The sequence below is a fragment of the Oncorhynchus masou genome, chromosome 24 (genome assembly GCF_036934945.1).
Source record: "Oncorhynchus masou masou isolate Uvic2021 chromosome 24, UVic_Omas_1.1, whole genome shotgun sequence".
Taxonomy (NCBI): Eukaryota; Metazoa; Chordata; class Actinopteri; order Salmoniformes; family Salmonidae; genus Oncorhynchus; species Oncorhynchus masou.
This window is the reverse complement of record NC_088235.1, coordinates 47784192-47928370: the sequence shown is the minus strand read 5'-3', so window position 1 is coordinate 47928370 and position 144179 is coordinate 47784192. Positions and strand designations below refer to the sequence as shown.

General features: G+C 42.7%; 2 protein-coding genes and 2 pseudogenes across 2 annotated transcripts; 2 read left to right on the top strand and 2 right to left on the bottom strand.

The window, feature by feature from the left end:
• The first annotated feature begins 4407 nt into the window (after positions 1-4407).
• Positions 4408-5503, top strand: LOC135512276 (protein phosphatase 1 regulatory subunit 3C-B-like). Its single transcript, XM_064934124.1, has one exon. It carries the CDS (start codon positions 4417-4419, stop codon positions 5350-5352), a length of 936 nt encoding a protein of 311 aa, XP_064790196.1. The 5' UTR covers positions 4408-4416; the 3' UTR covers positions 5353-5503.
• A 35354-nt stretch (positions 5504-40857) lies between these two features.
• On the bottom strand, positions 40858-70970 carry LOC135511388 (probable E3 ubiquitin-protein ligase HECTD2; annotated as a pseudogene).
• An 11085-nt stretch (positions 70971-82055) lies between these two features.
• Positions 82056-95394, top strand: LOC135512268 (tetraspanin-14-like). The gene is made up of 9 exons (XM_064934113.1): positions 82056-82147; positions 82872-82960; positions 87169-87219; positions 87775-87921; positions 89340-89510; positions 89900-90025; positions 90196-90246; positions 92937-93050; positions 93148-95394. The coding sequence occupies exons 2-9, from the start codon at positions 82880-82882 to the stop codon at positions 93211-93213; spliced, it is 807 nt and encodes a 268-aa protein (XP_064790185.1). The 5' UTR covers positions 82056-82147; positions 82872-82879; the 3' UTR covers positions 93214-95394.
• Positions 95395-102859: 7465 nt separating this feature from the next.
• On the bottom strand, positions 102860-117898 carry LOC135511617 (SH2 domain-containing protein 4B-like; annotated as a pseudogene).
• Positions 117899-144179: the final 26281 nt, after the last annotated feature.

Genomic DNA, 144179 nt, shown 5'->3' with positions numbered 1-144179 from the left:
AAGATTGCAAAAGTGCACCTGGATGTTCCACAACGCTATATTATGTGGACAGATGGAACTAGAGTTGAGTTGTTTGGAACACACAACACTATGTGTGGAGAAAAAAAGAGAGCACACCAACATCAAAACCTCATCCCAAGTATGGTGGAGGGAGCATCATGGTTTGGGGCTGCTTTACTGGGGTTGCTTTGCTGCCTCAGGGCCTGGACAGCTTGCTATCATCGACAGAAAAATGAATTCCCAAGTTTATCAAGACATTTTGCAAGAGAATGTTAGGCTGCCTGCCTGCCAATTGAAGCTCAACAGAAGTTGGATGATGCAACAACCCAGAACACAGAAGTAAATCAACAGAATGGCTTCAACAGAATGAATAATGCCTTCTGGAGTGGCCCAGTCAGTCCTGACTTCCACCCGATTGAGATGCTGTGGCATGACCTCAAGAGAGCAGTTCACACCAGACATCCCAAGAATATTGCTGAACTTAAACAGTTTGTAAAGAGGAACGGTCCAAAATTCCTCCTGACCGTTGTGCAGGTCTGATCCGCAACTACAGAAAACATTTGGTTGATGCTATTGCTGCCAAAGGAGGGTCAACCAGTTATTAAATCCAAGGGTTCACATACTTTTTCCACCCTGCACTGTGAATGTTAACACAGTATATTAAATAAAAACATGACAACATATTGTTTGTGTGCTATTAGTTTAAGCAGACTGTGTTTATCTATTGTTGTGACCTAGATGAAGATCAGATCAAGTTTTCTGACCAATTTATGCAGAAATCCTGGTACTTTATTTTTTCTATTTCACCTTTATTTAATCAGGTAGGCTAGTTGAGAACAAGTTCTCATTTGCAACTGCGACCTGGCCAAGAGAAAGCATAGCAGTGTGAACAGACAACAACACAGAGTTACACATGGAGTAAACAATAAACAAGTCAATACAGTAGAAAAAAAAGTCTATATACATTGTGTGCAAAAGGCATGCAGGCGAATAATTAAAATTTTGCAGATTAACACGAGTGATAAATGATCAGATGGTCATGTAGAGATATTGGTGTGCAAAAGAGCAGAAAAGTAAATAAATATAAACAGTATGGGGAAGAGGTAGGTCAAATTGGGTGGGCTATTTAACGATAGACTATGTACAGCTGCAGCGATCGATTAGCTGCTCAGATAGCAGATGTTTGAAGTTGGTGAGGGAGATAAGTCTCCAACTTCAGCGAGTTTTGCAATTTGTTCCAGTCACAGGCAGCAGAGAACTGGAACGAAAGGCGGCCAAATGAGGTGTTGGCTTTAGGGATGATCAGTGAGATACACCTGCTGGAGCGCGTGCTACAGGTGGGTGTTGCCATCGTGACCAGTGAACTGAGATAAGGCGGAGCTTTACCTAGCATGGACTTGGAGATGACCTGGAGCCAGTGGGTCTGGCGACGAATATGTAGCGAGGGCCAGCCGACTAGAGCATACAGGTCGCAGTGGTGGGTGGTATAAGGTAATTTAGTAACAAAACGGATGGCACTGTGATAAACTGCATCCAGTTGCCTGAGTAGAGTGTTGGAAGCTATTTTGTAGATGACATCGCTGAAGTCGAGGATCGGTAGGATGGTCAGTTTTACTAGGGTAAGTTTGGCGGAGTGAGTGAAGGAGGCTTTGTTGCGGAATAGAAAGCCGACTCTAGATTTGATTTTAGATTGGAGATGTTTGATATGAGTCTGGAAGGAGAGTTTACAGTCTAGCCAGACACCTAGGTACTTATAGATGTCCACATATTCTAGGTCGGAACCATCCAGTGTGGTGATGCTAGTCGGGCGTGCGGGTGCAGGCAGCGAATGGTTGAAAAGCATGCATTTGGTTTTACTAGCGTTTAAGAGCAGTTGGAGGCCACGGAAGGAGTGTTGTATGGTATTGAAGCTCATTTGGAGGTTAGATAGCACAGTGTCCAAGGATGGGCCGGAAGTATACAGAATGTTGTCGTCTGCGTAGAGGTGGATCAGGGAATCGCCCGCAGCAAGAGCAACATCATTGACATACACAGAGAAAAGATTCGGCCCGAGAACTAAACCCTGTGGCACCCCCAGAGACTGCCAGAGGACCGGACAGCATGCCCTCCGATTTGACACACTGAACTCTGTCTGCAAAGTAGTTGGTGAACCAGGCAAGGCAGTCATCAGAAAAACCGAGGCTACTGAGTCTGCCGATAAGAATATGGTGATCGACAGAGTCAAAAGCCTTGGCAAAGTCGATGAAGATGGCTGCACAGTACTGTCTTTTATCGATGGCGGTTATGATAACGTTTAGTACCTTGAGTGTGGCTGAGGTGCACCCGTGACCGGCTCGGAAACCAGATTGCACAGCAGAGAAGGTACGGTGGGATTCGAGATGGTCAGTGACCTGTTTGTTGACTTGGCTTTCGAAGACCTTCGATAGGCAGGGCAGGATGGATATAGGTCTGTAACAGTTTGGGTCCAGGGTGTCTCCCCCTTTGAAGAGGGGGATGACTGCGGCAGCTTTCCAATCCTTGGATCTCAGACGATATGAGAGGTTGAACAGGCTGGTAATAGGGGTTGTGACAATGGTGGCGGATAGTTTCAGAAGTAGAGGGTGCAGATTGTCAAGCCCAGCTGAATTGTACGGGTCCAGGTTTTGCAGCTTTCAGAACATCTGCTATCTGGATTTGGGTAAAGGAGAACCTGGAGAGCCTTGGGCGAGTAGCTGCAGGGGGGGGGGGGGGAGCTGTTGGCCGAGGTTGGAGTAGCCAGGAGGAAGGCATGGCCAGCCGTTGAGAAATGCTTGTTGAAGTTTTCGATAATCATGGATTTATCGGTGGTGACCGTGTTACCGAGCCTCAGTGCCGTGGGCAGCTGGGAGGAGGTGCTCTTGTTCTCCATGGACTTCAGTGTCTCAGAACATTTGGGAGTTGGAGCTACAGGATGCAAATTTCTGCCTGAAGAAGCTGGCCTTTGCTTTCCTGATTGACTGCGTGTATTGGTTCCTGACTTCCCTGAACAGTTGCATATCACGGGGACTATTCGATGCTATTGCAGTCCGCCACAGGATGTTTTTGTGCTGGTCGAGGGCAGTCAGGTCTGGAGTGAACCAAGGGCTATATCTGTTCTTAGTTCTGCATTTTTTGAACGGAGCATGCTTATCTAAAATGGTGAGGAAGTTACTTTTAAAGAATGACCAGGCATCCTCAACTGACGGGATGAGGTCAATGTCCTTCCAGGCTACCCGGGCCAGGTCGTTTAGAAAGGCCTGCTCACAAAGTGTTTTAGGGAGCGTTTGACAGTGATGAGGGGTGGTCGTTTTACTGCGGATCCGTAGTGGATGCAGGCAATGAGGCAGTGATCGCTGAGATCCTGGTTGAAGACAGCGGAGGTGTATTTGGAGGGCCAGTTGGTCAGAATGACGTCTATGAGGGTGCCCTTGTTTACAGATTTAGGGTTGTACCTGGTGGGTTCCTTGATGATTTGTGCGAGATTGAGGGCATCAAGCTTAGATTGTAGGACTGCCGGGGTGTTAAGCATATCCCAGTTTAGGTCACCTAACAGAACAAACTCTGAAGTTAGATGGGGGTCAATCAATTCACAAATGGTGTCCAGGGCACAGCTGGGAGCTGAGGGGGGTCGGTAGCAGGCGGCAACAGTGAGAGACTTATTTCTGGAGAGTAATTTTTAAAATTTGTAGTTCGAACTGTTTGGGTATGGACCTGAAAAGTATGACATTACTTTGCAGGCTGTCTCTGCAGTAGACTGCAACTCCTCCCCCTTTGGCAGTTCTATCTTGACGGAAAATGTTATAGTTGGGTATGGAAATCTCAGAATTTTTGGTGGCCTTCCTGAGCCAGGATTCAGATACGGCAAGGACATCAGGGTTAGCAGAGTGTGCTAAAGCAGTGAGTAAAACAAACTGAGGGAGGAGGCTTCTGATGTTGACATGCATGAAACCAAGGCTTTTTCGATCACAGAAGTCAACAAATGAGGGTGCCTGGGGACATGCAGGGCCTGGGTTTACCTCCACTTCCAAAAGGTTCACATACATTTTCCTGCGACTGTATATTAAGGTTAAGTAAAGTGCATAAAGATTAATTGTGTGTTTAGATGAATACTCATTTGATAATGAACTTATTTGGGGCGGCAGGGTAAGAGTGTTGGACTAGTAACCGAAAGGTTGCAAGTTCAAATCCCCGAGCTGACAAGGTACAAATCTGTCATTCTGCCCCTGAACAGGCAGTTCAGGGACACTGTTTCTTGGCCGTCATTGAAAATAAGAATTTGTTCTTAACTGACTTGCCTATTTAAAAAAAATTAAGAGAACCTCAAAAGATCTTAAGAAAAAATATCCAAGCACTTTATTAAAACACTTTCTGTTTATTCCCTCTTTCCTCAGGGTGTTCCACATATTCAATTCATCAGCAATGCCAGGCCCTGTTATGCCTGTAGATATTGCTATGCAGATGTACATCACACACTCTCCACCTCTCCGGAGCTTCCTCAGCTCCTATGAGAACTTGAGGGTCAAGAACCGGGAAAACCACTACAAACCCCTCCGGCCCTGCATTAGCTCCCAAAGGCCCTTGGAGGCCCAGAAGAGCCCCAAGACCACCATAAAGATCCCCAAAGGCAAGAAGAAAGTGGTCTTTGCCGACTCCAAAGGCATGTCCCTCACAGCCATCCACGTCTTTTCAAAGTTCGATGAAAAGCCTGTGCTCTCCGACTTACAATTTGACCTTACAGACCTGGAGAATGCCAACATGCAGTTGAAGATCAGCACCATGAGAAGCCTGGTGCTAGACTTCCCCCAACCCGCTGCAGACTATCTGGCCTTCCGGAACCGGCTGTTGAAGGACTCTGTGTGCCTGGAAAACTGCACACTGCAGGAGAGGTCACTCACAGGCACTGTGAAAGTCCGAAACCTTGGCTTTGAGAAATCTGTCCAGGTCCGGTTGACTGTTGACTCATGGAAAACCCACACAGACATTGACTGCACCTTCATAAACAACGTCTACAGTTGCCAGGACACAGATACATTCACCTTTGTCTTCGATCTGCCAAGTTACGTGCATCCTTATAATAAAGTTGAATTTTGCATATGTTTCAAGAGCAAAGACCAGGTTTTCTGGGACAATAATGATGGGGAAAACTACATGCTCAAACCCATTGGGTGGAATGGAGAGAATGTGCAAACACTGGCCAAAACCATTGTTGAGCATAAGAAACCAGCAGAGCACAACAATGGTAATAAACTACTGGAGATGGAGTTTGACCAGTTTGGAAGTCCCCGTTTATCAAGTGGACTCTTTCCTGGGTGGCAAAGCTTGGGCAGAATTGAGAATGGTGCCAACTACTGGTGAAATTAGGAAAGACTTTCATCTGGTGTGAAATAGCAACTGAAGACGTATAACAGGGATGGACTTGGATGGAGCAGGGTGATATAGATGTAGGATCTTAATTAGAGCCAGATTGCTACAGCAGGAAAATAATCATGCACCAACAGGAAATGTGAATTAGTATGTGGATTATAATTAATGGACATTTTTATAGGAGTTGGTCCATTTGTCATAAAGGAAAATCAAATCTGAAATGTCTAAGCGGAAATTAAAAACTTTTGTATTTTTTAAACCTCAAATACACTACAAGTTTTAAAGTTACTGCATTGCAGGACAGTTATCTTGCAACAGGGTGATCAAATTAAGATCCTACATCTGTAGTAGTGACTTAACTTACTGTATATTAAAATGTCAATAGCTGCTTTGAATGCAATGAAGCATATCAAGAAAGAAGGTATATGGAAATATGGACCATGGCTAGATTTTACTACTATTTGGTTACCATTGAGACACTTTCTAAATATGATCAGAGGCAATTAATTTTTATTTTATTTGACATGTGATTCTTGTGTAAAGCAGTTTAGTGCCTTATCAATATTGTGCCTGTTATAAAACAAAAGCCCATTGAAACTTAATTTTGACAATCTGTAACCAGACATAAGCCCATTTTGGAACTTAATGTAAGCATATGCACTGACTGAGATGAACATGCTGATTTCCATGCATAGAGTATGTGGTGAGATTGGTACCAATAGGATGTCCTTCATATTGAAGGGTTAGACTGGTACCATCCATCTGGGGGGGAAAAATAAACGTAATTCAATCAAATATGAATTTATGTGAGATTTAATAGTACAGTAAATCATACAAATTATAAAATGCTGCACACTGCTGCTCATGCTCCCAGGTGATTTTATTATAACAACATTTCAACCCTTAGTTCTTCATCAGGCATCCATAGCCCAGGTATTGGTGGAAGGTCATATAAATAGGGGCAGTACTCAGTGACATCACCTCCTGCAACAGCAGGTAAAAATATATAACTTAGGTTCCCAATATCAACATTCAATGTATCAAAATATATGACCATATGCAAGGAATGTGATCAATATTTACGGTAATATAAACTCAGCAATGAAAGAAACATCCCTTTTTCAGGAGGATCCTGTCTTTCAAAGATAATTCATAAAAATCCAAATAACTTCACAGATCTTCATTGTAAAGTGTTTAAACACTGTTTCCCATGCTTTTTCAATTAACCATAAACAATTAAGGAACATGCACCTGTTGAACGGTCGTTAAAAGACCCTAACAGCTTACAGACGGTAGGCAATTTAGTTCACAGTTATGGAAACTAAAGAGGCCTTTCTACTGACTCTGAAAAACACCAAAATAAAGATGTCTAGGGTCCCTGCTCATCTGAGTGAACGTGCCTTAGGCATGCTGCAAGGAGGCATGAGGACTGCAGATTTGGCCAGGGCAATAAATTGCAATGTCCGTACTGTAAAACACTTAAGGCAGCGCTACAAGGAGACAGGACGGACAGCTGATCATCCTCGCAGTGGCAGACCATGTGTAACAACACCTGCACAGGATTGGTACATCCGAACATCACACCTGCAGGACAGGTACAGGATGGCCACAACAACTGCCTGAGATACCCCAGGAATGCACAATCCCTCCATCATTGCTCAGACTGTCCGCAATAGGCTGAGAGAGGCTGGATTGAGGGCTTGTAGGCCTGTTGTAAGGCAGGTCCTCACCAGACATCACCGGCAACAACATTGCCTATGGGCACAAACCCACCGTCACTGGAACAGACAGGGCTGGCAAAAAGTGCTATTCACTGACGAGTCGCAGTTTTGTCTCACCAGGGGTGATGGGCGGATTCACGTTCATTATTGAAGGAATGAGCGTTACACCGAGGCCTGTACTCTGGAGTGGGATCGATTTGGAGGTGGAGGGTCCATCATGGTCTGGGGCGGTGTGTCACAGCATCATCAGACTGAGCTTGTTGTCATTGCAGGCAATCCCAACGCTGTGCGTTACAGGGAAGACATCCTCCTCCCTCATGTGGTATCCTTACTAATCTGGTGCAGTCCATGAGGAGGAGATGTATTGCAGTACTTAATACAGCTGATGTGGCACCGTCATAGGATGCCACCATGATACTGACTGTTGCTTTTGATTTTGACGCCCCCTTTGTTCAGGAACACATTATTCCATTTCTGTTAGTCACACGTCTGTGGAACTTGCTCAGTTTACGTCTCAGTTTTTGAATCTTATTTTCATACAAATATTTACACATGTTAAGTTTGCTGAAAATTAATGCAGTTGACAGTGAGAGGACGTTTATTTTTTTGCTGAGTTTTTATCTACACAATATTCAATTAGTTTTTCCAAGAAAGTTTCCCTTTTCTCTGTGGATATTCAGATTCGACCACAATGTCTCGCACGTTTAGGGGTCTTTAAAGACCATATGCGGGGGTTATTTATAGATGGGTTTCAATTGTGGGTCAGTATCAATAATGTACCACTACTTTTTGATATTGTCCTTAAATGCATTCCCCAATTGTGAGTATTGGGTGAAGCATGAGGGGACACGTTCTGCTTTTTATTTTTCCTTTTGGTTGAAGGCTTTCCAACTGTGTTAGCCCTTCAAAACATTGGCATGTTTTACCCACTTGTCTTTGTACCCCCTTTCCTTAAACCTTCGTGTGAAGTCAGTGGTCTGTTTCTGGTAAGAAGCATCAGAGCTGCATATTCTTCTGATGCGTCTGAATTGACTTAATAAGTGGACCTGGAGGGAAGCTGTCACCTCTAAGGAGGGTATTCCTATCCATATGTTTCCTTTTGAGATCTGTAGAGAGGGAGGTTTTGTCCTTAATAACCATGACATCAAGAAAACTGATTTTGGATAGGTCATGGTTAATGGTGAAAGGAACGTGCTCATTCATAGATTTTAGATAGGCATGGAATTCCAAGAGTTCTTTCTGGGTCCCAGGGTTTCACCATTTTGTGAATCCCTGGGCGATCTCTCTCCCCCACGTATACCCGAGACTCTATTGATTTTATTAATTTTGTGCAATCTGTGGACCATATACCAGAAAATAATATTCTGTGTATTGTGGACTTGACTGAACTGGTACTAATCTTAAACTATTTTCTCTTCAGAGGATAATTTTTCTTCCAGACCAAAGGAACAACGATAGGCAGCACTATGGCTCCTAATTTTGCGAACCTCTAGAAATGTTTGAAAAACAGGTGGGGCTGAATCCAGAACTTAACGCCTTTCTCTCCAATATTTTCCTAAGTCTGAGATATTGGATGATATTTCCCCTTCATTCAAAAACTTTGATAATTTATCATGGATAAGAGACTTGAATTGATCATGTGAAATGAATGGAGGAGAATATAACACAATAGATCTGGTAAAAGAAAATTCAAAGATAAAAACAACTGTCTGTTTTTACCATCTTTAAAATGCAAGAGAAAGGCCATAATGTATTATTCCAGCCCAGGTGTAATTTAGATTTTGGCCACTGGGTGGCAGCAGTGTATGTGTAACGTTTTAGACTGATCCCATGAACCATTGCATTTCTGTTCAGACTGCCCAAATGTGCGTAATGTGTTTATGAATAACTTTTCATGTTCAACATTGTGCACCCTCCTCAGACAATAGCATGGCATTCTTTCACTGTAATGGCTACTGTAAATTGGACAGTGCAGTTAGATTAACAAGAATTCAAGCTTTCTGCCAATATCAGAAATGTCTATGTCCTGTGAAATTGACTTGTTACTTAAAACCTCATGCTAATCGCATTAGCCTACGGTAGCTAAACAGTCCCGTGGAAGGGACACCGATACTGTTCGGTCAGTATTACAGAACTGTGCCTTGTTATGGATCTATTCAAAGTTTATCTGGGCGATTATGATTGTTTTTCTAATTTCTTTAAGAGCAATTTTGGTGTGAGTGTTAAGAAGTGGTGTGGCTGACGTGAGCATGAGTCTGAAATATATATGTACACTACTGTGAAAAAAGGTATGCATCTCAGTGTGCACTTGAATGTGTGTTTAAAGTGCATGTGATACTTTTAGAAATAAAATATTGTGCAAACCGTTCATGATCCCGAGTCACTTTTCATCACCTCTTGAGGGGTATGCCTCTATGTTATGCCTAATAAGGCAAAGTGCTCCTCTTGTCACTGACTGTGAGCAGAACTTTCTATTGACAAACGTTAAACAGATGACTTTGACGATGAGGTATTGGAGAGGGTTGAAGTCAACTCCCTACTACAGTCTCCCCTTTTGGGTAACCCCTAGAATCCTTTACACCTAGGCCAGCAGCATGACACACAAATGCTTGTTGGCCGCTCACATGCCAGAGGAGTGCTGAAACTCAACACCCGTCTTGTGACACCTTGGCATAAGGGCAGTGTGGCTACACATAGACGGAAATTACATACAGCATTAAAGTATTTATTTTAAGACAAGTAGTTGCAGTGTGTCTTTGGTTATTACATATACAATAGCAAAAAAAGCCTTAAATAACCTCTTAAATGTAGAGGGGAGAAGGATAACAGAGTTATATTTTCATCACTCTCTTCTTTCAGAGGTGGTTATATGTCCATGCATTATTGTCAGTGGAACGTAAATGAAGGTGTTCTCAGACTCCAGACAGATTTCTGTGCAGACTCATACCCTGCAGGATATATAATAACTTCTTTGCCTCAAATAGAAAGAGCCCCAGGACACGTCCGCTCACCAGTCCCTGAATGATGGGCAAAATACAAGTGTTTTCATTTCCTGAAACGATCTGAAAAACAAATTCTCTACATTATGGACAATAAAATACACTATACATACAAAGGTTGCTGTTGCTGACAGGTGTGTAAAATTGAGAACACAGTCATGCAATCTCCACAGAAAACATAGGCAGTAGAATGGCCTTACTGAAGAGCCAAGTGACTTTCAATGTGGCACCGTCATAGGATGCCACCTTTCCAACAAGTCAGTTAGACAAATTTCTTCCCCGCTGAGCTACCCGTGTCAACTGTAAGTGCTGTTATTGTGAAGTGGAAACGTCTAGGAGCAACAACGCCACGTTTGTGAAGTGGTAAGTCACATAAGCCCACAGAACGGGACCACAGAGTGCTGAAGCACATAGTATATAGAAATGGTCTGTCCTCAGTCGCAACACTCACAAGTGAGTTCCAAACTGCCTCTGGAAGTAACGTCAGCACAATAACTGTTCGTTGGGAGCTTCATGAAACGGGTTTCCATGGCCAAGCAGCTGCACACAAGCCTAAGATCACCTTGCGCAATGCCAAAAGTCCTCTGGAGTGGTGTAAATGCGTTCTCTGAAGTGATGAATCACGATTTACCATCTGGCAGTCCGACGGAAGAATCTAGGTTTAGCGGATGCCAGGAGAAAGCTACCTGCCCCAATGCATAGTGCCAACTTGAAAGTTTGGTGGAGGAGGAACAATGATCTGGGGCTGTTTTTCATGGTTCGGGCAAGGCCCCTTAGTTCCAGTGAAGGGAACTCTTAACACTACAGCATAGAATGACATTCTATACGATTCTGTGCTTTTGGGGATGAGAATGTCCCATGCACAAAGTGAGGTCCATACAGAAATGGTTTGTCGAGATCGATGTGGAAGACCCTGACTGGCCTGCACAGTGCCCTGACCTCAACCCCATCGAACCATGACAACATGTAACTCTATTCCACATCAGGTAACTGATGTAAGAAGTAGAATCAGATTTTAAAAAACAGGTGAAAATACACCTTATGGAACAGAGGGGACTAGCACACACACTCTACACACACGTATATTGTTATATTGTTGTATGGTGGTAGTATACATTTTGTATTGTAGATACAGTTGAAGTCGGAAGTTTACATATACCTTAGCCAAGTACATTTAAACTCAGTTTTTTCCACAATTCCTGACATTTATTCCCGCTCAGCCCAGTCAAAACTGTTCGCTGCTCTGGCCCCCCAATGGTGGAACAAACTCCCTCACGACGCCAGGACAGCGGAGTCAATCACCACCTTCCGGAGACACCTGAAACCCCACCTCTTCAAGGAATACCTAGGATAGGATAAACCAATCCTTCTCACCCCCCCCCCCCCTTAAATGATTTAGATGCACTATTGTAAAGTGGCTGTTCCACTGATGTCAGAAGGTGAATTCACCAATTTGTAAGTCGCTCTGGATAAGAGCGTCTGCTAAATGACTTAAATGTAAATGTAAATGTAAATTTAATCCTAGTAAACATTCCCTGTCTTAGGTCAGTTAGGATCACCACTTTATTTTAAGAATGTGAAATGTCAGAATAATAGGAGAGAGAATGATTTATTTCAGCTTTTATTTCTTTCATCACATTCCCAGTGGGTAAGAAGTTTGCATACACTCAATTACTATTTGGTAGCACTGCCTTTAAATTGTTTGACTTGGGTCAAACGTTTTGGGTAGCCTTCCACAAGCTTCCCACAATAAGTTGGGTGAATTTTGGCCCATTCCTCCTGACAGCTGGTGTAACTGAGTCAGGTTTGTAGGCCTCCTTGTTCGCACACGCTTTTTCAGTTCTGCCCACAAATTTTCTATGGGATTGAGGTCAGGGCTTTGTGATGGCCACTCCAATACCTTGACTTCGTTGTCCTTAAGCCATGTTGCCACAACTTTGGAAGTATGCTTGGGTCATTGTGGGTCACTAGTGACCATATCCCCCGTGCATCCCGCAAAGGTGGAGGTGTTGCTAACATTTACAATAGCAAATTTCATTTTACAAAAAAAAAGACGTTTTCATCTTTTGAGCTTCTAGTCATGAAATCTATGCAGCTTACTCAATCACTTTTTATAGCTACTGTTTACAGGCCTCCTGGGCCATATACAGCGTTCCTCATTGAGTTCCCTGAATTCCTATCGGACCTTGTAGTCATAGCAGATAATATTCTAATCTTTGGTGACTTTAATATTCACATGGAAAAGTCCACAGACCCACTCCAAAAGGCTTTCGGAGCCATCATCGACTCAGTGGATTTTGTCCAACATGTCTCTGGACCCACTCACTGTCACAGTCATACTCTGGACCTAGTTTTATCCCATGGAATAAATGTTGTGGATCTTAATGTTTTTCCTCATAATCCTGGACTATCGGACCACCATTTTATTACGTTTGCAATTGCAACAAATAATCTGCTCAGACCCCAATCAAGGAACATCAAAAGTCGTGCTATAAATTCACAACACAAAGATTCCTTGATGTCCTTCCAGATTCCCTCTGTCTACCCAAGGACGCCAGAGGAAAAAATCAGTTAACCACCTAACTGAGGAACTCAATTTAACCTTGCGCAATACCCTAGATGCAGTTGCACCCCTAAAAACTAAAAACATTTCTCATAAGAAACTAGCTCCCTGGTACACAGAAAATACCCGAGCACTGAAGCAAGCTTCCAGGAAATTGGAACGGAAATGGCGCCACACCAAACTGGAAGTCTTCCGACTAGCTTGGAAAGACAGTACCGAAGAGCCCTTACTGCTGCTCGATCATCCTATTGAAGAAAAGATCATGATTATTAGAAAGCAAATTACGGACTCCTCTTTAAATCTGCGTATTCCTCCAAAGCTCAGTTGTCCTGAGTCTGCACAACTCTGCCAGGACCTAGGATCAAGAGAGACGCTCAAGTGTTTTAGTACTATATCTCTTGACACAATGAAAATAATCAAGGCCTCTAAACCTTCAAGCTGCATACTGGACCATATTCCAACTAAACTACTGAAAGAGCTGCTTCCTGTGCTTGGCCCTCCTATGTTGAACATAATAAACGGCTCTCTATCCACCGGATGTGTACCAAACTCACTAAAAGTGGCAGTAATAAAGCCTCTCTTGAAAAAGCCAAACCTTGACCCAGAAAATATAAAAGCTATCGGCCTATATCGAATCTTCTATTCCTCAAATTCTTTCGAAAAGGCTGTTGCGCAGCAAATCACTGCCTTCCTGAAGACAAACAATGTATAAGAAATGCTTCAGTCTGGTTTTAGACCCCATCATAGCACTGAGACTGCACTTGTGAAGGTGGTAAATTACCTTTTAATGGCATCAGACCGAGGCTCTGCATCTGTCCTCATGCTCCTAGACCTTAGTGCTGCTTTTGATACCATTGATCACCACATTCTTTTAGAGAGATTGGAAACCCAAATTGGTCTACACGGACAAGTTCTGGCCAGGTTTACAGTGCCTTGCGAAAGTATTCGGCCCCCTTGAACTTTGCGACCTTTTGCCACATTTCAGGCTTCAAACATAAAGATATAAACTGTATTTTTTTATGAAGAATCAACAACAAGTGGGACACAATCATGAAGTGGAACGACATTTATTGGATATTTCAAACTTTTTTAACAAATCAAAAACTGAAAAATTGGGCGTGCAAAATTATTCAGCCCCTTTACTTTCAGTGCAGCAAACTCTCTCCAGAAGTTCAGTGAGGATCTCTGAATGATCCAATGTTGACCTAAATGACTACTGATGATAAATACAATCCACCTGTGTGTAATCAAGTCTCCGTATAAATGCACCTGCACTGTGATAGTCTCAGAGGTCCGTTAAAAGCGTAGAGAGCATCATGAAGAACAAGGAACACACCAGGCAGGTCCGAGATACTGTTGTGAAGAAGTTTAAAGCCGGATTTGGATACAAAAAGATTTCCCAAGCTTTAAACATCCCAAGGAGCACTGTGCAAGCGATAATATTGAAATGGAAGGAGTATCAGACCACTGCAAATCTACCAAGACCTGGCCGTCCCTCTAAACTTTCAGCTCATACAAGGAGAAGACTCTTCTAAAGCCATGACATACATTTCTGGATTTTTCCAAGCTGTTTAAAGGCACAGTCAACTTAGTGTATGTACATTTCTGACCCCCTGGAATTGTGATACAATGGATTATAAGTGAAATAATCTGTCTGTAAACAATTGTTGGAAAAATTACTTGCGTCATGCATGAAGTAGATGTCCTAACTGACTTGCCAAAACTATAGTTTGTTAATAAGAAATTTGTGGAGTGGTTGAAAAACGAGTTTTAATGACTCCAACCTAAGTTTATGTAAACTTCCGACATCAACTGTATGTTTATTAAAGTAGTAAAGAGTGAAGTATTTGTTAACATATTCGTAGCGAGAAATGACTACATCTAACTTGTGACTTCAAATTTGTTGGATGCGTTTGTTTTTTTGCATTTGCAGTTTTTTTTACAGAAAAATCTACAAATCATTTTAGAATAAGACTGTAACGTAACATCATGTGGAAAAAGTCGAGGAGTCTGAATACTTTCAGAATGCACTGTACTACATTGTCTGTTTTGCAATAGTTCAGCCATGAATATGGCATTGTGGTTGTTCATTGTCATGGTAGATATCAAAACAAAAGAACAGTGTGGAACTGGCAGGGTATGGATAGGTTGTTAAGAAGAGTATATTCAATATTCTGGTGGACAAACTGTTTTTGTTTCATAACCTTTCAAAGTAAACACTGTTGTACAGAACTCACGTCTGACTATGATAGGCAAGGAATTCTACCCAGACACGCGGTTTCAAGGAAACAACTAAATTACACTGATAAATGGCCAAGATTAACCACAGTCTTATCCAGTCTCTTAAGAACTCACTTATGTGATGTGATGCCATTCTTGTCATTACAGCACTGCCAAAGGGAACTCTGTACCTTGAGAAAAAGGGACATTGCACCATGAGAACCGAATACCACAACTATTTTACCTACATGCAAGGCCGGTTGAAATTTACAGAATCTTAAAAGCCTACACCTAACCCTTAATATCAAACCATTTTTATCTTTTAAATTAGATTTACCGGGAAACCTTGCATGAACTTTTTATTATCCAAAAATGGAGATGTTGCAAATGCCAATAGTATAACATTGGTTAACCATGCATACACACTGCAAATAGCCTATGTCTATTGGAGCCTGTTTGGTTTTATAACACCACAGTAAAAAAATGGTCCACTTTGAGTAGGAATAGGATGGGAGTGGACTGTTTGCTCAAGCATGTCGCTCCCTCCCCAGTCTCCAGTCCCTGGGCTGAAATTACTTTGATTCCATATAAAAAAATAACTTCTTGTTTCAGTGCAAAAATAAAACACATTAATGGCCTGTGTAAATGAAGTCCCTGGACATTAAAACCAGTTTCATTAGGTGTATCATTCTAAAAGTCAATCATCAGCCACTGCAGCTCTGAGGAGTCCATTACTGTTCTTATAGACTGGTTTCAGTAACAGCTTATCAGAATAATCTACCTTCACCAAAAACTGCATGCAAACCAACTTATGAGTTGTTAAGAGGCAGGAAAACATAGAGCTTCTTCCTCAGCTCTTAACACTTAAGACTCCTTGGACAACTAGTGTCTGATAAAGAACCGTTGCGTTAAGTGGGGGTTCTTGGCGTGACGTCTACACTTCTTCAGAATTCTGAAGAAAGTCCCTTTCATAGCACACACCAAATTGGCAAGTGTTAACTAGTGTTGATTTTTCAGTGTAACATTAATAGTGTTGATTCAGGAGTGAAATTAAAACGGTAAAGAGTTCAATTAAAACTCAGTAGTGTAAAAGAACCCCAGTGTTGGTGTTAATAACCAGAGTTGAACCAAAAATATGCCCATTATTTTCACATTTCCCAGCATGTTATATCGCAGGTCCATTTTACAATTGTTTGTGTCAATATCTATGTTTTGCATGGACATTGATTGTTAAATGAATCTTATGCTTCTCAAAAATATTTTTCTAAACTAATCCAATCAGTTACTTGGATTCATTGCACCCGTTACTGAAATGGTTGTTCCAGTTAATATCCAATCAAATGTATTCGTCACATACACAGTTTACATTAGATATGAAGGGTGCAGTGAAATGCTTATATGCTAGCTCCCTCAACAATGCAGTACATTAATCAACAATCAATCGTAACAAAAACATAACAAGTCGTAGAAGTAACATAATAAATACTATGCATAGTAATAATAGACTGTATTTACACAGTATTTCGAAATATAAAGCGGGTCGTGGAATCGATATTCTATAATACAACACCAGTGTTGACTGTATGTGTGTATGAGTTCTAAGTGTGTGTGCCTGCTTGTGTGTGTGTGTGTTTATGGGTGTTTGTTTGTAAATTTGTGTGTAAGGGTTGGATGTGTGAGTAGTCAGTGCAAATAGTCTCTAAGGTGCAGGTCTGTGCACGGAGAGAGTTAGGTTGAGCTTTTCAGCAGTCTGATGGCCTGGTGTTAAAAGCTGTCTCGGAGCCTGTTGGTCTGAGACCCGGTATTGCTTGCCGGATGGTAATAGAGTAAACAGTCCTTGGCTCGGATGACTGGAGTTGTTGATGATCTTTCAGGCCTCTCTCAGACACCGCTTGGTGTAGAAGTCCTGGAGGGCAGGGAGCACGCCCCCACTGATGTATTAGGCTGTCTGCATCACGGTCTGTAAGGCCATCTGGTTGAGGGCGCTGCAGTTGTCGTACCAGTCAAGGTACTCTCGAAGGTGCAGCTGATCAAATAAAATAAAATTGTTGTTGTCACGTGCCGAATACAACACCTTACCGTGAAATGCTTCCTTACAAGCCCTTAACCAACAATACAGGACAAGAAATAGACTAAAATAAAAAGTAACACAATAAAATGACATAACAATAACCAGGCTATATACAGGGGGTACCTGTATCGAGTCAATGTGCAGGGGTATAAATCAAATCAAAATCAAATCAAATTTATTTATATAGCCCTTCGTACATCAGCTGATATGTCAAAGTGCTGTACAGAAACCCAGCCTAAAAACCCAAACAGCAAACAATGCAGGTGTAGAAGCACGGTGGCTAGGAAAAACTCCCTAGAAAGGCCAAAACCTAGGAAGAAACCTAGAGAGGAACCAGGCTATGTGGGGTGGCCAGTCCTCTTCTGGCTGTGCCGGGTGGAGATTATAACAGAACATGGCCAAGATGTTCAAATGTTCATAAATGACCAGCATGGTCGAATAATAATAAGGCAGAACAGTTAAAACTGGAGCAGCAGCACGGCCAGGTGGACTGGGGACAGCAAGGAGTCATCATGTCAGGTAGTCCTGGGGCATGGTCCTAGGGCTCAAGTCCTCCGAGAGAGAGAAAGAAAGAGAGAAAGAGAGAATTAGAGAAAGCATACTTAAATTCACACAGGACACCGAATAGGACAAGAGAAGTACTCCAGATATAACAAACTGACCCTAGCCCCCCGACACATGAACTACTGCAGCATAAATACTGGAGGCTGAGACAGGAGGGGTCAGGAGACACTGTGGCCCCATCTGAGGACACCCCCGGACAGGGCCAAACAGGAAGGATATAGCCCCACCCACTTTGCCAAAGCACAGCCCCCACACCACTAGAGGTGGTGGGTATATAGAGGTATAGGTTAGCAGAAGTAGTTTGTACATGTACAGTACCATTTAAAATCATTCAATGATTTTTCTTTATTTTTACTGTTTCCTACCGTGTAGAATAATAGTGAAGACATCAAACCTATGAAATAAAACATATGGAATCAAGCAGTAACCACAAAAGTGTTAAACAAATTATTTTCCAACAGTCTTGAAGGAGTTCCCACATATACTGAGAAGTTGTTGACTGCTTGTTCTTCACTCTGCGGTCCAACTCATCCCAAACCAGACGGGATGGCGTATCGCTGCAGAATGCTGTGGTAGCCATGCTGGTCAATTGTTCCCTGAATTCTAAATAAATCACTGACATTGTCACCAGCAAAGCACACCAACACCATCACACCTCCATGCTTCATGGTGGATACCATACATGCGGACATCATCCGTTCACCTACTCTGAGTCTCACAAAAACACGGCAGTTGGAATTCACGCAGTCTCCTCTGAACAGTTGATATTGAGATGTGTCTGATACTTGAACTCTGTGAAGCATTTAGTTGGGCTGCAATTTCTGAAACTGGTAACTCTAATGAACTTATCTTCTGCAGTAGAGGTAAACAGGTCTTCCTTTCCTTTGGTGGTCCTCATGAGAACTAGTTTCATCATAGCACTTGATGGTTTTTGCAACTGAACTTGAAGAAACTTTCAAAGTTCTCGACTTACTGACCTTGATGTCTTAAAGTAATGATGGACTGTCATTTTTCTTTGCTTATTTGAACTGTTCTTGCCATAATATGGACTTGTTTTTTTACCAAACAAGGATATCGTCTGTATACCACCCCTACTTTTTCACAACACAACTGATTGGCTCAAATGCATTAAGGAAAGAAATTCCACAAATTAACTTTTAACAAGGCACACCTGTTAATTTAAATGCATTCCTGTTGACCTCATGAATCTGGTTGAGAGAATGCCAAGAGTGTGCAAAGTTGTCATCAAGGGAAAGGGTGGTTACTTTGAAGAATCTCAAATATAAAATATATATTGATTTGTTTAACACTTTTTTGGTTGTGTGTTATTTTATAGTTTTTATGTCTTTACTATTATTCTACAATGTAGAAAATAGTAATGCTAAAGAAATGCCCTGGAATGAGTAGGTGTGTCCAAACGTTTGACCGGTACCCTATATATTTTATTGTCTTAAAGAACTTAATTTTAAGGATCTTACTTGAAGGCCACATGACTGAAAATGAACTACTGTATGACTCTGTCACTAGCAAACATAGTCATTTACTGGTAACAAAAATTCACTCGATGTTACGTCCGTCGTTAAATGAAGACCAAGGTGCAGTGTGGAAGGCGTACATTTTCTTTCATTTGAAATGTTCCACCGAAAAACAATAAACAACTCAACGAACGTAAAGCTTGGAGTGCAACACACAAAGACAAGATCCCACAACAGAAGGTGGGAAAAAGGGCTGCCTAAGTATGATCTCCAATCAGAGACAACGAAAGACAGCTGCCTCTGATTGGGAACCATACTCGGCCAACAAAGAAATAAACATAGATTTCCCACCCTAGTCACACCCTGACCTACCAAATAGAGCATTTAAAGGATCTCTAAGGTCAGGGCGTGACAGCCCCCACCCCCAAAGGTGCGGACTCCGGGTGGGCATCTACCCTCGGTGGCGGCTCCAATTCGGGATGGAGCCCCCGCTCCCTACGCTGATCCCTCCGCTTCTGTGGAACCGGACTGTGGATCGTTGCCGGAGGAACCTGACTGTGGATCAGAAGCGGAGGCTCTGAACTGGGAACCACTGCTGGAAGTGCTGGACTGTGGACCGTCGCTGGAGGCTACGGACTGCGGACCGTCACTGCAGGCTCCGGACTGGGGACCGTCGCTGCAGGCTCCTTGCCATGGATCGTCGCTACAGGCTCCGGGCCATGGATCATCACTGGAGGCTTCGTGCCATGGATCATCACTGGAGGCTCCGGGCAATGGATCATCACTGGAGGCTTCGTGCCATGGATTATCACTAGAGGCTCCGGGCCATGGATTATCACTAGAGGCTTTGTGCCATGGATCATCACTACAGGCTCCGGGCCATGGATCATCATTGGAGGCTTCGAACCATGGATCATCACTGGAGGCTTCGTACGTGGAGCCGGAACAGGTCTCACCGGACTGAGGAGATGTAATGGAAGCCTGGTGCGGGGGCTGCCACAACACGTCCCGGCTGGATACGCACTTTAGCTCGGTGAGTGTGCAGAGCTGGCACGGGACACACTGGGCTATGAAGGCGCACTGGAGGCATAGTGCGTAGGGCCGGTGCAGGATATGCTGGGCTGTAGAGGCACACTGGAGGCCTGGAGCGTAGAGCTTGCACAACACGTCCTGGTTGAATCCTCCCTGTAGCACGACAAGTGTGGGGAGCTGGAACAGGCCGCACTGGGTTGTGTTGGCGAACTGGGGATACCGTGTGTAGAGCTGGCACAGGATATCCTGGACCGGAGAGATGTACCGGAGGCCAGGAGCGCTGAGCCGGCACAATCCATCCTGGCTGAATGCCCACTCTAGCATGGCAACTGCGGGGAGCTTGCACAGAGCGCACCGGGCTGTGGATGCGCTCTGAAGGCATGGTGCGCAGAACCTGATAACACGATGCTTGACCGGTCACTCGCTCCCCACGGTAAGCACGAGGAGTTGGCTCAGGTCTGAACCCTGACTCTACCAATCTCACCGTGTGCCCCCAATTTTTTTGGGGGGGTGGCTGCCTCTCGTACTTGCTTCGTTAAGTTATCTCCTCGTATTGTCGCTGTTCCGCTTTTGCTGCCTCTATCTCCTCCTTCAGACAGCAATACTCCCCGACCCTTGTCCAGGGTCCTGCTCCCTACAGGATTTCCTCCCAGGTCCAGTCCTCCTGACCACGCTGCTTGGTCTGTTGGTGGTGGGATCTTCTGTTACGTCCGTCGTTAAATGAAGACCAAGGTGCAGTGTGGTAGGCGTACATTTTCATTTTAAATGTTCCACCAAAAAACTATAAACAACTCAACGAACGCAAAGCTTGGAGTGCAACACATGCAACACACAAAGACAATATCCCACAACAGAAGGTGGGAAAAGGGCTGCCTAAGTATGATCCCCAATCAGAGACAATGATAGACAGCTGCCTCTGATAGGGAACCATACTCGGCCAACAAAGTAATATAAACATAGATTTCCCACCCTCGTCACTCCCTGACCTACCAAATAAAGAATTTAAAGGATCTCTAAGGTCAGGGAATGACACTAAAATGGCCCCCTGGAAAATGTGCAAATAAGGCAGTGTTAAAACAACACTCCAAAACCATCCAAAGAATCATAAACATATTTTTGTATAACCTTTTATGACGGTTCACTGTGGAACCAATAATGGCTCTTTGGAGTTTTTGATTTTTGGCATTGTTCTTCAAAGAACAATCCCATTTAAGGGTCTTCAGAGAACCTAAAATGGTTCCCCTATGGCATCACTCTGAAGAACCTTATTTGGTTCCGTCTGGAACCTTTTAAATTTAAGAGTGTACAGCTACTAGTGAATCTGCCAAAGCCCGTATGGATGTCACATTCTTAAGTGACAAACTCAGAACAAAACAGCTGCGGGAGAGTCCTGTGAAGACGAGCCATTGAGTTAATTGCATATACTGTAACTTCAAGAAAACATGTAAACCACATTGCATTTTATTGTTGTTAAAGATGCAATATGATATGACATACATAAGAAACTATAACTAATTATGATGACAGTGATGTTAGTAATGGATGATCTGAGCTATAGTTCCATTGAATTAGTGTAATCTAACCATGTAAAGGCCATAGAACTGAAGGTGTCTTGTTGTGTATGGCCTCACATTCCACTAGACCTGAAGTTTATGTGTTTATGTGTCACGTCCTGACCTTAGTTCCTTTGGATGTTTCTAATTTTAGGTTGGTCAGGACGTGAGTTGGGGTGGGCAATCAATGTTTTTGTTCTATGTTGTGTATTTCTATGTGTTTGGCCTGGTATGGTTCCCAATCAGAGGCAGCTGTCAATCGTTGTCTCTGATTGAGAACCATACTTAGGTAGCCTGTTTTCCCACTCTTGTTTGTGTGTGGTTGTTTTCTGTTTAGTGTATGTCACCTTACATAACTGTTTTGTTTCGTCCATTTGTCACGACTTCTGCCGAAGTCGTTGCCTCTCCTTGTTCGGGCGGTGCTCGGCGTTCGACGTCACCGGTCTTCTAGCCATCATTGATCCTTTTTTCATTTTCCATTGGTTTTGTCTTGTGTTCCCACACACCTGTTTTCAATCCCATTCATTACCTGTTGTGTATTTAACCCTCTGTTTCCCCTCATGTCTTTGTCAGAGATTGTTTCATTGTCAGTATAGTGTGATTGTTGCATAGTTGCGCGTCGGGTCCTCGTACCCATGTTTGGTTTGTTTGTACATTTATTGTTATGGAGCATACTCGTGGAACTTTATTAAAAGACTCCATTTTACACTCAGTTTGACTCTCCTTCGCCTGACTTCCCTGCCACCTATTACACCTATGCATGACAGAATCTCTGACCAATATATATGAAGTCAGCAGGAGAGGACACTATGCCCATGGACCTGGAGGAACGCGTTCAGGAACAAGCGAGGGAGCTTGACGTTATCAGCTCCGTCATGGAGCACATTGTCCAGAAAATGGATCGCTGGGAGAGACAGGGAGTTTCTCCAGCGCCACCACCACCACAACCGGAATCTCCCGTGAACATTTTTTCCTCTCCGGAATCGAGGATCCATTTATCCCTACCCACGGGATACAACGGAGATACTGCCGGCTGCCAGGGTTTCCTCCTCAAACTGAACTTATATCTAGCCACGGCCTCCCCAGTACCATCTGACCGTGAGAAGAGTTACGCCCTCGTCTCATGCCTCACCGGGAAAGCCCTGGAATGGGCCAGCGCTGTGTGTAGAAGGGAGGATGCGGCGTTGGATTTTGAGGAGTTCACCAGCCAATTCCGGATAGTATTCGATCACCCACCTGAAGGCAAAGCAGCGGGTGAGCTCCTCTATCATCTGAGGCAGGAGACGAGGAGTGCCCAGGATTTTGCTTTGGAGTTTAGGACCTTGGCTGCCGGCGCTGGATGGAGCGACAGGGCCCTGATCGATCATTACCGTTGTAGTCTACGCGAGGATGTCCGTCGGGAGCTGGCCTGTAGAGACACCACCCTCACCTTCGACCAGCTGGTTGACATGTCCATCAAGCTGGACAACATGCTGGCTACTCGTGGACGTCTAGATCGGGGTCTGGTTGTTCCATCCTCCCGCACCCTCTCTCCCGAACCTATGGAATTGGGAGGGATGGTGCGCAGGGAGACCGGAGGGGGTTCCCGCTCGAGCACCATTCATGGTCGCAGAGGGCACACTGCTGATCAGTGCCGGGTTGGTTCCTCTGGGAATAGAGAGGGCAGGCAGGGCATTCTGGCGTCACCCCAGGTGAGTAGGCACCATTCTCATCCAGAGCCCTCTGCTGCACTAATGTTTGTTTCAGTCTTTTTTCCTGATTTTTCACTGCATTCCCAGTATAAGGCACTAGTAGATTCAGGTGCGGCTGGGAATTTCATTAATAAAAGTCTAGCTCATAGTTTAGGGATCCCTATTGTTCCTGTGGATATGCCTTTCCCTATTCATGCCTTAGATAGTCGACCATTAGGGTCAGGGTTTATCAGGGAGGTAACCGCACCTTTGTGTATGATAACGCAGGAGGGTCACAAGGAGAAGATTAGTCTTTTCCTTATTGATTCTCCTGCGTATTCTGTGGTGCTAGGCCTACCCTGGTTAGTTTGTCATAACCCCACTGTTTCTTGGCCACAGAGGGCTCTCACGGGGTGGTCGCGAGAATGCTCAGGTAGGTGTTTAGGGGTTTCCGTTGGTGCTACTACGGTGGAAAGTCCAGACCAGGTCTCCACCGTGCGCATTCCCCCCGAATATGCCGATTTGGCTTTCGCCTTCTGTAAAAAGAAGGCGACTCAATTACCACCCCATCGATGGGGGGATTGTGCGATAGATCTCCTGGTAGACGCTGCATATCCCAAGAGTCACGTGTATCCCCTGTCGCAAGCGGAGACGAAAGCTATGGAGACATATGTCTCTGAATCCCTGCATCAGGGGTTCATTCAGCCATCCATTTCACCCGTCTCTTCAAGTTTCTTTTTTGTGAAAAAAAAAGGATGGCGGTTTACGCCCGTGTATTGATTATCGAGGTCTTAATTAAATCACAGTGAAATATAGTTACCCGCTACCTCTGATCAATACGGTCATAGAGTAAATGCACGGGGCACGTTTTTTCACAAAATTGGATCTCAGGAGTGCGTACAATCTGGTGCGTATTAAGAGGGGTGATGAGTGGAAGACGGCATTTAGCACTACCTCAGGTCATTATGAGTACCTGGTCATGCCATATGGGTTGATGAATGCTCCATCAGTTTTCCAATCATTTGTAGATGAGATCTTCAGGGACCTGCACGGGCAGGGTGTAGTGGTGTATATCGATGATATTCTGATATACTCTGCTACACGCGCAGAGCATGTGTCCCTGGTGCGCAGGGTGCTTGGTCGCCTGTTGGAGCATGATCTATATGTCAAGGCTGAGAAATGCTTGTTTTTCCAACAATCCATCTCCTTCCTAGGGCATCTGATTTCCACTTCAGGAGTGGAGATGGAGAGCGACCGCAATACAGCCGTGCGTAATTGGCCGACTCCAACCACGGTAAAGGAGTTGCAGCGTTTTTTGGGGTTTTCCAATTACTACCGGAGGTTTATCCGGGGTTTTGGTCAGGTGTCAGCTCCCATTACCTCACTGCTAAAGGGGGGCCCGGTGCGCATGCAGTGGTCGGCTGAGGCGAACAGGGCTTTTGAGCACCTGAAGACTCAGTTTACCTCGGTGCCTGTGCTGGCTCAACCCGGGTCCCTCTTTGCCATTCATAGTGGAGGTGGACGCATCCGAAACTGGGATAGGAGCAGTGCTCTCTCAGCGTTCGGGTACGCCACTGAAGCTTCGCCCCTGTGCTTTCTTTTCGAAGAAACTCCCGGCGGAGCGAAACTATGATGTGGGGAACCGAGAGCTGTTAGCTGTCGTAGAAGCCTTGAAGGTGTGGAGGCATTGGCTTGAGGGGGCTAAACACCCTTTTCTCATCTGGACTGACCACCGCAATCTGGAGTACATCCGGCAGGCGAAGAGATTGAATCCTCGCCAGGCAAGGTGGGCCATGTTTTTCACTCGTTTTGTGTTTACTCTTTCTTACAGACCAGGCTCCCAGAACGTTAAGGCAGACGCATTGTCTCTGCTGTATGACACAGAGGAGCGGTCCATGGATCCCACTCCCATACTCCCAGCTTCATGTCTGGTGGCGCCTGTAGTGTGGGAGCTGGACGCGGACATTGAGCGGGCGTTACGTGCAGAGCCTTCTCCCCCTCAGTGTCCAGCTGGTCGTCTGTACGTTCCGTCTGCTGTCCGCGACCGATTGATATATTGGGCTCACACGTCACCCTCCTCTGGTCATCCTGGGATAGGTCGGACGATACGCTGTCTTGAAGGAAGGTACTGGTGGCCCACTTTAGCTAAGGACGTGAGGATTTATGTTTCTTCCTGTTCGGTGTGCGCCCAGTGCAAGGCTCCTAGACACCTGCCCAGAGGTAAGCTACAACCTCTACCCATTCCTCAACGGCCATGGTCGCACCTGTCGGTGGATTTTTTGACTGATCTTCCACCTTCACAGGGTTACACCACGATCCTGGTCGTTGTGGATCGGTTTTCAAAGTCCTGTCGTCTCCTCCCTTTGCCCGGTCTCCCTACGGCCTTACAAACTGCAGAGGCCCTGTTTACACACGTTTTTCGTCACTATGGGGTGCCTGAGGATATAGTGTCTGATCGGGGTCCCCAGTTCACATCAAGAGTCTGGAAGGCGTTCATGGAGCATCTGGGGATCTCGGTTAGTCTTACCTCAGGTTTTCACCCCGAGGGTAATGGGCAGGTGGAGAGAGTTAACCAGGATGTGGGTAGGTTTCTGCGGTCTTATTGCCAGGATCGGCCGGGGGAGTGGGCAAAGTTCGTGCCCTGGGCAAAGATGGCTCAGAACTCGCTACGCCACTCCTCCACTAACCTTACTCCCTTTCAATGTGTATTAGGGTATCAGCCGGTTCTGGCTCCTTGGCATCAGAGCCAGACCGAGGCCCCTGCGGTGGACAATTGGTTTCGGCACGCTGAGGAAACCTGGGAGGCAGCCCACGTCCACCTTCAGCGTGCCATAAGGCGCCAGAAAATTGGCGCAGACCGTCGCCACAGTGAGGCCCCAGTGTTCGCACCAGGGGACAGGGTCTGGCTCAAGACCCGAAACCTGCCCCTTCGCCTGCTCTGCCGGAAGCTGGGTCCGCGGTTTGTGGGGCCGTTTAAAGTCCTGAGGAGAGTGAACGAGGTATGTTATAGGTTACAACTACCCACTCATTACCGTATTAACCCCTCGTTCCATTTGTCTCTCCTCAGGCCGATGGTGGCTGGCCCGCTCCAGGAGGCTGAAGTGCGTGATGTTCCTCCGCCTCCTCTAGACATCGAGGGGGTTCCGGCGTACTCTGTTCGATCCATTTTGGATTCGAGACGTTGGGCGAGGGGCCTTCAGTACCTCGTGGACTGGGAGGGGTACGGGCCGGAGGAGAGATGCTGGCTTCCGGTGGAGGACGTGTTAGATCCTTCCATGTTATCAGAATTCCACCGTCTCCATCCGGATCGCCCTGCACCTCGCCCTCCGGGTCGTCCCTGAGGCCGGTGTCGACGCGCAGCTGGAGCCGCGCGTCAGGGGGGGGGGGGTACTGTCACGACTTCTGCCGAAGTCGTTGCCTCTCCTTGTTCGGGCGGTGCTCGCGTTCGACGTCACCGGTCTTCTAGCCATCATTGATCCTTTTTTCATTTTACATTGGTTTTGTCTTGTCTTCCCACACACCTTCAATCCCATTCATTACCTGTTGTGTATTTAACCCTCTGTTTCCCCTCATGTCTTTGTCAGAGATTGTTTCATTGTCAGTATAGTGTGATTGTTGCATAGGTGCGCGTCGGGTCCTCGTACCCATGTTTGGTTTGTTTGTACATTTATTGTTATGGAGCATACTCGTGGAACTTTATTAAAAGACTCCATTTTACACTCAGTTTGACTCTCCTGCTCCTGACTTCCCTGCCACCTATTACACCTATGCATGACACCATTTCACTTTGTTATTTTGTTTTGTGCGTTCAGTCACTAAATTATGACGGACACTTACCACTCTGCATATCGGTCCGATCCTTCTTACTCTTCCTCAGACGAAGAGGAGATTCGTTACAGAACCACCCACCACAACTGGAGATTTTGGACGGTAGGGGACACTGGGCACAGGCTGGGGAATATCGCCTCCCCCGGGAAGAGCTGGAGGCTGCCAAAGCCGAGCAGCTGAAATATGAGGAGCTAGCACGGCAGCGCAACAGGAACGGGAGGTAGCCCCAAAAATGTATTGGGGGGCACACGGGGAGTGTAGCTAAGTCAGTTAGGAGACCTGAGCCAACTCTCTGTGTTTACTGTGGAGAGAGGTGGACCGGGCAGGCACGTGTTATGCCGTGAGGCGCACGGTGTCCCCAGTGCGCAGGCATAGCCCGGTGCGCTACATCGCAGCGCCTCGTATCAGCCGGGCTAGAGTGGGCATCGAGCCAGGAGAAATGAGGCCGGCTCAGCGCATCTGGTCTCCAGTGCGTCTCCTTGGCCCGGGGTATATGGCACCAGCCCTACGCACGGTGTCCCTGGTTCGCCAGCACAGCCCAGTGTGGTCTGTTCCACCCCACCGCACTTGCCGGGCTACAGGGGGTAACCAGCCAGGACAGGTTGTGCAGGCTCTGTGCTCGAGACCTCCAGTGCGCCTCCATGGTCCGATCCATCCGGTGCCTCCTCCACGCACCAGGCCTCCTGTGGCAGCCCCACGCATCAGGCTGTCTCTCAGTCTCCTCCCTCCAGGTGCTCCCGCTTGTCCAGCGCTTTCAGGGTCTCCCTCCTGTCCAGCGCTGCCAGAGTCTCCCTCCTGTCCAGCGCTTCCAGAGTCTCCCTCCTGTCCAGCGCTGCCAGAGTCTCCCTCCTGTCCAGTGCTGCCAGAGTCTCCCTCGTGTCCAGCACTGCCAGAGCCGCCCATCAGTCAGGAGCTGCCGAAGCCGAAGAGGAGATTCGTTACATTATGCTGAAAATATATGTTGTTATTGGCCTTTTCCAGGGTAATCCCTGACACTAAGACAACCCATCAATCCTTCATTTGGATGCATGTCATGCACCTTCAATGGGAAGCTCAATGGCAGAGCCCAGTCAGAGGATCCAGATGGGTAAATATTAAAAGGTCTGCCAAAAGAGTGCAAAAGTAACCTAAGAATGTAAGTAGTGACAAGAATGTAAGAAGCCTATCATATTTCGTGGACCAGACACTTGTGCGCAATTAGCCTGGGAACCCTGATGCAACTGACTGAAAAGGTTTCACTAAATCTTTAATTTCCAATGGAATGCAATGGAAGAACAAAGTACTTACCTAAATGTAAAGTATCAGACAATAATAGATTAGAATAGACTATAGCTGATAGATATGAGGTTGGAGATCGATATAAGAGAGACTGTAAATATAAATGGTTAGGAGTTGGCAAAGGTAGTGGCCAGAAATGTAGTTATTAAGCAATGGACAATGTAGACTGACTCACCACCATGAATCAGTGTTGAATGAAGTTTAAATCATTTAAGGTCCCAAAGGTCACAACAAGCATGATGTTCACATGGCCTCTCAAAAGTCCAATCTATAGACAGCAGGAAATCAATCAAGCTGCTAATAGCTTATATACTTGTATCTGGTAAAGTAAAGCCCTATAAGTGTGACATTGGTCTTCCCTACTGGAATAAGTATAATTGATGTGAGAGCTAACCTTGCCTGAACATCCATGAAAGGGTCATTGTCCTTTCTTAAGATAGATAGCTATAGCTTTACATATTTCATCCCCCTACATTTATTTCAGTTGACATATTTTGGGGAAAGATATGGACCACCTGCCCACCTGGCCTTCTGTGTGGATTGTGACATTTGATATGGGAGCACTATTTTTGTCCATGACTGAGGATTGGTCCATGTGTTACTGACTGCAGTCATTCAATGCCCATGCTTTCTGGGCATGATCAGCCTCAAATTAAGGTAGGAGAGAGGGACAGAGGGAGCGGGAGATGGTGGGAGAGGAGGGAGGTGTAGAAAGAGTCTTGAAGAGGAACACAGGGCTTACAATTTAGAATGTTGTTATACAGGCTTTCAAATTACTGCACATGGAAAAGTTATGTCTACCTCCATTCTGTTGTCATTGTGGAAAGAGTTGAGCTTGTTTTCCTTTCCATCAAGCATCAGGGGAAATGTGAGGACAGAGAAGAGTGAAATTTCTGTCATGTGAGTCTCACAGACAGAGGGCCTTTCAAATCAAATCGAATCAAAGTTTATTTGTCATGTGCGCTGAATACAACAGATGTAGACTTTACAGTGAAATGGTTACTTACAGGCTCTAACCAATAGTGCAAAAAAAGGTATTAGGTGAACAATAGGTAGGTAAACAAATAAAACAACAGTAAAAGACAGGCTACATATAGTAGCAAGGCTATAAAAGTAGCGAGGCTACATACAGACACCGGTTAGTCAGGCTGATTGAGGTAGTATGTGGGTATGGTTAAAGTGACTATGCATATATGATGAACAGAGAGTAGCAGTAGCGTAAAAATAGGGGTAGGCGGGTGATAGGTGAGACACAATGCAGATAGCCCGGTTAGCCAATGTGCGGGAGCACTGGTTGGTCGGCCCAATTAAGGTAGTATGTACATCAATGTATAGTTAAAGTGACTATGAATATATGATAAACAGAGAGTAGCAGCAGCGTAAAAAGAGGGGTTGGGGGGGTGGCACACAATGCAAATAGTCCGGGTAGCCATTTGATTACCTGTTCAGGAGTCTTATGGCTTGGGGTAAACACTGTTGGGAAGCCTTTTTGTCTTAGACTTGGCACTCCGGTACCACTTGCCATGTGGTAGTAGAGAGAAGAGTCTATGACATTCTGTGACAACAAAGGTGAGAGGGGCGCACTCCTCACCCCAACCCGCCTTCAGTGGATAGCCGTTACCCCTCACTGCCTACATTGATCTAAATATGCACAAGACAATCAGTGTTCAGATCTTGCTGACATAACAAACATTCATCCATTGATACTGACCCTACTTCCACTCTTTTGTTTTCTGTCATATACACATGTTCACCTGTCCTCTGAGGGTCAAGATGCATTTAGAGCGTAAAATGTTGGACAGGTGTACAGCCCAAAAACAATCAACAATGTAATCTGTCTCTTAACACACATCCTCTGTACTCCAGTCCCCTATATCAACTAGGACAGGCCTCATGTTCACACGGCCTGTTGTATGAAAGGAGGTTGAATGGACATGAAGAGCATGGCATTTTGGCTAAAGGGGAGAGTGGAAAGCCCTGCTCAGCCAGAACATGCAGTTGATCTGCCTGGTGCAACCTGACCACTCAGGGCTGTGCATAGTAACGGGCAAGAGTCCAACATGGTGGGCTAAGGCTTTAATGATGAGGTGTACACTGTCACTTAAACAGGGGGCAACTGTAGATCCATATGGTCTTTTTTCAACTTATAACTATGGTATTGGCTATCTAGTGTATCAAAATGTATATAGGCTGAATTGATGCATGCAGAATATTGATATATTCTATTCAGTATCATTTTGTTCAGCAATATCCAGCTAATTTTCAGCTCTCTAGCATGTAACATGGCACCCCCGTTGATACTTAGCTAGCCATGCTTTGCAGGCTTACAGTGTCACTATAGTATAGAAGCTGTCTGTCAAAGACACAAGGCTGGAAACGAGACCAATGGTGCCAACTGACATGGCAAATATATTCTCTCAATCCAACAGATACCACAGCCAACATTTTGGTACAGCATGCAAGCCAATATATAACAAGTTCCAGGTGATTTGATTTGTGTGGTTAAATCAGGTGTTTGATAAAATATGGTCTGAATGGTTACCAGAGATGACACTGGGCACCTGTATTGGCCGCATGAGTATGTTCAAGGCAGACTTAAATAAAAAGTGGACAAAGACAGTTATAGTGTAGTACGTGGCGACAATGTTTTGTAGGCTATAGATATTGCAAACAGGTCCTCTGTATTGTTGAGTTGCTTCATTTGGTATGTGTGCTGCCGCAACTTGATCAGTGTGTCCCTCACAGGAAAGTATCAGGTTAAGAAATAGCTTTCTGGGGTCATAATGACACTGAGCTTCATACAGTTTGGTATTCCAGCCTGGTCTCATAGACTAGACATAACATAGTAAACGTAAATCCGAGAACATCAAATGAGTATATGTTACAATTGGCATGGTTTCATAAGACAGATAGTTACTGAAGGCAAAAATAAATGTAGGGTAATTGAGGGAGAATTGGTCGTGGTGGATTTGATGGTTGCAAGTTCAAATCTCATTCGAAATAGTATTTTAGCTAATTAGCATCTGTTCAACTACTTAGCAGGTTAGCTAACCATTCCCCTAACCATAACCTTAACCCTTTTAGCTAAACCTAACCTTAAACCTAACCCATAGCTCTCACTACCATTAGCCACTGAAGTTAAAGCCTTATTCTAAAGTGTAATAAATATAAAAAATAAAAATTGACACACAATGCCCCATAATGACAAAGCAAAACAGGTTTTTAGAAATGTTTGCAAATGTATTCATGATAAAAACAGAAATAACTTATTTACATAGTATTCAGACCTTTTTTCAACTAGACTCAAAATTGAGCTCAGGTGCATCGTGTTTCCATTCATCATCCTTGAGATGTTTCTACAACTTGATTGGAGTCCACCTGTGGTAAATTCAATTCATTGGACATGATTTCGAAAGGCACACACCTGTCCATATAAGGTCCCACAGTTGACAGTGCATGTCAGAGCATAAAACAAGCCATGAGGTCGAAGGAATTGTCCTTAGAGCTCCGAGACAGGATTGTGTCGAGGCACAGATCTGGGGAAGGGTACTAAACATTTCTGAAGCATTGAAGGTCCCCACAAACACAGTGGCCTATATCATTCTTTAATTGAAGAAGTTTGGAACCATCAAAAGTCTTCCTACAGCTTGCCGCCCTGCCAATCTGAGCAATCGGAGGAGAAGGGCCTTGGTCAGGGAGGTGACCAAGAACCCGATGGTCACTATGACAGAGCTGCAGAGTTACTTGGTGGAGATGGGAAAACCTTCCAGAAGGACGCCCATCTCTGCAGCACTCCACCAATCAGGCCTTTATGGTAGAGTGACCAGACGGAAGCCACTCCTCAGTAAAAGGCAAATGACAGCCAACTTGGAGTTTGCCAAAAGGCACTTAAAGGACACTCAGATCATGAGAAAGAAGATTTTCTGATCTGAATTAACCAAGAGTGAACTCTTTGGCTTGAAAACCAAGCATCACATCTGGCAGAAACCTGGCATCACTTATCACCTGGCCAATACCATACCTACGTGGGGATGTTTTTCAGCGGCAGGCACTGGGAGATTAGTCAGGATCAAGGGAAAGATGAACGGAGCAATGTACAAAGAGATCCTTGATGAAAACCTGCTCCAGAGCACTCAGAATCTCAGACTGGGGCAAAAGTTCCCCTTCCAACAGGACAACGACCCTAAGCACACAGCCAAGACAACGCAGGAGTGGCTTTGGCACAAGTCTCTAAATGTCCTTGTGTGGCCCAGCCAGAGCCCGGACTTGAACCTGATCGAACATTTTTGGATAGACCTCCTCATCCAACTTCACAGAGCTTGAGAGGATCTGCAGAGAAAATGGGAGAAACTCCCCAAATACAGGTGTGCCAAGCTTGTAGTGTCATACTCAAAGCTTTAATTGCTGCCAAAGATGCTTTAGCAAAGTACTGAGTAAAGGGTCTGAATACTTACATAAATGTGATGTTGTTATTATTATTTTTTAAACCTATTTTCCTTTGTCATTGTGGTGTATTGTGTGTAGATTGATTAGGGGGGACGGGACAATTTCATCAATTTTAGAATAAGGCTGTAGTGTAACAAAATGTTGAAAAAGTCAAGGTGTCTGAATACTTTCCAAATGCACTGTATGTGTGTGATGTCCTCATGAACCCAAACAAGGTGACTTAACTGGGTCACTTGGCTACTCTGGGGTTTCTAGGGCAATGAACAGCATAGCAATGGATCTTTGAGGTTGTCCCTTCGTACTAATCATCAATCCAGTCTTGTTTTTGTTTATAAATTATTTTGCATCAGAAGGGCATTTGGTATAATCTGATTCCCCTAGTCTGTAGTATTCCTAATAAAATAAAGTAATCAGGAGACTGATTAAATGACAGTAAACCTTTTTAACCCTTTACATCCGTAACCATTACGGATTGAAAATGTCAGATCTGGGAAGTGGAGTGTATTTATGGATGCAAGGGAAACCAGGCTTACCCAAATATTTGACCAATATACACATTTAACTTTTAAAATGGCTCTTTCATCTCTCTGTTTTCAAAATTTTGTGGCTGAAGGGAGAAATCATCCGAGCGAGGGAAACCACACCCCTCTATCTCAGTATGTGTAGCCAATATATCTTACACTATCTGGAACAAAAGAGAATGACATGTTGCTGCCGTAGAATTTGTTTGATTGATGCCAGCAAGTGTTTGGCCACCCTTGATAATTTTTTAAATAAAATTAACTGGGTCACTTGGCCAATCAGCATTGAGCTGATCTCAATTGTGGGTTGTCATGGCACAGCAAAATGCCCCTCAATGGAGGTCAGTTTGGATTTGGCTTCACATCAATCAAATCACATCCTAAACAAAACGTCATCGTTGTCGGAAAATGGTGTCTGTTTCTGGTCTGCTTGCGTTGATGTTCTGCAGTAGTTAGCTTTCTAAATCGTCCCTTTCTTACCCCATTGATGGAGATGGGGAATTTGAACTAGTTTTGACTTAAATGTCTGTACAGGCCAATGATTATGACAGCGATTCTGTTCTAAGCATAAATTCATATGTTGTGCCTCATATTTTGAATTGAAGTTCAATATGTAGCCTCGTAGGCTCATGTTAACTAGCTAGCTAACTTAGCTGGTTCATTGTTACCCATGTGAGTAAGTTAGGCTCGCAAGCGTTTTAGCTAGGTAGGCTATGACAAATAAAACTAAAAGCGTACTGGATGAGAGAGCCATAGATGAAGGTGAGGAGGATGGCATTGGCGTTCATCTAGTCTACAAGTAGAGTGAGTCAACCATTATTGTTTTAATTACGCACACACACATGCGCACACACACACACACACACACACACACACACACACACACACACACACACACACACACACACACACACACACACACACACACACACACACACACACACACACACACTAAATTATTTTGTTGTATCTTTAAGTTTGTGTATTAAACTAAGCATATATTGTTTTGTAGTTTATATGTTTAAGTTGAAATGGTGCTGGAATAGTGGAGGCAGTGCTCCTGTTTTCTTTGTGCTAACTTGCGGTAATTCCATGGTTCTAAATCAGTAGTTGTTTGGTAAACTGTCAAACATTAACTCTCTTGACCATGATGCAGGTCATATAACTGTTTGTTACATGCAACATTTGCTTGGTGGACTTCCCCAGACAGATGTTGCTCTCTGGTTTTGTGACACTATTTATTCCACCACTGTGTGACTTTATGTTGTCACGGCCTTATTGTATTTCATGGTGGCGTATGAAAGAATAGGTAATAGAGCAAACAATGCAATTATCACAATATTGCTTTTTTTACTGTCTTGGCATTACCCACACACCGCTACAGGATTGGGGCACTGATAAGCACTTAAATTGGAACGCAGTAGCTGTACAGTAACACGCAAATGACCTCAAAGCTCAGGCTCTGCACTTCACAGAGCTTTATGGTTTTATGTTTTTTTTGAGCGACAGCTGTTCTGAACTTCAGCACTGCACATGACAAGAAGTTGCCCCCATCCCTCCTGCTAATTGGGAAAGTTTTTTATTTTTCTTGTCTGAGGGAGGGAATGAAATGCTGTCCAAATGTGCACTTGACATTTCCATGTGATAACACTCATGTCATATAAAGTGTTAACGTTTATGATCACTATGTTTGATGTACAGTTACAAGATGACATGGCGTCATGCCTCGGGTTGTTATGAACAGATTGAGCCTATTTTTCTATTGTGAAGTAATGCACAATAGAACTACGATCTGTTTCTTTGAATTGCCCTGTGAAAGCCTAACACTGTAAGTTCATATTTTATAACTTAGCTAGTTAGTCATGTTGGAAATAGGACACGCTTGTAAATGATGCCCACCTGACCCAGATTGTGATTTTTAATTGGCTGTTTTTGGATTGCATAAAGAACAACAGTAATTGTGTGATGCAGGGATACAGGGTTGTGTTCCAAAGAAAACAACTACAAGTGTGCTTGCTCTGGTTCCTCAATGGCTCAGCTAGGAGAGCTCAGAAAAGCACATCAGAGTTAAAAACTCCTCATTGAAGTTACTTAGGAACTGTGCACACTTTGGAGAGGTGCCACTTGGAGACACTAGTTAGTCCTCTCACTCAAACCCCTGTCATTGTTTTGTCTTATGTTGCACCTACCCCACATTTTCCAGGAATATTCTTATCATGTTACTGAATGTATCCAGCGTTTTTTCAGATTTCATTATCAACAAACGGCCAAACAATGTGGTGAAAAGTACAGTAAATGTAAAAATCACATAAAATCAACATTGTAATGTTTGGATTCAGTCTTGGCTCAGGTGAAACTTTGGTCTAATAATTTTCCCATGATATCCAAACTGTTCCCTTTCAATTTCTAACATGCTTACGCATTTCATATTTATTCTGTAAGACACATTTAAATTTAGCCCTAATCATATTGGGTGTAAAAGGTTAAAGGTCCTAGGCATATTCACAAGCATGACCTGCCTACCAGTACTAAAATTCATAAAAAAACTCAAGTGAAATCTAATAATTTATCTTTCACACACTTTATTGATTTCCTCATCCATGTAAACACACAGCAATGGTGGAGCATGTTTAATGCTCCTTGTATAAGAGTTGTCCCTGCTTGACAGTTTTTCACCAATCAAGTACATCACGGAAACACCCTTCCAGCTGTGTGGCAAGATTTTTCATACCTACAAACAAAGTCAGCTTCATATTGCTGTGTTAGAAAATGGTGATTGGGAACAGGAATGATGCTGGTTTAGTGTGTGTGTGTGTGTGTGTGTGTGTGTGTGTGTGTGTGTGTGTGTGTGTGTGTGTGTGTGTGTGTGTGTGTGTGTGTGTGTGTGTGTGTGTGTGTGTGTGTGTGTGTGTGTGTGTGTGTGTGAGAGAGAGTGTGAGGGGGTATAAGTCAGGTTGAGTACACTTGGTACAGACAAGGCAGGAAGAAGAAGGTCATGCTATAGCAAACTAATTGCTTTCCAGCAATGAATTGTGGGTACTGATTTGAAGTCAGATACGACACAATCACTACTGAACAAAAGTTTTATAAACCATGCGCATGGCAAGGAGGAAATCCTTGGGACATAACTCTATGCTTTATCACAATAATGTGGGGTTAGACTGCATCATATGAGAACAACCCAGATCAGTAAACACTATTTGCAAAAAATATTTGGAAATTTGTATATAACAATGTCATGTTAATAAGTAATTTTCTAGTTGTTCTATGATTATTGTGCATAGTGTGTGGTCATTTCAAAAGTTGTACAATGTTTTTTTTAACAATGCACTTTAACATCTAAATGATTCATCCATGTAAGCACAGATGGTTACTTGCTGGTATGCTTGGGTCAGGCTGCAGGGAATACTCTTCTGCAGCAGTGTGTAAACTTTGTGTTGACCTACCCCCTTCATCACTCTCTCCTTCTATCGCTCTTCCTCTATATGACACTGGTTTACAAGCCACTCATCAACAGGCTTTACTTGTGTGTGTATGTTTCTATGTATCTTATCTGTATATATTATCTCAGGAAACGAAGTGTATGTCGCGAGTCACTACTTCACAGGAGAGCCATTTGAACATAAACAGTTTTTAAAACAGAAATGCCTTCTGGAACATATTAACTTTCATGTGCCTCACTCACACACTTGTATGCCATTTGTAAATACAAATACAATTGTTAAATTACAAGACCAGTCTGTTTAGCCACAAAAAAAAGAAAGCAATCTTCCCGCTAGCCATGATTCGCTGAGATAATGGGTGGGCTGGACATGCCAAGAGATGAGTTTGGATTGGTCTGCCATGTAGCTTCTGTCTATAACATGAGCTGGTCAGTATGTGTGGGTAATCCTTTCTAACATGGCTTTTTTTCAGATATCACATAGTAGAACTGCAAAAGTGTTGCTCTCCACTTTCTGGAGGACCGACTTTTGAAATCAGTGGAATGCTTGGTGGAATTAGAGTCTGATAGCTGAGGAGATGGAATTTGGAATTGCAAATGGAATTGTAAATATGCAGAGGGAGTCGAAAAGAGAACACACTGTTGTATAAAACACCTGTCTCCGAGTTACATCTTCAAACTATGGGCAACCATGGCATCCGTGACAGAGAGGGAGAAGCGTCCATCCATGTAAAATAGTCTAGTTAGCTACATTTTCAGATATTACAGGTTTCTAATTTTGTCCGAATGTCATTTTCATTTCAAGTTAAAGCGTACTGTTAGCTAGCTAGCTAACGTTAGCTGGCCGTCTCGCTAGCTAACGTTACGTGTATTATCTATGTAGTAATATTATTTGTATCTCAGAGACATTTGCATTGCTAGTTATATCTTAATGTTAGCTAGCTAACATTGAACCTGGCTGGTTAGTTACCTGCAGATTCATGCAAAGTAGTAACGTTATGAGTTGGGATTATGGTTAATTGTTTAGCTAGCTAGCTACATGTCTAAACAAAAGACTCCATTATGCAAGTAACCATTTCAATAGAATGTTCATGATGTCACTGTGACAACTATCGATAGACGTAGCTAATAAATTCACTCTGGCTATCTACTCCGATTTTCAGAGCACTCTTATCCGAGTGCAGAATAACTGACAAATTTACGAATGCTCAACACCCGTTGAATATGGCCGGTGTCAGTACACATTGCCAAAACATTGCCAGCAGCCAAGTTATTGTCACTAATGCTCTGGATAACATAAAAACAGCCTAACCAGCTCTGCTAGGGAGAGTGAAATAGTCAGAGTGAGCTGTTATCTCACTTGTGTCTGGAAGTAGCTAGCAAGCTAGCTAACATTAGCCAATTGGCGTTGGTGCTTGACTGCTTTTGATAGGTCTGAACGCTCGGATCAACCCTACTCCTCAGCCAGAGCGTCCAGTGTATGCTCCGAGAGCAATCTGACAACGCTCTGAGTTTACAAACGCCCAGAGCTTACTCTGGCACCCCAGATTGAATTTACGACACAGCCATAGTATAAACTAGTCTTGACATTTTTGGTTGTTTAGTACATGGCATCACATGTGAATCCTTAAAGAGATGGGTGGGGCTAAGGCTTAAGAGGATGTGAACGATGCTGAATGGGTGTAGACAAAGAAGAGGTCTCCAGTAACTTTACCAAAACATTCATAGGTCATTTTCTCAAAAGTAAGGTTACAACTTTATCAACTTTCAAAGCAGAATTACTTTCCCATTGTTCCTCAACCATAGTGTATGATATTCTATTTTCTAGCTCTGTCGCTACTTTTATCCAATGTAAAAAACACCATTTCTAATTTTGCTACATAAGACTGAATAGAGCCCGTCAGTCACATTTTCTCATGGCTTTCTCCTGTCCCTCTGCATCAGGCATACAGTATATAAGCAATATGTTTGGAACATCGAATATCAATAAAATAACAGTATTGAATTGCAATACATATAGAATCTTGATACATATAGAAAAATTGAATCAAATTTTATTGGTTACATTCACATGTTTAGCAGATGTTATTGCAGGTTTAGCTAAATGCTTGTGTTTCTAGCCCCAACATTGCAGTAATATCTAACAAGTAATATCAAACAATTTCCCAACAATACACAAAATACACACAAATCTAAGTAAAGAAATGGAGTTAAGAATATATTAATAACAAAAAAAAAGTCTGCGCTAATAATGTAAGAAATAACACATAAAAAAAAATACTGCAAAGTTACCAAGGGGCCAGAAGCACGACATCTATCGGCGCCATTTTCATTGGCAATACATATCATATCGGCACCTAAGTATTGCGAAATCGTTTTGCGGCCATTCCCAGAACATAGTAATACTGTGGCCTATGACCCTGGCAGTGGTCAGACTGCAGGACCTGACCCATTAGGCATACCTAAAAATGACAGCTTGTTCCTCTACCCTTCTCTCAGGGTGTGAAGTTCTTCTCCTGTTGAGGCAGGCCATTCTGACTGCTTATATTATGGCTTGTGGGGCTATAGTTCAAACTCAGATATGGTTGTGTGAGGCTGAAATACAGATATGGGGTATTACATCTGTCACACGTTTTGCAAAACAGACGCCTGATAACATTTACCTGTGAGTGTCTTTGGCATATTCACTTTAGAGATTTTGCCAAATGGAATCGATCCTGGACATTTAACCTGGCCCTGCACTCATTCAAATTCACAACACAAATGATTTTCCATCAGTCACTTCATTTGTGAGAGTAAATACCTCAAAAGGAAAAGTTTATTGCTTGTGACAAGACAGTAATTCTCACAAATAAATAGAAACACAACATAACATTATCAACAGTTACATTACACATCTGAACTGTAACCTGATGTCTCATCATAGACTTGCTCTACAGATCTACAGTATAGCTGTACATTCGGAATAGAGAACACATTTTCAATAATTCATGTGACAGACTATGACATTGATTTACTGTAAGACAAGAAAATGATAGATTCTCTTCTATTGCCAGATTAGTATAGAGTAACATAAACACAAAAAAATATATATATCGGTATGATAATTTAGAACCGAAAGGTTGACGAGGTCTAATACAGATGTAGGATCTTATTTCATCCAGTTTGCTACAGCAGTAAATAATCCTACAGCAAAAGAAAATGTGAATTATTATGTGGATTATAATGAATGGACATTTTTGTAGCAGTTGATGCATTTTCTGTAAGGGAAAATCAAATCTGAAATTTCAAAGTAGAAATTACAAAACTTCAGAAGCCTTTTGAAACATCGAATACACTACAAGTTTAAATATTCTGCATTGCAGGAGTTCTCCTTCTACAGGGTGATGAAATTAAGATCCCATATCTGTACTGTCTATCAGTCTTAGAATGAGATGCTTTTATTGTCACAGGCTACTTCTATGATACATGTGTCAAACATCTATCGTTAGCTTCCTGAAAATTGTTAAAGGCAGGATTGCGTCAAGCTACTGAATTACCAAACCAATCTGGGTTTGATTTACATTTAATCCTCTGTTTGTTTAAACAATAAGGCTGATGTATGTGCATTTTCTTTTCAGGTTTATTTTGATAATGTTTTGTCTATCCAAAGATCCGACACAACGTTTCTGACCAAAGGTTTCTCTTTAAATCTACCAGCCAGGCAGAAATAAGGCCTTAAAGCTACTGACCTAAATAGTCAGAGATAAAGATTCCAACATAGAACCTGACACAGTCATGGTCCCACTGCTACCATAGAAACAGGTACTCACATTTCCTATAATTACTGATTCACTGAAAGACCTATAATTCTGCTGTGCCTAGAAATAGACAGCAATGTTAAATATATATCCAGGACCTCACAAGACAATCTATATCGCATGACAAAGTAACATTCTTTAACCAGCAAAGCCTTAGTTTTGAATATTTATAAAACAGTGTACTACAAATCAAGCTTAGAAAATACACATTGTGACCTCACAAAAATATATCTGAATCTGTTGAAGCACATTTGAGAAGTTTGAGAAATCACCGACTCTCATCTTACTGTGAATCTCATAGCTGCAGACTGAGTCACTCTAAGCCAAAGCCCTCTTCGTTGGAGATGGCGATGGTTAACTTCTGCTTCAGTTCCTTCCTACTTTTATAAGGTGGGAGGCAGATCTGGTTGAAGCAGGTGTGTGATATGGGTAACCTGAAAAAGACAAGGTTAACATGTCAGCAATGAGCTCTCAAATTATTGTAAGGGCCCTTCTGTTGCCAAAGCACTAAGCAGGCTGCATTATAACTGATTAGAGAGTGACACCACTATCTGTCTACTCAAACTATACAATACTGTAGCAACACTGTATGATGCTCAACATATAGCATTTGCAGTCAACTAGTGAATTAAATTGACATATAATAACTGTTCCCTTTCACTCAGTCAACTTTGGTAGAACATACTATGGTGAGTTGCACTCTCTCGACAGTTGAAGGATCTACTAGGCCAACGAAATCAGTGTCTCGCTAAAGCCCCGCCTTCCACTTGTGATAAGGTTGAGCCTTGGATTTGTTCCTTCAATTATTCTTCTCTTCAGGGTGAAGAGGAACAATTCATGCTACTAAAAAATAAATTGGAAAACGAGTGTCTTACGTTATGCCAACTAAACTGTCCCATAGTGGTAGACTGTGCTCATCCCATGGATGTTGTGTGCTGAAGGTTGTGCTTGTTCTGATAAGTTAATTTTATGAGATCACAAACAATTAGTTATTCTTCAATTTGCTGGTGCAAATAGTAAGGTGGCTAAGAAAACAACCGAGAAGATGATAGCTAAACTGGGATCGGGGATGAATCACGCCCCCAGTCACGCAGTTAAAGCATTTGTCTTACAGATACTCAAATCAAATCAAATTCTATTTGACACATGCGCCGAATACAACAGCTGTAGACCTTACAGTGAAATTCTTACATGCAAGCCCTTAATTAACCAACGTTTTAAGAAAATACCTAAAAAAAAGTAAGAGATAAGAATTACAAATAATTCAAGAGCAGCAGTAAATAACAATAGCGGGGCTATATACAGGGGGTACTGGTGTCGAGGTAATTCAGGTAATATGTACCTTTAGGTAGAGTTATTAAAGTGACTATGCATAGATAATAACAGAGAATAGCAGCAGAAGAGGGGGGGGGGGCAATGCAAATAGTCTGGGTAGCCATTTGATTAGACGTTCAGGAGTCTTATGGCTTGGGGGTAGAAGCTGTATAGAAGCCTTTTGGACCTAGACTTGGTGCTCCGGTACCGCTTGCCATGTGGGTGGCTGGATTCTTTGATAATTTTTAAGGCCTTTCTCTGACACCGCCTGGTATAGAGGTCCTGGATGGCAGGAAGCTTGGCCCTGGTGATGTACTGGGCCGTAAGCACAACCCTCTGTAGTGCCTTGCGGTCGGAGGCCGAGCAGTTGCTATACCAGGCAGTGATGCAACCCGTCAGGATGCTCTCGATGGTGCAGCTGTAAAACCTTTTGAGGATCTGAGGACCCATGCCAAATCTTTTCAGTCTCCTGAGGGGGAATAGGTTTTGTCGTGCCCCCTTCATGACTGTCTTGGTGTGCTTGGACCATGTTAGTTTGTTGGTGATGTGGACGCCAAGGAATTTGAAGCTCTCAACCTGCTCAACTACAGCCCTGTCAATGAGAATGGGAGAGTTCTCGGTCCTCCTTTTCCTGTCGTTCACAATCATCTCCTTTGTCTTGATCATGTTGAGGGAGAGGTTGTTGTCCTTGCACCACACGGTCAGGTCTCTGACCTCCTCCCTATAGGCTGTCTCACTGTCGGTGATCAGACCTACCACTGTTGTGTCATCAGCAAACTTAATGATTGTGTAGGCGTTGTGCCTGGCCGTGCAGTCATGAATGAACAGGGAGTACAGGAGAGGACTGAGCACGCACCACTGAGGAGCCCCCGTGTTGAGAATTAGTGTGGCGGCTGTGTTGTTACCTACCCTTACCACCTGGGGGTGGCCCTTCAGGAAGTCCAGGATCCAGTTGCAGAGGGAGGTGTTTAGTCCCAGGGTCCTTTGCTTAGTGATGAGCTTTGAGGGCACTATGGTGCTGAACGCTGAGCTGTAGTCAATGAATAGCATTTTCACATAGTTGTTAATTTTTTCCAGGTGTGAAAGGGCAGTGTGGAGTGCAATAGAGATTGCATCATCTGTGGATCTATTGGGGCGGTATGCAAATTGTAGTGGGTCTAGGGTTTCTGGGATAATGGTGTTGATGTGAGCCCTGACCAGTCTTTCAAAGCATATCATGGCTACAAATGTGAATGCTATGGGTTGGTAGTCATTTAGACAGTTTACCTTAGTGTTCTTGGGCACAGCGACTATGGTGGTCTGCTTGAAACATGTTGGTATTACAGACTCAGACAGTGAATATGTATATATATTTTGGGGTTAAGTTAGAAAACCACTCTGGAAAAGGGTAGACCAGCTCTTCCGGATGTGAGCTTGAAACAGATTTTAAATTCACTCTCTAGTGATATAAAGAACCATTTAAAAGTAGAGGAGGAGACACGGGTGAAAAAGTCAGACGTGACCCCCACCTGTGGCCTCTCTGTTCCCTCTATCTAACCTCACACTGAGTTGAGCAAGACAGATCAGGTTTGAAGCATCTGGTCAGCACTGCCTGGCTTTGAGTCAATAGATTCTGACAGCAGTGATGAACAATGTCTTAGGCCAACCAGAACACAGGCTGTAAAAGATAGTAAAGATAAACTTCTAGTGACAGTAATCACACATAAATCAGCATCTCCAAAACATTTGCATGAATGGTCAAAAAAGTTTAAGCATCCACAAGATGAGGGTATCAGAGTTGTGCAGTTTACGAGCGAAACCAACAACATTATTCGTTCAGTAGAAGAGAAACCTGGTTTATGTCATAATTGCGGGATTTCTGGTCACTGGCAACGAGACTGTTGGAAAAGAAAATGTGATTCTATGAGAAGTGGCCTGGAGAAGCAGGGCCTGTCTAAGGGAAAATGGAATCAAGGCAACAGCCCCAACGACACAATGCTGGTGCTGAAATTTAAGAACCTCTCTCCGTCTCAGCAGCAGAGTTTGCTGGATGCTTTAGAGGTAAACTCACAGACCCCCTCTTTACGTCCCATCTCAGCTGGTGTACATATAAAATCGGTTGTAATATTTGTGAACATGATGGTTAACAATTTTGCAGTCTATTTTTTTAGTACAGTAGATACGGGTGCTGAAGTCACTGCATTGCCCATATCTTATGCAAAACATATACAGTGGCAAGAAAAAGTATGTGAACCCTTTGGAATTACCTGGATTTCTGCATAAATTGGTCATCAAATTTGATCTGATCTTCATCAAAGCAATAGACAAACATAGTGTGCTACCGCATTACTTGAACACGACTGTTGTGACTTGTTTTGGATCAGCTCTCTGATGAGTTTATAGAGTCATTTGTTGGAAACCCCTGAGTTTATCTTATACACAGACGGTTCAAGCATTGTGAAGGGGGGTGTGAGGAAGGTAGGCTGGGCAGTGACTACAATGGTCAATGTCACTACCAGGCATGTTAGATTTGAGAAAAGCAGACGTTCACTTTGAGCGACACAATGCTTAACTATTGCATAAAACTCTCTAATGGGGAATAACTCCAGAACGGGGACATGACGTAGTGCCAGGACAGTGGGTGATGGTAAAACAAATATATGACAGAGACATTAGGGCCAAAATGGGAAGGTAATTATCAAGTTTTGCTGATAACGAGGTCCACAGTAAAAGTCCAGGGAAAATCACAATGGATACATGTCACTCATTTCAAGGTTGTCCATTTTGATGACAAAGCGGAGCCTGGAGAATAAAAAGCTGATTGATTAGCAATTAGGACTCAATCTTGGGTGAAGAAGCATAGTAAGGTGATCAGAACCTGATAAGCTTCTATGTTGTATACCGCAGTCGTCATATTAGGGATTTCTAGGTGAAATGTAAAAACAAATCTTGAAAATCGGGACATGATTACTTAGGGAAATCTATGTGAAATATCAATATCTCTTGAAACCAGGACATGTTACTTTCTCTGTTTTGTTTCCTTCGTTACAGGTCATGAGAATCTATCGTCTGAGGCTGCAGCAATATCCCTTGACTGTACCTGAAAGGATAAAAGATCCCTGGTGAAGTGCAACCAGTGGAAGGGAAGAAGATTGACTGTACCTGAAAGGATAAAAGATCCCTGGTGAAGTGCAACCAGTGGAAGGGAAGAAGATTGACTGTACCTGAAATGATAAAAGATCCCTGGTGAAGTGCAACCAGTGGAAGGGAAGAAGATTGACTGTACCTGAAAGGATAAAAGATCCCTGGTGAAGTGCAACCAGTGGAAGGGAAGAAGAAATCCTCACTACCGGCAGACTGTCAGAACATCATTTCTAATAGTTATCTATGTGGGACTGATACCAGTATGGAAGAGCTGGTCACTTTGTGAATGATTACCTTGAAAATAGGACAATTGAATATTATTGTCTTGCAGACAAGTGAAAGATGTTTGAAATTATTTTTCTTGTGAGTTTCCTCCTAATACAGGATGTGGGTGGTGTTTCCATTTCTAACACAGAGATGCATCAGCAGGATGAGGGACACTCGGGCGTCAATACGTTTCTAGCTCTCTCTCTACACTAAACCACAGTAGTCAAAGTAGTTGTTGGGTTTGTACATATGCACCATTCACATCAAGGGCAGGTACTCTCTCAGAACTTGTCTCAACTGCACCCTGATGGGTTTGTCAAAGGGTTGACTATAGGAGATATTTGTGCTACGGCGAGTTGGGAATCATCACACACTTGTGATGTTTTAATCGCTTGGATGTCACTGCTCCCAGTTTAGCACACATTATGCTTACGGTTGGGACAGGGGAAAGTCACCAGGCAGCACGCCATCTGCACAATACCCAGACCGCCTCATCTGGCAGGGTTAGGTCTGGCTGGTGTGCCAAGGGCCATTTCATTTAGCATCCGTTGGGGTCGGCTTGGGGCGCGATTACATTTCCCCATAGTATGTTGTACCGAAGTTGACTGACATAAAAGGAACGTGGCATTATGACTATACTGTTTGGCCCCCTACCACCCGTTCCTGGGCTCAGTGAAGAGCGATATTAAATGAAAGGAATGAATCAGAGCCTCAAGCTTGTCATCTGTGGAAGACAGGGCTTCCAGCGAGGCATGGATTTCATTGGCCTTGTCAGGCGTGATTGCAGATCCTTCAAACAAAGCCTTGAGAGTGCAATTCCCTATAGTATGCTGTACCTTGTTTCCCTCCTTGAACAGTATTGTTAGTCAATGTTACAGTCTATAATGTTTATTTTGTGTTTGGATATTGTTCTAAATTATATTGTTGGATATATATGAGAGTAAGAGGCAATGAGTGATGAGATGACTATAGTACCAGTCAGTGGACACGTCGATCTTGGCGATCTTGAAATTGAGGTCAACCAACCCTACCACGGGGACACGGTCACTTCCTGTGGCGAAGTGGAGCAGCTTCTTCTGCAGCTCCAAGGGGAAGGCCAGTACCACGTCCCAGAAATGGCTAAACACACACACAAACAGGTGGTGTCAATAAATAATTCCAGACAGGCAATGTAAATCACAGCCAACGTGACTATTCTGTTATGGCAGCAAGTCAAGACCTACATTTAGACGGCTGTTGTAACATCACTCACGATTGCATGAAATTGAGAGTGAACTACACTCTTACAAAAAAGGGTCCCAAAAGGGTTCTACAGCTGTCCCCATAGAATAACCCTTTTTGGTTCCAGGTAGAACTCTTTTGGGATCCATGTAGAACCGTCTGTGGAAAGGGTTCTACCTGGGACCAAAAGGGGTCCTTCAAATGGTTATCCTATGGGGACAGTCGAAGAACCCTTTTAGGTTCTAGATAGCTCATTTTTTTCTAAGAGTTTACAGCTCCTTGAGAAGTTGAGTTATGTTGCATGACACTGCATTGACTCATGTAATAGGAAAAGTGAATGCATAGACTTGTGTAATAGGAAAGGTCAAATGAAGAGCTATGCTAAGGTTGACTTTCAAATTAAAGCAAGTGATTGGTCCCCCAAGGGGGAAGGGGAGGGAGTGCAGCTAGAGTAAAACAGGCCTGAAAGGGACCGGAAACGCATGCAGCTGTAAAGTGGCACAGGTTGGCAGAGATGAGTTATGGTGGGGCAACAACTGCACTGACTGGACAGTCGGCAGAGTGGAGGTGGTATAGAGTTCAGCTCTAGGTTTCTCCAACAGAGTGAAAGACCCTATAGCATAATGGGTCTGTCATAATGGCTTGTTGCTAAAGGCTTTGTGGTACTCCACGGTGTAACGCTCGTCCTCTTCTTCTGACGAGGAGTAAGAGAGATCGGACCAATTTGCAGCGTGGTAAATGTCCATTTTAATATGTAAAACTGAACACTACAAAATACAAAATAACAAAGTGAAACAAACGAAACAGTCTCGTGTGGCACAAACACTAACACGGAAAATAATCACCCACAACTCAAAAGTGAAACCAGGCTACTTAAGTATGATTCTCAATCAGGGACAACGATTGACAGCTGCATCTGATTGAGAACCATACCAGGCCAAACACAGAAATCCCAAATCATAAAAAAAGGAACATAGACAACCCACCCAACTCATGCCCTGACCACACTAAACAAAGACATAACAACAGAACAAAGGTCAAAACGTGACAGTACCCCCCCCCCCTCCCAAAGGTGCAGACTCTGGACGCAAAACCTGAACCTATAGGTGAGGGTCTGGGTGGCGGCTCTGGTGTGGGATGTGAACCCCACTCCACCATAGTCTTTCCCCGCCTCCTTAACCGCCTCTATGGCCTCCTTAGAGCGGCGACCCACGCCGCCGACTTCGGACTGGGGACCGTAGCAATGGGTCCCAAATGAACAGGGGATTCCGACAGCACCAGACGCATGGGAGATTCTGGCAGCACAGGACAGGCCTATAACTCATCTCTGCCATTTCTATAGGCTATGCAATCACGTAAGAAAACAGTTTTGATGGCCTCTATTAAAAAACGGATGATCCGTTCAGCTTTCTAATCACTAGGCCTCCTGTATTTATTTATCAACTTACCTAATATTAAGCACATTGCTTCGCTTTACAACTGGGGTAGCCTACCTTGCTGGGAAAAGTGTCCTCCATTTGCTATTCAAGTGCATATGATCTTTTTTTTTACCATGCCCCTGTTTCAGACAGGTGCATGATAATTGCTCATTCTATATTAAAACTAATTTCGCACATATTATTTAGTATATGCCAATTTGTAAATCGGGAGGTACTGGAACAAAAAGTGAGCTGGAGTGGGGTGACCTGGTGAGCTCTGAGGTACAAGAACGCATGAGAAATAAAATCACCTTAAAAGGTCATTCCGACATCTGCATTGGCCATGCGTGCAGCATTTACGGTGATACGGCCTCTGCAGTAGTCAGTGCATTCAGCAGAGCTGTTGTGAAGGAAGTTGTCAAGGAAGTGAGTTTGTGTTTATACAGGACCTCCCGCCACCACCTACCATCAACCAATCATGTCAATGCGGAGCTATACGGAGCCTTCCGCATTGTTACAAAACTTGGGGGGCACACAGAGATGCGGTATGGAGCTCAATTTGGCCTTTGCGTGCCTCCGGAGGATATGTTAGTGTCACACCCTCCATAAATTGGCTCTTATATTAAAGCATCGCATGCATATCATTGCAGTAGGGTTGGGGAAAATGTTTTGTAGCCTAAGATCTGGAAAAAAAATCATTTTATAAACGCATGCGATTCTAAGTACATGACTGGAGACTGGCAGAATATACAGGCTGCTTTGACACTGACATACAGAATCTGAGATCAATAAAAAGGCCCTTGTCTTGAATCCATCAACAGCCTAGGCCTAGCATTGTGGAGACGCACATATTATAGGCTACAATATGAGGAGGAAATTATAGTCCTAAACATGCTTTTCAGTTTCACTGACTCGACCAATGATATGCTCACTCGCCGGAGATGGCCGAAACATTTGTGCCAAAAGCCTATCTCACTCAATATTTGGAAGCATACAGATTAGCGTCTTCTCTTTCCAGCAGGAGCCATTTGCTTTCCAACCTTTGTTTTCAGCGATTTTATTTGAAATATTGCCAAAGGCCTGTATTGTCTACACACTGTTCACTGACAGATTTGCCGTATGTTCCCGACTGTATGTATGTGTGAATGTATGTGTAAGTCAAAAGTTTGGACACACCTACTCATTCAAGGGTTTTTCTTTATGTTTACTTTTTTCAACATTGTAGAGTAATAGAGAAGACATCAAAACTATTAAATAATACATATGGAATCATGTACAGTACGAAACAAAAAAGATGCTCCAAAGTAGCCACCCTTTGCCTTGATGACAGCTGTGCACACTCTTGGCATTCTTTCAACAAGCTTCACCTGGAATGTTTTTCCAACAGTCTTGTTTCAGTCAAACTTATCCCAAACCATCTTCCAACAGTCTTGAAGTTATTCCCACATATGCTGAGCACTTGTTGGCTGCATTTCCTTCACTCTGCGGTCCAACTCATCCCAAACCATCTAAATTGGGTTGAGGTCGGGTGATTGTGGAGGCCAGGTCATCGGATGCAGCACTCCATCACTCTCCTTCTTGGTCAAATAGCCCTTACACAGCCTGGAGGTGTGTTGGGACACTGTTCTGTTGAAAAATAAATGATAGTCCCACTAAGTGCAAACCAGATGGGATGGCGTATCTGCATAATGCCATGGTAGTCATGCTGGTTTAGTGTGCCTTGAATTCAAAATATATCACTGACAGTGTCAACAGCAAAGCACCCCCACACAATAACACCTCTTCCTCCATGCTTCACAGTGGGAAATACACTTGCGGAGATCATCCGTTCCCCTACTCTGCGTCTCACAAAGACACGGCGGTTGGAACCAGTAATCTGAAATTTGAACTCATCAGACCAAGGACAGATTTCCTCCGTTCTAATGTTCATTGCTCATGTTTCTTGGCCCAAGCAAGTCTCTTCGTATTATTGGTGTCCTTTAGTAGTGGTTTCTTTGCAGCAGTTCAACCATGAAGGCCTGTTAAATGTATGCCTACCATGCTGCACCTTGGTCCAATCCCTCTCTAAACGATCATGACACATCAGCATATACACTGAGTATACAAAATATTGGGAAAACCTTCCTAATATTGAGTTGCACCCCTTTTTGCCCTCAGAACAGACTCAATTCGTTCTCAATCTGTTACTCAGAACTGCATGAGTTCTAAACCTGTATCAGAATGTTCAAGTTATAAACGTGTATCAGAATGTTCAAGTTATAAACCTGTATCAGAATGTTCAAGTTATAAACCTATATTAGAATGTTCAAGTTATAAACCTGTTTCAGAATGTTCAAGTTATAAACCTATATCAGAATGTTCATCTGGATATTTTCTGACCACAGTGACGTGAATAACTCTTATTGTACTTTACATACCGAAAGACCTCAAAGAACCTGAGAGCCGAGCTGACTTTTACCCCACCCCCCACAGAACGCAGAGAGAAGTCCTGACTCACCATCATAGCATCTGATGCACACACACTATGGAAGCCATGATAGAAGGCTGCAAACTGCTTGTAAATGGACGTATTCAGTACAAAATCAGTGTACAGCTGAACATATTCTGCAGAGAAAGAAAATGATTTAATAAACCACTCACGCCCACAAATAGAGGAGACATAGAGGAGCCTTGTGACATAACATGTAGAACAGAAAAAGACACACTAAGGGGAATTAGATTTAAGTGAATGGCACGTCTCTGTTTTTTTTAACAGAAATGTAGTCCTGGAGGTTCAAAGCTTGATTTCATTGTATTATGTTTTAAATAGACAACCATGACCATTTGATTCGTTGAATAAGCTGTGTTAGAGATGGGATGGAACAAAACAAAGCACATCCTGTGGCCCCTGTATGTTTACCTCTCATATTTTAGCCTACTAAAATGATAGTAAATGATAGTCCCACTAAGTGCAAACCAGATGGGATGGTGTATCTGCATAATGCCGTGGTATTCATGCTCGTTTAGTGTACATTGAATTCTAAAAAAAATCACTGACAGTGTCACCAGCAAAGCACCCCCACACAATAACACCTCTTCCTCCATGCTTCACGGTGGGAACTACACTTGCGGAGATCATCCGTTCTGTTTGTTGACTAGGATCTTGTCACCTCCAGGTTTCAGGTTATAGGACTTGACCACGCCAAGCTCCTCTTGGAAAACCTAAATCACACACTCATTATCTTTAAAAAAGAGAGTGAATTTCCTGTGAAAGGCCAAAGCTTATATTAGTTAATGGTCAACATTCACTTACGGTAAACATGTGGGCTTAAAAATAGCCTACTGTAATCAGTAACCAGGGGTATATATAATGTATTTGCTCTGGTGTTTAACTCAGCGGGTAAGTGAAGGATATATCATAAAAAGAAGAAGCTGTTTTTAGAGGGGTATGGATGATGCTGTGTGTGAACTGAATACGGTTCAGTGAGTATACTGAACCTCTGCCTCAGTAAGAGTGAAAGACACTTCACCCAGTAAGATGGTGAAAGACCACGAAACCCTGGGCCTTGACTCAGAGGCCAAAATGCACATTACAAAGATCTTTTTCTCAGTATCATAAAAGTTCAGAGGTGTGACAACTTAACTCATGACAAGTGGTGATAGATCGATAAAAGAGTGCTGACTGAATTTGACCTCATACATTCTTACCTTACTAATGCAGACAAGGCATAGAAATGTAAATAAAGACAATCCCAGGCTGTCTAAAATCACAATAATGACATATTCACAGTCAGTTGATTAGTTATTGTTGTTCCAATACTGAGATTAAGGTTCACATCCAATGATGAAAATCAAGGCCTCGCCCAGGTAAGAGTTCAGAACTCTTAGACATTGCCTACGGAAAGCATTCACACCCCTTGACTTTTTCCACATGTTGTTATTACAAAGTGGGATTAAAATGGATTTAGTTGTAATTATTTATAGATAGACCTTACTCACGGTTTCCTCATGTATAAAGGTGGTGGAATTATTTGGGAATTAAGTCAAGTACAGAATACGGTGTATCTGTAGACACCTCTGCCACACCTTAATTTATTAGATCTGCACCCCAAACGAATCGCGGGTGAAGAGCATGCTATTCTCATGCTTAAATTCAAAGTCAGAATACGCATGGCGAGAAAAGTGCATAAAAAGATAATTATGTTCCATTTACGCATGCTTAACTCAGGTTGGAATCGGCCCCCTGGTGCACTGTTGCCCTTGCACAGGTAATAAATAGGAAAGGAGATCAAATTAAATCACATTTTACATCTACAGGTGTAGAGTGTACAGTGAAATGCTTACTTAAAAGCCCTAAATAACTTAGAGCTAGGGTCTATTTTCCTGACTGACTGACTTACCTATTACTCAGGCCCAGAAGCCAGGATGTGCATATAATTGGTAGCATTTGATAGAAAACACATGGAAGCTTCTAGAAATGTTAAAATAATGTCAGAGACTATAACACAATTGATACGGCAGGTGAAATTCCAAAGAAAAACCAAACCGACTTTTTTTTGAGCTCCCAGGCTCTTATAATGGAAAGCTATGGGTTCTATGCAATTCCAGCTCCCATAATGCAATTCCTATGGCTTCCATTAGATGTCAACAGTCTTTGTTCATTGTTTCAGGCTTGTTTCTTCAAAAACAAGCAAGAATTTTGAGTTTTTGTACAAAGACTCCCAGTTCAAAGTCAGTCTGTTGGCGCGCACTTACTAACTAATTTTACTTTTCAATTGAACATACTTCTTTCCGTTTCAAATATTATAGTTTATTTACGTTTTAGGATACCTGAGGATTAAATAGAAATGTAGTTTGACTTGTTTGAACAAAGTTTAGTGGTAGCTTTTTGGACTCCTTTGTCTGCATGTTGAATGAGTGGATTACTGAAATCGATGGCGCCAACCTAAACAGACTTTTTGGGATATAAAGAAGGATTTTATAACAAAACGACCAATCATGTTGTCGCTGGGACCCTTGGGATTGCAAGCAGAGGAAGATTTTCAAAAGTAAGTGATTTATTTAGATCGCTATTTCTGATTTTATGAAGCCTGTGCTGGTTGAAAAATATTTTGATGTGGGGTGCCATCTTCAAACAATTGCATGGTATGCTTTCGCTAAAAAGCCTATTGTAAATCGGACAACGCAGTTAGATTAACAAGAATGTAAGCTTTTAAATTATATAAGATACTTGTATGTTCATGAATGTTTAATATTACGATTATATATTTGAATTGCGCGCCCTCCAATTTCACCGGATGTTGTTGACTGGTGTACCGCTGGCGGGATGCCTATTAAACAACAATGCAGTTCAAGAAATTGAATTAAGAAAATATTTACTAAATAAACTGAGGTAAAACAAAATAACCTGGAAGGTCAGCTAGAAGGCACCCACTCTACCTGCAGTTTTCCTCCAATTGCCCTTATAGCTGAGCAGCTCTCCAAGCCCATTTGCCAGGTTCAGAAATGGAAAATACTGTATGTCACTTTTATTGCTTACTGTCAACGGAATGCACACGGGTGATATACTACTATGTGTGCCTGCATGAATGTGCGCATTATGTTACCAAGCTTCTGTTTGAAAGCTGATCATCTGTGTCTGGAGAAATGTCTATTCAGCAAACCATTCAACCATTCAACACAATTGACTTTTCAGATGGGACTGTACTGCAAACAACTTTTAACCGTCTTCTTATTCAGCCCAACTGCAAATTAATTACATAAGGTGAGGGCACGACTTCTGATCGGTCATACAGTGTCATGGCTGTGCCTGCCTGTTACACCCCAAGGAAGCCAGTGCAGAATTACTGTGGCACTTAGAGTATACCAGGCCCGCCAACCTGCTTCAGTGAAGCCACAGTGTTATTAACGTGTTTTTTTAGGACAGATAGGAGAGAGAAAAATGCCTCACTCTTATGTAACTATGAACAAAGCCAAAATATACATTTAAAAAAGAGGCAGGAATCTGGCACAGTTTAACAATTAAGACAAAACTCTTATACCAACAAAAAAAACAATGTCAGCAATGGTGACCTGAGAGTTGATTCACATTGGACAGATTGAATGAAAATGTTCATTTATTCAGAGGACTTTCAGAGGTTGGATCCAGTCCAGAGGAAAACGTTTGGGAGTAAAGACAGAAAGCTGAATGGTTGGTCCCCCTGCTGGTTAACTGGGGTATTGTGATCCTCACTTTAACCACCTAAAACCCACACTGATCTGCAGGCTAATTTACCTATTCTAATGAGGATGCCTATCCTCAGAGAAAGTGTATTACTCTAAATGCTGTGCTTGAGATGAAGCAATCGTAGAAGACGAACTGGAATAACCTGATGCAGGTCGCCCAGCGTAGTGGTTGCCATGCTGGCAGGAGTATTCTGGTCACTTGGCACAATGTGTGGAGTCAAGAGATTGTTGTAGCAGTATGGAGGGAACTAGATGTCCAGGCAAATGCTGTTGTACACAGCGAGACCCATGAGCTGACGCACAGAGTTAAGGACAATACACTGATTCACAGACAGTTTAGACCATTTTAGGTGATTGGTTTTTACCATAGCAGGACCAGTGTCTTATGTCAAAAATCTATTATCCTGAGCCATCTAACAATGCCCAGACAATATATGAAATCACTGCACATAACTCAGTGAAACTGAATATATTAGGGCAACACAATAACACAGGAAATTTTAACATAATGTACGGTACCATACAACTGTGAATGTTTCTGCACAGTGTTTCTGAACTACACCAGGACAGAGCAAATTACTATATTGTGTTTCTGTGTGTGTTCGGTCTACGTCAGCCACCGCCCCTTTCCTACAAAACCCAGGAGGTGAACAGAACATTTAGTCCATTAATTCTCCATCACATACACACACACACACACACACACACACACACACACACACACACACACACACACACACACACACACACACACACACACACACACACACACACACACACACACACACACACACACACACACACACACACACACACAGGCACAAGCAGTAATGCATGCAACCTTGCACGCACACACAGACGGAAAATTTTCCCAGCTGTCTCGTCTCCATATGGTCTCCGTATGAGGGATCCACTTTGGCTGTATTTCATAGGAATAGCACACAGATCCCTTTATAATGTGTAACTGCAGGCAGAGTGGGTGCCTTGATTCAAGAGTACAAACACATAAGTACACATGCATGCAAACTGCTCAGACACACACAACGCTCTAACGAACACACACACACACACACACACACGTTTAAAGGCCATTGGAAATTAAACAGGGTTTCTGTAGCGAAGGGAATACACCACCACCTACTACACAACTCAATGTCATTGATTATTTCCATGGTTGATTCTTGGCCTTACATAAGAATCAGATTCTCACTTTACAATGTTAGGCAACACAAAGGGAAGGAGCTTCACACGTCTTTCTTTCGAGGAGTTTGAGGGCAAAGACATAATAGTAGGCTATAGGGAACATACTGTATCACACATAAATGTGCTGTATCATGTGCTTTGAGAGAGTGGTACAGTCCCGTGCCAAGCTATATCAGTACAGGAGCTGACAGACTGACTTCTTGACATTGCGTCTCTGAACCCAGGGCAATCAGAGAGGTAATGCCAGGACAACCGGCTGCCTTCAACTGTCTCTATATTTCTCTCCCTCTCACTTTCTCTCTCTGTCCAAATATCTCTCCTCTGAATCTCTCCTTGTTCTTGTAGTCTCATTTTGCAACGTGTCTCTGTCGAGCTCATTGGAAGTCATTTAAAAATATATATATTTAACTTTGATTTAACTAGGCAAGTCAGTTAAGAACAAATTATTATTTACAATGACGGCCTACACCGGCCAAACCCGAATGACGCTGGGCCAATTGTGCGCCGCCCTATGGGACTCCCAATCATGGCCGGTAGTGATACAGCCTGGATTTGAACCAGGGTGTCTGTAGCGATGCCTCAACACTGAGATGCAGTGCGTTAGAAAGCAGGCTCAATTTCCTCACAACACTATTGCAACGTGTACAAATTCCAAGCTACATGCACAAAGTAAGAGCGGCATGCTGCGTGCACAGTCTCTGCACTGTGCAAAACGTAACTGTAACATAACACAGAGCTTTGACAAGCCCCAGCTCACCTGCAGGTAGGAATAAACTGGATATGATCAACTTCCTAATGTAGTAATACATCACTCCCTTGAAACACACACAAGGGAAAACATATTCACTCTATTTATTTATCACCTTCTATTGCCATCTCTTGACAACACACTCATGTAATTGACTTTAATTAAATGACACCCTATGGCAGTTAATGAACAGAGGTGCTGCACTAAAGAAAACACTATAAACTGGACAAGATGTTGACAGGATGCTATTCAGAGGGCTGAGAGGTCAACTCGCTCAAAATGTTTGATATGATTCCAACTACTGAGCTGAAAGTTTCAAAATCTTTCCTACTTCCCCAGAGTCAGATGAACTTATGGATACCATTTTTATGTCTCTGCGTCCAGTTTGAAAGAAGTCTATAGGAGTTGTTCCCATAACCTGCCAGTCATTGTGCTAATGCCAGTTAGCAATGGCTTGCAAAACTACCTTCAACTTCCTTGAAATTGCAAGCAGTGACATAAAAATGGTATCCACAAGTTAATCTGACTCTGGGCAAGTAAAAGGGGCTTAAATGACAAAATTGTACACTATCCTTTTAAATTTCCACCAGGTACAACAAGAAAAGGACAGGTTCTAGCCTTCCTAGGGAGTTTTTCCTAGCAACTGTGCTTCTCCATCTGCATTGCTTGTTTTGGGGGGTTTTAGGCTGGGCATCTGTAAAGCACTTTGTGAAAACTGCTGATTTTAAAAAGGGCTTTATAAAATACATTTGATTGATTGATTGTGACATCCCACTAGAAGGCAGACGCACACCGGGCCGACCAATCGCAGCACAGTGGTTTCTGTGTTCGCGCTGCGGTCACTCGTGATCAGTCCTAACAGCACTAAATCCACACCCATGGATTACATTTTTGTATCGACAGTAAGTCTTCTTCAGGCAGTGCAACCAGGTAGACAGGTAGATCAAGTCGAGAGGACAACCCTATAAATTAATGTATTGTTATACAAGGTCAAAGTTTGTAAGTCATGAGTACTCCAGGAAAGACTTTACAGACAAAGGACTGGTTGGTATACCGTGTAACGGGGTATTTGGACATAGCCACAGGATGGTTTGTCAATACAGTCAGTACCGCTGAAACTATTTATTTTAAGTTTTGTAATAAATTTGAATATTTGTATCTACTTTTTAAGTAAATACCAGCAGTGAACTTGTGCAATATGTTAGGAGATAAAGAAGATCGTGTTTCATTTCACCTGTCACATCATTTTTCATTATGAAGATTACCAGTAGTCCCCAGTCACATGGTATGTGTTTACAAGCACACAGCGAGGAAAGAACATAGCCTTGTGAGTCACTCACTGTTGTGCAGCACGTGCCAGGTGATCTAGTTACATTATGTAATTCACAACAAAATGTTCGCCAGCAAGGTACACTAAAAGATCAAAAGTATGTGGACATCACTTTAAATGAGTGGATTCAGCTATTTCAGCCACACCCCTTGTTGACAGGTGTATAAAATCATCAGGCACACAGCCATGCAATCTCCATAGACACACATTGGCAGTAGAATGGCCCTTACTGAAGAGCTCAGTGACTTTCAAGGTGGCACCGTCAAAGGATGCCACCTTTCCAACAAGTCAGTTGGTCAGATTTCTGCCCTGCTAGCACTGCCCCAGTCACCTGTAAGTGATGTTATTGTGAAGTGGAAACGTCTAGGAGCAACAACAGCTCAGCCACGAAATGGTAGGCCACACAAGCTCACAGAACGGGACCACCGAGTGCTGCAGCGTGTAGAAATTGTCTGTCTTAGGTTGCAACACTCACTACCAAGTTCCAAACTGCCTCTGGAAGCAACGTCAGCACAATAACTGTTTGTCGGGAGCTTCATGAAATAGGTTTCCATGGCTGAGTAGCCTCACACAAGCCTAGCATCACCATGCGCGATGCCAAGCATCGGCTGGAGTGGTATAAGCTCACTCTGGAGCAGTGGAAACGCGTTCTCTGGAGTGATGAATCACACTTCACTATCTGGCAGTCCGACAGGACAAATCTGGGTTTGGCAGATGCCAGGAGAATGCTACCTGCCCCAATGCATAGTGCCAATTGTAAAGTTTGGTGGAGGAGGAATAATGGTCTGGGGCTGTTTTTCATGGTTCAGGCTAGGCCCCTTAGTTTCAGTGAAGGGAAATATTAACGCTACAGCATACATTAGAGACAATTCTGTGCTTCCAACTTTATGGCAATAGTTTGGGGAAAGCCCATTCCTGTTTCAGCATGACAATGCCCCCATGCTCAACGCGAGGTCCATACAGAAATGTTTTGTCTAGATCGGTGTGGAAAAACTTGACTGGCCTGCACAGAGCCCCGATCTTAACCCCATCGAACACCTTTGGGATGAATTGGAACGCAGACTGCGAGCCAGGCCTAATCGGCCAATATCAGTGCCTGCCCTCACTAATGCTCTTGAGGCTGAATAGAAGCATGTCCCCAGAGCAATGTTCCGACATCTAGTGGAAAGCCTTCCCAGAAGAGTGGAGGCTATGATAGCAGAAAAAGGGGCAGCAACTCCATATTAATGCCTATGATTTTGGAATTAGATGTTTGACGAGCAGGTGTCCGCATACTTTTGGCCATGTAGTGTGTCATAACTATTACGTTAACTCTGTAAAAATTGCTAAGTGCTCTGTAGTTGTGCATTTGGTTTGCTAATCACTCAGTGACAATGGCAACTTCATTAAATAGTACAACGAATCAGTCTCAATGTCAACAGTGAAGAGGCGACTCCGGGATGCTGTCCTTCCAGGCAGAGTTCCTCTGTCCAGTGTCTGTGTTGTTTTGCCCATCTTAATCTTTTCTTTTTATTGTCCAGTCTGAGGTATGGCTTTTTCTTTACAACTCTGCCTATAAGGCCAGCATCCCGGAGTCACCATTTCACTGTTGATGCTGAGACGGGTATTTTGCGGGTATATTTAATGAAGCTGCCAGTTGAGGACTTGCTTCTCAAACTAGACACTCTAATGTACTTGTCTTCTTGCTCAGTTGTACATCGGGGCCTCCCAATTCTCTTTCTATTCTGGTTAGAGACAGTTTGCTCTGTTCTGTGAAGGGAGTAGTACACAGCGTTGTACCGGATCTTCAGTTTCTTGGCAATTTCTCGCATGGAATGGAGTTTCAGAAGAAAGGTCTCTGTTTCTGGCCATTTTGAGCCTGTAATCGAACCCACAAATGCTGATGCTCCAGATACTCAACTGATCTAAATAAGGCGAGTTGTATTGCTTCTTTAACCAAAACAACAGTTTTCAGCTGTGCTAACATAATTGCAAAAGGGTTTTCTAATGATCAATTAGATTTTTTAAATTATAAACTGGATTAGGTAACACAACGTGCCATTGGAATATATCTTGGTATGGCACAAGGTTGGTACGAAGGTATGACAATCTGGATACCGCCCAAGCCTAGAGGACAACCCGAGGAAAGTTATGTCAGATAACGTTGGCTTACAATGACATTACATGTGAATGATTGGGTCAATATAATGATTATGTGGACACTGCCTTCCTAATATGCAGACAGACCAGCAGTCCAGATCAGCTTTATCTTCGGAGGGTTAGGGATGTTATGTTCAGTGGTTTGAAATTGAACTTTTTTGTATCTCTCACTTATTAATCGCAGGAAATATCATGTCTTATATCATGAAGATTCTGTTATTGTTCATGTCTCGCAAAAGTCGTTGACATAAGTCCTATGAAATATAGATAGATAATAAGCACATATTGGATGGCTAGACAGATTTATAGCATCAAAAATACATTAAAATATTTTCTCCAGTGTGGTTTTCAAGCACTGCCTCATCTGTTGTGTGTGTGTGTGGTGCAGATTGCTGTATATCTGAAAACGTTGACACAGTAATTCCTAGGTTGGGAATGAAAGGATACAGTCCCGACCAATTGAAACTCAAGAGTAGTTGTCACACTTCCAGCTGCTGAACCAATGACAAGAGGAATCCTTCAAGTAGGTGAACATGCCTGAAAAAACAAACAATTTTGATATTTAATCCAGTGAAAGGGCATAAATGCGACTGGGAAAACCCATCAATAGGCCTAATGTAACACAAACGTCTATTCAATGACTACTATGATAATATTTATATAGTAGTTTTCTAAAAGTAGACTGAAAACATTCCCAGGAGCATTCAGCAGCATTCCTTAACCTGATTTAAACACTGACCTTCAAACATGAAACATTATTATGCCTTTCACAGCTTGGCTATGAAAAGCTGACATGCACTTTCTGGTACAAAAAAAGCAGTTTTAATGAGCGGGCCACAGTTTTCATTAAGTCTAGGCAAGCAGCCTGCACTTCTGAAAATGTATCTATGAAAATAATAACTCAGCTTGGAGGACTGTGAGTGAAGGAGAAAGAGCGACTCTTTGCCTCCAAAAGCCACAAGCACAAGCACACTCACAGTTATTGTGTTTTTATTGGTAGTGTGAGTGTGGCTTAATGGCTAGTATTTGAATTCTGCTGAGATTTCAATTAAAGCTGATTTACTTTCAATTGCATTGCATACAGTATCTAAAATGAGAGAGAGAAACATTTGAAAAATCTTGCATGGGTTTTAGGAAATGTATGGATTCTTTGTAAGTTTTGATTAGCCATGGCAAAATGTGAATAATTGCAAGAAATAAGAATTGAAACTGCAATTTGTCTCACAGCCCCATGACAAACTTGTATAAATCTTCTTGCGACTCCAAACCCGTATCCGGGAGCGTAATCATAGCCTCAAGCTCATTACCATAACGCAACGTTTCCTATTCATGAAAATTGCAAATGAAATGAAATAAATATATTGAAAAACAAGCTTAGCCTTTTGTTAACAACACTGTCATCTCAGATTTTCAAAATATGCTTTTCAACCAAAGCTACACAAGCATGTGTGTAAGAGTATTGATAGCCTAGCATAGCATTAAGCCTCGCATTCAGCAGGCAACATTTTCACAAAAACAAGAAAAGCATTCAAATAAAATCATTTACCTTTGAAGAACTTTAGATGTTTTCAATGACGAGACTCTCAGTTAGATAGCAAATATTCATTTTTTCCAAAAATATTATTTGTGTAAGAGAAATAGCTCCGTTTTGTTCATCACATTTGGCTAAGAAAATAAAACGAAAATGCAGTCACTACAACGCCAAACTGTTTTCCAAATTAGCTCCATAATATCGACAGAAACATGGCAAACGTTGTTTAGAATCAATCCTCAAGGTGTTTTTCACAATTCTATTCGATGAAAAATCATTCGTGGCAGATGGTTTCTCATCCGAGGCAAACGGAAAAATACTGCAGCTGGAGATTACGCAATAATTGCTACGGAGGACACCAAGCAACCACCTGGTAGATGTAGTCTCTTATGGTCAATCTTCCAATGATATGCCTACAAATACGTCACAATGCTGCAGACACCTTTGGGAAAACGTGGAAAACGTGAGCTGACTCCTAGCTCCTCCACAGCCATATAAGGAGTCATTGCCATGAGGCGGTTTCAAAAAATGCGTCACTCCCTGATTGGATTTTTATCTGGGTTTTTTCTGTAACATCAGTTCTGTGGCACTCACAGACAATATCTTTGCAGTTTTGGAAACATCAGTGTTTTCTTTCCAAAGGTGTCAATTATATGCATAGTTGAGCATCTTTTCATGACAAAATATCTTGTTTAAAACAGGAACGTTTTTCATCCAAAAATTAAAATAGCGCCCCCTAGTTATAAAAGGATAACTGCAGGAAACTAGCTTTAAAACTGTAAAATGTTCTCTCTGCCCCATGAATGACGAAATGTGGTAATTATCTTTAAAACAGCAAATGTGCATCCAAGAGGGCCTCTTTACCCTCCTGACTCACCATAGTCAGTGTGAATAATCTACTGAAGCAGCAGCAGGAACCACTCCCTGGTGAGGCCTTCCATGTCGAGCCCTGTCGCTCCTATGAAGGTCACCTTGAGCTTTTTCTTTAGGTCCACTTTCTTCCTGCTCAGCTGGACAGGGCGACAGAGGGTTGGAGAGGAGGGGGAGGATGGGTGACACATTTTTACATCCAGGCAGGTTTTTCAAATCAAGCCATGGTTACAGAATACTTTCTAGAGCAAAAGACCAGATGGGCATTAGGGGGGGAAGGAATGGGCCCACTAATGGCTCTGTGCTTTAGTGTTATGTATCACCATTAGAAGGCAGAGTGCTGAATAAGCTGTCAGACAGTTATAGTGTTCATGGGACCAGACAACTTCATAAAGAAGAGCATACTGAGTGGGATTTTTTTTTTTACAGAGGACAGTGTCTCAACAATGTCTCGACCATACACAACGCTTGGGCCACCCAGGCTTGGTGTGTTAGGTCTTACCTCATCCAGTGAGTCGTTGAGTAGCTGGGCCCATCGTACCTTGATGTTGAGGAACAGCAGGTTCATGTCTACTCTCTGCCTGTGGGAGACCTTGTTCACCATGCTTTGCTGGAAAAACACATACAGATTTTTATTTATTTATATGAAAGCAGGTCATCTCAGTTTATGCACAGCTCAGAGTCAATGGTGTCGTTGATAAAGGAAAGTTGACAGAAGACACTAGGCTGTGTGTCTCACTCTGGCCATGCAGATCATCTGCTGTTCTGAGTCCCTCTGGAAGATGGTTCTCTTCACCATTGTTGACAGGATAAATGGGAACTGGCATAAAGAGAACCTGAGGAGGAGAAGAGAGGACAAAATAATGGATTGGGAAAAATAACTGCAAATATGGAAGCATGAAGATTTCCGTGAAGAGGAAGAGAGCAACCCACAGTCTCTGGTCTGATTATGACTGGCTGAGAAACATTGCCTACCTGTCTGTCTCATCCTGACTCCTGACACGTTCATTACTATAAGACAGTTGAAGATCGAATATGAATATTGAAACAACGTTGCAAATGACGGAGAGACAGACAGCAAGGTTTATAAAAAGCTCTGCTGTTGAAAACTAAATGTTAGTCTAAAAGAAAAATGTACAAATTGCGTGGCTGGGCTGATGACACAGTCAGATGGAACAGAGTAAATAGGCATTTTAACTTGTGGAATAGACACAGGCTGGAATGCGATTTAAAACCAATCTTCATTCAGAATTAGATCCACCCGTTGTATAATTGTCTATTAACTTACACTGCCTGGTGATGACACCAGGCAAGACCAAATCTCCACCCATGCAAAACCTGTTTATTATAAGATCCTATGTAAATTGTATTTTCAACCAGAAACTATCCGGAAATAACACTGATAAAATGTTGCCAGACTTTAACAGTGTGAGTTTCACGACGATATGTACAATATGATATAAAACTCAAGAAAAACAGAATTTTGAGTGCACTGGGCCTTTAACAATGACTTGCCCACACTTTCTTGAGAATGTAATGTCTGAATCATGTCATTAGCCTAATCTTTTGTAAATGAAGATAAGTTATTTTCCTCCAGCTTGTGCATTTATTATGGGTGCTTACTGTGTGTTTGTTCTTTTTTGTTGCCGCTTCTTAGAGCTCCACTCATGCACGTGGACATGTGCGTGTACACATGTGAACACTTGAGAAGCTCGCACCCCATTTCCTGTGGGTTCATTCATTTTGTCAATTTACTATTTTGTTTGTTGAGAGCTCTGCTATTGAAATGTGTAGGCCTACCGGTTCAATGGAACTACTATGAATTATGTGATACTTTGGCTATATGTCTAAAAGCAGATTAGTCTATCATAGTGTTGTGCACCCATGCTCATTGTGGCTATGGTTTAGCAAAATGGCACTAGGAATTTCTACCTGGCTTTGCCAGTGTTCTGTAAACTCTGTTGGAGAATGTCCAAGTGGTTAGGATGTATTTTATCTTCACAGTACCCCTAGCCTGTTTCCTTAGGCCAAATCCTGATTTGGTTCAATTTCTTAGAAGTAGATTTTTGTTCACCATTTGTTTGTTTTTGTAACTCAAATTTGCCAATATTATTTATCCTAACCACTGCTACTACCACTACCATTATTTAGTGAATAATAAAAAAGAAGCACTTTTATCCTTTGCCTCCTGACCTCCTGAAAACATTTTCATAGACTTGGATTTGGAAAAGATCTCACTCAATTCATAGCCTTTCATGGATCTGTCACTGTGGTCTCTGTAGTCAACATTCAAGTCTATGGCTGTAAGTCTCTAGTGACATCAGCTCTCTTGGCCGTGTTTGATTGGATCCACCCTGATTGCATGTTTACACTGTACGTTGTTTTCCGTTTTCCTCCCATGATGGTGTCATCTTCTTTTGACAGGGTTTGACGCTTGGAGCCAAGCAGGCCTTTCCCTACCTCAGCACATTCATCTCCTCCATGAATCAGAGGAGGGAGATGGGAGGCAATGGCAGCTTGGGCATACACCCGGGTCTACCAGGAGGAAGACATGGTGAGTTAACAACACTGGGCAGACACACACCCATACTGAAAACACATGTATTATAATACATACTCAGTTTATTAGGTACAGCACGGCGTTCAAGAAAATGGATCACTCATAGAGAAAGTGAGTCGTGTGGCCATGGCTTGCTATAGAGAGCAGGCAGATAAGCATTGAAGCATTCAGTTACTATTTGATTGAATGTTAGAATGGGAAAAACAAATGACCTAAGCGACTTTGAGCGTGATTTGATCGTCGGTGCCAGGCGAGCCGGATCCAGAATCTCAGAAACGCCCGCACACCAGGGCTTTTCACACACGACAGTGTCTATGGTTTACCGATAATGGTGCAACAAACAAAAAACCTCCAGTCAGTGGCAGTCCAGTGGACAAAAACAGCTCGTTGAGAGATCAAAGGTGAATAGCAAGAATCGTGCAAGCTAACAGGCTGGTCACAAACAGACAAATAATGTCGCAGTGCAATAGTGGTGTGTAGAACAGCATCTCAGAATGAACAACTTGTCACGGATGGGCTATTGCAGCAATCGGCCACACCGGGATCCACTCCTATCAGCTGGCGGGTCCAGTGGGCACGCAATCACCAACACTGGACAATTGGGGAGTGGAAAAACATTGACTGGAACATTACAGCGTGTTCAGTTTACTTGATTGGCCTGCGCAGTCCCCAGACCTCAACCCAAAAGAGCCTCTTTGGGATGAGATGGAACAGGCTGTTTGCAGAGTGTACCACTGTTCAATCTGCAGCAACTGCGTGATTCCATCACATCAACATGGACCAACATCCCTGTGGAACGTTTCTGACACCTTGTAGAGTTCCCCAAAGAATTTGGGGTGTTCTGGAGGCAAAGTGGGATCCGACCCGGTACAACATGGGTGTACCTATACAGTACCAGTCAAAGGTTTGGACACACCTACTCATTCAAGGGTGTTTCTTAATTTTCACTATGTTTCTACATTGTAGAATAATAGTGAATACATCAAAACGATTAAATAACAGATATGGAATCATGTAGAAACCAAACAAAGTGTTAAACCAATGAAAATACATTTTATATTTAAGATGCTTCAAAGTAGGCACCCTTTGCCTTAATGACAGCTTTGTACACTCTTGGCATTCTCTCAACCAGCTTCACCTGGAATGCTTTTCCAACAGTCTTGGAGTTTCAGTCCAACTTATCACAAAACAAATCAATTGGGTTGAGGTCGGGTGATTGTGGAGGCCAGGTCATCTGCTGCAGCACTCCATCACTCTCTTTCTTGGTCAAATAGCCGTTACACAGCCTGGACGTGTGTTGTGTCTTTGTCCTGTTGAAAAACAAATTATATTCCCACTAAGCGCAAACCAGATGGGATGGCGTATCGCTGCAGAATACTATGGTAGCCATGCTGGTTAAGTGTGAATTCTAAATAAATCACACAGTGTCACCAGCAAAGCACCCCCACACCATCACACGTCCTTCATGCTTTACGGTGGGAACCACATATGCGGAGATAATCCGTTCACCCACACCGCATCTCACGAAGAAACAGCGATTGGAACCAAAAATCTAAAATTTGTACTCCAGACCAAAGAACAAATTTCCACTGGTCTAATGTCCATTGCTTATGTTTCTTGCCCCAAGCAAGTTTTTTCTTGTTATCGGTGTCCTTTAGTAGTGGTTTCTTTGCAACAATTCGACCATGAAGGCCTGATTCACACAGTCTCCTCTGAACAGTTGATGTTGAGATGTGTCTGTTACTTGAACTCTGTGAAGCATTTATTTGGGCTGCAATTTCTCAGGCTGGTAATTATAATGAACTTATCCTCTGCAGCAGAGGTAACTCTGGGTCTCCCTTTCCTGTGGAGGTCCTCAGGAGTGCCAGTTTTATCATAGCACTTGATGGTTTTTGCAACTAAACATGAAGAAACTTTAAAAGTTCTTGAAATGTTCCGTATTGACTGACCTTCACCTCTTAAAGTAATGATGGACTGTCATTTCTCTTTGCTTATTTGAGCTGTTGTTGCCATAATATGGACTTGGTATTTTACCAAATAGGGATATCTTCTGTACACCACCCCTACCTTGTCACAACACAACTGATTGGCTCAAACATATTAAGAAGGAAAGAAATTCTACAAATTAACACCTGTTAATTGAAAGGCATTCCAGGTGACTAACTCATGAAGCTGCTTGAGAGAATGACACGATTGTGCAAAGCCGTCATTAAGTCAAAGGATGGCTACTTAGAAGAATCTCAAATTTAAAATACACTTTCTTGGTTCGTACTTCATTTCATGTGTGTTTTTTCATAGCTTTGATGTCTTCACTATTATTCCACAATGTAGAAAATAGTAAAAATCTAGAAATAACCCAGATTAAGTATGTGTCCAAACTTTTGACTGGTATTGTATATATTAATAAAATACAAATTAGAAAAAATATTTTCTTCACATAAATAGTGCACTGGGTCTTTGCTAGTCCCTTATTGACTTAACTGACGGATATAGCCGTCTGCAGCGTTGGTGAGAAATGTTTATCCCAAACGTTGCATTGATTCTCTTAATGGGTAGAGCCTGTTAGATCGTGAAAAAGATGGGTAGAGTCAATGTGTGTCCACACTTAACGGAAAGTCAGCAGGGGTCAACTGAATGTCATGCAGTGAATGTACTAAATGATTACAGACTGATTGGGTTGTGGTTAAAACCTCTTTGGGCTAGGTGTGTAGAGACAATGTGGGAGACACGCTAGCATCCCACCTAGCCCAACATCCGGTGAAATTGCAGAGCGTGAAATTCAAAATCCAAAAATTGTAATATTCATGAAAAGACATGTGTCGTACATCGTTTAAAAGCTTAACTTCATGTTAATACAACAGCACTGTCAGATTTCAAAAAGGCTTTACGGCGCACGCATTCCATGCGATTATCTAAGGACAGCACCCCGCCGACAAAAGCATTAAAAACATTTTTCAAACCAGCAGAGGCATCACAAAAATCAGAAATAGCTTATAAAATAAATCACTTACCTTTGAAGATCTTCTTCTGTTTGCAATCCCAAGTGTCCCAGCTACACAACAAATTGTCGTTTTGTTCAATAAAGTCCTTTATATCCCAAAAACGTCAGTTTAGTTGGCGCATTTGATTCAGTAATCTACCATTCCACTCGTTCAACATGCAGACAAAGGAATCCCAAAAGTTACTGGTAAACTTCGTCCAAACAAGTCAAACAACATTTCTAATCAATTCTTAGGTACCCTAAAATGTAAATAAACAATACAATTTTAGACAGAATGTAGTATGTTCAATACCGGAGATAAATAACGAAGTACGCGTCACAAGACTAGAGTCCTAATGAGAGATACCTTGAAAAAGTACAGCTACTTGCTCATTTAAAAAAAACAAGCCTGAAACTCTTTCTAAAGATTGTTGACATCAGTGGAAGCCATGGGAACTGCAATCTGGGAGGAATTCTTTTGAATATCCCACAGACAAGCATTGGAATGGCCTGTGACCTCAACAAGAAAGAGATTCCGAATGGATTCTCCTCGGATTTTGGCCTGCCATATCACTTCTGTTATACTCCCAGACATTATTTTAACAGTTTTATAAACCTCAGAGTGTTTTCTATCCAATGCTACCAACTATATGCATATCCTAGCTTCTGGGCCTGAGTAACAAACAGTTTACTTTGGGCATGTCAGTCATCCGAACTTCCGAATACTGCCCCCCTAGCCCAAAGAGGTGTTAGTGACTTGGTTTTCTTAATCTGAACAAGTCGCAGTTTGAGGATCTCGCTATCAAAGCCTTGTGAATCATGTGCATTGTGGAACTACTGTATGTATCCAATCTGTGTCTTTGCAAGCAGTGAAAAAACTATTTACATATCTGCCACAGTACACATTAGTCGTATGTATTATACTCTATGTATAGAGAACCATGTGTGTCTTTTGTAATTTCCCAGGGAGGGAGCTACCTTCTATTTGCTGGAATGTGATGCAGAAACAGAGGTTCTCCATCGACACACTTCCCCCCGAGGTGAAGGCCCCGTTCCCCTCTGACCCTATCATCCCTCTCCACACTAAAACCACCAAAGAGTTCCAGTGAGTAATACCTCTCCCAATTAGCTACATTATGACCTTCCTTTGACCTTGTGTAACTGTGAGTAGCCTACCTTAATCCCCTCTTATGATCACCATGACCTTTGATTTGCTACGACAATGATCTATTGATGTATTCTTTCCACGGTGTTGCAGGGAAGACATATAGAGCGAGCCACAATCTCAGGGGACAGGAGGGATATGTGAGATTTCTACCTGACTACCTTTGACTAATGGCTTTTCAAATTATTCATGTTGTCTTTTTGTTTTATGTTGTGGCTTTTCCCAAAGATACATTACCAATTTTATAATATTCTAAATCCTTTGGTTGACATTAGTTCCATTTCTTAAATTATTGATATTTGCAGCACCTGTTTCTCTATTGAGAATTATCTTATTAAGATGGAAAGCATACAGAACAGCACATACTCATTCTGGAAAGTGTTATTAATTAGTTAACCAACAGTGGGTAATGTAAGAGTAAAAAAATGTGTAATCCATACTGCTCATAACGGTGCAAGCCTTGTTTTTTTGGCGTCATGCGACAATAGTTCAACACACACACATATGTTCTCCCTGCCAAACAAGTCCAGGGTTTGGCACTAGCAGGTGCCCCTTGTGAGAAAACAATTAGAGTTGTCGTTAAAAAGCCCTTAAATAAAACCATATAAGAGTGGGAAACCCTCTTTTCCTCCTATCTTAGAAGCTAATGGCCCATTTAACACAATAGAGGATTCTGGAGTCAACTCAAAATGTGTGAATGCTGTTTATGATGCTTTACTCTGCACTGTAAGTACATGTAAGTACATGACATTTCTAGGGAAAAGGATATCGTATGGTAAAATAAACAAATCAAATCATATTCAGACTTTTTCCCCTGAAAGTTATTTCTGAAACGAGCAGCATTTGGGTCATATTCACCCGATTTAAAGGTTAACTCATGTTTGTTTATGTTCTTTTAGACCCAAGACATCCATAAATAGGTGTTGAAGGGAATCATTAGCAGCTTATTGAGAGAATGGAAAGGGTGAGTGCTGTATTCAATTTACACCTCTACTACCATGTACTGTTAATATGATAACTGTTGCTACACTGCAGCAACTGTTTACCATACATACAGCATTGCTTATGTGTACTTAAAGGAAAATTCCACCCAAAAACTATATTTTGGTATTTGTTATGTTAGTCCATAGTCGATATAGTCCCAAAATGTTTGCATGTCAGCAATCAAGTTTTCAAGATATATGAAAGTATCTTGAAAACTTGATTGCTGACATGCAAAACATTTTGGGACTATATCATCTATGGACTCATGAAACAAATACCAAAAGATCATTTATTGGGTAGAGGTTTCCTTTAAGGACATTCATACAAATTAAATGATGTCCAATGTTATTCGTCACACGCTTCGTAAGCAACAGGTGTCGACTAACAGTGAAGTGTTTACCGCCCTTCCCAACAATGCAGAGAGAAAGAAAATAGAGAAATAATAGAAAAGCATTAATAGATAAACATGAGTAATGACAACTTGGTAATACACAAGGGGTACCAGTACTGAGTCGATGTGCAGGGGTACGAGGTAAATGAGGTAGATATGTATGAATAATTAGGAACAAAGTGACAATAAACAGTAGCAGCAGCGTATGTGATGAGTTAAAAAGGTTAGTGCAAAAAGGGTCAAAGCAGATAGTTAAATAGTTAACCAAATAGCTACCCAGACTATTTAGCAGTCTTATGGCTTGGGGGTAGAAGCTGTTCCGGGTCCTGTTGGTTCCAGACTTGGTGCATCGATACTGCTTGGCATGCGGTAGCAGAGAGAACATTCTATGACTTGATTGGCTGGAGTCTTTGACCATTTTTAGGGCCTTCCTCTGACACTGCCTCATGGAGAGGTCCTGGCGCCTAATAGAGAGGTCCTGGATTTCAGGGAGCTCGGCCCCAGTGATGTACTGTACAGTGCGCACTACCCTCTGTAGCTCCTTGCGGTCGGATGCCAAGCAGTTGCTATACCAATCAGCGATGCAGCCAGTCGAGATGCTCTCAATAGTGTAGCTGTGTAACTTTTTGAGGATCTGGGGGTCCACACCAAATCTTTTCTGCTTCCTGATGGAAGAGGTGTTGTCATGTCCTAATCACCACTGTGTTGGTGTGTTTGGACCACGATAGATCCTTAGTGATGTGGACAGCGAGCAAATTTAAGCTCTCGACCCACTCCACTACAGCCCCGACGATGTGAATTGGGACGTGCTCGACCCTATGTTTCCTGTAGTTCACGATCAGCTCCTTTGTCTTTCTGATGTGGTATGCAAATTGGAGTGGGTCCAGGGGAATGGGATGATGATGTTTATGTGAGCCATGAGCCTTTCAAAGCATATAACGGTGGGGTGATAGTAATTTAGATAGGTTACCTTGTCATGCAGGGTAGCCTAGTGGTTAGAGCGTTGGACTAGTAACCGGAAGGTTGCAAGTTCAAACCCCTGAGCTGACAAGGTACAAATCTGTCGTTCTGCCCCTGAACAGGCAGTTAACCCACTGTTCCTAGGCCGTCATTGAAAATAAGAATTTGTTCTTAACGTGTTCATGCTACAGGTTCCCCAAGGGGAACCACACCCCCCGCTCAACTCAAACCGTGGTGCACAGAATGCAAAAATATTCTTAGAAGTATTTAACCTCCACACATTAACAAGTCCAATAGCTCAAATGAAAGATAAACACCTTGTTCATCTACCCAGCGAGTCAGATTTCTAAGATGTTTTACGGCAAAAAAACATAGCACATATGTATATCAACCCACCACAAAGACACAGACGATATGTAGCCATTTTACCGAACAAAAGATGCAATCACAAACGCAGGATTAAAAGAAAAATAATTCACTAACCTTTTGAAAATCTTCATCAGATGACAGTAATAGGGCATGTTACACAGTACATTTGTTTTTTTCAATAATATGCAATTTATATCCATAAATCTCTGTTTACATTGACGCCATGTTCAAAAAATGCTACAAAATGTCCGGAGAAATTATAGATAACAGCAATACACATCATAAACTTTGACTAAATATACATGTTCTACATATAGTTAGAACGATACACTGCTTCTTATTGCAATCACTTTGTCACATTTCTTTTTAACGTTACAGAAATCGCTCACTATTCAATAATCTGAGACGGCGCTCAGACGTAAGCAATATTTCTCCGCTATGTTGGAGTCAACAGAAACACAAAATTACAACATAAATATTCCCTTACCTTTGATGGTCTTTGATCAGAATGTAGTGGAAGGAGTCATACTTACCCAAAACAGCGTTTGGTTTCAAGTCGTGTGTCTTTGTGTTAGCAAATGCGACAAGTTCCAGCTGAAATGCAGCCAAAATTACCTCTGGTCTCGAGGGGTTGCGCATCAAAACTTCAAAATTACATATTATGTGTCGACTAAACTGGTCAAACTAAGTGCAGAATCAAGCTTTAGGATGTTATTAACGTACAAAACAATTGGCGATTCGACCGGAGAAAAGCAACTCCTCTCAGACAATCTGGAACAAAGGAATGACTGTGTACAATTCGCGCCAGTACGCGCATCTATTTTCTCGCGACACCCAGTATTTAGCCTGCCAAAGGGTCAAAGCTCGCAGGATTTGCACAATTACACGCTCTACTGATAGAAGACATCTCACGGAAGACCTAGAAACTGATCCCAGATCCATAGCTGGTTGGGAAGGGTGGGGGCGATGACGTCAAATTTGGCCCAACTTTCCTGATGAGAAAAATAGTTTGGGAGATTGGCTGCCCTGTGAGTTCTGCTATACATACAGACATAATTCAAACGGTTTTAGAAGCTTTAGAGTGTTTTCTATTCAATAATTATTATTATATGCATATATTAGCAATTTTGGACAGATTTGTCTCCAGTTTACTATGGGCACGCAATTCATCCAAAGGGGGCAGTATTGTCCCGAGCCTTAACAGGTTTTAACTGACTTGCCTAGTAAAATAAAGGTAAAATAAAATAAAACTCTGATATATTCTGTCAACTGTGGAACCTTAAATAGACAGGTTTGTGCCTATCCAAATTGTGTCCAATTAATTGAATTTACCACAGGTGGACTCCAATCAAGTTGTTGAAACATCACAAGGATGATCAATGGAAACAATATGCATCTGAGTTCAATTTAGAGTCTCATTGCAAAGGGTCTGAAAATTTATGTAAATAAGGTATCTGTTTTTTTTATTTTTAATACATTTGCAAAAATGTCAAAACATCTTTCTTTGTTTTGTCGTTATGGAACATTGTGTGTAGATTGAGGATAACAATTAATTTAATACATTTTAGAATAGGACTGTAACGTAACAAAATGTGGAAAAAGTAAAGGGGTCTGAATACTTTCTGAATTCTCTGTACTTCTCATAAGCTTCATGTTTTTCCTCTCTCCCTGCTTGTCCATTCCACGTTTATGCTGATAGAGCCCCCTCTTGTGTTTCATACCTCATATGAACAGTTCAAAGTGCTAATGCAGTGCTACAGAAGGTGAGCCTCCCCAGTTCTTTTCTCACTTTGACTACCCTCAGTGGAACAGCTCTGTGAGTCAGAGCCGAAACTCTAAACAGAGCACCACGCCTCCATATGAAGTGTGACCGTAAAGAGACACATGTTATGGAGAGAGAAGGATATTGCACAATCATTCCTCATTCTAAAGATGGAAATGTCCTGAATCCAAAACATTATGTTTGTGGCAAATCCAGCACAACACACCACTGAGTGCCACACTTCATATTTTCAAGCATGGTAGTGGCTGCATCATGTTGTGGGTATGCATGGAAGTTTTTGGGGATAAAAAGAAATGGAATAGAGCTAAGCGTAGGCAACATCCTAAAGGAAAACCTGGTTCTCTGCTTTCCAACAAACAGTGGGAGACAAATTCACCTTTCAGCAGGACAATAACCAACTGGAGTTGCCTACCAAGATGACAGTGAATGTTCCTGAGTGGCCTAGATACAGTTTTGACTTAAATAGGCTTGAAAATCCTGTCGGCTACAGAAAAGGGCACATACTCTTTCTACCATATGCTATATCTGCTACATGATCTGTATGTTCGATTTTTTGGGGGGTTGACAGAATATTGGTGGAGCGCTACAGCGCTACACCCTGGAGAGGTACGCTGGGAATGGACAAGAAAAATATTTTGTACCCCTGCCTTTGACAAAGTGGGCATTGCTGACCAAAGGGCGACTTCAACGCTCACCAAAGAAGCACATATGCCAATGGTTGAGAGAAATTGTTTTTGGGCAGAATTATGTGAGATTTTGTGTTTTTGTTGGAGGTGCGTCTTGGTCAGTTTAGCTCAGAAAATTCCGCTCTCGTCAATCTGCCTCCATAGTCGAGCAGTGAATTTCAAACAAGGATTCACCCACAAACACCAATGACTCGCAAAGAAGGGCACCTATTGGTAGATTGTAAAAAAAAAACCCACAAACAATAGCAGACAATGAAAATACACATTTTTTGGAAAACAGCTACACCTGCTGAATTATTGCAGATATTACTGATATACTGTAGGCTTATGCAGACTCTAGTCTCAAGGCACTTTCCAAAATGTTGAATGTGATTCATAAAAAGTGTGATGCAACAGCAAGACATTTCTAATGCAACACATTTCTAACGTATTTTTTATGCAAAATAGCTCACACTATAGAAACCACCACATGGTTGAGGCAGATCGCTAATAGTGATTTATTTCTGTATTCCCATCAGCCCATTCATTGTAGCAGAAGTGCAATTCATCAATAAGCATATCCTGGATACATTTGTAACCCCAGTCACACAAAGGTCATGCTCACAATTGTGTTGGAGACAAGAATATTATTCAATAGAGGATCATAACTCTTTTCAAGGTCATGACTTTACCATGGAACTGCGAGGGTACGTCAGGAGATCAACACAAGAGCATATTCTCTCATGACCCCAAACTCACCTACTGTTTTGTATCCTCATGAGTTCAGTGGAAGATAATTATAGTGGTCAGCAGATAATTTTGGCCAATCTTACTTAACTGTCAAGAATCTTACACTTTAGTTACAATTAGAGATTGCACATATTGCACTCAACTCTTCAAATAGTTAGTGAGTGCATAATAGTGCAGAATGATGTGTGGATAGTGTGACGACCCTCCCACTCTGTCTGCCGTATTGTCTTTGTTCTTGTTTCCTTATTAGGATGCCGGTGGGCGGAGTTGGGGAGGGTCGTCAGCTACATGGGAAACACCTGGGCCAGGTGTGTCCCAGGATAAATAGACCTCTTCTACATTCATGGAGGAGACTCTCTCCATGCAGACACCATTGTAGATTGTATTGTGGTTCTTGGTGGCCTTTTGGTTGTTTGCATTGGCACCTTTCAACACCCTGCATTATCACATTCATGCATGCAAAACACTCACTTACACTACTGATTACTGATTACACACACCATTGTATATTTTCCTTAGTTGCTTTGGTTAATAAATATATATTTTGTTACTCCTTATCTCCACGTTGTCTCCCTTTGTTACGGGCTTTGAGCCGGTTCGTGACAATAGTACAATGCCAGCAGATGGCGGCAAGCTCCAGATATTATGAGAAGTCATCATTTCATTATCGGCTGATAGTGTAGCCTAAACTACTAGATATATTGCAATATGTATTGTATATATACATTATATATGTGCAAATAGCTGATATGTCTGCCTGTGAGAAAGCTTAAGGGAACTGACCTGTCTTCTTTGTTGCACTATACCCTTGCAGAGAGAGAGAGAGAAGCCTTGCAGTGTGTCTACAGCACCCAGTGTCACAGGCAGGCAAAGAAGATCATCAAGGAGCTCAACCACCTGAGCCACGGCCTATTCACCGCACTACCATCTAGAAGGCAGAGACGGTACGGGTGAATCAAAGCTGGGACAGAGAGACTGATAAACATCTTCCATCTCCAGGCCATCAGACTGTTAAACAGTCATCACTAGCCGGTCTTCGCCCAGTACCCTGCTCTAAACCTTAGACACTGTCACTATCTGGCAACCACCCGGTACTCTATCCTCAGAGTCTCTAACCTTAGAGACTGCCCTATGTATACAGTCACTGAACACTGGTCACTTGAATAATGTTAACGTACTGCTTTACCCACTTTATATGTATATATTGTATTGTAGTCATGGCTTATCATATATACAGTGCATTCCGAGAGTATTCAGACCCCTTGACTTCATCTACATTTTGTTGCGTTACAGCCTTATTCTAAAATGGATTGAATTAAATAACCTCATCAATCTACACACAATACCCCATAATGACAAAGTGAAAACAAGTTTATGAAATGTTTGCAAACGTATTCAAAATTAAAACACCTTATTTACATATGTATTCAGACCCTTTGCTATGAAACTCAAAATGGAGCTCAGGAGCATCCTGTTTCCATTTAACATCCTTGAGATATTTCTACAACTTGATTGGAGTCCACCTGTGGTAAATATAATTGATTGAACATGATTTGGAAAGGCACACACCTGTCTATAGAAGGTTCCACAGTTTACAGTGCATGTCAGAGCAAAAACCAAGCCATGAGATCGAAGGAATTGCCCGTAGAGCTCCGAGACAGGATTGTGTCGAGGCACAGATCTGGAGAAAGGACCAAAACATGTCTGCATCATAGAAGGTCCCCAAGAACACACTGTGGCGTCCATCATTCGTACATGGAAGACGTTTGGAACCACCAAGTCGCTTCCTAGAGCTGGCTGCCTGGACAAACTGAACAATCGGGGGAGAAAGGCCTTGGTCAGGGAGGTGACCATGAACCCGATGGTCACTCTGACAGAGGTTCAGAGTTTGTCTGTGGAGATGGGAGAGCCTTCCAGAAGGACAACCATCTCTGGAGCACTCAACCAATCAGGCCTTTATGGTAGAGTGGCCAGACGGAAGCCACTCCTCAGTAAAAGGCAGATGACAGCCCACTTGGAGTTTTCCAACAGACACCTATAGGACTCTCAGACCATGAGAAACAAGATTCCTTGGCCTGATGAAACCAAGATTGAAATCTTTAGCCTGAATGCCAAGCGTCACATCTGGAGTAGACCTGGCACCATCCTTGTGGGGAAGCATGGTGGGCTGTTTTTCGGTGGCTTGGACTGGGAGACTATTCAGAATCGAGGGAAAGATGAACGGAGCAAAGTATACAGAGATCCTTGATGAAAACCCGCTCCAGAGCGATCGGGACTTCGGGCTTTGGGACAAGTCTTTGAATGCCCTTGAGTGGCCCAGCCAGAGCCTGGACTTCAACCCAATCAAACATCTCTGGAGAGACCTGAAATAGCTTTGAGCGACACTCCCCATCCAACCTGACAGAGCTTGAGAGGATCTTCATAGAATAATGGGAGAATCTCCCCAAATACAGGTGTACCAAGTGTGTAGCATCATACCCAAGAAGACTCGAGGCTGTTATCGCTGGCAAAGGTGCTTTAACAAAGTACTGAGTAAAAGGTCAGAATACTTATGTAAATGTGATATTTTACAAAAATGTCTAAAAACCTTATTGTGTGTAGATTGATGAGGGGGAAAACTATTTAATTGATTGTACAATAAGACTGTAACATAACAAAATATGAAAAAAATGAAGGGGTCTGAATACTTTCTGAATGTACTGTAAATACTGCTGTACATACCTTTTCTATTCACATACTGTCCATACTGTCTATACACACTATTCTCATACATAAATATTTATACTCAGGACTCTGGTCAGGACTCAGGAAGCTAATTTACTGCAATTCTATCCATTTTGTAATGGGGTTTTGTAAAATACTGTGTATTTATATACTGGACATAGCTCACATATCTACTGCTGTTCATATCATTCATTCTTCTCATCTGGTGTAGGCTATATACATACAGTTAAAGTCTGAAGTTTACATACACCTTAGCCGGATACATTTATACTCAGTTTTTAACAATTCCTGACATGTAACCCTAGTAAAAAATTCCCTGTCTTAGGATCACCACTTTATTTTAAGAATGTGAAATGTCAGAATTAATAGTAGAGAGAATTATTTCTTTCAGCTTTTATTCCTTTCATCACATTCCCAGTGGGTCAGAAGTTTACATACACTCAATTAGTATTCGGTAGCATTGCCTTTAAATTGTTTAACTTGGGACAAATGTTTCGAGTAGCCTTCCACAAGCTTCCCACAATAAGTTGGTTGAATTTTGGCCCATTCCTCCTGACAGAGCTGGTGTAACTGAGTCAGATTTGTAGGCCTCCTTGCTCGCACACGCTTTTTCAGTTCTGCCCACACATTTTCTATGGGATTGAGGTCAGGGCTTGTGATGGCCACTCCAATACCTTGACTTTGTTGTCCTTAAGCCCTTTTGCCACAACTTTGGAAGTATGCTTGAGAACATTGTCCATTTGGAAGACCCATTTACGACCAAACTTTAACTTCCTGATTGACGTCTTGAGATGTTGCTTCAATATATCCAAAAAATTTCCCTCCCTCATGATGACATCTATTTTGAAGTGCACCAGTCCCGCCTGCAGCAAAGCACCCCCACAACATGATGCTGCCACCCCCGTGCTTCACGGTTTTCATGGTGTTCTTTGGCTTGCAAGCCTCTCCTTTTTCCTCCAAACATAATGATGGTTATTATGGCCAAAAAGTTATACTTTTGTTTCATCAGACCAGAGGAAATTTCTCCAAAAAGTATGATCTTTGTCCCCATGTGCAGTTGCAAACCGTAGTCTGGCTTTTTTATGGCGGTTTTGGAGCATTGGCTGCTTCCTTGTGTAACCGATGTGAAATGGTTAGCTAGTTAGCGGGGTGCGCGCTAATAGCATTTCAATCCGTGACGTCACTCGCTCTGAGACATAGTTTTTCCCCTTGCTCTGCAAGGGCCGCTGCTTTTGTGGAGCTATGGGTAATGATGCTTCGTGGGAGGCAGTTGTTGATGTGTGCAGAGGGTCCCTGGTTCGAGCCCAGGTAGGGGCGAGGAGAGGGACGGAAGCTATACTGTTACACATAGCCTTTCAGGTTATGTCGATATAGGACTCGTTTTACTGTGGATATAGATACTTTTGTACTGGTTTCCTCCAGCATCTTCACGCGGTCCTTTTCTGTTGTTCTGGGATTGATTTGCACTTTTCGCACCAAAGTATGTTCATCTCTATGAGACAGAATGCGTCTCCTTCCTGAGCGGTATGACAGCTGCGTGGTCCCATGGTGTTTATACTTGCATACTATTGTTTGTACAGATGAACGTGGTACCTTCAGGAATTTGGAAATTGCTATCAAGGATGAACCTACAATTTTTTTCTGAAGTCTTGGCTGATTTCTTTTGATTTTCCCATTATGTCAAGCAAAGAGTCAATGAGTTTGAAGGTAGGCCTTAAAATATATCCACAAGTACACCTCCAATTTACTCAATTGATGTCAATTATCAGAAGCTTCTATAGCCATGACATCATTTACTGAAATATTCCATGCTGTTTAAAGGCACAGCCAACTTAGTGTATGTAAACTTCTGACCCACTGGTATTGTGATACAGTGAATTATAAGTAAAATAATCTGTCTGTAAACAATTGTTGGAAAAATGACTTGTGTCATGTATAACGTTGATATCCTAACCGACTTGTCAAAACTATAGTTTATTAACAAGAAATGTGTGGAGTGGTTGAAAAATGAGTTTTAACGACTCCAACCTAAGTGTATGTAAACTTCCGACTTCAACTGTATATATTGCATTTGGATTGCTGTGCTATTTGGCTTGTTAATTGGATTTGTTGAACATATTGTAACGACCCTGGGTTTATAAGCGCGGAAATCGACTCTGCCGTTCGAGCATGCTTTTGCGGCACAGTCGATAGCACGCCGGACCTCGGGCTCGAAGGTCGAGGGTTCGAGAACTGCTCCCTGCTGTTTCATTACATTGGTGTTAGAAGTGGGATAGTTTGTGCCACAGTGTGTCGGGCGAGCGGGCCTGTCTGCTGTGAGCTGCAGACTGTCAACGTGGCTGAATGGGGGCAGCAGCAGGGACGGGACACAGACCTACAGACAGTGCTACAGTGGGTAGAGGCGCAGGTGAGAGCCACCATAGGAAGAGGTGACAGCGCTCTCACTCGCAACCAAAGGGTTGTGGTCAAAGTTTGAGAGTGCTACAGCGGGCATGCTATCACGTGCTACAGCGGGCATGGAAGAAGTCAGCTACGGGAGAGGAGAGGTGGCAGGTGGTGGTCCCAAAAGCAGTGCGGGAGGCTGTGCTCCAGAGTACTCATGGGGGGGTGGGGACTGGACACTTTGGGGTCAGAAAAACACTCCGCCGCTTCCGTCAGGGCTTTTACTGGGGGCAGCACAAGAGGGATGTGGAGGACTTTTGTCGCCGCTGTGACAACTGCACAGCAGGAAAGGGCCTCCCAGGCCGCTCTCATGCCCAGCTCCAACAGTTCCCAGTGGGGGCTCCCATGGAGAGGGTGGGAGTGGATGTAGTTGGGCCGTTCCCCACCACAGACAGTGGAAACTGCTAGGTGCTCATGGCCATTGACTATTTCACAAAATGGCCCGAGGCCTATGCTCTGCCTGACCAGGAGGCAGAGACCATCGTCGACGCCCTGACAGCGGGGATGTTCAGCAGGTTTGGAGCTGCAGAGTCCATCCACAGCGACCAAGGCAAAACTTTGAGTCCAGCTTTGAGTTCGCCACCATGTGTGAGAGGCTGGGTATGCACAAAACCCGCACTACTCCTCTCCATCCTCAAAGTGATGGCCTTGTGGAGCGCTTCAACAAAACGCTTGGACAGCAGCTGGCCATCGTGACTGGGACAAGCACCTGCTTATGGTCCTCATGGCATTCCGCTCCGCTGAACAAGACTCCACCTCCTGCACTCCTGCCCTCCTCATGCTGGGGAGAGAGATTCGCACCCCTGCAGAGATGGCGTTTGGTCGGCCCCTGGATAGCCCTCATGTTCCCCCGGGGCCGGAGTATGCCCGCCCGGAGACTCCAGGACTGCCTGGAGGCAGCCCACACCTTCGCCAGAGAGCAGCTGGTGAATGCAGGTGTGAGGCAGAAGAGGAACTATGACGTGCACACCCGGGGAAGGCACTTTGTTGCTGGGGAGCTTGTCTGGGTCTACAGCCCCCTAAGAAAAAAAGGCAGATGCCCCAAGTTGGACAGTCACTGGGTGGGACCCTGCAGTGTCATGGAGAGGTTAGGGGAGGTTGTTTACCAGGTGCAGCTTCCTCCCAGGGGGAGAAAGGTGACACTGCACCTGGACAGGTTAACCCCATACAGTGGGGCCTCTTCTCCCCAAACCCCAGGAACCCCCACAATTCCCCTCTCTGGCAATGACATTCTCCTCACCCACCCCCAGGTGCCGCAGACAAGGCTCCAGACAGCCCACTCCCCCTGTCTCCCCACCTGTGTCACCGTGTGGTTCCTCAGAGCCACGGACTGTATTACCCGTTCCTGCTTCCTTGTCCCCCATAACCCTGCCTTCATCCCCTGGTTCCCAGAGGGGCACTCTGCGACCATCACGGCCACTCAGGTAAATTAGACCTCTGGGTCGCTTCAGAGACTTTGTTTGTTCCCTTTGGGACAAGGGACTTTGTGGTGGGGGGGGCTGTGTAGCGACCCGCACAGACAGCTGTGTGTTATGTGTTAGGCTCGTAGGTGGTTGTGTTGTACTTACCAGTACCCAGTGTTCGCAGGGTCCGACATGCCAATCAACCTGCTATCTGCCAATCACGGGAATGCCTGGAATGGTCTGATGCCGGGCATCCTGGCGGTTGGCGGAGTGGCGTGGAGGGAGGTTGGGCAGGGGGATGGAGCATTGGAAGTTAAGACCAGGTTTAGCCTTTGTTCTCTCTCTTACGTCTGGGCTTCACAAGAGGTCATGATTGGCTTGTGGGTTATCTTTCATTTATTTGGTGTGGGCTACGGCCAAACAGTAGCCTGTGTAAAGTTGGTTTAATAATCTGTCAATTCGTAAACTCAAACCTCTGTCTGGACAATTGTTCCTTTATGATCTAGTCAGGTCATTACAATATCTTGATTTCAGTGTTATTTTTTAAAATTATTTTTCTACTTGTTTGACATTTTACAACATTGTTAGGCGCTAGTAACATAACCATTACGCTGCACCCGCTATAACATCTGCTTAACCGTGAAAATGACAAATAAACTATTTGATGTATCAGTGTCATTTATTGACCATATTAATTCGTGATGTGTCCATCTTTAAGTGTTTTTTGGATTTCCATGAAGTTGAATTGTTGAGTTTGCATAGCTAAGTGCTAGCTAAAGTTGATTTGTTGAGTTTGCATAGCTATGTTGCTAACTACGTGATAGCATTAAGAACATGTAGCTGGATAAACAAATAACGTTATATTATTACCCAATCAAATATCAATTAAAGTCCTAACGCGTAACCTTTTGGTAACACGAAAACAAAAACATAGGAGAAAATTGGGCGTGGCCTGCTGCCCTTACAGGAAGTGGAGTAAAAAGTCTCCAAAGAGTTTTCGAAACTCAATCAAGATATATATTTTTGCCAACAGGCAGTGCAGCGCTAAACAAAGCCGCGGTGAGTTGTTGATAATTGGAAAGTTGATAGGTCGCAACGAATAAAATAAAAATAAAAACGTGTTTTTTTAACGTAGCTACTTTATCTATATTGAAAATGTGAAGTTTGCCGAATGTTTTGCTTTTGAGCAAGATAGCTAGCTAGTTAAACGAACACTGTCTTAATCGCTACGCTTATTTTCCGGATAGCAACTAAGTACTAGCCATAGTGAAATTAGCTGTGTTTCCATCTGTATCATAGCTAGCTGGTTATCACTAGATACTATCTAGCCACCGTATACATGAATTGTGTTGACCAGCTAACGTTAGCCAGGTAACGAATTCGTTAGAAAGCTGTCTAACGTTAGCTAGCTACAGTAGCGTTAACTCTGCTAGCAACTATTGTTATCTAGCTGTTGGTGTTCTGACAGTTTGCAGCAAATCGAATGATGGTTAGCTAGCTAGCTGTTAACTAGTTAACTGGCCAAACTGCCGTTAGTTAGCTAGCTGGATTTTTCTGGCCAACAACCGTTGTAGCTACTATTTCAGTCTTTGATTCAGTGATGAGCTAGCTAACGTTAGCTAGTGAGCGAACTGTGTTGCTAGCTAAGTGATAGCCTTATGAATATGTAGCTGGATAAACAAATTACGTTAGATAATTATCTAGCTAGTAGGTCAACCTTTATTAACATCTTGTTCCATCTGTGTGCTAACTGTCATTGTCTCGCTCCTGTCTCTCAACACAGGGGGAAATATGCACTACTATCGTTATGAAAATGCAGAAGTCAGCTTCTGTTACAAGTACCTCATGTTCAGCTACAACATCATATTTTGGGTAAGTAGCAAAAGCAGTAGGTAACCCTGTAGACAATGAGTAATGCAGACATGCTGTGGCACCCAGTTGTCTCATTTTGTGCTATGCTATGAATGTAGTTATGCATAATCTGTATAGTTGGCCTGAGTTTGCCTGGCGGACTAAACTTCACTCGATGGTGAAGGAAGTTTATGATGAACTTTACCAAGAGAGTGGAGCAGAAACCAGACTTTGTGGAATCTAGCGCAGACTACATCGATTTGCCCAATACTTAAAAAAAGGTACATCCTGAAATGCCTACATTGTACCAATGTTTGACCTCTAGTTGCGTGCCTTTCTTTTATTGATAAAATTCATACCTTTTCAATAAACAAACAAATACAGCCACCAACTTTGCTCGTTTCTGTTTCTCGAAGATGGCAACTTCCATCAATTGAATCTCTGACATTTGTAAATTAAATCTATGCTATTAAACAGGGGTTGCCAACCATTTCTAGCATGAGAGCTACTTATAATAAATTAAACATGTTGTGAGCTACTCATTTGTCTCATCTCACCTGCTATTCTTCCCTGGGTCCTTAGTGTACAAGAGAAAGTAGTACACTACTTGTTTTGTTTTTTTACTCTGAAATGTACACTTGTTCATAGATAAAAAACATATTGTTTATGTGAAGACCATTTTTTTTATGGGGGAGTGTGGTGATAGGAAGAAAATGAACAAATATTTAAATAAAAATGTAATTCCCCTTATATTGCACCTGACCCTTTACTTGCACATCTAGCGAGGTGAGGAATGTGGCATCTAATGTGCTGGTCTAGCCATGGTTCCGTACTGCTGCTGCTCATTTCATGTCAAAGTAAGCAAATAATAGATTCAAATGTCATAATTAAGCAATACGGCCCGATGGGATGTGTGTATGTATGTATGTATGTATGTATGCATGTATGTATGTGTGTGTGTGTGTGTGTGTGTATGTATATATATGTGTACATACACACATACACACCACGGCTAAGGGCTGTTCTTAAGCACGACACAACCCCCAAGGTGCCTTATTCTATTATAAACTGGTTACCAGCATAGTTAGAGCAATAAAATGACATATTTTGTCAATACCCATGGTATACGGTCTGATATACCACGGCTTTCAACCAATCATCATTCAGTGCTCGAACAACCCAGTTTATAATTACTCATAATATACTTCTGCCATGTACACCTACTTTGCAGTTAACATTTAATTGAGATGGTTTTGGAGAAGTATTTCTGTCAACCCACAAGACCGTTAACACGTCAACTGGCTAAACACAGTGATTGTCTGAGTGGTGCACACGTTTGTCTGACGGGCAATGTTTCTGGAAATTAATTGGGAGATATTGTTAGGTTTAGCTTTTTAAGCCAATAGTTGCTAACCAGGGTTGGGATAATTAAGCAATAAGGCCTGAGGAGGTGTGGTATGTTGGCCATATACCACACACCCCCAAGGTGCCTTATTGCTATTATAAGCTGGTTACCAATGGGGCGCAGGGTAGCCTCGTGGTTAAAGCGTTGGACTAGTAACTGGAAGGTTGCAAGTTCAAATCCCCGAGCTGACAAGGTACAAATCTGTCGTTCTGCCCCTGAACAGGCAGTTAACCCACTGTTCCTACGCCATCATTGAAAATAAGAATTTGTTCTTAAATTACTTGCCTAGTTAAATAAAGGTAAAATATTAGAGCAGTAAAAATACATGTTTGGTCATACCTATAATATAGCACATCTGTCAGCCAGTCAGCATTCAGGGTTTGAACCACCCAGTTTATAATATTGCGTTGATTAGACAGTAGCGGGGAGCTTACAGTATCTGATACTTGTTAGATTGCAGTGGAACACTTGAAAATGTAATGTACTTTCAGAATTGTTTGCTGAGCTACTCATAGGTGGGCTGCAAGCTCCTGGTAGCTCGCGATCGACCTGTTGTTGACCCCTGCTATAAAATTATTGTAATATGTCAAATAAAGGTGTATTTTTATGATTTCTCTCGTTTTTTCTCATTTTCTCTTGACCGAAAATGTTGCAAGTCAATAAAGTAATGTGCCAAATTTTGGGTTAACTGGCACCTGTAATGATCTGCGAGATTTGATTGGTCGGCACAACATCTGTAGATTCTGTGATTTGATTGGACAATGAGTATTTGGAGCGCTGGGCTTACATCATTGGATAATCAATTGACACTTGCACATTCACGCTAAATTGCCATCTTTGAGAAACAGACATGAGCAAAACGTCAGTGGTTATATTTTTATTAACATTTTTTGAAAAAGTATGGTTTTCCGCAAACAAGGCCCGCAACTACAGAGGACAAACAGGTACAAGGTAGGCTTTTCATGATAAAACATTTTTTTGAAGTATTGCCCGTGAGTGAATTGATATTGTCTGACCTAGATTCCAAAAAGCCTGGTCTCTGCTCCACTCTGGTGAAGTAAATCATAAACTTCCTTCACCTTGGAGTTTAGTTTGCTAGAGTCAGCCATGAGCAGTAAATCAGATACTCAAGAATACTGCAACTTTAAAGCCAGGCGTACACTGCATATTTTTGAGATTGGAGACAAAATCACCCTGTTGTTGCCTACGTGGGGTGCGTGGCTGTCACCAACGCAATCTGAGGGCTATCCATCCCGTCTTTGGGCCATCCCAGGTGTTCCCATATTTTCAAACACATTTTATCAGCACAAATCTGCGGTGCTCTTGTAGTGAGATGTGCAACGGCATGTTTTGAGAACGCTGATCAGCAACAAGAGCTTGCCAGAGAAAAAGCCAGTGAGATGATGATGATGTATCGCAACACCCAGAATGTGTCCACTGTCGAGCCAGAGCGAATACTACTAGTATGTGTTTGTACATGTTTTTAACCTAAGCCAGTGTTAAACCACTACAGCTCTGAAGTTCACAAGCAATTTTACTCAATTCAAAATGTGTAGGCTAGGTGATTCAGCTCTGTATGGCAAGTGTGAATTTCTGATTGAATGTGTTTGTGGCTGCTTTTAGCCACCGCTTGTTCCAGCTACGTTTACAATCTAATCACTCGTTGTTTTCAGGAGACAGCGTGGTATGGAGAATCCTCACGACCAAGTGAAGAATCTTGTAGTGTGTGACCCCCAGTCTGTGCCACATCGTTTAGTGTACGCACCACTACTTTGGCAAGACAACAAAAAAATAATATGTTTGTTTAATGTGAGGCTCAGCGATGTTAGGATTTTGAAAGTCGTGTAGTTTACGCCCGGCATGAGATGGAGCATATAGCAGTCCCTCCAGGATTCTGTAATCACAACATATTTAGCAAAATTCAACAATTTCCTGCATATTATGCAAGGGCTTGCAGATTTGACCAATCACTGCACTATTTCTGTCAGTCAAATCATCACAGTATTATTGCATACAACTGACCCATCACCGTGGTACAAAATTGGGCTCAATTTCAACCAATCACTGCACATTTTTGCCTGCAAATATCCCAAATTCCAGCAAAATCCTGGAGGGAGTAATATGGTGTTCTTTTAAGGCAAGAATGTCTGGGAAGCCCATGTAGAGAACACATTGATTTACTAAAACCATTTTTCACCTATGAGGGCAGATGGCAGCCCCTGCTGGCTGACCTGGTGCCCCCTGCCACAATCTTTCCACACAGAGCACATTTTCAATAGCCATTCCCTCTAACATCCTCCACTGGTAACAGCCTCTTTCTGTTTATTTCTAAATTAAAGAAGGGTGTGAGCTTTTCTTTCGTTGCTTTAGCCTACATCTCTAATGTCCTTCCAACATCCAGAGTTGAGAAATAAACCTTCAGAGCCCCTACTTCCTGTTTTAGCTAGTGAACAGGAGACTCACTAAGATATTTGCTAGCTTCCTCTCTTTGTTTGTGTCAACAGGGAATGTAGAAACGCTTCTGTTTTGGATTTTGGCTAAGCTCGTTAATTCATCTCTTGATAGGGCAGCTGTATTCTGAGTTCAAAGATGCGCAATAACCACTTATGACCCATCTCTTCCTGTTTTTAAATTAAAGACATTGTCAGTGTTTTCGTTATTAGCAGGCTCCCTCTTTTATACCTAGTTATGCTTTAATATTATTTAGTGGCAGTGTTTTCCCTAATGCCTATGTGAAAATGTTAAAAATAAAAGTAAACAACTGAACACACCAAGTCAAAAATGTAAACACATCTGAAAAAAGTCGGTCTGCTTCCTTCCTCAGCTGGCTGGAGCAGCATTCATCGCCATTGGGTTCTGGGCCTGGAGTGAGAAGGTGAGGGAGCAGCTTCTCCCATTGTCCTGTAAATGTTTCTCCACCGTACAGACAGCTTATCTCTATTCATTGACTATTTGTGTAATTGTGTTTGCCAGACCTTCAGCCCACAGACTTGTCACTTGTCATCACTGCCATCACATCTTTTAAAACATTCACAACCATCAAATTCACAGTTAATTTCCCCTATTGTTACACACAGCTTGAAGCTGATAACACATTTTAATCGTCTGTTCTGTAGGGTTGAACCGCTACATTAGAGGTTATTCAAATGCGTATTGGAGATATTGTTACAGGATAACACACCAGCTTTTAATCAGATATGCCATGTAATTTATTCAATATATGAAATAATTTAATTCTTTATAATGTGGCATTCATCATTCTTGGAATGACTTTTTACTTGTGTGTTGATGCTTTGCTTGAAATGGTATCAGCTTCTCATCAATGTCTGAAAGGTCATACAGTATTTTATGTAATTCCTGTGTCGCCATGTGCCAATACCCTGGGGATCTGTTAGCTCAACGGTTAACTCAACTGTTCTCACTCCTGTAGGGAGTACTGTTGGACCTGACACAGGTGACACGGCTGCATGGCTTTGACCCCGTGTGGCTGGTGTTGCTGGTGGGAGGGATCACCTTCATCCTGGGCTTTGCAGGATGTGTAGGAGCACTCAGGGAGAACATATGCCTCCTCAAGTTTGTGAGTACAGCACCACCACAATAATCTTTCTATTTCTCTTGCTCGATCTCTCTCTTGGGGGTCTCATAGCATACTAATAGAATGCTGGTACACATTTTAGCTTCTCTTACAAGTGGTGGCTGTGATGGTCAGCCAAATGACTGAGGTAACTGTAATAACCGTTTGAGTAGAAAAACGTAATCATTCTCCTCTTGACTGCATGTGCTGTCATAGAAATATCATGAATAGAAGGGGCATACCCATTCAAGCGTGATGGTATATGGGGTGGACTGGTGGCCATTGCGAGTTTACCCATAGTAGCAAGGCAGGAAGTATACCCATCAATATGTGTTGTGGTTTGTTGATTTCAACTCAAGTGACTTTGCAAAAAATGTATTCCATTGTATGAGCTTTATAAATTAACATCATACATTCTACTTTACCATGGAAGTTATTGCATGAATATACCAGGCAACAATGTTTGAGTTCATGAAATTACCGGTCAAATTGCCAGGGTTAGAAGTTCCAAGCACTTTTTATTCATTCTATTTTTCTGTGCTGCTGATGCAGGGAGGGGGGCATTACCTTGGCAACGCCTTGCTTGTTTCAGCAAGAAGCAACAAAGTTTCATGTTAAGAGTCCATGTTACCACAGAAACTGGCTCAAACTGACTCTTCAGTCAGCTGTTCGTTTCAGAAAAACATTTATATAATAATAAGAAGAGACTTGCTTGGGCCAAGAAACACGAGCAGTGGACATTAGACTGGTGGAAATTTTGTCTAGAGTCCAAATTTGAGATTTTTGGTTCCATCTACAGTGATGATATGTGTATTTCCCACGCAATGCATATTTTAGATTTTTCAAAGTAGCCACCCTTTGCCTTGATGACAGCTTTGCACACTCTTGGCATTCTCTCAACCAGCTTCATGAGGAATGCTTTTCCAACAGTCTTGAAGGAGTTCCCACATATGCTGAGTGAGCACTTGTTGGCTGCTTTTCCTTCACTCTGCGGTCCAACTCATCCCAAACCATCTCAATTGGGTTGAGGTCGGGTGATTGTGGAGGCCAGGTCATCTAATGCAGCACTCCATAACTCTCGTTTCTCTGCAGAATGCTGTGGTAGCCATACTGGTTAAGTGTGTGTAAGGGCTATTTGACATGCTGGTTAAGTGTGAACTCTGACGCATTTATTTGGGCTGCAATCTGAGGTGCAGTTAGCTCTAATGAACTTGTCCTCTGCAGCAGATGTAATTCTGGTTCTTCCTTTCCTGTGGTGGTCCTCATGAGAGCCATTTTTTTTTCATTCACCACATCCTTCATTGATTAGGGCATGCAATAGTTTTATTTTTAAGCTGTTTTTTTCTACCCATGCAGAGCACTACTGATGCTTCTCTTATCAGTCTCCCACCACGTATAGTTAACTTGTTTTTCTCTTCTAGTTCTCAGGGGTGATCGGATTAATCTTCTTCCTGGAACTGACTGCGGCCGTGCTGGCGTTCGTCTTCCAGGACAACGTCAGAGAGTGGATCAACGACTTCTTCCTGGCCAACGTCAAGGCCTACAGAGAGGACATCGACCTGCAAAACCTGATTGACTCCCTGCAAAAGCTGGTGAGAGGCAGAGAGCGAGAGCTATGTAGAGTGTTGCTGTGGGGGGTGGGTAATGGGATATAGAGGCAGGGAGAATGTGAGACACGAAGTTACTTAATAACCTGCTGTCCCTCACATCGGTTCTGTCACATTGTTTCCTTCCTTTCCTCCTAACCCCTTCCTGAGATGATTTATACATCCTAGTGTTGGTGTATAATTGTGTGCTTGCTTTCACAAGCCTTGCTACGATGGCCCGTTGGTCTCTAGGGACCTGATGATACTTGAACCGCTGTCCTCTAAGTGGCTGTGTAATGTGTGCTCAGTCCTACACTGGCAGATGTATGGTATGGAAACACCTCAGGAGTTGTTCATTAGAACCATCTGACTCAAACTTCCCTCGTCTGTCCTAGAACCACTGCTGCGGAGCCAAGGAGCCTGATGACTGGAACCTGAACGTCTACTTCAACTGCACCAACAACAACCCCAGCAGAGAGAGGTGCGGAGTGCCCTTCTCCTGCTGCCTCAGTGACCCTGCAGTGAGTAATCTGCTTGCCCTTATCTCCATGTCGTTGCTCCTTCACAATCCATCTTTGAATAAGTTACTCTGTACTAGTTGTTATAACTGCCACTGGCATGCTCATTTTTAGGTATGCCTCTTGTTAGTCCTTGACTAATTTGAGATGTTTCTTTCTCTCTCTCTCTGCAGGACTCTGTTTTAAACACCCAGTGTGGCTATGATGTCCGTAAACATCTAAAGGTATGACCCTATCCAGTGCACACATCACATATACAGTTGAAGTTGGAAGTTTACATACCGTAGCCAAATACATTTAAACTCAGTTTTTCACAATTCCTGACATTTAGTCCTAGAAAAAGATCTCTGTTTTAGGTCAGTTAGGATCACCACTTTATTTTAAGAATGTGAAATGTCAGAGCAACAGTAGAGATTTATTTCAGCTTTTATTTCTTTCATCACATTCCCAGTGGGTGAGAAGTTTACATACTCAATTAGTATTTGGTAGTATTACCTTAAACAATTTAAACTTACGTCATACATTTCAGGTAGCCTTCCACAAGCTTCCCACAATAAGTTGGGTGAATTTTGGCCCATTCTTCCTGACCGCTGGTGTAACTGAGTCAGGTTTGTAGGCCTCCTTGCTCGCACATGCCTTTTCAGTTCTGCCCACAAACTTTCTATGTGATTGAGGTCAGGGCTTTGCGATGGCCACTCCAATACCTTGACTTTGTTGTCCTTAAGACATTTTGCCAGAACTTTGGAAGTATGCTTGGGTTCAATGACCATTTTGAAGACCCATTTGCGACCAAGCTTCAACTTCCTGACTGATGTCTTGAGATGTTGCTTCAATATATCCACATAATTGTCCTCCCTCATGATGCCATCTATTTTGTGAAGTGCACCAGTCCCTCCTGCAACAATGCACCCCCACAACATGATGCTGCCACCCCTGTGCTTCACGGTTGGGATGGTGTCCTTCAGCTTGCAAGCCTCCCCTTTTTCCTCCAAACATAATGATGGTCATTATGGCCAAACAGTTCTATTTTTGTTTCATCAGACCAGAGGACATTTCTCCAAAAACTATGGTCTTTGTCCCCATGTGCAGTTGCAAACCGTAGTCTGGCTTTTTTATGGTGGTTTTGGAGTAGTGGCTTACCTTACTGAGCGACCTTTCAGGTTATGTCGAAATAGGACTCGGTTAACTTTGGATATAGATACTTTTGTACCTGTTTCCTCCAGCATTTTCACAAGGTCCTTTGCTGCTGTTCTGGGATTGATTTGCACAGTGAGTTTGAAGGTAGGCTTTAAAATACATCCACAGGTAAACACACCTCCAATTGACTCAATTGATGTCAATTAGCCTCTCAGAAGCTTCTAAAGCCATGACATCGTTTTCCGGAATTTTCCAAGCTGTTTAAAGGCACAGTTAACTTAGTGTATGTAAACTTCTTGACCCCCTGGAATTGTGATATTGTGAAATAATCTGTCTGTTAACAATTGTTGGAAAAAGTACTTGTCATGCACAAAGTAGATGTCCTACCCGACTTGCCAAAACTATTGTTTGTTAACAATAATTTTTTGGAGTGGTTAAATGAGTTTTAATGACTCCAACCGAAGTGTATGTAAACTTCCGACTTCAACTGTATGTATACATATAATAATATATGCTATTTAGCAGACACTTTTATCCAAAGCGACTTTTGATAACCACACATAATCTGTAGGAATCGCTATTTGTATTTATGATAGTCTACTGCATGTCTTAACTGTATGTTTATATGGCCTATATATGCATCCAAGTCTATTGTTTGCAACAATCCACCTCTACTAGCTGTAGTAAGACTATTTTTTCTGAAAGGTAAACATTGTAAAGTAATAGATAAAATTTCAGTGCAGAAAGTTAATTCCATTTCTTCTTAAGGGTAGATAATACAGGCTTTAGTGTCAGGTCATTTAAGCTGTATCGACAGTGCCCTTTCTTCCCATTACCCAAATGGGAGAAACACAAATTTCGTATTATCACTGCTGAACGGAAGGTAGGCTCCCTCCTGTCCCTGTTAATCTCTTGTCACTACGAAGAACAGCAGGCTGAAAATAAATGATTCTTTATCTATGTTTTGGCCTAGTGTTCCAGTGGTCGCTCTCAAATCTGGGGCTTAAATTTGTTTTTCTGCAAATCCACCCTGTTTTACATCGGTTCTGGTCCCCTGGCTCAGAAGGAACTATTCATCTTCATTGTTATTCAAAGTTATGAGGCAAACTGATTTGTCTTCTTTGTTTATCAGGAAAAATGTCTTAGAAGGAGCAGATGCTTCTAGATAAATGGGAGTTTTTATGTTGAAATGGAAGAGCTGAGTTTCACTATTCATCATAGATGACTCATCAATTCTTCATATTTTTTTGTTGTCACATACACTGGATAGGTGCAGTGAAATATGTTTTACAGGGTCAGCCATAGTAGTATGACACCCCTGGGGCAAATTAGGGTTAAGTGCCTTGCTCCAGGGCACAAATATATGGTTTGCCTTGTTGGCTCGTGTATTCAAACCAGCTACCTTTCTGTTACTGCCGCCCATTAATTGCAGAAGAACTATCTATTTGCTAATTTTGACTTTTCCTCTGCCCCTTGTGATGGTCAATATTAATTTCACTGAGATATTGCCATAGGCTGTCATAGATAATAGCTACACAATAGCAAAATGCATCCTTTTGACTTTAAAAAAATATATATTCTAAGTCGGGAAACTTCTTGGCAACAAACACTTGGTGTCAAATCTTCTTCGGTATTTGAAAAAACAATCAGTTTGATCTATCCCTACAGGATACATTAAGTGCACCAAGACTTGTACTTAGTGTAAGGTGATTTGAGTAAGCCGGTATATACAAAGGTATGGGAGAGCATTCCATATAGCTCTCATTTCCTGTTGCAGGGGGACTGGATCAACTATATTTACATCAAGGGCTGCATCCCAGCCTTAGAGGAATGGCTTCCACGGAATCTCTACATAGTAGCTGGAGTATTCATCATTATATCTCTGCTTCAGGTAAATATATCTATATTGAAATGAGAGTATATGTTTATATGCTGATGGGATTCATATCTATTGTTGGCTAATGCTGTGAATTCTTCCGCCTTTTCAGATGATGGGCATCTTCTTGGCTCGGACACTGATTGTCGACATTGAGAAGGTCAAGTTTAACTACTAGTGAGGGGTGTGGTGGAATGCATAGGCCTACGGGGTACTGTACTGAGAGAGAAATTGTACCACCATCCATTCCGCCCTTTCTCTGATCTCCCTTTCTGAGGCCCGGCAAGAGATGAGAGAAGAGGACAAAAATACTTCTTCCTATGGCTCATTATCTTTGGACTGTTCTGTCAGTCTCTGGAGACGAATACCTCTGCAGAGCCTGCACAGTGGACATGAAGCTGCCTTATTCAACCAGACTCGTATGTGCCTTCTCTCACAGGATTGCAGTCAGACTTCAACAAACCACTTAAAAATAGCCTCTGGGTTTCCCTTTAAATATGTTTTTGGTACATTCTTGTATTGTTTTCCTAAGACACTCTGAACATCTTTCCCGGGAACAGTGTCTTAACCAATACACCCAGGTAGAATCCTGGGTGAATTCATCATACCTCAACAATGATCAAAAAACAACAATGAAGTCGTCGCAATTGTTTAAACGGTGTGCTCTCTGGCCTGCAGCTTTTCATGACTAGAATTGTAGAATATCAGACTGTGTGAGCAGTAAGAGTTGTCTACCACATCAGTGAAGATGTAATTGCTCCAATATGAGACTTTGCCCTAGAGCTCTTTCTGAATCAACACAATCTCAGCACCGCATTGTGTGATGGCTATTATCATCCACAAGCCGGCTCTCTCTCTCTGTCGAACCGTCTGGTTTCACAGCACCTCAGAACTTGACTCGACTGGACGTCTATGGCAGGAGCGGACGAAACAACCATTTTGTTTTAATTGGCTAATCTATCACCATCTAGCATAACCCATAGATCCTCCCCCTACATTGAGCACTTTAAAGCTCGAGCAGCACAGGTGATTTGAACAAGTGAGTTGAGAAATTCTGAAAGTACACTTCGAGAAATATTTTTTCAGATATAAACTTTAAATCCCAAACTCCGAAATCAATTGAGCTCAAAAATATGGCCATGTGATAGAACATTTATATTGATTTGCTATTTTTGCCATATTTCAGTCTCATCTAATACCGCTGTATCAGGCTCGCTGTCTCCCACCTCGATTTTATCCACACCCCTTTCAAATCCCACTTTGTTGCTCAGTGTTACTAGGCTCTATGCAACAGCAATTTGACCCTGGGGACGAAGTTAGGACAGGCTTTGAACTGAAACCACCATTGTCCCTTAGCTCTCAGCTAAACATTGGGAAAATTATGCTAGCTCTTAACCATTTGAATCAGTCTGCAGCTGTTCAAACCCACATGTGCACTGCTGAACCTCTGACTTGTCAGTCAAGCCATGTCTTTTCTATAAGTCATGTCTCAAAACTTGTCATACCAACTTGTCAGTCCACAACGTGCATCAAATGCTTCTGAGCAGAGTTTTGATCATTGAGATACATACTACTTTCCTTAAGGGAAAGTGAATTGTGGATGCAATGCGTATGTAGATTGTTGACATGTTTTATTTTGATCAGTGTTAGATGACCTGTAAGTGAAGTATTAGTTAGTTGTTAGGCCTCAGAGTAGCGGAGTTTAATTATTTTGCTGTTGTGTTGATGCGGCTGCTCGATTGAACTTTATGGAGATATATAATTACAACTGTACTTGATGCCCAACCCACCAGCGTCTCTCCTCAGTCCAGACTATATACCTCAAGGCACCCAGCAATCATCCAAGTGACCACTGGCCTAACATTATTCAAAGCGTTCTGAATGCATATTTGGCGGAGGTATTTTCCTCATGGTAGTTAAATGCCAGTCCCTCCATACATTGAGCTTGCTTTACTGCCATCCTGTCCAAAGATACTCTGCTGTCCTCGTACTAGAAAGAGGAGCTTTACAGAGGCATCTATGGCGGGTTATGGAATGTTGATTGAGGATATATTTTATGGGGTTTTATATCGCATGAATGCTAGAGTTGCGCTATATAAGTTACAAGATAAAAGACGCAAATGAAAGCAATGGAGTTGACGGTCATTCAGGCCTTCAACTGCAGATCTGCTGGTGAATGTCTGTCATGTAGTTTGACAATTTTCTTTGTGTTTTGTGTGTGTTACTGATTGTTTCCATGTAATCATATGAGTGTTTTTAACAAAAGGGATGTTCTGTTTTATGTAATGACATTTTGTAAATGTGAATTTAATTAATTCTGGATAGGTTTTTCTAAACAATAAAGTATGTTTGTCCATTTTGTTAAACTTTCCAGTGTTATTAATCATCACAGATGACAATATCATTTAGTCAAATTACCTTCCCCAGGCATACACTTACAAGGTGGTCGTTGGATATTCTGAACGGCTACTACATGCTTTAGTGCCTCCTTGGTCGAAGAATTTGACACTCTAAACAGTACTGATTTAGCTGTGTTTTAGAGCCCTCTTGTGTTAATTATGGGAAGTTAATAGAAACCCTGAACAGCCTTCATGGCTGACTGTTTTAAAATAACTAGGAATAGGTCTATTGCCACATTGAGACAGTCTTGCAACTTTGACTGCATTGTATTTTTTTCAGCCTGGCCACAGCCATAAGAAACAAACTTTATATATTCCTGAGCACCTCCAAGACATGATACATACTAAAGGTCTAGTTACTTTAGACCAGGGATGTGCAACGTTTATGGGGGTTGGGGCCACAAAAATCGTAAAACCACAGCAACAGCTCACAAGGGTGCGACCTTGTGAGCAAAACATTTTAGTGGCCCCTCTCATGACAGTGTAGAACGTTTTTTTTAAAGTAAATTTCCTGCAATTCTACACATTCCATTGGATGTAGAGAACGTTCAGCAGTTTTTAAAGCAAGTTTGCTGCAATTGTGAACATTTTGCCATAGGGCAGTGAGAAAAATGTGCAGTTTTACGGGAATTTTCCTGCAATTCCACACATCGGGTGGAGACAAATGTTTGCTGTTTTTAATATGATTTCTGATGATCAATGGTGGCCTCCCGGTTGGTAATTCAACTATGATTATTATACATTTAGATATCTGGCCACAAAACTAACTTACCAATTAAAATTGTAGCTGACATGGGCTAATTGAGTGACTGACATTACAGTAAAACCGCACCTTGTGTATTCCACTATTCTAACTTTCAACAGTAATTTGACACCCCGACTGAGTCCCCCCCAGAAAAACGAAAGTATAGAGGTTGGTCAGGGAGGATGGGTGGGAGTAATCTGCCACCGTCTAGCAATCCAAAGGTTGTGTGTTCAAGTCGCGTCGGGGACAACTAGCGTTTCAGCTAACCGATTTCACCTAACCTGCTACGTATATTCTCCTAGCCTTGTTGATTTAGATTTCCTAACCTTTTACATACATTATCTTAACCTTTGTCCTTAGTTCATCTATCCACAAACATAAACTCTCCCTATAATTCTCCTTTGTTGTTACGAGCAGCAAGCAACCTGATCTCAGAGAAAGTCTTATAATACTATATATCCTCCAAGATGTATGATAAGGTAGACAACATGACCAAAAGTATGTGACACCTGCTTGTCGAACATCTCATTCCAAAATCATGTGCATTAATATGGAGTTGTTCCCCCCCTTTGCTGCTATAACAGCCTCCACTCTTCTGGATGTTGAAACATTGCTCTGGGGACTTACTTCCATTCAGGCACGGAGCATTACTGAGGTTGGGCACCGATGTTGGGAAATTAGGCCTGGCTCGCAGTCAGCTTTCCAATTCTTCCCAACGGTGTTCGATGGGGTTGAGGTCAGGGCTCTGTCCAGGCCAGTCACGTTATTCCACACCGATCTCGACAAAACATTTCTGTATGGACCTTGTTTTGTACACTGGGATATTGTCATGCTGAAAAAGGAATGGGTCTTCCCCAAACTTTTGCCACAAATTTGGAAATAATTTCTAGAATGTCATTGTCTGCTGTAGCATTGCGAATTCCCTTCACTGGAACAAAAGGGCCTAGCCCAAACAATGAAAAACAGCCCCAGACTATTATTCATCCTCCACCAAACTTTACAGTCAGCACAATGCATTGGGGCAGGTAGCATTCTCCTGGCCTTTGCCAAACCCAGACTCATCCATCGGACTGACAGGTGGTGAAGCGTAATTCATCACTCCTGAGAACACATTTCTACTGCTGCAGAGTCCAACGGCGGCAAGCTTTACACCACTCCAACCGACGCTTGGCATTACGCATGGTGATCTTAGGCTTTTGTGCGGCTTCTCGGCCATGGAAAGACATTTCATGAAGCTCCCGACTAACAATTCCTGTGCTGACGTTGCTTCCAGAGGCAGTTTGGATTTCGGGAGTGAGTGTTGCAACCAAGGACAGACAATTTTTACACACATCAGCACTTGGCGGTCTTGTTTTGTGAGCTTCTGCGACCTACCACTTTGCGGCTGAGCCATTGTTGCTCCTAGACATTTCCACTTCACAATAACAGCACTTACAGTTGACCGGAGCAGCTCTAGCAGGGCATACATTTGACGAAATGACTTGTTGGAGAGGTGGCATCCTATGATGGTGCCATGTTGAAAGTCTTCAGTAAGGCCATTCTTTGGAGATTGCATGGCTGTGTGCTTGATTTTATACACCTGTCAGCAACGGGTGTGGCTGAAATAGCCAAATCCACTCATTCGAAGGGGTGTCCACATGCTTTTGTATATACAGTTCTCGTGACTTGAACTAAGCGTTAATCTGATGACTTATGTATCGAATCAACTAACTAGGTTTAATTGTTACTCAATTAAATTAATCATGATAACAATTAACTCATTAGGATTTGGGGCACCACGGAAGAAGTTGTTTAACAAGTTACCATCTCCCAAATTAAACTCAATGATATATAAGATATGTATTGATAACAGTAATTTATTACTATTATTACCTCATATCATTCTCATAATTCTGAACTTTGCATACTCCGTGCATCTGGACAAACCCCAGTTTTACTGATCATTCCGTACCACAAAAATGTATTTAATGATTTATTTACTGACGGACTAAATAATAACACAGGATACACACACTCTGTATAGGTTATTGATTAGCAACTTAATACGATGGAAACAGGTCCCTCGCGGACTAACAGCAACATGACTGCTTGTTTATCAAAAGAGGGAGGAGTAGAGAGGGGAAACAGGAGAAAGAAAGAGTGACAACACTTGTAACTATGCTCTCAGTAATTCTAATACTTAGCCCAAGAACCGCTGACCATTTGGTGTAAGAAATAATGAATGCATTTAGGTGTTTAAATGTCTTCCTTTGTCATTTATCTCTGTTGGACCGAGGCCTTTGTGAAAAGGGTTCAGTTGGGCCTTCTCCCGAGCTCTTAAGTGTAAGGCTCTGATTGACCACAAGAAGTCACAATGTCCTTCTTCTTAGTTGGCCGTGGCTTCAATGCCTTGTCCTGTAGTCTGATGCAGAACTAACAGGGTGGTGTTTGCTTTCACTCATTCTGGAAGAGTGGTCCTCTAAAGACAGCTAATCAGATGTCGATGATCCCCAGTGGGGTGATGAGAGCAGTGCAGTCAACAATGGTTTGAAGAGAGTAACAGGATGGTCCTACTTAAATTCACTTTCTTAGATACGGTACTTAGAACAGATACTCAGCCGTAACATTGATTGTTAGAAAGGCTACTTTATCGTCTTTACCTCGTGTTGATTTTCAGGGTTGTAAACAATGGAGACCTAAGCTGCAGCTTGAGTCTCAACTCATCCTTTATACACTCTGGTAAAAAGGGGGCGTTTCCGTCATGCTGACACACTCTGAGCTCCCTCTGCCCCAGTAAGTAGCCAGGCCAAAGTATCATCAAAACTATGATCTCGCTAGAAAACTAAAATCACATTCCTCTCTTAACAAAAGTACTCTCATTATCTTTGATATTTCCTACACAACGTAAAGGATGAAAACCTGATATTTACAATGTGTATACTATTCAAGTTACAATATTTTCATTATAATTTTTAATGACATCACAAAATATACATTAGTTTTCCATAGACCATCTCTCATCGTTCCCCACATTCGGATGTTAGGAATATTGTTCCAGTGTTCACTTTTGGACTAAAGCGTTTCTGGGCAGCAAAGGTCTCTGTAACAAAGCTACATTCCAATCACCAATACTAAAGGGTAAAAAAAATGTCCTCTGCTGCATACAATTTACGACCTGGCGAGAGGTGTTTTTGATGAGGTTGATGTTCAGAGTGATACTTTAATGTAACTTAGTGGCTGTGGCTGACTACTGGCTGCTCTAAACAGACTGACTGCCTGGCTCACTGACTCATGCTGGGTCTACTGCCAGTAAATGATACCTAAAGCTGGACAAATCGAGCTGCCTGCCACACAACAATCCCTCATGCTGCTTACTACAGCAGCACATCTCTACTAGCCAGGAATGCATTCTTCACAGTGTTGTGGAAACCTGAGCTTATGATTGAATGTGTGTCTGTGTGTGTTTTTGGGGTGCGTGGGGGTTTGTGCTGATGATGTTAACAAAACTATTGGCTGTCTTAACTGCTGAATGATACTGGCTGTTGGAAAAGAGGAGCTCTGGTTACCCACTCTGGACCAGTGAGGCTATCACTTGCATGGAAAAACCTGTCAGTGCTACTGCAGCAATAGTCTTATATCCTGAACAGGATGGCACTTGCACCATTCATTCAAGAGATTCATTCAAGGTGGATCTCAGTGAATAATTGCACTGTTTGCATTATGATTAATTCCTTCTCATAGTAGCTTTAACCAATGGGAGGAGGATGTGCATGCATTCGATATACGTAGTTTGATTTCTTTGCAAATGGTCTCTTTCAACTGCAGTCTGGCCCAAGAACAAAGCCCTATCAGGATGACAACAGATTCCCTATAGGGATGAGTGCACAAAAACAAGTTCAATGTTCTCTATGACTCTACGTTAAAGCTGTAGTACTCCCTGAGACCTTTGTTTTGTCTAATTGTGTTTAGCATCTTACCATAAATTTGCTTAAGGAACAAAGTGAGAATCTTAGCATTCAAAAATAAATTGTGTCAGTTGGACTATTTGACAGATGCTAGACACTTTTATCACTTTTATCAATCCACCTCTGTGTACACAAATCTCTTTCCCTAAAAGCTAGAATCATTTGTAATCATTTGTGTAACTCCCGAAGCAGAAACGATATATATCTCAATGGCTCACTCATCTTTTGTGTTATACAGTCCTTCACTGCTATACAGCTGGGGGTGGCATGTGAGATGCTACTGGGGGAATGGATGTCTATGGACAGTCCTGTGGTCCGGTTGGAGTCTGAAGAGCTCTTGAGCTCCCTATGTGTGAATCCAAGGCGTCTGAAGGAGTCGGAAGACATAGCTCCATGCCTGGAGAAAGACGGAGCTCTTGAGCTCTCTCTGTGTGAATCCAAGGGGGTGAGGTCAAAGTGACATCTCAGGGAGCAAAAAAATGGTTCATAGTGAACTGACAAGGTGTTGAGGGGGTCATTGGAAGATTTCCCATAGTCCGTGGCTGAGTCTGTCCGTTTGCATGCCTCCTGCAGAAGCTCTCCTGATGTGGTGATCATCTCTTCCTAAAGAAAGACAGACAGGTCATCAGTACATAGCCTATAGCTGCCTGGTCTTAGATATGCTTGTGCTATACATTCTTATCAACAGCTGTTGTTTTGTCTGTTGTTGTACGCTGCATGCATGTTATGTAGCTCTACAGTAATTGGATGGTTTTATGTTAGGTTTTATTTTCCAGATTCAATGTGGTGATCTGTGGTGAATTATATTCGCACTGTTTATCAGCATCCTCCCCCCGGCAGTCTCCAGATGCTTTTTATCTGTATTTGTACACAATGTTATACTGTATGTGTAATGTCAGAGACATGCACATTCTTGCAAACCAAGATGCAAGATCCTCCTCCAAGACTAAGATCCTCCTTTTCAAATTAGCATATAACTAATGTCACACATTCACACACAGTTCAAACATTCAGTTCTGTCAGCCTCCGCATATCACGTTTCCATGGTTACAGCAGTATTATTGAAGATAACGCAGGTCAGCTGTGTATGTGATTTGTTGCTACATCAGTTGTGATATGAAAAGATTACTGATGTACTGAAAATCCAGCCACACACACTAGCATGCACGAACAGACTCACTTTTGTTCAATGCTCCTTTCACGAGGAATACTTTTGAGTTAGATAGTTTGCATGTGGTAATAGTAGTGAAGAGAAGTAGTTTGGTGCAAGAGGGGAAGCTAGGAGGGATCCATGTTTGGTCGAGACAACATCCCAGTACTGACCATGGAACCAGTAGTGGTGGTGCTATTGCACTCACAGCCAGCCTGTTTGGGCATTTGCTCCTCTTCGAACCATAGCAGAACACATTCTCTGGAGCTGAGCCGGGGGGCTCTCACCCAGGCGAGACAGGAGAAGATAGAGAAGTGAAGCATGCATAATCACATGATATTATAATAAGAAATAAATACATAATATATAAGATTGCCCAAAGCCTTTTAATGGTGACGTGATAAAGGTGCATCATGCTTTAGATGAGTTCCAGGCACAAAAAGAGGCTTGCGGGTCTATCGGGTCTGCTTCTGTGTATCTCTCAATATATATTATATACTTTTTTTTACATCACCATTCTCTGCATCTTATCTGTATATGGATTGGGTGCCGCATAGTAATTATGCTATGTCTATCCATGTACATATTCATGAATAGTAGGCCAATTCTGTATCTGTCCTGTACATCAGTGGCTGTGAAACAGTGAGGCTGTGTCTTCGGGCACTGTCCGCGGCGGTACAGTGGAGGAGCAGCAGGCTGGGGCAGTGGGTACGCTCTGTGCTGTGGGTGGTCGAGGAGGATGACTCTAGCACAGTGCTGTGTCTCCTGAGGGAGGCACCGCCACACGACCCTTCTCTATTGCCCACAGGGACTGCCGGGTTGTACTCGACACATGCCTACAACTTATGAAGGCTTTATAAGCAGTAGATACATGGGTCATAAATCATCTGTAACCGTATTTCATGCTCTAGAATGATTCATAATGTGGCATAACTGTGTGACATAACCATCTCATTTATTTGTTCACATGTTTTGATCCTTTATAGAGCATGAAAGAAGGTTGTAGATGATTTGTGAGCCATTTATGTAGTGGTTATAAAACATATGAATGCTTTATGAAGCCTTCATAAGATGTACTTCAAATAAAGCAGGATTGTGGTTTTTAAACACAACTGCATACTTCAAGGAGTAGGGCTTTCAAATAGTTGGTTGGATGGGAAGTTGTCATGTCATCGGCCTCCCCCCTTGCTTGAGAAACAATAAGGAACAAACAAGGAAAGGCCCAGCCCTCCACTTGTGGTATGTCATGACTTTAAAAAAACTTCTAGGGAGTTTTTCCTAGCCACCGTGCTTCTACACCTGCATTGCTTGCTGTTTGGGGTTTTAGGCTGGGTTTCTGTACAGCACTTTGAGATATCAGCTGATGTACGAAGGGCTATATAAATACATTTGATTTGATTTGGACTTATCTGAACCACCTATTGAGATGTGACTTTTGTTATATAAATCAGGTGTTAAATGAGGTGAAAAGGAGATTGGATTGGATTCACCAATTTTGGATGTTATATATTATTTGTGCATCCATGAGTGATGTTCTATCGATTGCCGGGGTCATTTAATGTTTTCAGGTGTAGGAAAGTTTGAGGATTAACAACAAAAATTTTGGAGTTGGCATTTAGGGAGGGACAGAAATTAATAAAAGAGGTTAATGTAAAAATGAGGGATGGAGAAGGAGGTGATCAATGGAAAGGAAAACAGGTGTAGAGAGAAAAGGCAGGGAAGACTTGACTTACGTTGCGCCTCCCATTCCTTCTCATCATTCTCACTCCTCTGTTCCTGCTCTAGGGAGATATACAGCTCCCTCGCTCTCTTCTCCTCTGCACGTTTTATCTCCTCCTCACCTTGATGTCTCTCCTCCTCCTCGTGTTTCTGTCAGAGGAGAAATATGTGCGGAATTGTGAACAAAAGACAGGTGGGCGTACACATTTGCATATAATTTCGCAACAAAACACAAAAATAATTGTCCAGGACTGTCGGCTGTAAATACAGGACCTGTATGTCCCTGACTGTCATGATTGCTGCATCTTCTAATGTACCTTGGTCTGCTGAGAAATGTAGGCCTATTATAATATTTAGGGTTTGCTCCCTTTCCCTTCCTTAGTCCAACTTGGCTACCTTCTAATTGACTACATTAATGACCTCATTCTCCAGTATGATATTCCATACACACTGCTTGTGATGAACACAAGCATTTAGCTCATCATCTGTACTGAAGTGGAAATAATTTACTGAATAATTTATTTCCGGGGAAATAAATTGGCCTTGTAATTCATTGCATGGAGGTAATTACCATTTAGTTGTAGAGTGAAAACAGGCAGCTTTTGACTGGGACAATTGTTAGCTATTATGTTTTGTTGTAGCTAAAATGCTTTTTCCCCCTGCTGGAGACTGGTGAGTGACAGCAAGATAATTGATGTTGTTTGATGCTGTGGAAAGAACATACAGTGTATAGAACCTCAGTGAACATATTCATAGTTTCAGACAACACAGGGTTCTTTTTCGCAAAGCAAGCATTCACCACATGTGCACAGCAATTGGGTTTCTCTAGGTCAAAGGCTACTCTTCTGTGAATGTAACCAATAGGGAATGTAACCCATCATATTATTATTATAACAACTTTTTTTATGATAATACATTTTTTATTGGGTGGAGGATAAATCAGTTTTAATATTGAATATAAATTGTGGGCTCTATCAATGTATTTGTCTGCATCATTTCCAATCCCCCATATATTTTTTTCTCATTTAAAAAAACATATATTTTCCTTCTTTATTATTTTCCCCTAACCCTTACACCCCTCCTCTAATTGGAGTAAACCAACGGACAACAACACTTAGGCTTTTACTCCCAGCTTTTACATATTATATACATTTTATGGACATTGTACACGGACATGGTATATTTTATCTTTTTTAGTTTTTAGTTTGTTTGCTACCCTTTAACCCTCCATCTATCCCTGAAAACCATCCAGTTTTCTACTTGCCATATATTTTTCAATTTTGCTGTGATGTTTTACGAAGTTCTGAACATTTGTATTGTCATAGTTTCTACAGATTGCAGAAGAGATCTGAAAATATTTACTAAGAGTATTATTATAATATTGATTGATTGACTATGCCTTTTCAAATCACCCAACAGTGATATTTGCACAGATAGCTTTAAGTAAATGTTGTGATCTTTAAGCTATACCTGCACCTGCGACCAAAAACAAGCTACAGTGCCTTCCCGAAAGCATTCATACCCTTTGTCTTATTCCACACTTTGTTGTGTTACAGCCTGAATTCAAAATGGATTAAACAGATTTTTTTCTCACCCATCTACACACAATACCTCATAATGACAAAGTTAAAACATGTTTTAGAAAAGGTTGCTAATTTATTGAAAATTAAATACAGAAATATCACACTTGCATAAGTCTTTCTGGGTAAGTCTAAGAGACTTGCAAACCTGTATTGTACAATATTTGCACATTGTTCTTAAAACAATTTTTCAAGCTCTGTCAAGTTGGTTGTTGATCATTGCTAGACAGCTATTTTCAAGTCTTGACTTTTCAAGCTGATTTAAGTCAAAACTGCAACTAGGCCACTGAGGAACATTCAACGTTGTCTTGGTAAGCAACTCCAGTGTATATTTGGCCTTGTGTTTTTGGTTATTATCCTGCTGAAAGGTGAATTAAAGGTGAATTTGTCTCCCAGTGTCTGTTGGAAAGCAGACTGAACCAGGTTTTACTCTGGGAATTTTCCTGTGCTTAGCTCTATTCCATTTATTTTTATCCCAAAAAAACCACCATAATCCTTGCCAATGACAAACACTATAACATGATGCAGGCACCTCCAACGCAGTGTTGTGTTGTTTTGGATTTGCCCCAAACATAATGCTTTCTATTCAGGACATACAGTTAATTTCATTGACATTTGTTTTGCAGTTTTACTTTAGTGCCTTATTGCAAACAGGAGGCATGTTTTGGAAAATTTGTATTCATTACAGGATTCCTTATTTTCACTCTGTCATTTAGGTTAGCATTGTGGAGTAACTGCAATGTTGTTGATCCATCCTCAGTTTTCTCCAATCACAACCATAAAACTATTTAACTGTTTTAAAATCACCATTGACCTCATGATGAAATCCCAGAGAGGTTTCCTTCCTCTCCCAACTGGTTAGGAAGGCTCCTGTATCTTTGTAGTGACTGGGTGTATTGATACACCACCAAAAGGGTAATTAATAACTTCACCATGCTTAAACGGATATTCAATGTGTCACACCCTGACCATAGAGAGCCATTGTTTCTCTATGGTGTAGTAGGTCAGGGCACGACTAGGGGTTACATTTACATTTACATTTAAGTCATTTAGCAGACGCTCTTATCCAGAGCGACTTACAAATTGGTGAATTCACCTTCTGACATCCAGTGGAACAGCCACTTTACAATAGTGCATCTAAATCATTTAAGGGGGGGGGTGAGAAGGATTACTTATCCTATCCTAGGTATTCCTTGAAGAGGTGGGGTTTCAGGTGTCTCCGGAAGGTGGTGATTGACTCTGCTGTCCTGGCGTCGTGAGGGAGTTTGTTCCACCATTGGGGGGCCAGAGCAGCGAACAGTTTTGACTGGGCTGAGCGGGAACTGTACTTCCTCAGTGGTAGGGAGGCGAGCAGGCCAGAGGTGGATGAACGCAGTGCCCTTGTTTGGGTGTAGGGCCTGATCAGAGCCTGGAGGTACTGCGGTGCCGTTCCCCTCACAGCTCCGTAGGCAAGCACCATGGTCTTGTAGCGGATGCGAGCTTCAACTGGAAGCCAGTGGAGAGAGCGGAGGAGCGGGGTGACGTGAGAGAACTTGGGAAGGTTGAACACCAGACGGGCTGCGGCGTTCTGGATGAGTTGTAGGGGTTTAATGGCACAGGCAGGGAGCCCAGCCAACAGCGAGTTGCAGTAATCCAGACGGGAGATGACAAGTGCCTGGATTAGGACCTGCGCCGCTTCCTGTGTGAGGCAGGGTCGTACTCTGCGGATGTTGTAGAGCATGAACCTACAGGAACGGGCCACCGCCATGATGTTGGTTGAGAACGACAGGGTGTTGTCCAGGATCACGCCAAGGTTCTTAGCGCTCTGGGAGGAGGACACAATGGAGTTGTCAACCGTGATGGCGAGATCATGGAACGGGCAGTCCTTCCCCGGGAGGAAGAGCAGCTCCGTCTTGCCGAGGTTCAGCTTGAGGTGGTGATCCGTCATCCACACTGATATGTCTGCCAGACATGCAGAGATGCGATTCGCCACCTGGTCATCAGAAGGGGGAAAGGAGAAGATTAATTGTGTGTCGTCTGCATAGCAATGATAGGAGAGACCATGTGAGGTTATGACAGAGCCAAGTGACTTGGTGTATAGCGAGAATAGGAGAGGGCCTAGAACAGAGCCCTGGGGGACACCAGTGGTGAGAGCGCGTGGTGAGGAGACAGATTCTCGCCACGCCACCTGGTAGGAGCGACCTGTCAGGTAGGACGCAATCCAAGCGTGGGCCGCGCCGGAGATGCCCAACTCGGAGAGGGTGGAGAGGAGGATCTGATGGTTCACAGTATCGAAGGCAGCCGATAGGTCTAGAAGGATGAGAGCAGAGGAGAGAGAGTTAGCTTTAGCAGTGCGGAGCGCCTCCGTGATACAGAGAAGAGCAGTCTCAGTTGAATGACTAGTCTTGAAACCTGACTGATTTGGATCAAGAAGGTCATTCTGAGAGAGATAGCGGGAGAGCTGGCCAAGGACGGCACGTTCAAGAGTTTTGGAGAGAAAAGAAAGAAGGGATACTGGTCTGTAGTTGTTGACATCGGAGGGATCGAGTGTAGGTTTTTTCAGAAGGGGTGCAACTCTCGCTCTCTTGAAGACGGAAGGGACGTAGCCAGCGGTCAGGGATGAGTTGATGAGCGAGGTGAGGTAAGGGAGAAGGTCTCCGGAAATGGTCTGGAGAAGAGAGGAGGGGATAGGGTCAAGCGGGCAGGTTGTTGGGCGGCCGGCCGTCACAAGAAGCGAGATTTCATCTGGAGAGAGAGGGGAGAAAGAGGTCAGAGCACAGGGTAGGGCAGTGTGAGCAGAACCAGCGGTGTCGTTTGACTTAGCAAACGAGGATCGGATGTCGTCGACCTTCTTTTCAAAATGGTTGACGAAGTCATCGGCAGAGAGGGAGGAGGGGGGGGGAGGAGGATTCAGGAGGGAGGAGAAGGTGGCAAAGAGCTTCCTAGGGTTAGAGGCAGATGCTTGGAATTTAGAGTGGTAGAAAGTGGCTTTTCGCTGCAGAGACAGAGGAGGAAAATGTAGAGAGGAGGGAGTGAAAGCATGCCAGGTCCGCAGGGAGGCGAGTTTTCCTCCATTTCCGCTCGGCTGCCCGGAGCTCTGTTCTGTGAGCTCGCAATGAGTCGTCGAGCCACGGAGCGGGAGGGGAGGACCGAGCCAGCCTGGAGGATAGGGGACATAGAGAGTCAAAGGATGCAGAAAGGGAAGAGAGGAGGGTTGAGGAGGCAGAATCAGGAGATAGGTTGGAGAAGGTATGAGCAGAGGGAAGAGATGATAGGATGGAAGAGGAGAGAGTAGCGGGGGAGAGAGAGCGAAGGTTGGGACGGCGCGATACCATCCGAGTAGGGGCAGTGTGGGAAGTGTTGGATGAGAGCGAGAGGGAAAAGGATACAAGGTAGTGGTCGGAGACTTGGAGGGGAGTTGCAATGAGGTTAGTGGAAGAACAGCATCTAGTAAAGATGAGGTCGAGCGTATTGCCTGCCTTGTGAGTAGGGGGAAGGTGAGAGGGTGAGGTCAAAAGAGGAGAGGAGTGGAAAGAAGGAGGCAGAGAGGAATGAGTCAAAGGTAGACGTGGGGAGGTTAAAGTCGCCCAGGACTGTGAGAGGTGAGCCGTCCTCAGGAAAGGAGCTTATCAAGGCATCAAGCTCATTGATGAACTCTCCGAGGGAACCTGGAGGGCGATAAATGATAAGGATGTTAAGCTTGAAAGGGCTGGTAACTGTGACAGCATGGAATTCAAAGGAGGCGATAGACAGATGGGTAAGGGGAGAAAGAGAGAATGACCACTTGGGAGAGATGAGGATCCCGGTGCCACCACCCCGCTGACCAGAAGCTCTCGGGGTGTGCGAGAACACGTGGGCGGACGAAGAGAGAGCAGTAGGAGTAGCAGTGTTATCTGTGGTGATCCATGTTTCTGTCAGTGCCAAGAAGTCGAGGGACTGGAGGGAGGCATAGGCTGAGATGAACTCTGCCTTGTTGGCCGCAGATCGGCAGTTCCAGAGGCTACCGGAGACCTGGAACTCCACGTGGGTCGTGCACGCTGGGACCGCCAGATTAGGGTGGCCGCGGCCACGCGGTGTGGAGCGTTTGTATGGTCTGTGCAGAGAGGAGAGAACAGGGATAGATAGACACATAGTTGACAGGCTACAGACGAGGCTACGCTAATGCAAAGGAGATTGGAATGACAAGTGGACTACACGTCTCGAATGTTCAGAAAGTTAAGCTTACGTAGCAAGAATCTTATTGACTAAAATGATTGAAATGATACAGTACTGCTGGAGTAGGCTAGCTGGCAGTGGCTGCGTTGTTGACTTTGTAGGCTAGCTGGCAGTGGCTGCGATGTTGATCTAGTAGCTGGCAGTGGCTGCGGGTTGATCTAGTATATCTATGTCTATGTTGTGTTCTAGTTTCTTTTTCTATGTTGGTGTTTTGTATGATTCCCAATTAAAGGCAGCTGGTAATCGTTGTCTCTAATTGGGGATCATATTTAAGTAGTTATATTTCCCTCCGTTGTTTGTGGGATCTTGTTTATGTGTTGTAGTTGCCAGTGAGAACTCCATTGTCGTCAAGTTTCATTCATTCTTTATTGTTTTTTGTGCTTTTCAGTTAATAAACATGTGGAAACCATATCACACTGTACCTTGGTCCGATAATTCTTACGACGAACGTGACACAATGGCTGTTTTTAATTCATTTTTACCCATCTAGCAATAGGTGCTCGAAGCATTGGAAAACTGTCACGACTTCTGCTGAAGTCGGTCCCTCTCCTTGTTCGGGCGGTGTTCGGCGGTTGACGTCACCGATCTTCTAGCCATCACTCATCCATTTTTCATTTTCTATTGGTTTTGTCTTGTCTTCCTTCACACCTGTGTCACACCCTGACCATAGTTTGCTTTGTATGTTTCTATGTTTTGTTTGGTCAGGGTGTGATCTGAGTGGGCATTCTATGTTGTGTGTCTAGCTTGTCTGTTTCTTTGTTTGGCCTGATATGGTTCTCAATCAGAGGCAGGTGTTAGTCATTGTCTCTGATTGGGAACCATATTTAGGTAGCCTGTTTGGTGTTGGGTTTTTGTGGGTGATTGTTCCTGTCTCTGTGTTTGCACCAGATAGGGCTGTTTTGGTTTTTCACATTTCTTGTTTTGTTAGTCTATTCATGTATAGTTTCTTGATTAAAGAACCATGAATAATAACGACGCTGCGTTTTGGTCCGCCTCTCCTTCGACTCAAGAAAACCGTTACAACCTGGTTCCAATCCCATCAATTACATGTGTTTTTAACCCTCTGTTTCCCCTCATGTCCTTGTTGGAGATTGTTTGATTGTATGTTAGTGCTCGTATGTGTTGGTGCGCGATGGGTTTTGTACCCATTTGATTATTTTTTTGTATATTGTGGTTTTTGGAGTTTGTGAGTTCTTATTAAATGACTCAGTTTATACCAAGTTCGTTCTCCTGCACCTGACTTCCCTGCCACCAACCTTACAAAAACCTCCCTGGTCTTTGTGGTTGAATCTGTGTTTGAAATTCATTGCTCGGCCTCCCGGGTGGCTCAGTGGTTAAGGGCACTGCAGCGCCAGCTGTGCCACCAGAGACTCTGGGCTCGCGCCCAGGCTCTGTCGTAACCGGCCGCGACCGGGAGGTCCGTGGGGCGATGCACAATTGGCATAGCGTCGTCCGGGTTAGGGAGGGATTGGCCGGTAGGGATATCCTTGTCTCATCGCGCACCAGCGACTCCTGTGGCGGGTTGGGCGCAGTGCACGCCAACCAAGGTTGCCAGGTGCACAGTGTTTCCTCCAACACATTGGTGCGGCTGGCTTCCGGGTTGGATGCGCGCTGTGTTAAAAAGCAGTGCGGCTTGGTTGGGTTGTGTATCGGAGGACGCATGACTTTCAACCTTTGTCTCTCCCGAGCCCGTACGGGAGTTGTAGCGATGAGACAAGATAGTAGCTACTAACAATTGGATACCACGAAATTCAGGAGAAAAAAAAAGAAAGAAAAAAAAGAAAGAAAATCATTGCTCGGCTAAGGGACCTTACAAATAATTGTATGTTTGTGGTACAGAGATGAGGTAGTGAGTCAAATCATGTTAAACATAAAAATCATGTTAAGCACTATTATTGCAACTTATATTGTGACTTGTTAAGCACAATTTTACAAATGGGTTAAATAGTTATTGACTCAACATTTCAGCTTTTCATTTTTAGTTATATATATATAAAAAAATCTAAAAACATAACTCCACTATGACATTATGGGGTATTGTGTGTAGGCCAATGACATAAAACTATTTACAATTCAGGCTGTAACACAACAAAATGTGGAAAAAGTCAAGGGGTGTGAATACTTCCTGAAGGCACTTGTGCATATAGGCATTACCAAAACAAGTGATCTAATGATTCTGTCTCTTCGCAGCAATATCTGCAGACCCATCATATTATTATTATTATAGACAGGACAGTTTATCACATTTGAAGGTAAAACCCAGGTGCAGACAATCTCGAAGTAACAAAAGTTTATTAACCTCTTACACCTATGGTGGCGCTATTTCATTTTTGGAAGAAAAACGTTCCCGTTTTAAACAAGATATTTTGTCACAAAAAGATGCTCGACTATGCATATAATTGCTACTGTTCGAAAGAAAACACTCTGACGTGTCCAGAAATACAAATATCTTCTCTGTGCGTGCCCTTTAACGTGAGCTTCAGGCAAAACCAAGATGACTTGGCATCCAGGAAATGACAAGGATTTTTGAGGCTCTGTCTTTCATGATCTCCTTATATGGCTGTGAACGCAAGAGGAATGAGTCTGCCCTTTCTGTCGTTTCCCCAAGGTGTCTGCAGCATTGTGACGTATTTGTAGGCAGATCGTTGGAAGATTGACCATAAGAGACCACATTTACCACGTGTCCGCCCGGTGTCCTGCGCCGAAATTGGTGCGCAAAAGTCACCTGCCAGTATTTTTCCATGGGGCACAGAGAGAGAAGCAAGCTTCCACGAACTGCATGTCAATGAAGAGATATGTGAAAAAACACCTTGAGGATTGATTCCAAACAACGTTTGCCATGTTTCGGTCGATATTATGTAGTTAATCCGGAAAAAGTTTCACGTTGTAGGTGACTGCATTTTCGGTTCGTTTCGGTAGCCAGGCGCAATGTAGAAAACGGAATGATTTCTCCTACACACAGACGCTTTCAGGAAACACTGCGCATCTGGTATGTGGCTGGGAGTCTCCTCATTGAAAACATCAGAAGCTCTTCAAAGGTAAATGATTTTATTTATTTGGTTATCTGGCTTTTGTGAAAATGTTGCGTGCTACATGCTACACAAAATGCTATGCTAGCTTAGCATACTCTTACACAAATTAGTCAATTTCTATGGTTCAAAAGCATATTTTGAAAATCTGAGATGACAGTGTTGTTAAGAAAAGGCTAAGCTTGAGAGCAAACGCATTATTTTAATTTTATTTGCGATTTTCAGAAATCGTTAACGTTGCGTTATGCTAATGAGCCTGAGGCTTAGTCACAATCCCGGATCCGGGATGGGGAGTTTCAAGAGGTTAATTCGAACAAGGGCAGGCAAAGGTACAGGGCGGCAGGCATGCTCAGGGTCAGGTCAAGCAGAGGTCGGTAATCCAGAGTTGTGGGGCAAAGGTAGAGGACGGCAGGCATGCTCAGGGTCAGGTCAAGCAGAGGTCGGTAATCCAGAGTTGTGGGGCAAAGGTAGAGGACGGCAGGCATGCTCAGGGTCAGGTCAAGCAGAGGTCGGTAATCCAGAGTTGTGGGGCAAAGGTAGAGGACGGCAGGCATGCTCAGGGTCAGGTCAAGCAGAGGTCGGTAATCCAGAGTTGTGGGGCAAAGGTAGTGGACGGCAGGCAGAAAGGACAAAACTGGGAAAACTAGAAAATAACCAAGGCAGGAGCAAGGGGAAACCCGCTGGTAGGTTTGAGGAACAAAAATGAACTCGCACAGACAGACAGAAAACACAGGTGTAAGTACCAAGGGGATAATGGGGAAGATGGGTGACAACTGGAGGGGGGTGGAGACAAGGACATGTGAAACACGTCAGGACATGACACAGTTAAATAGTCTTTTAAGATTTTGTTGTAGAAGCCAGGGTTGTGAATTGACTGTATTGAAAACGGAATTGGTGGAAGAGTAATGACCTAATTTTGATACAGATAGTCTAGTGATGCAACTTTGGCCTCTTCAATTTTTCATATTTTTGTATCAGTTTTTGTCTGTCTTCCTTTTTCCAGAGTTTCAGACGGGGAAACGTTTAATGACTCAGCCCTTTTCCTTCAGGCGAGCTCAACAGAGGAGGGCAATGATAAATGAGCTCTGCTGAGTTTCTTAAGTAGGTCTCATTCGTCCAGGTTCTACATCATCCAGGCCTTTCGATGCTCCAACAGGGCTCTATGGTACAACAGTGATCTCACCCCCCAGAGATTCCCATCCAGCTCCCCTCAGATCCCCCCATTCTACTTTGAAGGTATAAGATTATTACATTTCATAGAGAACAAATACTTTTCCATGATCCATCCTTATATACATATATGCCATCTCTACACGCACGCACAAACACACACACAGTGTTGGTCTGTGCAGTGCGCTCCCTGGCAAATAGTTTGCCCCTGTCCCTCAGATCCCTCTAATAAGGATGATTCTCTCTGCTAGTGTGCTTCCCAGATTTAGTATAGATCGTCCAATCCTGCTCTCAAATATCTCCCTCCTGTAGAGCAGGTGAGCTGGGATGCAGACTAGGGGACGTCCTCTCTAACAGTAGTGAGGCGTTGCACCGTGCAGCTGAAATACTTACATATTTAATGGGACTGATCTGGCAAGCAAGTCCAGAAAATAAATGCTTTTCCCGCAAGGTGGGCATCAACACAATCTCTGTAGAAGACATTGACCACTTGGATTGTATGGGGAAAGTAATCTGACTCACATTTCCAAATCACAACCAAAGATCCCCATCACTTTGCCCCTGCCCCACAGATCCCTCCCACAGAAACACACACTGTCTTTGCCCAACCTTGAGCTCTTCCTGGATGCGTTCCACTTCCTGCTTGGCAGCCCACCTGTCCCCTGTTTTTTCTTTCCACTTCCCTGCCACAAAATGGGCCTTTTCCTTCGGCATAGCATCCCAGAACTTCTTCCCAATCTCAGCCTCTTTGATTTGTCTGAGCAGGAGGGCTGTTGAAATATACAGTGCCTTGCGAAAGTATTCGGCCCCCTTGAACTTTACGACCTTTTTCCACATTTCAGGCTTCAAACATAAAGATATACAACTGTATTTTTTTGTGAAGAATCAACAACAAGTGGGACACAATCATGAAGTGGAACGACATTTATTGGATATTTCAAACTTTTTTAACAAATCAAAAGCTGAAAAATTGGGCGTGCAAAATTATTCAGCCCCCTTAAGTTAATACTTTGTAATGCCACCTTTTGCTGCGATTACAGCTGTAAGTCGCTTGGGGTATGTCTCTATCAGTTTTGCACATCGAGAGACTGAACATTTTTCCCATTCCTCCTTGCAAAACAGCTCGAGCTCAGTGAGGTTGGATGGAGAGCATTTGTGAACAGCAGTTTTCAGTTCTTTCCACAGATTCTCGATTGGATTCATGTCTGGACTTTGACTTGGCCATTCTAACACCTGGATATGTTTATTTTTGAACCATTCCATTGTAGATTTTGCTTTATGTTTTGGATCATTGTCTTGTTGGAAAAAAAAGTCTCAGGTCTTTTGCAGACTCCATCAGGTTTTCTTCCAGAATGGTCCTGAATTTGGCTCCATCCATCTTCCCATCAATTTTAACCATCTTCCCTGTCCCTGCTGAAGAAAAGCAGGCCCAAACCATGATGCTGACACCAACATGTTTGACAGTGGGGATGGTGTGTTCAGGGTGATGAGCTGGGTTGCTTTTACGCCAAACATAACATTTTGCATTGTTGCCAAAAAGTTCAATTTTGGTTTCATCTGACCAGAGCACCTTCTTCACATGTTTGGTGTGTCTCCCAGGTGGCCTGTGGCAAACTTTAAACAACACTTTTTATGGATATCTTTAAGAAATGGCTTTCTTCTTGCCACTCTTCCATAAAGGCCAGATTTGTGCAATATACGACTGATTGTTGTCCTATGGACAGAGTCTCCCACCTCAGCTGTAGATCTCTGCAGTTCATCCAGAGTGATCATGGGCCTCTTGGCTGCATCTCTGATCAGTCTTCTCCTTGTATGAGCTGAAAGTTTAGAGGGACGGCCAGGTCTTGGTAGATTTGCAGTGGTCTGATACTCCTTCCATTTCAATATTATCGCTTGCACAGTGCTCCTTGGGATGTTTAAAGCTTGGGAAATCTTTTTGTATCCAAATCCGGCTTTAAACTTCTTCACAACAGTATCTCGGACCTGCCTGGTGTGTTCCTTGTTCTTCATGATGCTCTCTGCGCTTTTAACGGACCTCTGAGACTATCACAGTGCAGGTGCATTTATACGGAGACTTGATTACACACAGGTGGATTGTATTTATCATCATTAGTCATTTAGGTCAACATTGGATCATTCAGAGATCCTCACTGAACTTCTGGAGAGAGTTTGCTGCACTGAAAGTAAAGGGGCTGAATAATTTTGCACGCCCAATTTTTCAGTTTTTGATTTGTTAAAAAAGTTTGAAATATCCAATAAATGTCGTTCCACTTCATGATTGTGTCCAACTTGTTGTTGATTCTTCACAAAAAAATACAGTTTTATATCTTTATGTTTGAAGCCTGAAATGTGGCAAAAGGTCGCAAAGTTCAAGGGGGCCGAATACTTTCGCAAGGCACTGTACTTTTGTCGTGAACGGAAGGGGTGAAAAACCTACCCAAAGCCCAAAATGACATGGGTCTTTTTTGCATCAATGTGCATGCTGTTATGTATAAGACATGTTTGGAGAGTTTCTGTCTAGTTATGGCTCTATAACACACAACAGATATCTCCTTATCTGCCCCTCTCATCCCTCTTACAATATAATCTCTCACTGGCACATTTTCCCTTCCTTCTATAACATTTAACACAATCGTTTACCTTTGGCATTCAAATCCCTGCACTGGGTTATGTGGGCATCCTTTCTCCTCCCCAGTCACCAGAGCTCCTTGGCCTCCTTCTGAGCCTGCCGTCTGGCTTTCTCCCCCCATCAGCTCCTTAATGATGTCATCATAAGGCTCATCTCCAGGGGCGTAGCCCATCACCCACACACATCCCCATCACTGCCCTGCAGCTACTGGATACTTCTCCTGTTGCCTGAGCGGGTACAGTGAGGTAAGCATGTCAGCATCACCTTTGACTGTCTATGACAACAACAAAATCAAATCAAGTTTATTTATATAGCCCTTCTTACATCAGCTGATATCTCAAAGTGCTGTACAGAAACCCAGCCTAAAACCCCAAACAGCAAGCAATGCAGGTGTAGAAGCACAGTGGCTAGGAAAAACTCCCTAGAAAGGCCAAAACCTAGGAAGAAACCCAGAGAGGAACCAGGCTATGAGGGGTGGCCAGTCCTCTTCTTGCTGTGCCAGGTGGAGATTATAATAGAACATGGCCAAGATGTTCAAATGTTCATAAATGACCAGTGTCGTGTCTTTGGCTATGCCGGATTAAGTGATATGACATGCTATTCTATAAAATAATTTATCTGTATTTAATATCACCTGATTGAGCTAATCATGTAAATGTAATTAACTAGAGAGGGTCGGGGCATCACAAAATAATATTTATAGAGCTGTTATCTTCCGAATAAACTCTTAAAGACCTAGTAATATTTTACATCAATAGCAGTCAATATCAATCGTCACCTTAATTCAGTCTCATCTGAAAGTTGTAAATTCTTGGTTATCTGCACGAACCCTGGCTAACAAGTTGAATCAGCAATACAAAATTGGGTTTAATTATTTATTTACTAAATACCTAACTAATCACACAGAATTACATATACACATAATTAATCAACTTGATTACAAAGTACGTCATAAAGGAAAACGTCCCTATCTGGCGGAACAAGATATGACATCTTGTTACACAAAAGAAAAGGGCTGGGTTTGAGTGAAGAGCGGGAAGACTGAGGAACAAAGGGCAAAGCTTTGCTATCGTAAATACAGTATCTTATGCATTCTAAATTACCGCCATTTGGAAAAGGAAAATGCAATAAATATTTACTCTGAGCTGCGCTTCGGTAGGTTGGTGGTAGATTGAAGGCTGTGTTGCCAAACTGAGTCCTTTGTCCTTTGAAGAATGTCTCTGGTGGTCAATTGAATACGTTGTAGTTGGTTGTTGTGTGATAGACGGGATACTCTGTCTGTTCCTTTCTCACCCTCGTTTGCATCTGTGTTGCTAACTCAACGGCTAGGAGGTATCACTTCTGGAGTGAATAAGAGTTCAAAGTTCATACCATTTGGAACCAAAGCTCATGCTGATGTTGGCTTCGTTCTGTAGTTATTATCTGATCCATTCTGACATCGGACCGTCATCCTTACATCCTCGGAACAGGAGGTTATATTGTCGTCAAGGCTTTATATAGGAAGGGAGAGGAGGGCGTGTTTGAAACGTTTTATAGCCCATGTCCCTTCGCAGGGGCGGGCCACTGATTGAGCAGAGCCCTAATTTATGAAAACCCAAATCTCACATTTTAGAAGCTAAAATCACATTTCATCCCATCAAAAATAATTCCATGTGAATACGATAACTCTGATGTGTAGACTTTACACTGTAGAGCTTATGTCATTTTATCATTGATGAGAATGTCTCAGATGACAACCGAACTGACATCATATTCATTAAGTACCACCGCATATGTTCAATTGGTCGGATTACCAGAATATAGTTAATTTCCCCCCACCTTCTGATGTTCCCAGAGTCTCTATGTTAACCAAGGGTTTTGCAAATGTAACATCAGTAGGGTAGAGAGAGGAAAAAGGGGGGAAGAGGTATTTATGACTGTCATAAACCTACCCCCAGGCCAACGTCATGACACCAGCATGGTCAAATAATAATAATAATTTCCAAATCACAACCAAAAAAACACAGCAAACACAACCTCTCCAGTTTATTTTGGGAATATTGTATTAAACCATACTAACCAGTAACAATATCAAACATCCCTGTGAAATCGTGATTTAGACACAGCTAAAATCATGTCTAAATCTACACTGTTCGATTTCAGTACAGTACACCCAGACTCACCCTACTTGTCCTGGTTCTGGTTCTCCCTCTCATCCCAGTGCCTTTCCTGCTCCTTATAGAACATGATCTGCTTCTGCTCCTCGTTGAGCTCTGCCAGCAATTCCAGATCGATGTACATGTCCCTCAAAATCTGCTGCATCATCTTGTCAACACGCAGCTTCCAAACACCCAACATATCTCAGCGTAAACCTGAGGTTTGTGTTTTGGGGCCATGAACCCCTTTTATCAGTTCACTACATGTTTGGGAGATGTAGTTCTCATCTTCCTCTCTCCTTCTATTTTGTCCCGTCACCTAATATCAGATGATTGTCAGAGTGATCCAGAATTGCACATTGGTATCTGAGTGAGTCTGACAGTCAGCTCTTCAGCCTCCCCCTTATGTCATTCACTCCGCCGATACTCCTGTTACTATGCTCATACAGTCCTCAGAGACCCTGCTGGGCTGTAGAGTTCAGATCCTTGTTCCTCTTCTATCACCACCATACTGGATCCAGCACTGGAACAAAAACACAGGTGCCACCTTCCTCCCCTCTGCTCTATGTGCTTTGAAGTGAGGGGTTTTAACCAGATCTCTTGGGGGAGGGGGGGGACACACACACAGATCCCTTTACCTGATGTGTAACATGATAAGTCTTTACTGCAGGAGAGGGTAAGAATGAAACTCATGCCCATCTTCCATGTGCATCCAATGGACATTTTAACACATGCTTTTAGTATCAGATTAGTGTTGTTTTCTTTCCATTCTTCCTGATATCTTGTAATTAAGTTTCTGTATGCATGTTTTATTTATGTTCAGAGCTAGAAAACAGGTTATTCAATATTATAATTGAATTATATAAACAGCCTAACGCCAGTCAAATGCCTTATTCATGAAAGTCATTATACCATCCATGTGTACTGTAATCTGCCTTGGATTTATAACAATTCCTTTGATTTGATTTAGCAACAACATCTCCTCCCACCAGCTAAATAAACCATCCACAGTACTGTAAATAGGGCAGACATAAAGTTTACCGCTCCCCTAGTTCTGCTCTGTTTCACAGGGATGTAATTATGAGAATGACTTCCTCTACCATTCCCTGTGCTGTTAGTCTGCCTGCCTGCTCCTAGTCATTTCAGACAACACTCACACACAAAGCAGATAGGGACCCTGTTCAGGGGTGGACAGGGTGGTTTTGTCTTCATAGGCCAACAATGAAAATGGATACTGCAGCAAACACCAGGTGGCCATGGCTGTCAGCTGTGTGCGTGTGTGTGTGCGTCAGGGTCTTAGTATTCAGAAAACATACAGCGCAACATAATATGCTCTGCTGGGGACTGCCACCCACAAACTGCTGTGAGGCGCATTTCTCTTTCTCTCGATCTCTCCCGAACACACAGAACATTAGGCAGCTTGATTTATGAAGGCATCGGGGGCTGTGGATATGGAGCCACCTCCCCAAGTGGCAAGCATCTGAAGCATAATTCCACAGCGGTATAGTGAATCAAACTTGGGATTTCACCTGCCATTTTAGTGGAGAAGACACTGCTGGTGTGCATCCATAAACACTTGAAAGTGTAAAGACACACTGAGATATACAGTACATGTGTCACGTTTTGACCCTAGTTCTTGTGTTATTTGTTTGTTTTAGTTGGTCAGGACGTGAGTTGGGTGGGCATTCTATGTTTTGTGTTTCTAGGTTGGTTTTCTGTGTTCGGCCTAGTATGGTTCTCAATCAGAGGCAGGTGTCGTTGGTTGTCTCTGATTGAGAATCATACTTAGGTAGCCTGGGTTTCACTGTTGTTTTGTGGGTGATTGTTTCCGTGTCTGTGTTTTTCACCACACGGTACTGTTTCGGTTTGTTCGCGTTTATTGTTTTTGTATTCATAGTGTTCAGTTTATGTTTTTTAAATAAACAACCATGGACACTTACCACGCTGCGCATTGGTCCTCCGATCCTTCTCGCTTCTCCTCCTCAGACAAAGAGGAAAACCCTTACAACATGGCTCATACAAGCATACACACGGTATACATCATGGGTAGTAAAGCATGCACACATATGCATGCACACACACAATTTATTGTAAAATGTTTTCACTCAAAAAAAAATCACAGGCAGACGATAAACCTTCCTAACCCTTTGTTTCCATAAAGCTTTGCTTGCTGTTGTTACCTGTATGTGCAGAGTGGTTTTAATCTGAATGGAAAAGCATCCTTTGTGTGATTGCACACATTGTAAACAATGTAAAGCATGCAAACAATACCAGCATAGACTATAGGCCTTCTGGTTTCAGCTCCTGTGTTAGGAACACATTGAACTTGAGTGGTTGTGATAACTGAAGAGTCTGTGTATTGACTCTTTAGTAAGGGTATTGGTGATCAGGAAATGTGCTCAGCTGGTTGTCATGCAAAAGACTGCCAGTCTCATGGTAACTGACCTAATTAACATAAACATGTTTAGCATCTCCAGGCCTTCACACAAACAAGCCGCAGATGTGTGCATTTTACACATCGACATTTAAAAAAAGTATACACCATCACAATAAAGCCATTATTTATTTTAGGCAGGTCTAAAGAATCATGAAATGAAGAAAATGTATTTCAGAAGAACAGAATATGAGTTGGCCTAATGTATGTTATCTGGCTATGCGCCATGCCATAGGCTGTAGGCTTGTTCATTTAGTAGACAAGTCATGTTTATAAGTCCCATGCCATTATTTTATATTATTTGATTTTATAGTCAGAATAATATAATTGAACTTAGCAAACTGAAATAGAAAGGATATTTTCACATTCCTGAGCATATGAAGTGGCTATGTTAAGCATTAAAGTGATCATTTGAAACAGGTCATATACACTAGATTTACAGCAATTTGGCAACTTTAGTTGTGAATGATAAAACTTAAAATGTCTTAGAAATCAAAACATATATTGGATGCATGATGTGACTATAGCTATTGTTGATTTGAGAAAGTAGTATAACAAGCTTGTGCTCTATTTGTGGCCTCTGGCTGCACAGCTGTTCTCTCATCACTTGACCATATTTTCACCCATCAGACTCTTCTCAATTTAAGCGTATCTTTAGTAATATGTAAACATTTGTTTAGGTCGGGGCAAGGGACAAAAAGACATCATCCATATGCACTCGAATAGCGAATGGAGGTCACTTTCCTGCTGGTGCGTTTTTCAATTTTCAATCATGTTGGCTACTCCGGTATAATAGCAGAGCATGTGCTTCAAATGAACAGCCGGGAATTAAATACAGTAGCAGTTGGGATCCTCCTCTTTTTAGTGACAACCATCAAAACTCTTCTTTCATGGATGAGTCTATTTTGCAAACCATGTACAGCATATCACATACATGTGTACTTGTGACATAGTGCATCACATATGATTATGTTACACTACAATTATTTTACATTACACAATGAAACAGTGTGCACGCTACATGCAAAAGACTAGCATAGGCTACATCTCCACTGTTACATCATGCACTGCAACTGTCACGGCAGGCTGATGCAAGTATACTTTCATCCTGAACTACAGTACTGTAACTGCCGTGGGCCACAATATAATATTTTGCTGGTCTATTCTATGGGGGAACATCAAAGCTGCTCTTTGTGTAAACCTGATTAAGAAAGACGGTTGATTTTATTTCATACACTATGAATGTGGACACCTGCTCGTCAAACATCTCATTCCAAAATCATGGGCATTAATATGGAGTTGGTTCTATAACAGCCTCCATTCTTCTGGCAAGGCTTTCCACTAGATGTTGGAACATTAGTGCAGGGACTTGCGTCCATTCAGCCAGAGGAGCATTAATGTGGTTGGGCACTGATGTTGGGATTAGGCCTGTTCCAATTCATCCCAAAGGTGTTCGATGGGGTTGAGGTCAGGGCTCTGTGCAGGCCAGTCAAGTTTGTCCACACTAATCTTGATAAACCATTTCTGTATGGACCTCGCTTTTGGACCCCACTTTGCGGCTGAGACATTGTTGATCCTAGATGTTTCCCCTTCACACTAACAGCACTTACAGTTGACTGGGGCAGTTCTAGCAAATTTGATGAATTGAAATGTTGGAACGGTGGCATCCTATGACGGTGCCACATTTTGTCCCCTGGGAAGTCCTCACTAAATAACTCCTAATGCTGAGGAGAGAGATTAATCTGGCAGATGACACCACCCTGCCAACCCAGAATTAAGAAGATACATGGTTATAAGCCTCAAGAGCCTGATATACTGAGGAAACAAATTGTGCCATTGAAGAGAGAAACAAAGAGGGAGAGAGAACAGAGAGAACTAAGGGGATAGAGAAAACCAAGAAGAGTATGCAGAAAGAGGGGGAGAAATTGAGAGAGATGGAACTGCTGGCTAGAGGAAAGAAACAAAAACACAAAGGAAGGAATACAAGATCAAAGGATGAGGAAAAATTCTGAAATGGAGTGGCAAGGTGGCAGAGATGAAAAGGGATTTATGGAATACGAGATAGATAGAGAGAGAGAGAGAGCTCTACGGCTGAACGAGTGAAAGGAGGGAACAGATAGCAGGAGAGAGACTTTCATTTAGTGAGAGGACCTCTGTCTTTCTCTGGGCCAGATTTAAAAGGTCCTTTGGTGTGCTACCACACACCCTGGCTGAATACGAGAATAGCGCCGGAGGGAATGGTGGACGTTTTACGGGTTCCTGGCCAATTGTGCTATTTTGTGTATTTTTTTGCGTTGATCATAACTTTTTTGTACATAATGTTTCCGCCATCGTTTCCTATGAACAAAACATTAAAACAGCTATCACTAACATTGATTTGGACGAGGAATTATACTTCAATGAGTCGGAGGCGAAAGACCTATTGATTATCTTGGACCAGGCCCTAATCCCAGACTCTCATAAAAGGCGAAGACGGTGCCCTCTGTTCTATTGGCGAATGTGCAATCTCTGGAGAATAATCAAATCAGAGTTTGTCACGTGCGCAGAATATAACAGGTGTAGACCTTACAGTGAAATGCTTACTTACAGGCTCTAACCAATAGTGCAAAAAAGGTGTTAGGTGAACAATAGGTAAGTAAAGAAATAAATCAACAGGAAAAAGTAGCGAGGCTATAAAATTAGCGAGGCTACATACAGACACTGGTTAGTCAGGCTGATTGAGGTAGTATGCACATGTAGATATGGTTAAAGTGACTATGCATATATAATGAACAGAGAGTAGCAGTAGCGTAAAAGAGGGATTGGAGGGTGGTGGGTGGCGTGACACAATGCAGATAGCCCGGTTAGCCAATGTGCAGGAGCACTGGTTAGTCGGCCCAATTGAGGTAGTATGTACATGAATGTATAGTTAAAGTGACTATGCATATATGATAAATAGAGAGTAGCAGCAGCGTAAAAGATGGGTTGGGGGGGGGGGGGGCACAATGCAAATATTCCAGGTAGCCATTTGATTACCTGTTCAGGAGTCTTATGGCTTGGGGGTAACAACTTTTGAGAAACCTTTTTGTCTTAAACTTGGCACTCCAGTACCGCTTGCCTTGTGGTAGTAGAGAGAACAGTCTATGACTGGGGTGGCTAGGGTCTTTGACAATTTTTAAGGCCTTCCTCTGACACCGCCTGGTGTGTATTTGCAGCTGTAGAACCTTTTGAGGATCTCAGGACCCATGCCAAATCTTTTTAGTTTCCTGAGGGGGAATAGGCTTTGTCGTGTCCTCTTCACGACTGTCTTGGTATGTTTGGACCATTCTAGTTTGTTGTTGATGTGGACACCGAGGAACTTGAAGCTCTCAACCTGTTCCACTGCAGTCCCGTCGATGAGAATGGGGGCGTGCTCAGTCCTCCTTTTCCTATAGTCCACAATCTCCTTAGTCTTGGTTTCGTGGAGGGATAGGTTGTTATTCTGGCACCGCCTGGTCAGGTCTCTGACCTCCTCCCTATAGACTGTCTCATTGTTGTCGGTGATCAGGCCTACCACTGTTGTGTCGTCTGCAAACTTAATGATGTTGTTGGAGTTGTGCCTGGCCATGCAGTCATGGGTGAACAGGGAGTACAGGAGGGGACTGAGCACACACACCCCTGTGGAGTTCCAGTGTTGAGGATCAGCGTGGCAGATTTGTTGCTACCTACCCTCACCACCTGGGGCGGCCCGTCAGGAAGTCCAGGATCCAGTTGCAGAGGGAGGTGTTTAGTCCCAGGATCCTTTGCTTAGTGATGAGCTTTGAGGGTGCTATGGTGTTGAACGCTGAGCTGTAGTCAATGAATAGCATTCTCACATAAGCATTCCTTTTGTCCAGGTGGGAAAGGGCAGTGTGGAGTGCAATAAAGATTGCATCATCTGTGGATCTGTTTGGGAGGTATGCAAATTGGAGTGGGTCTAGGTTTTCTGGGATAATGGTGTTGAGGTGAGCCATTACAAACCTTTCAAAGCAGTTGATGGCTACGGACGTGAGTGCTACTGGTCTGTAGTCATTAAGGCATGTTGCCTTTGTGTTCTTGGGCACAGGGACTATGGTGGTCTGCTTGAAACATGTTTATTATAGACTCAATCAGGGACATGTTGAAAATGCCAGTGAAGACACCTGCCAGTTGGTCAGCACATGCCCGGAGCACACGTCCTGGTAATCCGTCTGGCCCTACAGCATTGTGTATGTTGACTTGTTTAAAGGTCTTACTCAAGTTGGCTACGGAGAGCGTGATCACACAGTCGTCCGGAACTGCTGATGCGCTCATGCATGTCTCAGTGTTGCTTGCCTTGAAGCGAGCATAGAAGTTTCTCTCATAAACTGGACAAGCTCCTTTCGAGACTATCCTATCAAGGGGACATTAACCCCCTAGAGTCCAGGGCCAGCCTGATCATCCGGCAGAATTATGTGGCTGACAAGGGTGGCATTTTCTAAGCTACACTGACCAAGACGCACCTCCAACAATACATACATTTTGCCCAACAACAGTGACGATTTCTCTCATCCAGTGGCATATGGGCTTTTTAGGTGAGTGCTGATGCCGCCTTATGATAAGTAGTGCCCACTTTGTCGAAGGCAGAATTCCAGTGAATTCCCAGCCAGTAGAGGTGTGTGGGTAAAATCACTGAGGAAGCCAAGCCAAGCCAGTAAAAAAGTTGTTTGCTCTATAACCCATTCGTTCATACGCCACCGTGACAACAAAAAGACAACAGTCACACAGTGGAGGAATAAATTCAACTACACAAAACACAAAGAAACATCTGTCCAGTGAAGTCCACAAAGCAAATACTGCATACAAACAGTTATATCACCTGCAGCATGGTCAAGAAAGTTATTGTTTTCGATAGTTTACTAAACAACTACAGATTTAGAACCACATAATTATCGCAAGTCTGCACAAAGACAACAGGAGCATTGCCTCCGCTATTCCAGCATTATTTTAAATTAAACATTTAAACATCGTCAAATCAACATGACTATATATACTTGGTTTAATACACTGAAAACAAACTTAAAGATACCAAAAACAATTTAGTCCAATCAACGTTGCTAAATATCATGTGGGTGTCCATGGTACCGATTTGTGTGTGTGCATGCACACAATTAAATAAAAAAATGTTGACAAACCCTACTTGTAGACTAGTTGAACATCAATGCCATCCTTCTCGCTTTCATGTTGGCAAAACGGTCTATGGCTCTGTCATACAGTAAGTACGATTTTACCTAGCTTTTACCTAGCTTCCTAGCCTAACTTCCTTGCATGGGCAACAATGAACCAGCTAAGTTAGCTAGCTAGCTAGTTAATGTCAGCCTAAAAGCATATAAAACATATTGAACTTCAGTTGTCTCAGGCCAGTGGCACAACATACACTGGCTTGCGAAAGTATTTTTCCTATTTTGTTGCCTAACAACCTGGAATTAAAATGGATTTTTGGTGGGTTGTATAATTTGATTTACACAACATGCCTACCACTTTGAAAATGCATTTTTTTGTGTGTGTGAAACAAACAACAAATAAGACAAAATAACAGAACTTGAGAGTGCATATCTATTGGTCTGTGAGCTTTGGTGGGCGGCCCTCTCTTGTCAGGTTTATTATTCTTTTCATTTTTTTTATAATGGATGTTCCGTGAGAAGTTCAAAGTTTCTGATATTTTTTTATAAACCAACCCAATCTGTACTTCTCCACAACTTTGTCCCTGACCTGTTTGGAGAGCTCCTTGGTCTTCATAGTATCGCTTGCCTGGTGGTGCCCCTTGCTTAGTGGTGTTGCAGACTCTGGGGCCTTTCAGGACAGGTGTATATATACATGTGACAGATTATGTGACACTTGGATTACACACAGGTGGACTTTATTGAACTAATTATGTGACTTCTGAAGGTAATTGGTTGCATCTTATTTAGGAACTTCATAGCAAAAGGGGTGAGTACATATGCACGCACAACTTTTCCATTTTTTTTTTTTTAATTTCACTTCACCAATTTGGACTATTTTGTGTATGTCAATTACATGAAATCCAAATAAAAATCCATTTAAATTACGGGTTGTAATGCAACAAAATAGGAAAAACGCGAAGAGGGGTGAATGCTTTTGCAAGGCACTGTATTCATTTGTGTTTAGATCAGAATCGCTGTCATAATCATTGGCCTGTTCAGAGAATTAAATCAAAACCACAAGTTCAAATCCCCATGTCCATCCATGGCTTAGGAAAAGGCAGATTTAGCATGCTAGCTACTGCAGGACATCAACAGAAGCAGACCAGAAACAGACATCTTTTTCTGAAAATGACGTTTTGTAGCGGAAGTGATTTGATTGGTCTGAAGCCAAATCCAAACTGACTTGCAATAGAAGTTTTAACCCACTAGATTTGATTGACGCACCCTTTCATCAATCTCATTAACATAATATAAAAACATTCTGTCTGTTTAAGCTAGATATATCAGTTTTTTTTGCATAGGCTCAATCCACCGATACGCTGGAAAGCGGCAGAGCTACAGTGTTGTTTGTCAGACCATGAGACCAAAAATTGGTCTTCTCATGAAATTATCTGCAGCGTCTGACTACTTTATGGATCACTCTATAGAAAGAGGAGTCTTTCATGAACATATGGTGCTCTCCGTTTTGTTCTACGACCCCCACAAGCCTCATCTAAAGTCAGTACCAATGATGTGCCAACTTCTGCCAATAGTGTCTGAACCATTTGGGCTACAAACTAACCCACCATAGAAAGAAGAGCCTCTCCTAAACACAATGATGTTCTCAGTTTTGTTCCCCCACAAGTCTCACGGGCCTTGTCTAATGGTAACCCTGTACTGGTTAAAATTAATGGAAGTATGGATATATATATTCCTGAGCATTCTTATATCTCCTAGATATAGGACAGACACTTCAAAAACGTATTCCTTATGATTTACTTTTTGACTGTTTTGCCATTTATGAATGTGTTAGACTAATGGCTTAGAGATTTAGGGGAGGACATGCAATAGTTTAGAAGTTTTAGTGCTCAGGCGTGTTTTGTTTGTGTCTCGTGTACTTTTGTATTTTTTGTATATATATTTACATTTTATTTTCAATCTCTTTTCGATTTTTTATTCGATTATACCTTCCGGTAACCTGCCTCACCCAATGTGATACGGTATCGCTATTATTTTTAATTTTAGAACACATTCAAGAACCTCCAGAAGCTAACCAGCTAATTAGCTATTCAGTCATTGTTAGCCACTGCTAGCGGCTTTAACCTTCTACACAGATACCAGCCCTGTTCTTAGCCTGGATAATACTCGCCAGTCTACTAGTATCAGACTGTCTTTCCACAACAACGCCGGATTCCTGCCGTAATCCCTGGACCACTACTTCTGATCTTCACAGGTCATTCTTTAAAAGTTACTTCCTCACCATCTTAGATAAGCATGCTCCGTTCAAAAAATGCAGAACTAAGAACAGATATATGCCTTGGTTCACTCCAGACCTGACTGCCCTCGACCAGCACAAAAACATCCTGTGGTGGACTGCAATAGCATTGAATAGTTCCCGCGATATGCAACTGTTCAGGAAAGTCAGGAACCAATACATGCAGTCAGTCAGGAAAGCAAAGGCCAGCTTTTTCAAGCAGAAATTTGCATCCTGTAGCTCGAACTCCAAAAGGTTCTTGGATACTGTAAAGTCCATGGAGAACAAGAGCACCTCCTCTCAACTGCCCACTGCACTGAGGCTAGGTAACATGGTCACCACCAATAAATCCATGATAATCGAAACTTCCGGTCCTCTGGCAGTCTTTATGGGTGTGCCACAGAGTTCAATTGTCGGGCTAACTCTATTCTCTGTATATATCAATGATGTTGCTCTTGCTGCGGGCGATTCCCTGATCCACCTCTACGCAGACGACACCATTCTGTATACTTCTGGCTCTTCCTTGGACACTGCTATCTAACCTCCAAATGAGCTTCAATGCCATACAACACTCCTTCCGTGGCCTCAAACTGCTCTTAAACGCTAGTAATACCAAATGCATGCTTTTCAACCGTTCACTGCCTGCACCCGCACGCCCGACTAGCATCACCACCCTGGATGGTTCCGACCTAGAATATGTGGACATCTATAAGTACATAGGTGTCTGGCTAGACTAAACTCTCCTTCCAGACTCATATCAATCATCTCTAATCTAAAATCAAATCTAGAGTCGGCTTTCTATTCCGCAACAAAGACTCCTTCACTCACGCCGCCAAATTACCCTCGTAAAACTGACTATCCTACTGATCCTCGACTTCGGCGATGTCATCTACAAAATAGCTTCCAATACTCTAACCAGCAAACTGGATGCAGTTTATCACAGTGCCATCCGTTTTGTTACTAAAGATGCGACCTGTGTGCTCTAGTCGGCTGGCCCTCGCTACATATTTGTCGCCAGACCCTCTGGCTCCAGGTCATCTACAAGTCTATGCTCGGTAAAGCTCCGCCTTATCTCAATTCACTGGTCACGATGGCAACAATTTTTTCTACTGTGTTATTGACTTGTTTATTGTTTACTCCATGTGTAACTCTGTGTCGTTGTCTGTTCACACTGCTATGCTTTATCTTGGCCAGGTCGCAGTTGTAACTGAGAACTTGTTCTCAACTTGCCTACCTGGTTAAATAAAAGTGAAATAAAAATACAAATATGACATCTCCTGAGAATTTCCCATCCCTAGATAGTCAATGTTGGCTGAAAGGGAATGCGGGGGGACACATTTGTTGGAGTACACCCTTAAAATATAATAGCACATTAAGTGCAGCTGTAGCATGAAAATATACTTTCTTCACACTCTGACTGGCCTCATCTATCCCTCTTAGGGCATCCAATGCAATTCTGGAAAGTACAGGTATACAAGTATAATGAGCCGTCATGAGAATTATAGTGTTTGGTTTAGGCTCATAGCCTTTTTCCAGCTCATCTGCACACATCATCTTTCTGTATGCCCATTGGGTAATTTATATAGATAGATTGAGAGTGTCCGTCTCTTTCACAATATTGTGATTTCTTCCTAAGCCTTCCCTTAAGACTTGTTGTTGTTGTTATTTCCATTTGAGATGATTCACTTACAGTAACTTAATTATTTATATCTTTCTCACGTCATTATGTTTATTTGACATACTGTATCATTACAAAAAGACTGGAGCATGAATTTCATTTCTGTCATCTCAGTGACCGGCTCTCATTCACTGCATATCACCATGTTGACTTCGGACATAGCTGTTAGAGGCTGACATACGCAGGAATCCCTGGGTAATTGCAGTTTTGGGTGCCTTTTACGGATATCAGTTGCAATTACTGTATAACTTCAAATGACCATCATTTCTCTGAGGCGAGCAGAGACTGTCTGAATGAGTGTAGCAGTGGCATCTCAAACAGTGTGGCTGCACTAAGGTAGTGTTTTAACACCCTGGAAACCCAGGGATGGCTCACATCAGTCAAGCCCTTCAGGAATAATGTTGATGCCACTTGTTCTTTATGTGATTTCTAAAGCCTGTACACAATGCAATCCCTTATTTGTGTCAGTAGATACAGAGAAAAAGTTCAGCACTCTGATTTATGCAATGAACATTTTGTCATGAGACAATATTTCCTTGCAAAACTATATAGCTGTCCATCAACAAGGTGGGTATTTCTAAAGGAGGTACCATCCACCTGTTGGCCTCTATGAAGACCACTCTATAATTGAACATCAATTTACCATATTTGTTGCCTCATTTACCGTAACAATAACCCTCCCAAATGCACCTTACTATGCTCCTTTTAACACTTTCTCCATGCATATCATTTTCATAAAAAGGAACCCCAGAGCTCCTGTTCACTGTGAGTATAGAGGTGAGGGCCTCTCCTTCTCACACTGTAAATTGCCTCCAAATCACCTTATACAGTACATGTTAGATGGAAAAGTGTTCCCAAATCATTACACAAGTTAAACATTTCACCAATGGAGGTAAGTGATGTGAGGGGCCTTGAGATGTTCAGAAATGCATATTTTACTGTTATTGAAGCATGTCTCTTGATGGTCCCTAATGACAGCCATTCTATCATTCATCAGAACAACATTTTATCATTCAACAAATCAACATGCATGGCCGACTCAGCAAGCAGAGCTGTATGGGGAGTTATAGGAAAAACAAAAACACTCAAAGATATTGGTTATGCTGCGTATTCCCAACTGTATCAGATGTGTGTGTCCTGTTCTGGACTATTCAGCAGGAGTGTGGGGTGCTAACAGGTATTTTAAATGTCCATAACAGAGCAGTACGTAACTTTTTAGGTGTCCACAAGTTTGCACCTATACTTGCAATAACTGGGGACATGGGCTGGGAACCCTGTGAGGTGAGATGGAAGGCACTTAGTGTGAGACTTTGGAATAGACAGTCGGATATGTCAACTGCCAGAATAGCTAGTAAAGTTTTTAAATTATATCTAGCCATAGGGGGAGCCTGGGAAACAAAAATGTCTGATCTTTATCAACAGTCTGACTGTGAACATCTGTAGGAAAACCTAATTAAGTGGGACATACTGTAGATATGATTAAAAACAACTGTTAATGCAATATGAAAAAAAATGGGTGGAGGAGATTAATCATAAACCCAAATTGAGAACCTTTGGTTTGATTAAGAGGGAATTCGTGTGTTGAGATATATTATGTATAACCTACCAAATCGCAAGAAATCACTGTGTGCACAGGTAAATTCAGGGATATTGCCTCTGAAACAGGTCAGTATTGTGGTGAAATGGAAAAGGAAATACTATGTAACTATTGTGATCTCGAAGAAATAGATAATGAAACTCATTTTATCCTCTATTGCCCTTTCTACAACAATATACGCTTGCTCTTATACCAGAAAGCACACCGGATATACCCTGGCATTATGTAGCTGAGTGATGAGGATACATATATATTTTTTTTGTCCATTGTGTATTTCCATTTGCAAAAATATTTAGATAAAGCCTGGAATAAAAGAAAAAGGGCTACCTATAATTACATTTGTAAAAAATATTTAAATTCAAATTGGTAAATGGCACATGTATATATCGATTGTGTGAATCTTTTCTTTGTGCCAGACTGGGTTCAAATGCCTTATGTTTCTTTTTCTGTATTTATTTGTCTGTACATGTTATATACAGTTGAAGTCAGAAGTTTACATACACTTAGGTTGGGGTCATTAAAACTAATTTTTCAACCACTCCACAAATTTCTTGTTAACAAACTATAGTTTTGGCAAGTCTGTTAGGACATCTACTTTGTGCATGACACAAGTAATTTTTCCAACAATTGTTCACAGACAGATTATTTAACTTATAATTCATTGTATCACAATTCAACGTCAACAGTGAAGAGTCCGGGATGCTGGTCTTCTACGCAGAGTTCCCCTGTCCAGTGTCTGTGTTCTTTTGCTCATCTTATTCTTCAATTTCTATTGGCCAGTCTGCGATATGGCTTTTCTTTGCAACTCTGCCTGGAAGGCCAGCATCCCAGAGTCGCCTCTTCGCTGTTGACATTGAGACTGGTGTTTTGCGCATACTATTTAATGAAGCTGCCAGTTGAGGACTTGTGAGGTGTCTGTTTCTCAAACTGGACACTCTAATGTACTTGTCCCCTTGCTCAGTTGTGCACCGGGGCCTCCCACTCCTCTTTCTTTTCCTCCCACTCCTCTTTCTATATCGTACAACTTCTACACAAAGTTGTACGATATTTTCAGTTTCTTGCCAATTTCTCGCCATCATCTCAGAACAAGAATAGACTAACGAGTTTCAGAAGAAAGGTCTTTGTTTCTGGTCATTTTGAGCCTGTAATCAAACACACAAATGCTGATACTCCAGATACTCAACTAGTCTTGTTAAATAAAAGGTAAAATAAAAATAAATGTAAAAATGTCTAAAGGAGGTCAGTTGTATTGCTTCTTTAATCAGAACAACAGTTTTCAGCTGTGCTAACAATTGCAAAAGGGTTTTCTAATGATCAATTAGCCTTTAAAATTATAAACTTACACAACATGCCATTGGAACACAGGAATGACGGTTGCTGATAATGGGCCTCTGTATGTAGATATTCCATTAAAAATCAGCAGTTTCCATCTACAATAGTCATTTACAACATTAACAATGTCTACACTATATTTCTGATCAATTTGATGTTATTTTAATGGACAAAAAATGTGCTTTTCTTTCAAAAACAAGGACATTTCTAAGTGACCCCAAACTTTTGAACGGTAGTGTATGTGTATATATACAGTGTGTATGTATGCATGTATATTATTTTACTGCTCTATGGATATAATTATTGTTTGGATAACCTTATTTACTATTATGTATTAATTTTTCCTTCAATATTTTTCACTATTTATGCGATGCGCAATGCAGAGAACACTTGAAGAAGAATGATCATTTAGTTACCATAGTGAATAATTGTAATGTTTGTTTATTTGTCAATCCTATAAGGGATGGGTTGCCAATTAGCGATTTGACAAGAACACTTCATTAATTCATTTATTCATGCATCATGGTGTTGTTAGTATTCATCCAGTTGAATTGTCAAAGATGTCAAAGACATGCATACTGTAGTAACACCAACGTTGAGTACTTAGAAAGATTTGATTCCAGAAGAGGACTCTAAATCATCCAGACTTGTCCAACATCATGTCTCCCATCCTGCAGCTGTGTTCTCTAAACACTCTTCTGGCCTCTATGTTTCCTGCTTTGGAAGTGGAAAATAGGGCATGGAACAAATTGGTTCATCACACTGGAGTGTGTGGCTGTCATCGTGGCTGCATCCCAAACAAGCTTGGCTCTGTATTGTAGGGTAGATGCTGTGTTGTTTCTGTGTGGTCAGACAGACACTCAGCCAGACTAAACCTTCCCTCTTTTACACACATCTGGGGAAAACCAAAAGCTGCATGGAAACACGACATCACAACGCTCAATTAAAACCCACTGGCCATAATCCTGCCCAGATTAGTTTGTGACTATCGCAGCCTTATCTAAATAATGCTGTGGTTTGAGTGAATAAAGTTCTCTCAGTCTGGAGATGGGCTGTGGCTGCAGTGAGTGGTGTTGGCCGCTGGGAGCTGCTGTTTTAAAGGCCATAAGTGTTGGTTCTGCAGTCAGTCCCTGCTCAAGGAGTGTTTGTAGAGACTGTGGTGAACTCTTTTTCTGCTATTGTGGGTATTCTCCCCCCCCCCTGTATTAAAAGGTTTGCTGGTCCTCATTAAAGTTCCGTAGATCACTTCATTATCTATTTACAAAGCTCTATTACACAAGCTTCTGACCTACCTCACTTCTTTGTTAAAATGTAAAATTACGAGACACCATTTCCGTTCATAGGGATGGTTAACGCTCGAGGTTTCAGTACTACGTACCGATCTAGGTAAATCAATTTTTGGAGTAGCCTACAAAACTCTCTACATCTTGACTTTCCAGTGCCTCTAGGGTAGTTTAGGGCTTTAATGTTGAAGGAATTTAATGAGAATTGCAACTGTTTGGATTTAATATAAAAAGTTGTATTTGTGGTTTGAAACTAGTGGTGATTTGTAGTTGATTTGATTTGTATTGATCATTTTGAATTTGTTGTTAAATGTCCCAAAAAAAATTGATCTCTCTCATAATAATTAACCAAGAAAACAGGGCAGTCAGAAAACCCCTTGTTTATCAAGCTCACACAGAAGTATCACTGTGGCTCTGAACCACTAATGCGCTGAATGTTGTGTAATAAAACGGTGTGCAAGAAAATCTTTCAACACTTGGGAGAATAAGGATGAACAGAGACGCAGAAAACAGCGGAGACTTTGAGGAACTGGGAAGCCGGTGTTCCCTCTGCCTCTCCTCTTCTCTCTATTCCTCTTCCTTCTCACCCTCTATATAGCTCTCCATCAATGCATGTGGCCATGAATTATCTTAAATAACTAGAGAGGGAGACCTTGGAAATGTCACATAAGGACCATTGTTGTAAAACAATCTATACACCAGCAAGCTACTGATCTTACACTGCCAACCACCTACAGACCTGAAAAACTTGTCTGCTGGTTATGCCAAATATAATCCAATGAGAGTCAATTTGCATTGGTACTAAAGGACTAAAGCCAAGAGAAGAGAAGACAAGCATACAACCAATGTATCAACTACTACTTCTTAATTAATCCTCCCAAACCACAGTATTACAATGGATGCTTGCTTTGATACAGCTGAAAGCAAGAAGCTATACAAACATAAAGCCTGCAGTCATTTGGAAGAAGTGAGGGGTACTCTCCTAAACACATCCCCTGCTGGGTTGCTTCTGTTGCCTCTCTGCTCCTCCAGCCCTCCTTGTATTTAATGGCTAAAAGCTAGCACCACAACCATAAGGATCTGTGGATTTGATGAAGGCCACACAGGAGGGTAAGGGTACCTCTGAAGCCCTTGTGTAAGGCCTGAGCAGTGCCGCCTCTAGCCTTTTGGGGGCCCGAAGTGAGATTTGCGTGTATACGTAATGTGATGTGTTCAGATTTTTGTAACACATTTACTTGTTTCATCATATGAATTTGACTCCAAATATCTGAACTATTTGCTTTTGATTGTATTGTTGTTGTGTGAACAGAGAGACCTAGCATAGATATATCTGAGAAGGAGAACAAGGGGTGAATGGAAATATAGGGCTACTTGCGTAACCCCAGTTCTATGATAATATGAGTGAGATGTCTCACATTGGGATTCTCTTGGCGGATCTCTGGACTTGAAGAACCAAATCACACAGCATCTGTTGGAGACAGACAGGACGAGTGGCAAATGAGGTGAGCCCTTCTCCTCATTATAAGGTGCCACTTGCCCGCCTACTGGTCATTCTCAAACATGCCTCTTTTCCTTGAGCTTTTGTGAGCAGGGAGAATAGGTGTTACCAAAGTAACCCTAAGTTATATTTCAAATAGTTGATTTGATGACTCACATTGGATATGTGAGTCATCAAATGTTTGCGATACGGCCAACTGCCGTATCGCAGACATGCTCTCCGAAGCCAAGGTAGTGACAACAACATCATCCCTAAGACTGAGTAGAGGTTTTCTCAGATCCCAAAATTGAGATCTGAATTCCTACCTGGCCCTGATAGGGTCCTTTAATAAAAATAAAAAATCTATATCCAATCCAAATGAAATACGAGGTGGACCAGATACGTTAGTTGGAGAACATTGAGGTTTTCTGTTAACTAAATATTTCAATAGGAGGATTTTTTTAATGTGATGATCATCGCGTGCTAGAGTGAGAGCAGGGAATAGTTCACTTTTGTCTGTAACCTAATACTCTTTAGGCCTATTCATCCAAGCAAATTTGAAAAACGCATATTGGACACAATCGGCGGAGAGCCTCTTCTTCTGTAAACAGGAAGAGCGGTGGGTGGAAACCACAAGGGCGCAACAACCACAGTTGCATTGGCATAAAGGCAGGGTTTAGTTAACAAGGTACCTAAGGACAACCCTGGGGCAAACTGTAGGCACAAACATTGGACTGACTGTTTGCAGCCCACTCACTCACTTTGCAGGCTTAAGGGCAGAAGGTAAAGCAATAAAGAAGGAGAAGTATGTCTCCTCGCTTTCCAGCAGCTCAAGAGACTGCTGCGAGGAAGCCTCAAGCACAATAGACAGGTCCCAATTACGAGGCTTGGAGTGACGCTCACCCTTCAGCAATGCCATAACAGAGGGTGTTACCCTACTGAGTAACGGTCAATAATAGTGGCTAAATGGACCCTGCAGTGGAGATCTTCCCCCTGTCCAAAAATGTCCTGAAATGAAACATAGCAACCTCCGATACAGAGCATTTAAGGAATTATCTGTGTAGGTCACACCACTTTTCAAAAATGCCTATTTTTTCCAAACAGTGAGCATGTAGAAGGCTCACTGGCACTCTAGATTGTCAATGATCTTGAGTGATAGGCTTGTCACATTCAGTGGGTCATTGTTACGGGGCGAGGGTGGCAAATCTCTTGCTACACTTGGGTCAGAAGATCCCTGTGTAACGATGGCTACAAGCTTCGTAAACAACAGGTTTAGACTAACAGTGAAATGCTTACTTCCCAACAATGCAGAGAGAAAGAAAATAGAAAAATAATAGAAAAGTAAAGCGTATAATAATAAATACACAACGAGTAACGGTAAGTTAGCTATACAGTATACACACAGTACCAGTACCTAGTCGAAGTGGAGGGGTACGAGGTAACTGGAGGTAGATATGTTCATGTAACTTGGAATAAAGTGACAGATAATAAACAGTAGCAACAGAGTACGTGATGAGTAAGAAATTAGTGCAAAAGGGTCAATGCAGATAGTCCAGCTAGCTATTTGGTTAACTATTTAGCAGTATTATGGAATGGGGGTAGAAGCAGTTCAGGGTCCTGTTGGTTTCAAACTTGGTGCATCGGTACCACTTGCGGTGCAGTAGCAGAGAGAGCAGTCTATGACTTGGGTGACTGGAGTCTTTTACAGTTTTTAGGGACTTTCTCTGACACTTCCTGGTATAGAGGCCCTGGATTGCAGGGAACTCTGCCCCAGTGATATACTTGGCTGTACACGCTACCCTCTGTAGATCCTTACGGTCGGATGCCAACCAGTCGCCATACCAAGCGATAATGCTGCCAGTCAACATGCTCTCAATGGTGCAGCTGTAGAGCTTTTTGAGGATCTGAGGGCCCATGCCAAATCTGTTCAGCCTCCTCAAGGGAAAGAGGTGTTGTTGGGCTCTCTTCATGACTCTGTTGGTGTGTGTGAGCCATGATAGATCCTTAGTGATGTGGACACAGAGTAACTTGAAGCTATTGACCTACTCCACTACAGCCCTGTACATTTGAATGTATTCCAAGATCAGCTCCTTTGTCTTGTTGATGTTGAGGGAGAGGTTGTTGTCCTGGTACCACACTTACATGCCTATGACATCCTCCCTATAGGCTGTCTCATCATCGCCGGTGGGTGATCAGGCCTACCACCATTGTGTTGTCAGCAAACTTAATGATGTTGGAGTCATGCGTGGCCACACGGTCGTGGGTGAACAGAGAGTGCAGGAGGGAACTAAGCACACACCTCTGAGGGTCCCCTGTTTTGAGGGTCAGTGTGGCGGATGTGTTGTTGCCTACCCTCATCACCTGGGGACGGCCCGCCATGAAGTCCAGAATCCAGGTGCAGAGGGAAGTGTTCAGTCCCAGGGTCCTTAGCTTAGTGATGAGCTTGGAGGGCACTATAGTTTTGAATGCTGAGTTGTAGTCAATGAACAGCATTCTCATGTAAGTGTTCCTCTTGTCTAGGTGGGAAAGGGCAGTGTGGAGTGCAATAGAGATCTGTGGATCAGTTGGGGCGGTATGCGAATTGTGGTGGGTCCAGGATGTGGGATGATGGTAATGATGTGAGCCATGCTCAGCCTTTCAAAGCATTTCATGGCTACATATGTGAGTGCTACAGGGCGATAGTCCCTGTGCCCAAGAATGCGAAGGTAACCTATGGCGGTCTGCTTGAAACATGTAGGTGTAACAGATGGGGTAGGGAGAGGTTGAAAATGTCAGTGACGACACTTGCCAGCTGGTCAGTGAATACTCTGAATACATGCCCTGGTAATCCGTCTGGCCCTACAGCCTTGTGAATGTTAACCTGTTTAAAAGGTCTTACTCACATCAGCTACAGAGAGCATGATCACAGTCATACAGAACAGCTGGTGCTCTCATGGATGGTTCAGTGTTGCTTGCCTCAAAACGAGCATAGGAGGCATTTAGTTCATCTGGTTGGCGCGTGTCACTGGGCAGCGGCCGGCTGAGTTTAACTTTGTAATCCGATGAGTGTCAGAGCCATTGTAGTAGGATTCTTGCCTCTTTGATGGTTCGTCAGAGGGCGTAGCGGGATTTCTTATAAGCATCCCAATTAGTTTCCTGCTCCATGAAAGTGATAGCTCTAACCTTTTGATCAGTGCGGATGTTGCCTGTAATCCATTGCTTCTGGTTGGGATAAATACGTATGGTTACTCTCGGGACGATGTTGTTGATGCACTTATTAATGAAGCTGGTGACTGATGTAGTAAGCTCCTTAATGCCAACGGATGAATCCCGGAACATATTTCAGTCTGTATGAGCGAAACAGTCCTGTAGCTTAACATCCGCTTCATCGGACTACTTCCGTATTGAGCATGTCACTGGTATTTTCTGTTTAAGTGTTTGCTTGTAAGCAGGAATTAGGAGGATAGAGCTATGGTCAGATTTGCCAAATGAAAGGGGAAGGTTAGCTTTGTATGCGGTTCTGTGTGTTGAGTAAAGTTGATCTAGAGTTTTTTTGTCTCTAGTTGCACAGGTGACATGTTTGTTGAAATTAGATAAAACTGATTTAAGCTTTCCTGCATTATAATCCAATGGCCACTACAAGCGCCATTTCTGGATGAGCATTTTGTTATTTAATTATGGCTCTATACAGCTTGTTAAGTGAGGTCTTAGTGCGAACATTGATTTATGGTGGTAAATAGACAGCTACGAACAACATAAATGAAAACTATTGCTAAATAGTACGTTCTACACAGCTTACCATGAGGTATTCTAACTCAGGTGAAAAGAACCTCAAAACTTCCTTAATATTATATATCGCTCACCAGCTGTTGTTAAGAAAGGGACACACACCTCCCCCTTTGAGCTTACCCGACGCTGTCACTCTGTCCTGCTGACGCATAGAAAAACCAGCTAGATGTATATTATCCATGTCCTTGTTCTGCCACGACTCCAAGAAACATAGAATATTAGAGTCCTTTAGGTCCCATTGATAGGATAGTCTCAAACAGAGCTTGTTCAGTTTGTTCTCCTGTGATTGTACATTCGCCAATAGAATAGAGGGTAAAGGCGGTTTATGTACTCACCGACATAGTTGTCAGGGTGCCCGCACATGGGCCTCTCTTACGCCACATTTTTCTTTTTAGAATCTCTGGGTTTAGGGCCTGGTCCGGGGTGAGTAGTATGACTTGTTGAAGTAGAAATGATCATCCAAATCTTGCGTGTACCAGATAGCTGTCTGGGGCTTCAACTGACCAAAAAGTAATAGTAAAGAAACATCGTACTGACTGTCTTCTAGCTCAATAGAAAGGGTTTTCAGAGTTGCCATGAGATTACAAAAAAAGCTGTTTCCCAGTTTATCGTTTATGAACGGGGAATTGTGTCAGGTCTTTTTCCTGCCTCTCTCACCTAGATAAGTGTTTCCCAACTCCAATCCTTCATGATCTCGAACTGCCCACATTTTTGTTGTAGCCCTGGACAAGCATAACTGATTAAACTTGTCAACTAATTATCAAGCCATCAATGAGTTGAATCGGGTGAGTTTGTCAGGGGCAAGGAAAAAATGTGTGCTATAGTGGGCTGGAGTTGGGAAACATGGACCTAGAGTTATGGCCCCTCCTGGTGGTAGTTCAGAGGAGGCGCACTTGTGATCCTGTTCTACTGACTTGCTTGCACATTAGACAGAGACAATCAAAAGGGGCCATGAAGGATGATGGCAAATGGCAATCTGTCATCCTGCTCCATATGTCATAAGAGACCGGAGGGAGAGCACATGCTGAGTTTCGTCCCTAGCTAGAAGATGCAGAGGGGAGAGTCCAAGGGAGGATGGCACTTGGGGTAAGAGTGCATATCCTCCATTTTACCATGTGAGCAATGTTATGAAAGTGCGCTGCTATACAGGGATTTTTTTTTCAAAAACGTAGACGTGCCTACCCATTAAAGAGGGGGTGGATGGCTGGCTCATGTTAAACCCGAAAAGAGGGTCGCTTAGGGCTGTGCCCTAGATTGGCCGATCCTTCTTGCCCCCCTTAGAGGTATTAAGAGGGCAGAACCTTGCTGTGGCCGTAGCAAAGGACTGTTTACCTTCAGGTTTGCTTTGGTTCAAGACCTTAACATGGATATTGGCAGTCTAATGTGTCCGGGGTTTTGGTCCTCCAAGGCCAGCTTGTTTCCCACTGCCTGCTGTGAGGCTGGGCAAGTTGCAGTGACCAATGGGCTGCCACGGGGCCCGGGTTTGGCGGGGACTTTTATCAAGTCGCTGTTGGTTATTGAAAATAGAACCCAGTAGAAAATGAGGGATTTCATAGTGAACTGAAGCTTGTATCTCCTTGTAACAGTAGATAGCACTTATGCTTTCCAACTCTTCTGCTAAAACCAGTCCTTGCTCACAGAAAAGAAAACTGCAGCTCCAAATTGATTACATTCATTAAAATAACAATTTAACCAAGACCCAACTATTTGTGACTACCTGGACCTACCATTTGGTTTTAAAGTTTTGAAACCGAACTATGTAATTTGATTGAAAACTATTTTAATAAACAACATGAAAAGGTGCTATTAATAACCTCTTGATACTCCCCATCCCGGATCCGGGATCGTGAATAAAGCCTCAGGCTCATTAGCATAACGCAACGTTAACGATTTCTGAAAATCGCAAATAAAATGAAAATAATGCGCCTGCTCTCAAGCTTAGCCTTTTCTTAACAACACTGTCATCTCAGATTTTCAAAATATGCTTTTGAACCATAGCAATTCACTAATTTGTGTAAGAGTATGCTAAACTAGCTTAGCATTTTGAGTAGCATTTAGCACGCAACATTTACACAAAAACCAGATAACCAAATAAATAAAATCATTTACCTTTGAAGAGCTTCGGATGTTTTCAATGAGGAGACTCTCAGTTACATAGCAAATGTTCAGTTTTTCCTGAAAGAATCTTTGTGTAGGAGAAATCGCTCCGTTTTGTACATCACATTTGGCTACCGAAACGAACCGAAAATTCAGTCACCAACAACGTCAAACTTTTTCCGAATTAACTCCATAATATCGACCGAAACATGGCAAACGTTGTTTGGAATCAATCCTCAAGGTGTTTTTTCACATATCTCTTCGTTGATATGCAGTTCGTGGAAGCCTGCTTTCCCCTCAGAATCGCATGGAAAAATACCAGCAGCTGAAAAAGACGCACCAATTTCGACGGAGGACACCGGGCGGACACCTGGAAAATGTAGTCTCTTATGGTCAATCTTCCAATGATATGCCTACAAATACGTCACAATGCTGCAGACACCTTGGGGAAACGACAGAAAGGGCAGGCTCATTCCTATCGCATTCACAGCCATATAAGGAGACAATGGAAAACGGAGCCTCAAAAATCCTGTTTGTTTCCTGGATGCCGTTTCATCTTGGTTTTGCCTGTAGCTCCCGTTCTAGGGCACGCACAGAGAATATCTTTGCAGTTCTGGAAATGTCAGAGTGTTTTCTTTCCAAAGCTATCAATTATATGCATAGTCGAGCATCTTTTTGTGACAAAATATCTTGTTTAAAACGGGAACGTTTTTCATCCAAAAATGAAATAGCATAATATAAAACACTCTTAATAGATCAGGTGCCAGACAGATAGAAAGGAATTATTTGGGCTATATGATTACCCTGTTATTGAAATTATTTCAAGATTATAGCCTACAAAGAAATAAACTGTGAAGCATTTGCAAGTGCTACACATTAGGCTGGCAGGAACATTAAGCGCTCAGCATTTGAACAACATTTCCTTGTATTAAATTATTATAGTCTATAAATTCCCCAAATAGGCTGTAACTTACTTAGAATGTATTTATTTATGAAAAATGCCTTATTAGGCTCAGTCTACAATGCCTTTGAATTCACTTTTAGAAACAATGGTGCCGGGGAGCAGGTCAGAAGTGGAGTATACCCTCTCCGCGCTTGGAGAGCCAGTGGGGATGCTTAACACCCTTTGGGCCACTCTTACCAGGCTACGCAGGGATGCATATATATATATATTTTATAGGTAGGCCTAAAGGGTTTTTAGGCAAAATAACACTATCAAAACAGAAAACGGTATTTAAGAGGTAATATTTCAGTCCTATTGGGCCAAAATCAATGATGGCCTATTATAAAGATAATTGAACGAAAATGAACTAAACATTTTAAATATCAGATTTTTTGTTTTTAAATATTCTGCTACAAATGACACACTTAGCTAGCTACCCACCTCATTTCTTTCTGTTAACATGTGCATGTAGTACATCATGCTTTCGGGATATGCGTTTTTTCAGATTCCATAGTGATTCTTTAGTTGTGGACATTACATCACTGCACTCTCTCTTTTGTTCTTGGTCCTCCTCATCTTTGTAAGTCACCTTTTGCACCCGTGTGTTTAAACTGTTTCTTTATGAAAATATTTAGCCACCTCAACGACAGTAGCTAAAGCAAATGGATATAGCAGCACACAAGTAGTCTACAAATGCATGCTGGGCCGGGCATGTCCTGAGCTGGTGAATCAAAGTAAGCGCCACTGGAAAGATTGCTGCCCATGAGAAGACCAATGCTCCAGCCTTTGGGAAACTTGTTCTGTGCTCCAGTCAAATTGGGCATGCCTAGCTGCTCACACTGCTCCAGCTCCGCTCACATACTCTGCCTGCTACCATACCCCTTTCAAAGGCACTTCAATCCTTTGTCTGGTCCATTCACACTCAGAATGGCACACATACACAGTTAAGGTCTCAACTGTCTCAAGGCTTAAAATCCTTCTTTAGCGAGTCTCCTCCCCTTCAACTACACTGATTGAAATAGATTTAACATCAACAAGTGAGATCAATAAGGAATCATAGCTGTAACCTTGATTCTCCTGGTCAGTCTATGTCAAATCAAATCAAATTTTATTTGTCACATACACATGGTTAGCAGATGCTAATGCGAGTGTAGCGAAATGCTTGTGCTTCTAGTTCCGACAATGCAGTAATAACCAACAAGTAATCTAACTAACAATTCCAAAACTACTGTCATATACACAGTATAAGGGGATAAAGAATATGTACATAAAAATATATGAATGAGTGATGGTACAGAGCAGCATAGGCAAGATACAGTAGATGGTATCGAGTACAGTATATACATATGAGATGAGTATGTAAACAAAGTGGCATAGTTAAAGTGGCTAGTGATACATGTATTACATAAGGATGCAGTAGATGATATAGAGTACAGTATATATGTATACATATGAGATGAATAATGTAGGGTATGTAAATATTATATTAGGTAGCATTGTTTAAAGTGGCTAGTGATATATTTTACATCATTTTCCATCAATTCCCATTATTAAAGTGGCTGGAGTTGAGTCAGTGTGTTGGCAGCAGCCACTCAATGTTAGTGGTTGCTGTTTAACAGTCTGATGGCCTTGAGATAGAAGCTGTTTTTCAGTCTCTCGGTCCCAGCTTTGATGCACCTGTACTGACCTCGCCTTCTGGATGATAGCGGGGTGAACATGAAGTGGCTCGGCTGGTTGTTGTCCTTGATGATCTTTATGGCCTTCCTGTAACATCGGGTGGTGTAGGTGTCCTGGAGGGCAGGTAGTTTGCCCCCGGTGATGCGTTGTGCAGACCTCACTACCCTCTGGAGAGCCTTACGGTTGTGGGCGGAGCAGTTGCCGTACCAGGCGGTGATACAGCCCGCCAGGATGCTCTCGATTGTGCATCTGTAGAAGTTTGTGAGTGCTTTTGGTGACACGCCAAATTTCTTCAGCCTCCTGAGGTTGAAGAGGCGCTGCTGCGCCTTCTTCACGATGCTGTCTGTGTGAGTGGACCAATTCAGTTTGTCTGTGATGTGTATGCCGAGGAACTTAAAACTTACTACCCTCTCCACCACTGTTCCATCGATGTGGATAGGGGGGTGTTCCCTCTGCTGTTTCCTGAAGTCCACAATCATCTCCTTAGTTTTGTTGACGTTGAGTGTGAGGTTATTTTGCTGACACCACACTCCGAGGACCCTCACCTCCTCCCTGTAGGCCGTCTCGTCGTTGTTGGTAATCAAGCCTACCACTGTTGTGTCGTCCGCAAACTTGATGATTGAGTTGGAGGCATGCGTGGCCACGCAGTCGTGGGTGAACAGGGAGTACAGGAGAGGGCTCAGAACGCACCCTTGTGGGGCCCCAGTGTTGAGGATCAGCAGGGTGGAGATGTTGTTGCCTACCCTCACCA

What these genes read in the sequence shown, in the direction of transcription:
- LOC135512276 (XM_064934124.1), top strand. Translation starts at nt 4,417, where the DNA reads ATGCCAGGCCCTGTTATGCCTGTAGATATTGCTATGCAGATGTACATC.
- LOC135512268 (XM_064934113.1), top strand. Translation starts at nt 82,880, where the DNA reads ATGCACTACTATCGTTATGAAAATGCAGAAGTCAGCTTCTGTTACAAG. An exon ending in ACATATGCCTCCTCAAGTTT is followed by an intron (nt 87,922 to 89,339) that starts GTGAGTACAGCA and finishes TTTCTCTTCTAG; the next exon opens with TTCTCAGGGGTGATCGGATT. An exon ending in GCTGCCTCAGTGACCCTGCA is followed by an intron (nt 90,026 to 90,195) that starts GTGAGTAATCTG and finishes CTCTCTCTGCAG; the next exon opens with GACTCTGTTTTAAACACCCA.